This window comes from Polypterus senegalus, chromosome 17 (assembly GCF_016835505.1).
Source record: "Polypterus senegalus isolate Bchr_013 chromosome 17, ASM1683550v1, whole genome shotgun sequence".
Classification (NCBI taxonomy): Eukaryota; Metazoa; Chordata; class Cladistia; order Polypteriformes; family Polypteridae; genus Polypterus; species Polypterus senegalus.
The window spans coordinates 26,581,924-26,726,102 of record NC_053170.1 but is presented as its reverse complement, the minus strand read 5'-3'; the positions used below and the strand labels follow the sequence as shown (position 1 = coordinate 26,726,102).

The window sequence follows — 144,179 nt, the reverse complement described above, 5'->3', positions numbered from 1 at the left end:
ATTCAGTGTTCTTGCCACCTCCTCTTCATAAAACTTACAGCTCGGTTCTTCTGTTCTCTAGCAGTGAACATTCTTATTTCACTCATTCTCCTCATTCAGTAATTTGTCCGTATATTTCTTTCAGGTATACTTAATCCCATTACTATCACTCACAACATTTTCTTCAGTGTTTTTCCAGCAATTTTAATTCACTACTTCCTATATTTTTTGCCATTTGCTTTACCATCCTAAAACATTCTTCTTTCCTTACTCATTTTGTAGCTAACCTGCTAACTCCTGTCTCTGGTCTTGTAATGCTCTCGCCACTGCTTTTCTAGCATTTCACTTTGCTTCCTTTGAATTCTGACACTCCTTATAAATCTCCACTTTTCCTCAATTGTCATGTTTACTTCAGAATTCCACCAATATGCTTTCTTTTGACTTGGTGATTCTTTTGTCCAGTGGCACACTTCTGTTTGTTTTCAACCAGATACTCATCACTTCGTCAAATTTATTTCTCACACACTTCTCCTTCAACTCAGGTTTGCAAAAGCAGGATATCCTTGTTATCTTAAATGCAGCCCTAAGTTTAAATCCTAAGCACAAAGCTGTGTTATAAAAATGAAAGAATCAACACATTAATATAAACATCAATTAATATATTAATTCACTAATCATGTTTTAAATCAAAGATGTATTATTTTTAATATTAAAAATTTTAGATTTGCTACCGTCAAATCATATGCATTGAGGAGGTCTGACACTTTATTGTCCGAGGTGTTGCCAAAGTGTTTAGTAGAATATACGGTGAAAAACCTTAGTTTCATTGCTATGAACATGTGCATAATTTTAGAATTAATTCTATGTTCCTGTTGCACTTAAAGTATTTTAAGAAGTTTTTTAGATACAAGTTAATAAAATGTCATGTTGAGAAAAGTACATTTTAAACAATATGTAAACAGAATATTTTAACCAGTACTGCTTGAGTTTAGTCCTACATGTATTTGTTCACCACCTTCTGTGGTATTTGAGTTAGTGGAGTGGTATTTAATTAACATTATTTGAGTGTATGTTTGGAGAGTCCTGTGAAAAGTTCAGAATGGCCTAACAAATAGCAGAATACAAAAAATTAATTAAGAAGTAAGTGATTAAATCGTTACACATGTCTCTAAAATATTTCTTACCTACTGTTTCTTCATATTAAAAAAATCTGAAGAACTTTCTCTCCCTTAATCTTGTTACATCTTGTCAACCCATATTTTAATTGTGTGCATATATACATACACATACACACATACAGTACAGGCCAAAAATTTGGACACACCTTCTGATTCAATGTGTTTTCTTTATTTTCATGACCATTTACATTGGTAGATTCTCACTGAAGGCATCAAAACTATGAATGAACACATGTGGAGTTATGTACTTAACAAAAAAAGGTGAAATAACTGAAAACATGTTTTATATTCTAGTTTCTTCAAAATAGCCACCCTTTGCTCTGATTACTGCTTTGCACACTCTTGGCATTCTCTCGATGAGCTTCAACAGGTAGTCACCTGAAATGGTTTTCACTTCACAGTTGTGCCATATCAGGGTTATTTAGTGGAATTTCTTGCTTTATCAATGGGGTTGGGACCAGCAGTTGTGTTGTGCAGAAGTCAGGTTAGTTGGACGATCATTTATTTTTGAACAGGACAATGACCCCAAACACACCTCCAGGCTGTGTAAGGGCTATTTGATCAAGAAGGAGAGTGATGGAGTGCTGTAAATGGTCATGAAAATAAAGAAAACACATTGAATGAGGAGGTGTGTCCAAACTTTTGGCATGTACTGATATAATATATATATATATATATATATATATATATATATATATATATATATATATATATATATATATATATATATACATACATACACACAGTGGGTACGGAAAGTATTCAGACCCCCTTCACTCTTTGTTATATTGCAGCCATTTGCTAAAATCATTTAAATTAATTTTTTTCCTCATTAATGTGTACACAGCACCCCATATTGACAGAGGAAAAAAAAGAATGTTTGAAATTGTTGCAGATTTATTAAAAAAGAAAAACTGAAATATCACATGGTCCTAAGTATTCAGACCCTTTGCTCAGTATTTAGTAGAAGCACACTTTTGAGCTAATACAGCCATGAGTCTTCTTGGGAAAGATGCAACAAGTTTTTCACACCTGGATTTGGGGATCCTCTGCCATTCCTCCTTGCAGATCCTCTCCAGTTCTGTCAGGTTAGATGGTAAACGTTGGTGGACAGCCATTTTTAGGTCTCTCCAGAGATGCTCAATTGGGTTTAAGTCAGGGCTCTGGCTGGGCCATTCAAGAACAGTCACAGAGTTGTTGTGAAGCCACTCCTTCATTATTTTAGCTGTGTGCTTAGGGTCATTGTCTTTTTGGAAGGTAAACCTTTGGCCCCGTCTGAGGTCCTTAGCACTCTGGAGAAGGTTTTTGTCCAGGATATCCCTGTACTTGGCTGCATTCATCTTTCCCTCGATTGCAACCAGTCATCCTGTCCCTGCAGCTGAAAAACACCCCCACAGCATGTGCTGCCACTGCCATGCGTCACTGTGGGGACTGTATTGGACAAGTGATGAGCAGTGCCTATATATTTATATATCTATTATTATCTAAATATCTATATATCTATCTATATCTATATCTATATACTAGCCATGTGTAATAATTTTGTTGCGTTTCCCTTTATTCGATGCGCCCAATTGAGGTCGCCCTTTTGAAGCTCGCCTTTTTGTGCACGCCCTTATTGAAGGATACCATGTTGGTTGAACATGAATTCGCGGACAAACAAAGATCAAGATCCAAATGAAGATTATATATAGAGATTAGTTAATTTAAAGCACAACAATTTGTTTAGTTTGAATGTCTGTGTTTTGAGGTGTGACTGGAGTACTTCAGTTTTTCTTCAGCTTTTAGCTGTCTCTCTACTGCCATCTAGTGCTGCTTCTTCTAATTCATTCGCAGACAAAGATCAAGATCCAAATGAAGATTATATATATATATATATATATATATATATATATATATATATATATATATATATATATATATATATATATATATATATATATATACACTATAAGATAGCATGCTTACCTTTCGAACAAAAAATCTGGGTTCAGTTCCCACCCATTACATTTTTCTTTTTTTATAATCAAGCACTTCTTTTTTTTTTTCACTACCTCAGGCCAGAACAGATGGGGGCATATTTTCTCAGGAGTTATTTCAGATTAGGACTGCAAGCATAATCTCTCACCATTACAACTATTTCTCCCACAACACCTTTGCAAACAGCCAGCCACTGTTTCTTTGTCCTATTTGACGCTGCATATATCAGATTTTTTCAATTATACCTTTAACTATTTGCTTTGCCCCTGGCTTAGGGTTGAAGTGAGTGCTTGTAATCTTACTGGTTACTTAAGTATCATAAAAAATTGGGATTACCATTTGTATTCAGTCCAAACACAATATTTTATACCCATTTTAAATGGGGACAAAGGTGTCTAGAAATAATACCTAGATATAGTTAGAGGCAGAGTGTTATAAAATACTACAGAGTGGTTTATTGAAAAAGAAACAGCAATATTCCAGTAGGATGGTTATCATGCTTGCCATTTAAATAAACGATTTTGGTGAGATACCTTCCCTTTATGTTTATCTTTTTCTTTAATCAAGCATTTCTTTCACTATTTTGTGATCCCCAGCTGTCCTAAGAGGAGACAAATTGTTGTTAGATTTATTTTTTGCAAGAATAAAAAACAGAATTGTACACAAATAACTTTTTCTGTGCTAATAATAGGTATGCACTAAATGAAATAAGTTTAAGAATAAAACAGTTTGGCAATATCCATCCATCCATTATCTAACCCGCCATATCCTAACTACAGGGTCACGGGGGGTCTGCTGGAGGTAATCCCAGCCAACACAGGGCTGGTTTGGCAAAATGTAATTTGTTAATACTTTTACATTTCTACTTTCTTACCCAGGCAATGCCAGGTAACATGGCTGGAAGTGATTAAAACAAGGGCAGCATCTAAGTTAAACACGCATAATTATTTAACCTTTTCATTTACTTAACAAAAATAACTGAATTTAGTGCCAAAGTTGGATTTTTTTTTTATTTAGTAGTGCAGTTGTGTTGTTCAGGCCAAATCTCTGGATAGTAAACAGCATGTGACTTCTGCAGAGGATTTCTTCACCTTGTTTGATTTTTTTTTTTTCTGTTTTGTTGCTGGTGACTTAAACTAGAACAGGACTGTTTACCCATGCTGATAAAATAAAATTTGCAAATTAGCAAGGCAGAGTTGTTTAGAAGTGCAGGTATGTGATCTGAGACAGTTTTCTTTTAAGTGACTACATAGTGTACCTGTTATTTTTATCACTCTACCAAGCAGTTAGGTATTTCTTCTTTATTATTAAATGATTGTCATGGAATATTAAGTATGAAAGAAATTGTGTAATCATGTTATGCGCAAACCAAACATGTACTGTATTCGTAAATATTAGTAGTATTTTTAAATAATCAAAAAAAGATAAGCAGGAAACTGAATATGAAAAAACATTGCTTTTTTAAAGAAAATATTTTCTTTTTTATAAATACTGTAATGCTAATAATGTACAGCAATGTGATAACAATTAGACAATTTGAATGGCATAACAATGAGGCATTCAGTTCTTCTTAATACTAATTCATGAATAATCTCTTTTAAATTCTCTATATTAAACATGTGGGTTTTTTTTTTTTTCTGCCAATATTTTCAAGCTGAAAAAAGAGGCTTATTTTTAAAATACAATGGCTCTCTGGTTTAATCAGAGTAAAATATGTATTTAATTATGATTAGGTTATGTTGTATTGTCCAACTGAGCTCTGTCATCAGTATTCAGATTGAAATTAATTTCTTTCTAAGTTGAATCTCCAATTAACAAGATATAAAGAGAAAGGTATTGATCCCAATACTAAACTAAATGTTTAACTACAGTTTGGGAGAAGGGAAAATTGTCTACTACACATACTGTGAATAATTTGATAAATAAACCATTAACTAGTCGAGAAGAGCTCCTGTTAAGCAACAACAATTTATTTCTTGTATAGCCCAAAATCACACAAGGAGTGCTGCAATGGGCTTTAACAGACCCTTTTTTAACAGCCCTCTAGACTTGGCTTCCTTAGAAGACAAGAAAACCTAGGAGAAAAAAATGACGAAATCTTGGGAAAGGCAATTCAGAGAGCACCCCTTTCCATGTAGGTTTGGTGTGCAGTGGGTGTCAAAAAATTGGTTAAATACAACACACAAAACAGAACACAAGTAATCTTCTTCCCAGAGCTAGAGGCCAATCTATCATTGCCACCTCAGGAATACAGTACAATAGTACTGTACAGTTGTACAATAACAATAATACAAACTACAAAGCAAAATGCAAGAATATATCACTTACCAAATGCAAAACTATTACATATGAGGATACAGAGTTGTTCTGGAGTCCTCAACCAATTAGTTGCCTCCCCCATATTAGCCATTCCACAGCTGAGTCAGTGCTGGACAGGCCAGTCAGATGAAAGGACCCTTCTACCTGATGATTCCAGTTCTCCTTTATAATAGATAACTTTCCCATGACAGGCAAACAACTTGGCAGTAGAGCAGTGGCACCAAGTGCCACATGCGAGTATCGTGAAGAGAAACAGGATAGAGAAATGTTAGTAACAAATTGTTTTTAGTACTAATGACCAACAGAGATGTAGTATGCATAGGTAATCAGCAGCTCTACTCAGGGTATGCCAAACTGAAGTAGTGAGTCTTCATCTTGATTTAAATGTTGAGACTGAAGGGACACCTTTTATAGTAGCAAGCAGACCATTCTAAAGCTTCAGGGCCCTGTAACTAAAATCTTGCACTGTTATTTTATTAATCTTTGGAAGCATCAGCAGATAGGCATCGTCAGATCCTAATGTACACTCTAGTTTGTAAGTAATGATAATTTCAGATAAGTAAGCAGGACCATGGCCATTTAAGGCTTTATATTTTAAAAGGAGGATTTTGAAAGCTTCCCTAAAGTTAATCAGAGTTATGTGCTTGTATTTTCTTGTCATAATTCTTGGAGCAGCATTTTGAATAAATGAAAGCTGTATAAAGAACAATTTGAACAGCCAGTGAACCCCCGCATTGCAGCAGTCAATCCTACTAGAAATAAATAAATGTGTGCATTAATTTCTCAGTATGCTGCATATGTAGAAAACCCCTTAATTTCCCAACAAGATGGACAAAACATGTTTTGGATAATTTTGTAATGTGCCACTTTAAAGACATGCAGTCTCAAAGACAATGCCTAGATTGTGGGCTGATTCAGTAAAACTAATGGTGATTCCAACTGCGCTAAATAATAAGAAAATGTTGCAACCAGCATCATTCTCTCCAGTAATTAACATTTCTGTTTTATCTGTTTTCAAAGACAAGTAGTTGTCATCCATCCACTCCTTTAACTCACTAACATATCTACTTAAGGACAACATTGGAGAAACATCATTTGGTCTAAAAGATTGGTGTAACTGGGTATTATCTGCGTATGAGTGAAAATTAACATTATGTTTTCGATTGATAGATCCTAGTGGAACCATGTAAAGTGAAAACAGTAAGTGTTCCAGCACTGAGCTTTGCGGGACACCGTATCTCACGTCTGTGTATAATGATGGATTACTGTCAGCAAATTTCTGCATGTACTAGAATCGATTTGATAAATAAGTCTTAAACCAGGCAAGGACAGTTCCTGTAAGCCAAATGTCATTTTACAGTCTTTGAAGTAAAATAGAATTGTCAATGGTATCAAACATGGGGCTTAAGTCTAACAACATAAGTACAGTAGAATTTTCTTCATCTGCGGATATCAGAATGTCATTTACAGGACGTATTTGTGCTGTTCTGTACTATGACCGGTGTGGACGCCCGACTGGAATTTCTCAGATTTCTCAAATAATCTCAACCTTTATTAGTAGAGTAGTTTCACAACCCACTATTAAACCTTAGACCATTATGACTGTAACTTTTGTACAGGAAAGGATATTAAAAATATGATTTAAACACAAGTTGAGGCCTTTTCTGTGCCGTGACTGGAATGAACGTTGGATTAAAAATTGTGTTGAAAGTGTTAGGTTTTTAAGATATGATTAAAGTTGCAAAACATTTTTCTCTGAAATGTTAGAAAGAAATGATACATTTAAAATGAGAATTCACATTGGATTCAAAAATACCTGTTTACAGATAAAAATGGCAACTTAACAGAACTGGGAACAATGCCTTTTAATAATTCTATATTATTTTCAGTATGGTCTTTGCAACTACTCCTTTTATTATAGCTGCAGCATAAATACTCTTGAATTTTTTTTTTTTATTTTAAAAACTGTTTTATCTCGTCTGTGTTTATTTTGACTGCTGTTTGTCATGAAGCTTAATGATGTTTTCTTCTCCACCCAAACCCCCTCATACCCCCAAACCTCCAATATAGGTAGACACCTACTATTAACCATTAAAAGGCTGTGTGGTGTTGTGTGCAAGGCACTTTAAGCTACATACTGTAGGTACCAATTCAATTACTGCAAGTGACTCACCTTGTGACCCCTGGCAAGTCACTTAAACAGTTGTAAAATAGTGTAAACAAATAAATTACCTTTAATAAATGAATCATCCAAATAGTAGCAATCATAATGGTAAGTTGTTTATCTTAAACATATCCTAAACAATCTGTTCCAACTCTGCTTTAAGACTAACTGAGGGTTTTTAAGTAATCAACAGAGGTTGGGACACCTGTGCAAAATGTTTGCTTCAACTTGCAAGGGCTTAATTTACTTTAGTTGTTTCAGAACATCTGCTTGTTGTAACCTATCGATTGTTCCCTGAAATACGTACATCTGTAATATTCTGAAATTCTTTTTTTTTTTTTGTTGTCACCTAACCTAACCTAACCTTTAAATTTAAACATAATTTAGGTCGCTCATTGCATTTCAACTAATAGAATTTTAAGAAAAAGTGGAAAAACTGAGGTGTTCTAAGACCTTTGACCAGCAGTGTATTTAAGTATTCTATACTTATGAATTAGAATGGGTACAGGCTAAATGTGGACTTCCTGTATTCAGCATATTCTTTGTGTACGGTACAGATGCATTTGATAATAAATGTATCACTTCCGTGTTTCTTTTAGAACAAAACCTTCTCCATGTATCATCTGCAGACAAAAACAGTTGGCAGGTTTCTGTTCTCAATTTTTAATAAAACTGTATGGAGAAAGAAATACAATTTTGAAGATAGGTATCTGAGTTCTCATAATGTATTCACATGTTTTATGAGGAATCTCATAATGTATTCACATGTTTTATGAGGAATCACATTTGTTCCTTTTTGTCTATGGCTCAATTAGATTTTCTCATACAGCTAATTCTGTATTAGCAGTGAATGAATCTGTTATTCTGAGTCTGCTGATGTCCTTGCAGAATTAAACTGAATCGAATTTTAAATCATCTTAAACAAAAACATTTTTTCCTCAATTAGTGGGGCATTGCAAGAAAAATCATGAATTTTCTATATCTTAATACACAAATAGTTTTCCTAAGGTATGTTTCTATATAGAACATCAGCACATTTGACAGAATAATAGTAAACATACCAGTCAAAATTGTGTTAGTATAAAATTGTGTTTTTGTTATTTTAGGCAATATATTAGCTAATAGTTGATTTTATTTCTACTGTTGAAACTTTAAGATGGCTTTTTGAATAACAACAAAGCATACTCTAAACTAACTTAAACCAGTTAAGAGATGTGGTGGGCCAAAGCCTATCCTTACAGCATCAGATAAATTGCAGGAAACGGCTTCAGCTAGAACAACAGTACTCTACAGGGACCACTTACATACACACATTGTGGTCACTCACACAGGACCAACATAGAATTGTCAATCAACCTTAAACTGATGTCTTTGCAAAATGGGAAGAAAAACCTTAGGACTTGGAGCAGATCCCACGGAGATGGTAGAGAAAACACATACTTTCAAACAAACAACAGGTGTAGGTTTGAACCTAGGATGCTAGATCTGTGAGATGGCGATGATAATGGCTCTGTCATTGTTCCACACTTCTTTAAATAATGTAACTGATAAGCCTGACTTTAAAAGGATTAGTGAATTACAGATTTGCAATATTTATGGTTTATAGTGTAGGTCTCATGTTTCAGAACCAACTTGAATTTAAATGCTGAAAACAGCAAAATAAAATATCATGCTGTTGTGGAATTTCTAATGATGGAGAACTATATGCCTTTAAAGATTATTCTGTCCAAGTCATTGTGTACCAAAACCAGTTTCCTAAATATGTCACAGTCCCAAAATGGGCTACAGAATTCCTTCATAGCATAACATCTCCCGAAGATGATGTATGATCATGCTAGCCTTAGACTTCAACAACAGGAGAAATTCTTGCCACAATAGGGTGGCATAAATAATGATGATGTGGAAGTGACCGTTGATGCTGTTGTTAGAAGTTATTGATGGATTGAATCCATTCTTCATGAACAGCTGAACACAATCAACATCTGTGCACGCTGGGTGCCCAGGATGTTGCATCACAAAATAAAGCTTCACTGAATTCAGTGTTCCAATGAAAATCTTGAGCTAATAAATTTGAAATGAAAGAAGCTTAAGCAGTGTTGCATAAATCAATCAGTCATTTCTAAGCCACTTGGTCATGAATAGAGTCTCTGGGCTTGCTGAAGACTATCTCAGCTAGCATAGGGTGCAAGGCAGGAATAAACCCAGGATAGGGTGCCAGTCCATCAGAGCTAGCACACACCAACCACACCCTAGGGCCAATTTAGTATCACCAGTCCATCTAAACTGCATGTCATTATATGGTGGGAGTAAACCGGAGTATCTGGAAGAAACCCACGCAGTCATCAGGAGAACATGCAGCCTCCACACAGTGAGGACCTGGGCTGTGAACCACGGTCTCCTTACTTCGAGGCAGCAGCACTACAACTGAACTACAGTGCTGCCATGTTGCATAAGTCGGAATGAGATTTGTGTGTTTCTGTGACACAGAACCCAAACAGCAATTAAAATAGTGGAAGCATGGTGATTCTCTAACACAAATAAATCTGAATTACATCCAGTCCCAGCAGGGTCATGTGAACAGTTTCTATTAAGCTGAGGGTGCACTGAGGTGTATTTTAAAAAAAAAAATGTCTAAAAAGCTTCCATTACCTGGTTAAGAATATATTGACTTGCTTTGTTTTTTGTGGCAGTTGGTAAAGGAAAAGTAGTGAGGAAAGCTGACAACCATGCAACTTCACCACAATGCCCCAGTTCACACCACAATAGATTGTAAAGAATGCTCAGCAAAACTCTGTATTTGAAGAGATGACACGCTCATTATTTCAATGATGAAAGAACAGAACAAAAGTGGTTACACAAGCAAGACAAAATGTTTTATTTGCGTGGCATAAGTTTTGTGAATGGTAAAAACGAGCGTATTAATGTTAACTGGGATTACATTGGTTGTTTCTCTTAATATTGTTTCTCTTAATAGGTCAGGCTCAAAATATTTTGATCAGCCACTTAATTGGTTTTAATCCCCTGCCATTTCTATGTCTTTTGTAAACTAGAATATAGCCAACCATATTATAAATGCAGAAGATGAGACTTTTACTTCTAGTGCATTCTAATCCAGAACTAATATCTTATCTTGCAAAGCTTCCTCTTATTATCTTGCGTATTCTTTTAGCTCCTGGCAGACACTGATTTCATTTAATTTTAAATATTTAAATGTGTTTTGTATAATTTTCACATCCATATGCCCTACTGAAAAGATTTATTGGTAATCTCAAAAATCAGCTTTACGTTTATAACCATATTTAATCTCTCAAAAGCCTTCCATCCCATTTTTCCCTTGTGTCTTTGCAGTTTTATTTTTCTTTTCAGTATTTCTAAGTGCTTGACCCAAATAAAGAACGGAAAGATGATCTTGAGCTAGTTTTATTTTTCCTTTGTGCCTAAATAATTGTGTGTCTTAAATTGAACTATGCAAATACCTTGTATAAAATGTTTGGAACTGGAGTGTGTAGTTTTAATCATAACATATGTAATATGCATGATTCCATAATGGTAAAAAAAAAAAAAAAAACAGGGGCAGAGAAAAATATTTAAAAACCCCAAACTTGTGTGTTCACCTGTTCAGTTATACCTTCTCTCATCTCCTATACTGAACAAGGAAAATATACTGAAAGTTGGTTTATGCCATCACTTCAGAATTCTCTTCACATATACAGGCTGGTATAGTGATAGGTTTTTTATGTATACATTTGAAAACAGATTAAATAATCCAATTGCACTATTCTGATTTTGTAAGTGGACAAAGATTAGTTCCTAAATACTAAATTATGTGGAAATTTTTTGGTATTTTTGGTTTATAGCATATGCTTCTTGTTTCTTTGGCGCATCAGTGCTACCATTTTGCACCTTCATTTTACTGAAAGTAATTATAGCAAACCATTGTAGGAATATTCAGTTATTAGACAGTGGGCAAAATTGGATTATGGTTTTAGGACACTTAACTTTTTTTAATGAAAAATAGATTAATTTATTTGTAGTTGTTTTTTGAATTGGACAATTCAAGTTTTTTTCAGACTCTTTCCTTAGCACAACATTAACAATAAAGCCAGGTTTGTTTATTATGTATTGGCTTCCTGCTTGTCTGTAGGAGATACCCTGGGTAATTATGGGAATATTCTCAAGCCTCTGATTGGATGTTGTGCAATAGGAGTTTTAGGAGATGAAAAAGAGTCTCACTTCAATGCAGTTGGTAGCTTTAGAGAGTAAATCTTTGACTGTTAGTTTGCATGTTTTTACCTAAAAATTATTTAATACATTGTACTTTTGTGTGATAGGCAATTAAGTGTTTGAAAGGACACCACACATTGACTTGTTAACTCAATTTTCAGCTTTCCAGATGTTTTTTTGAGGAATAACGGAGATAATTGATTACAGGCTTTACTGATCTCAGTCTTTGTAATATATTGTATTAAAATATATGTACTAGTCATAGACTGAAAGCTCAATGTTATAAACTGTGTTATACTCTTAAATATCGATTTTACCAGAGAACCCAAAACCCAAGGTAGATAGATAGATAGATAGATACTTTATTAATCCCAAGGGGAAATTTCATTGCTCACGTATGAAGGATAATTTCTACCAAAATGAAGTAAATAAATAAATATGCAAATAACTAAATGTAGGACAGCATTGAGGATCAGTGGTAGTGCTGCTGCCTTGAGGTAAAGAACACTGAGTTTCACGTTCTGAGTGTGCCCAGTGTTGAGTTTGCATGTTCCCCCCCATGTTAACTTTGGTTTCCACCCACAGTCCAAATACATGCACGTTAACTGGATTGGTGATGCTAAATTGCCTTGTGTGTCTGTGTTTATGTGAGAGTTTGTGTGTGTTTGTTTGTCAGCAGCAGAGACATGTAATGCGATTTACAGCATACCATATGATTCATGTCCAGCTGTATATGTGTGAGAAACATCAAAAACAGTTGTCTCACATATACCAGGAACATTGCAAAGTTAGAAGAAAGGACCCACAGTCTCTGATTTACACACGCGCAAGTTCCACTGGCCACACTTTAAAATGTGACTCGGTGCAAGTAAAATTCGAGGCTAATCCTTAAAGTGCCAGTGAACTGGCTGATGAAATGTGGCTATCTAATGAAAATGCCATTAACAGACATTTGGATATTGGTCTCGTCCGTTGCGAGAGATGGACGTCTGAAGCGGAGCTCCGTTAGCAGCGGTGTTATTTTTCATATTATCTTCTTCTTATTCTGAGATATCCTGTATTTATCCAACCTGAGGGTACTACTACAGTATATGCAAGCATATATAAACATGGCGAACAAGAAAGGGGCTCAGAAAGAAATGAAAACTAAAGCTACATCCAAGTTCAGACCGAAAAGTCAAAGTTCAAACTCAAGGTATGGCCTTTCAGAGACTGACCTGGATCAGATGGCGAAAGCCCAGACTCCTCGGGACCACGGTCCGCTACATCGTCTCCGGCTGAGAGCGAAATGGGGAGCGAATGTACATGTGCGAGTGACACAGGTCACGATAGCTCGCCGATTGGAGAAGATCTTCTGAAACTGGAAAAGGCCTTGCAGTCCGCGCTTTCAACTACTCCACGCGAGCTGGGAACACCGGCTGTAATAGAGCCCATCGCCTCACCTACAGTGCACGAAAGCAGAAATGATCTGTCTGAACTGAAGGTGATGATCATTGAGCTTAGGCAAGCTCGAGCTTAAGCAAGAGATAAAGAAAGATATAAGGAAAAGCGAGAAGGTAAATGAGAAGGCAAGTGAAAAGGCAAATGAGAAGCTGCGAGGGGAGCTGCAGCAGGATAATAAAGACTTGGAGAAACACATATATATTCGCTTTTAGGCAGTCCTTAAATATATGCTGGGTAAAATTGAAGAGCACATTCAGGAAACCACGTCTAAACTGAGCACACTTGCTGATCAGCTGGAGACATTCACAACTCGGATTGAAATAGGCGAAAATCTAGCTGCAAACTGCTGAAGGAAAAGCAACAGCTGCCAACTCCAAATGCAAAAAACCCTGAGACAGAAGATGAAAGCAGAAGGAATAATATTAGGAAGGTCTACCTGAGAATTGTGAAAGTCCAAACCCAGTGAAATTCGCAGCTGAACTATTCTCTAAAATAATTGGAGAGGACTTTAAATCAGATTCTGAGATAGCAGCGGCTTATCGCATACGAGGATCAAATACTGTTAGACCTAGGTCTTTTTTATTATTCACTTCAAGAGATTATTATTTAAGATAAAGGTTATGGCACTCCTCAGAGTTATATATGAAAATAACCACATTTGTATTTTTCCTGATTTCTCTCCTGCAACAGCTGCTAAACGTGCAGCCTTCTACAACATTAAACAGCGGTTACGGAAAGCTGACATCCAATACAGCATGTTGTATCCTGCCAAACTGAAAGTGGAAGTGCAAGGTCAATTCTATGTCTTCGCCAGCAAGGAAGAAGCAGAAAAGGAATTAAGAAAGCTGATCCCGACACTATTCTGAAACACAATAGTGAGTCATAGCCTGTCATGACGTGACAAGGATATACGGATATTATAATTATACATCCTCTTTATTACTCGGATGCTGTATGTTTATGTTTTAATTACAGTTATAGACGTGTGTGTTTATTTTTTTCTCTACCCTAAAGGAGACTGTTTAACATCATACCCTTGGTTTATTGTTATTATTGCATTAAGACTTACTATGCTTATTCTGGACCACTTTCTAACACCATTTCCCGGGTTTATTATCTCAATACTTTAAAATTGCTGAAGATTTTATTTTAAGTTTATAGTTTGTTAATGATTATATTTTAGGCATATAGTATTTAGAATATATTGGCAATAGATATCTCTATTTTTTTAATCCTAAAACGCCGCTGCGTGGTAGCTTGTTTTGTTTTGGACGTGCTCTGCCTCTAGGTATGTCAGAGGACCGGGACTGCGTGAAGTGGAGTCAAGCCTTACGTGGGGAGGCAAAATGGCAGGGTGGGGAATAAGGGGGGGGGGATGAGAGAGCAGGCTATATCTATATCTAATTATCCTTTTAATCCTTATAATTATAACTACCAATGTAACAATAGGCTGCATGGCAATAACTCTTGGGGAAATAGGAAATTAAGGTTAAAGCTGGCTCACTTCCAGTTAAGACTATAAAATGACATAAAAAATTCAGAATCAGTGTCTCCATGATGGGACAGTTAACTTTGTAAGCTGGAATATTAAAGGCCTGAATCACGAATTAACAAGAAAGAAAGTATTCTCTCACCTAACAGGTTTAAATGCTAAAGTAATATTTTTACAGGAGACCCACTTACTAAGCAAGGATTAGTTCCGGCTGCAAAAGGACTGGACTGGCCAAATGTTCCATTCTAGTTTTACGAAGAAAACTAGAAGTGTGGGAATTCTCATACTTAGAACAGCCTCATTTTTAGCATCAGATGTAGTATCGGATCCTGAAGGGAGATATGTGATGGTCACGGGCAACTTATTTAACTGTAAAATGATTTTGATAAATGCTTATGCACCTAATGTCGATGATAAGGAATTTATACAAAATTTATTTGCAACCATTCCCAATGTGAACACTCATAAAATTATAATGGCTGGGGACTTTAATTGTGTTTTAAATCCACTCTTAGATAGGACTTCTATCACAGGGGGGACGACCTCTAACACTGCAATGAAAGCTCTTTATCAACAAAATTTTGCCGTCTGCATGGAAAAAATGAAGCAAGACTTGCATAGTTGGTCAACCCTTCATCTCACTCTAGCTGGAAAAATGAACATTGTTAAGAAGAATATTCTTCCTAAGCTTCTTTTTTATTTCAAAACATACCAATATACATCAATAAATCATTTTTTAAGCAATTAGATTCAACAATAACCTCATTTATTTGTAACTCAAAACATCCACGTATCCAAAGAACGACCCTACAAAGACCAAGGGCAGAAGGTGGCATGGCTCTAGCTAGCTTTCAGTTTTATTACTGGGCAGCAAACATACAAGCTATAAAAACCTGGACACAAATAGATGAACATACACAGGCCTGGTCCACAATAGAAGTAAAATCCTGCAGTACTTCTTTATATTCCCTGCTGTGTGCCCCAGTAAATGCTAAAGTTATCAGCAATATACTAACAACCCAATTGTGCTTCACTCACTCAGAATACGGAACCAGTGTAGAAAGCATTTTACAATGGAGAAGCTTTTATCTGTGGCACCTTGCAAGAGAACCACCACTTTCAACCTTTGCAAACATATGCAGTTTTTAATATCTGGAAAAAATTTGAGATTAACTTGCTTAGAGATCTTTATATAGACAACATCTTTGCATTCTATGAACAATTACATACCAAATTTAACATTCCAGCTACACATTTATTTCACTATCTTCAAATTAGGATCTTTGTTAAACAGAACCTGCCCGATTTTCCTCATCTTGCACCCTCGTCCATGCTGGAAAAAATATTGCTCAATTTAAAGGACTTAGACACCATCTCTGCAATATATAGAATTATTTTACAGTCCCTCCCTTTCAAAGATCCAAGAGGACACGGGAAAAATATCTCTTAATCAATATATCAGAAACAGAGTGGAAAATAGCAATGCAGAGAATTCACTCAAGTTCCATATGCACAAAGCATATAATTATTCAACTCAAAGTTATATATCAAGCACATCTGTCTCTCCTAAAACTCTCCAAAATGTTTCCAGGGTAAGATCCAACCTGCATACTTTGCAATCAAGTCCCAGCCTCACTGGGTCACATGCTTTGGTCCTGCACCAAATTAACATCATTCTGGACCAAAATTTTTAATTACCTTTCAGACAGCCTTGGTGTCACAATCCCTTCTAACCCATTAACAGCTGTGTTTGGGTTCTTCCAGATGAGTTTAAAGTGGAGAAGGACAAACAAACTGTGATTGCATTCACTACACTTTTGGCATGCAGACCAATTTTGCTAAACTGGAAGAATCCTAACTCTCCTCTTTTAAGTCAGTGGGACACCAATGTTTTATACTATTTGAAATTGGAAAAAATCAAATACTCAGTTAGAGGATCTGTACAGATTTTTTTCAAAACATGGCAGGATCTAATCAGTAATATTTTAGAATAAGCTCTTAAAGCACCGAGGAAGCAATTATTTCCGCATTTCTTTTTCTTCTCTATTCATCTCTATTGGCTTATCAAACTCATCAATTTAGGTATGTTTACAAGCCTTACGTTTTACCCCATTGGCCATGCTCTCTCTCTCAGGGGTAGAGGTCGACTTGCTCTCAATCATACTTTTTGTAAAAAGAATTGATTGATTTGTATGGAATCTCTATATATAATCTTCATTTGGATCTTGATCTTTGTTTGTCCGCGAATGAATTAGAAGAAGAAGCACTAGATGGCAGTAGAGAGACAGCTAAAACATAGGCATTGCATTAAGAATCTCCTCCAGACTTATACTACTGAAGACTGTAGTACACCAGTCACACCTCAAAACACAGACATTCAAAATAAATTGTTGTGCTTTAAATTAACTAAAGAGATCTTCATTTAGATCTTGATCTTTGTCCTCTAATTCCACGCATGCGTAGACCACCTTTCAGTTTAGTACGTTGTTGTTATTCACGGATGTCAACAATGTGCCGGAATAATGAAAGGGATGATGGACAGTGTTACGCTGGTTAGCTCCTGAGGCCTGGTTAGAGAATGAGATTGCTGAAGATAAAAGGTACGTGCCTACATAACATATAAATGAAAGAAAGACAGTGGGTAAAATGAATGACAACGTAACAGCATGTTACTGAAATTATTATTGTTACGTTGTAGCCAGCGAGTGCTGCGCGTCTCACAGTTGTACCGTGGCTTGCTCACATGTCAGTGAAGTGATCCCTATTTATGCTTTAAAGAGTCTGGATACCTGTGTCCCCCTTTTATAACCATTGCTCTGTGTATATTGCCTTAAACTTTGGATTGTCACAAAGCAACCTGTGAGATTTGAGAAAGGTTGAGAAGAGATCGTGAGAGGAAACAACAGTGTCGTGAAAACGAGACGGACTGTGAATGGACAGAAGCAGAAATGCTCCTACACCACCACATACATAATTACGATTCGGACAGTGATTCCGAGTAGGCCATTCCTATCGAATCAATATCCAAGGGTTTTCTTTTGTAATTTTGTTTCCCTTATAAAAAATCATAATGCTGTACGACGAAGAGCCCAGTTCATGACTGGCAGCCGCGTTTAAACAGGGAGCCCTTCACAGAAAACTTTAACATGCGCAACGTAGTGATTACAATAAAATTAATAATAAAAAAACAAAACAAAAAACAGACATTTGGACATGAACAGAGCTTGCTTATGCAAGCTTTAAAAGAAGAACATGCAAATAATAAATAAGTATGACCAACACCCTCCGAACCCCACCTCATCAAAATATATACAGTGGAACCTCGGGTCATGACCGTAATTCGTTCCAAAACTCTAGTCGCAACCCGATTTGGTCGTAACCTAAAGTAATTTCCCCCATAGGATTGTATGTAAATACAATTAATCCATTCCAGAACCGTACAAGCTGTATGTAAATATATATTTTTTTAAAGATTTTTAAGCAAAAAAATAATTAATTATACCATAGAATGCACAATGTAATAGTAAACTAAATGTAAAAACATTGAATAACACTGAGAAAACCTTGAACAGCGACAACTATCATTGCAAGAGTTCACGCTACAGCCTTACGAACCACTCGCTGCAAACACTTTTTTTTAAATGAGTTTTAAGCACAGGGAAAAAAATTAACATTTGAAAAATCCATAATTTATACAAAAACTAACCATAAACAACCAAGAAAACTAACCTTGCATGAGTTGAGTTCTGGCATGAAGGAAGTGAGGAGGAACTGGGTGGAGAGGAGATTACAGTTTTGAGGTAAAGTCCCTCTGTGCAATGCACGTCTGACCAAGAACAATTTACTGTACAGGGAGAGACCAGACACGTGCGTAAATCACCGGCGCGTACGAACCGGAAGGGAAACGAAATAGAACACAAAGAGTTCACAGCAAATGCGCAGGGAGAGACTGAACACGTGTGTAAATCATCAGCGAGTATGAACCGGAAGGGAAACTGGCTTGTTCGTCACCCGAGTGTGTGGTCGTGAACAGATGCAAAAGTTTGGCGAACTTTTTGTTCGTAACCCAATTTGTACGTGTTTTCGAGACGTTCGTGACCCGAGGTTCCACTGTGTATATATATATATATATATATATATATATATATATATATATCTATATCTGACAAAATCATCCAAACTTGTCAAAGTTGTCCATGCATTATGTCCTTTAGAGCTCTCCTAAGGAAGAGGACCCTTTGCTGTTACATTTCTGAGATCATGAACTACATGTTTTTATTTCATTTTGTAATGTTTTCATATAAAATTTAATTGCCACTGGTATATTCAGTGCTATCATTAAGCTTTTTGCTTTCATTAAAGTTTTTTAATGGCAAGTATTGTAACTTATAAATGCAGCATGGTCTTTGACATTAGAACATCAGTTTTTTTTTTCTTTCCATATTTTGAAGGTATGCTGGTTTGATTGATTTTTGAAACAGTTCATGTGTATGGGTATTTCTGTGATTTTGCACAAAGATGGACTAACATGCAGTCAAAGCCTAAGACCTCTATTAGAACAGATAGTTCGACTTCACAAAACTCTGAATTGAAATGAACATATTAAAAAAGGAATGGAATGGGCAAATGCCAATTAATGTAAATAAATACAAAATTTTATCACATAGGGAGTAATGCACTCATTGGACCACACATGGAGAAGTATTACTTACATGTAAGGAGCAATTTCTTCACACACAGAATTGTAATTGCATAGAAATATTACCAAGCAGCGCAGACAAAATTAGCACAATGGTGTCTTTGCCTAGACTATTATAATCAAGCTTGGTGAAATGTTCACTTCAACAGGAGGTCCGTTTTTAAGAGTTAAATAAAACTAAGAAACTCTTGAACGTACCATACACATCCTCCACAGAGGAAACTAGAACCTTAATTGTCTACTGAATTGCATTAGGCAAGGCTGTAGAAAGAATGAGATCTGACCAGACATTTTGAAATGCATATTGATGGAGAGACTTGGTTAACTCACTTTTTTAATGTTCACTAGAAGGTACAAATAGTGTCTTTTTGAACTGATATCCTTCAGTTATTCAATTTGGTTGTTGTCCTCTAAATTGACCACCGTTAAGGCTGCTTTTCTTGTTGTTTGAATGGTTCAAATATATAGATTAATCATATTTGTTACATTATTTAAAATAATAACTTATCTGTTTATATGATTATTAAAATGTCTACTAAGCAGTCTTTACAATTGACAGACAAATTATTTCAACCTTAAAATATTGGTATTTTACTTTAATTTATAATTTAGATTTATCCCTGTGCAAAGCAGCCCTAAAGACTGCTTGTAAATGTGCAGAACTCAAAAAATGTTAGGACAATTGTTGGTTACCTAGCACACTCAAGTTTCCCCCACAAGGTGGCAACATTTACTTCTACAGGAGTTATCAAACCGATCAAATTGGAATTCAAATAAGCAGTCAAAGCTATTTTCTTTTTCTATTCAATTGTATTCTTTCAGCTTTAGGATACACCTGTGTAAGTTTTGCATTTCACTGATTTAGAATGAGCAAATTTGCACAAATATATCCCACTAATCGATGGGAGAGGGTGAGATCTTATCTGAAAGCACTCATAAGACTGAATGAATGCTTGAGCTGAATTTCTGCTTTGGCAGAAACATTATCCTTTGAAATTGATGATTATTTAAAATATGTATTATATCATCCCTTTCTTTGTTAATAGCATTATGTGTGAAATTTGTGTACTAGTGTAATTATATGGTTTTTATTAAAATTTGTTTCTTTCAATCAGCAAAAATCAAAGTTTACTTCTATCTGCTGCCTGTAGAGGAAAGCATACATCATAGTTTGTCACTTTTCTGAAATGTGACTTTCAGAAAACTCCTCCTTTTTTCCCAAACTTTAATGCAGACAAAAGTGAGTTTTCTGCATAAGCCTCCCCTTCACAGTGAAGCGGCTTCATAAGGCTCCATTGTTTACTCTTTGGTACAAAATCTCAACCTGCCAGGAAAGCAGCCAAGCCTGAATATTCCACGTCTGTAGTCACTTCAAAGGAGAACTGTTGACGCAGCTTAGGCAGAACTGTTTCCAGCTAGAACAAGAATAAAATGGACAAAAAAGCCAGAGGTTGAGCTGCTTTTTAAAATTGGGAGTGATTCATTTTTTCTCTCCTTCCTTTAGAAATTTAAGGATGTGTTATTTTGTACAAACAAGGAGTTAAAGTCTAGAAATTGATGGAGATGAAAAAGCAGATGTAGAAGTAAAATAATTAGCAGAGCACATGTGATTTATTGAAACTCTTTATGTTTAATGTTCTCTTCATGTTTGTAGCAAATGTAGATTACAAGTATAGATTATATATATTTATTTAAACTTTAATTAGCTTTGAAAGATGCTATTTGGGGACTTATTTGTTTCGCTAAGTACCTATGGCTTATACATATATTGTTTGTGTGTGTAATATTCCAATTTAAATATTGCATTGTTGTAAATTTTGTCCTAAAACTATATTTATCAAGTGAAATAAGTCCCTGAATACAAATTAAAATAACATTTCTGTGAATGTTTAAATTTAAATTTTTGCACCACTTGGGTGGTACTTTTAGTCAAGGTTGGATTTATGGGGGTTGGGGGTATTTGGGCTTGAGCTATTAGTCCAGCCACACCTAACTGTTCTAAGGGAACCACGGAAAAACTAGTATGTAATGACCAGGCTTAGGAGTTGCCTAAACTTGAAAAGGAAGCACTGATTTTGTAAGAGATTGTCTGTATCTTAGGCGTCTGCCTTGTGCCTTGCAGGTCAGCAGATAGCAACTTTGAAAATTACCCAGCACTCTTGTTATGTTTGGTGTCATAGTTTGCCATTTGAGAAATAATCATTACCTTCATATGCTTTGCTGTCACTAAACAGTGAATTTTTCACACTGTCTGTGACCATTTCTGAAGAACTGTTACTATTGCAACACAACAAACCGCTTTCGTCTTCAGGCGCGTTATGTGCCGATGGCCTGTATTAAGCACACCCTGCTCTTGAATCCTGTGGTAACAAACACCCAGTGTCAGCTACAGTTCACTGGAGACATGTACTGTAAACTCGCAGATGATGATGGTGTGTATGTGAGTAGCAGTGGCTGAGTTATCTTAGGAATAATAGTAATGGGGTTAAAGAGGACTTGATCAATGAGCCTAGTGGCTACAATGTTTGAAAATCAAAGAACAAATATTCATTTATACATTTTGAATTTAATTCCAACCATGCTTTACTTTTATTTTTTATTTATTTTATTACAATCCATACAAAGCAATCAAGTTTTTACAAAAAGAATTGAGTTAAGAACAGATCAATCCCCACCCATGCTTTACTTTTAATACAAAAGTTTTGTTTTTGCCTTTTATTTTTATTTAAACTGATTCATACTCTCCTCAATGACATTTGACAACATTTGACAGTATTTCAGCAGTGCTCCTCTACTAGAGAGTTTATTTAAATAACATTGCATGTTTTATACTTTGTAAGTCGCTTAAATTAATAGTACTTGATTTATGCTTTACAAGTTGTTTTGACTTAATTTGCCATCTAAATCAATGCCTTTAAGTATATTAAAGAGTTAATTAAGCAGCATTAACTCTTAGATTAAATGGCTTTTAGAAGGATACACTTCTGAAAATCTGATTACAAATAATTGTGTAATTAATTTTGAACAAATTAAAAAAAACTTTTTTTTTTTTTATTAATAGATGTACCAAATTAATCGAAGTGTTTTCTGTGTTATACTTTTTAGTTAGTTATTATGCAGAATGAACAAAAGGTTTACATACTTCATTACAATGATCAGATTATGATGGACAGACCTTGCTGAGTTTAAGCTGTAGAGCTTTGGACTTTTTAATATAAAATTTAAAGTTGTGGGGCGGCATGGTGGCGCAGTGGGTAGCGCTGCTGCCTCGCAGTTAGGAGACCCGGATTTGCTTCCCGCGTCCTCCCTGTGTGGAGTTTGCATGTTCTCCCTGGGTGGGTTTCCTCCGGGTGCTCTGGTTTCCTCCCACAGTCCAAAGACATCCAGATTAGGTGCATTGGTGATTCTAAATTGTCCCTAGTGTGTGCTTGGTGTGTGTGTGTTTGTGCGTGCATGCATGCCCTGCAGTGGGCTGGCGCCCTGCCTGGGGTTTGTTTCCTGCCATGAGCCCTTTGTTGGCTGGGATTGGCTCCAGCAGACACCCATAACCCTGTGTTAGGATATAACAGGTTGGATATGGATGGATGGATGGATGGATGGATTTAAAGTTGTTATTGCTTCAGGAGGAGGGATGAAACTATGGCACTTCTGGGGCAAAAAAATGGCACTGCTTATTGTCTTCCTACAGCAACATGCCAAGACTGCTTCATACTTTACAAACTAGTGCCTAGGTTTACAGTTATTTATTTGGGTGACACCACTGATTGAAATAACAGAGGAAGGCAAAGGTCTGTAATTTTCATCTGTGTCTACTATGCTTTGATGCAGAACATTTTCTAAATTGTGCATACCTAATGTGGTTTATCTTCGAGTTAAATGTTGGCATTTCCACCTGCTGAGGAAAATTTTCTCTCTCATTTTAATTGACTTGCTACATTTAGCCATGGGCTAACAAAGATGTGGCCCTTAATATTTTTTAAAGTCTCTTCAAACATATGCACCTATAGGCTACCATTTTCATGCTGGGGAATGTCAAATATTTAAATTAAAAAAAAATAATGTCAGGAAAGTACTTTGAGGGGAAACAATATGTTGGGTGACAGATATTCCCTGATATAAGTGATTTACAGTATTCCTAGTCAATTTAGCATATCTGACCCTGTCTCTATGTTTTACTTCTTATTATAAACAAAAGCTGAAGGGTTCCTAGTATAAGATATATTTTCAGTGTTGGTCAGAGGGCACTAAACAAATGTCCTGAGATACTTTATGAATTTTAATAAATTATACATTATCAGTCAATTTCTGTATTAATATAGTGTGGACAGCTGTTTGTCTATCTGCAAGATCTGGTATTATGATTTTTATATGACTCTTAAAACCATAGAGAGTGATTTCATTCCACTGATGTGATATTGTTTCACAGTTTTCCAAGTATAATCTTTGAATGCTAACAGGGGGACAAAAATATATGAAATTACATTTTACACAGACCCAGATGATTGTTTGTTCCCAAAAGCCAGCAAAGTTCAGTCATGAGTCCTTGAGATCCAGATGTTTGTTTGTGGTGATCATGATGTGTGCAAAACTGATAAAAGCACAGATGTTTCACTCCACTTCCTATTAACCTTGGCAGATCGGCTAACTCCTGTATTCACAGACACTGACATCCTGACCCTGTCTCTCTTTGTTGTGCCTATGTGCTTTAAAGGAAAAAAGAAATATCATTGGGCCAATACCCAAGAAAATAAAAGTAGCAAGCCTGAATGATTTACACGCAGCACCATGCATTACATTGATCATGTACTTGGTAAAGTTTGTTAAGGTCCACATAAACAGAAAAATCCTTGACTTCCTAGGCCTTTTCAAGATATTTTATAATGGGTACTGTCTCAAATCTTTTTATTTATGCATATGCATGAGTGTACCCTACCCTGTCCAGTGCTGTTTGTTGCATTGTACACAGGACCATAAGTACCTTTTACAGAATTAGGTTATGTTACCTTTAGTTATTGCCTAACTTGTAAATTCAGCCTCATTCAGAGGTCAGGGTGTTTTTACAATCTAGCATTATTTAACCAAACTGTCTTCAGTATAAATATTATTTGGCCCTTAGAGTGAAGTTGTTAATAGAGGTGCATGGTAAAGGCAAAAAACATATTTGTGATCCTTCAGAAAGGCTATTTACTTTGTAGTTTTTGGCATTGGTGGTCTCAATTAAACCAGGGTGAATTTCTTTATACTCTAAATATTGTTGTTTCCAGACGCATTTAGAGTTCTCCAGAATTAAATTTTGACTTTCTGACATTATCTAAAATTTTGATTTTAAGTTTAGTTTGATGTACAGTTTATAGCATAACTATCATCAAGTACCAGTTTCAACCATCAGGACAACATCAATTTGTCTGGGCACGGATTTTGCAAGATTCAGGGTTTGTTTTTCAGGAATGTTGTTCTTTGTGGTAATTATTGCTTTGTAAATTTGCTGCAAATTGGACAGCTACACTGTTTCTGCGAATACCCCTTTCCACCTTATTTCAAAGACACTTGATAAAGTCGAGATCTTTCGACTGTGCATGCCACTGAAGCATTGAAAACTCATGTTGCCAGAATCAATTGGTGACAAAATGTGCCTTCTGACATGGACCATTTTCCTTCTGGAAACATCCATCCAATTATGCATAGTAGCCATGAAGGAATGATTGACAACAATATTCATGTGTGCCTTGTGTTTCAGACATTCTTCCATGAGTATGAGTGTGTCTGGAAAACATTTTCTACACCACCACACTACCTCTACCCGCCTTTATTATTTACACTAATAGGGTGACTCCAAGGACTTGTGTTGCTTGCACCAAAGTCTTATCCTTCAGTCAGCATGATTCAAAAAGAACATGCAGGGTTTTTTTTTCACTTTTCAATGGCCTAATTTCAAAGCATCTTTAACCAGTAGAGATCCACTACATTATCAGTACCCAACATGGTCTTTAGAATTTTTTGTCCATTAAAGAGAAAGTCTAATAAGTAGTCCGTGTTTGAGATGACATTCTGCATGCCAGTGTTGAATTTGGATGTAATTTCAGTTTTTATAGACCACTAGACATTAAGCCCGTTACAATAACAGGCGCTCGAACAGTAGTGCATAAACATTAGTAGGAACAGTCTATATTAACGTCATTCGGTTTCTTAATTTTTTTTTGCCAAAAATATTTTTGCAAGAAGCCTAAAGTAAAATAATAATAAAAATAAAATAGAAATGTATATTACAATACAGTAAGTATAATTAATATTGCCTTAGTGTAAAACTTTGTAACAATCTGTAATACACAATATCTGAAGAAGATATTTAGGAAAAATGTTCTATTTTTTTACCTCATGAAATTTTTCTATAAAATTTCATTATAGACAACATTGCATTACAACATTGTAAATGTTCTGTCCGAATTTGGCAAGAGTTTGCCTTGTTCAGGACCATATACAACCTTGGCAACAACATCTGGAAAACTTCTAACTCTTGATAATGCAACATATACAATACAGTGATCCCTTGCTATATCACGTTTCGAGTTTTGCGGCTTCACTCTATCGCGATTTCTTTTCTCATACACGCTTACGTCACTATGCATGCACTTTCTGAGAATTTTTATCTAAGCCACACGATGGCTCCTAAACTTGCTGCTTTTTCTAAGCCTTCTGACAATAAAACTAAGCGCTGGAGGAAGATGCTTACTATCCAGGAGAAGGTGAAACTCTTGGATATGATCAAAGATGGCAATACCCTACAAAAGCCTCCTCACGCATAAGAAAAGACAGCGCCAGCAACTGCCTATCAAGATGTTCTTCAGCTGTGCACCCAGACACCCATTGCCTACTCCTAGTACTCCTTCAGTGGAAAAAGATAACGACGCACCTGCTGAAGACTCTCCTACTGAGGTCGTGCCTTCATAGGTTATTGGTTGTGCTTAAGAACTGTGTGTGTGTGTAAATAAATGTACAGTACAATAATCTACTATATAAAAGCGGTCGGGATTGTCCTTCCGTCCCGTGAGTGCAAAGCGTAGCGGTATTCCGCTTATCACAGACTTATTACTTGTTGCTTGCGGTACGAAGCGACACGATGTGAGCAGAGTTCTGGTGCTCCCATCATTCCCTTGCTTTTGTGCGCGATGTGCTGGAAAAATAGACAAAATTATGTCTCTGGAAATACAGGTAATTTAATGTTGATGGAGTACAAATGCCTCACCGCGTAGTAAATATCAGGGGAGATGGTGCTTGCTTATTCTCATCTATAGCTTATTTAGTGCATGAAAACTCCGTCTTTAGCGGTACAGATTCGGGCTGACATTGTACATTTGGACAGGCACTCAAGGGGATAAATAAACTTAGGTTTTCGGGAGATGTTATGAATGGGCACTTTGATGTTCTCATTCCCTACACTTACATGCCTGATGTAAACATGGAGCGCACACAAATTGAGGATAAAAGTCGGTTGCCTTAAAAGGCGGGTGAGCCTAGTAATAATATGATATTTGTAACGTCTAATATGTCTTATTTTCTCTTATTTTGTCTAATATATTGGGTAATACGAGTGTAATGGTGACTAAAGGGTGTTATTTCTTGTCTAGAGGGCTCTAATAATGTTAAAAAATGTATTTAGAAGGTCGTAAACAGGTTTTCTATACTCTAACTGCGAAAATATTTGATTAATAAATAAAGAATACTACTTCGCGAAAATTCATTTATCACGGTAGAGTCTAGAACGGATTAACCGTGATAAACGAGGGTTCACTGTAACTGACCGTGGGTGAATACTGGTTCTGGCAAGTAAATGCCAACTTTTTCTAAGCTTTGGTCTTCTGAGTCTTTCTCTTTTAGCATTTTTCTGACGCTCATTTTCTTTTTCTTCAATCGATCTATTTGCTCGTATTTCTCCTTTTCTTTCAGCCTTTTGTTGATGTTTACTTGTTGAGCTGACCGTTCTTCCAGGAGATGTTGCTTATATAGGATTTGATTGTCTTGTGTCTTTTGTCCTACTTGATGTGTCCTTTTTTTTTTGGATGGCATGTTAATGCTAGTGATCAGTAACCCAAATGGTTGTCATTTGTTCTTACATACAGCTGAACTAAAAGGGGATTCTCTCTTTAGGGTCAAATGATGAAATAGAATCAAGGTTGGAAAAGGGCAGAAACTGTAGGTTTAGATCTGAATATCCTCGGGATACCTGTAAAGACACATTTACTTATACATAGGTTTCTTTTTGATGAAGTAATTTTTATAGGGAAGAGCTGATTGATAGGTGTTTAGTGTTGTGAATTAAACACAGTAGAGTTATAAGTAGTATAAAACAGTGCAGTGAATCGAGTAAGAGCTACAAAAATAGTTTTGTGAATATGCTACATAAATACCAAAATCTGGAATACTTTCTAGTTAGTCTGGGAGAAGTTTATTTTGTTATTCTAAACTGTATGAAGTAAAGCAATTGCTCAGTATGAAACTGTCTGGCACATGGTTTTTGAATAGCTATGAGATGAAAGGGGTAAATGAAGGATTTAGAGACAGAACAGTGGAATGGAATGGAAAAAGGAAGAAGATCATATTGTTCCACCCTCTAAAAAGGTTCTTCAAGCATTCCACCAAACTGCTTTATGTGTGATCCATAGTAAAAAAAAAAAAAAGGCAGCATGGCTCATTGACTTCATCTTTGCTACACTTAGACATTTGAGTCACTGTTAACTGGGGAACACATTGAAATCACACATTTTAACTACTGTGGAAGCCTCTGTCCATTGTCTTATAGGCTACTCCAAAATATATACTTAACATTCCTCCTTGGATACTGCTTTGCTTTTGCCTTGCCCTTATCTTCTCTTAGCTGAAATAGGATTAGACTTTTTGAGAATGTATTATGTATATATCTGGAAGGTTTTCTGATAAGGTACAATAATAATGTAATAATAACACATTATTATTCCTGCTAGATTTATAACACTCAATATAAATATATATATATATATATATATATATATATATATATATATATAGGGATGCACCAGTACAATTATTAAACCAGTGGGGAAATATCGGATGTAAAAAAAGTAACGTTTATCTAATCTAATAATAATACCAAGTATTTAAACACTGTAGGCAGACAGAGTACTGAATGAGTACTTTTATTAGAAAGAAAATTATGCTACACTTTCAACAAAAATATGTGAACTATACAGTTTTGTTTAATTAGTCATAGTTAAACTTGTGATTTATGTTTAAGAAAGAATATATCTATTATTTCTATAATATATTATAATAAATAATTCTTGATCATTGTTTTATTTTGCCCACTTTAGGCACAAACTTTTAACAAACCGGAATATTGAATAAAAAATATCTTGGATGTAATTCTTGCCAAATGAAGTAAATATCTAGCTGAATTAGGCTCTCAAATATTAGAGCCAGGTTCTGTTTTAAAAAAAAAATAACATTACAGCTCTCTCACAGATCAGCCTATTTCTCCTCTTATCTATAACCCTAGGAGCTGCACTAAAAAGCCTTTCAATGACACTTTGAATCCTTTAGTGATTTACAGATAAAGTAAATGAACGTAGAAAAGATTTCATTGTGGTAGTCTTACAAGTATTTCCTCCTTATTGTCATTATTTATTGCAGAGAACAATATAAGCTTAGCTAAGCATGCAAAAACACAAATAGACTTAATCTAGAAATGATGAGCCATCTGATTGCTAGTGTTAACATTTATGGAACTGACACCTCTCCTCAAATTTTCGCCATCACATAAATTATAGTTTGCAGGATTGATTACTTTTGTTATTCAAAAAACCTCCAAACAGCATGTGTAACTTTTTTTGCATTTTAAATATACTTGGCAATTTGGTATATCTGAAGTGCAACTGGCAGAGAATTAAAGGCAGTGCAAGCAAAGGTTAAATAAGGGTTTGGAGAATAAAGAGATGACATGCAATAGCTGGAGTAGCAGCAGTGTGTAATATGTTGTATGCAAAATGAAAGAGCTCTCCTATATTCCAACACTTGTCAGTTCTGCCTCACAAGGAACTGTCATAGGGCATGTGACGATCAGGTAAAATTAATCTTTTTTAAACTTATTTTTCAGCCTAAGTACGCTGTGGTCACTTCATCAGTAGTGGCATCTCTTGAGTAATAAATAGTCAGTTGCAGCCTGAACTTATTATATACCTTGACGCGCAGAGCATTCCTCCAGTAAATCATAGAGTGTCAAGTGCAATAACATGAAGGTGACTTCAGGGATTTGAAACTTATTTTTTTGCATACTAGTCGAAGCCCGCCATAGCATACAGCGGTGTAAGAATAGGAACGGAAAACGGTTGAGAAAGGAATTCAGAAATCAAGAAGAAATAAATACTTCTTGAAAGACGCAGGTGTGAATAGGTGTTTTGGTGGATAATGAGTCGAAAGATCTAACCCTAGAAAAAGCCACGTACAAGTGACCATGGCTGAAGACTGGTTGTTAGAATTATTGTGAAGAGTAAACAGCATGTGGGATATCAGGTCTGTGCCCCGGTCTATGGGTATCCGACAGTGCATGTAGAATTTCCGGCCAAGCAGGATTACATGTGAAAGTGATAAATGAGGCTGTCCGAATTTACGTACTATGGCCATGGCATCTTGCTAGTTTTGTTGCATGTATCTTGGACTTCCTGGAAATCTGGACAGTAATATGATCATTTTGCCTACACGTATGTTATTTTCGGCGTTTGCTTGCAGTGCATCTGATGGTCCTTTGTATTGTTCCATGTGCAAATCTTATTGATCTAAACTGAGATAGTTGAGTCGCGCGCCCTCTGTTTTAACATACGCATCTACGACGTACTGTTGGAATAGTTCGAAGCTGGAGTGCAAAATACTAAATATATTCCTCATTGCTAATCTGTATGTGTAAAATTGGAATTGAGTAAGCCTTCTTCGCTTGGCGGTTCTTTTATCTGGAACATGTTGTAAATCTTTGTGCCAGGCAATGTCTCCATAAGGGAATAAAAGTGGGTAAACTATAGGATTGCAATTCATATTGAGCGTGGAACTCTGTTTATAGGAGTTGCCTATGGGACAGATGCAAATGTCCCTTTCGGCAGGCGGTTCGCCATCATCTCCGACGAAAATCACTGCAACATTAGTGTGACATGCCGGAGCATTGTATCGTCATAAATCCTGCCTAGGATTTTCCCCGAAAAGCTTTTGTACAGCTGCTGTTGGATTGGACTGAGCGATTTAAGCGTACTGCAGATGCTTGGCAAGAAATGCCGTGTCAGCTGCGTGTGGGCGGGACTGGTTTTGAGGGTGAACGCGGGAGGAGAGTTAGAGTTGGTGGGCGGGGCTCTGTCTAGCATATCCCAAGGTCTTAGAGTTGGCGGGCGTGGCTCTGTCTTACTTGCGCTCACTGTCATGTGTGCCCTTAGTGAATTGTATATATAAATATTAAAGGGTTATGTAAAATTATTTCTTCAATTTTATTTGAAGTGGAAATAAACTTTCTACCCTGAATACCCCTACATCAACATAAAGATCTAATACAAAGGGAAATCTGAATGCCACACAAGCATTTATATAGCGTGGCTTGTTTTTAAAGCTAATGTTTTTGTTTTTCTACTAGGGAAAAATGTATTTAATTTTTCCACTACTATATACTCTTTCTGGATTTTGTAGGGAAAGAAACATTCCAGTCACCTACTGATTTAATTCTTGGCTCATTACAGTTTTGCAGCTTCCTGTCTTTTTACCTCAGTTCTTGTTTAAATTGTCTGCTGCCTGATCACTGAGTCCATTACCCTTTTGGCATTCAGAAAAGATAGAGCTAGTACCAAATATGAATACCAAGGGGACATCCCTGACATTCTAGTCATCTACAATACTAACATAGAATGCTTTGGAGTACTTGCCTGCTCTGCTAACATACCTTTGTGCTCCCGGTGATCCTTAGAATTCCCTTTTGTATCTATTTTAAAGCTTACATGTGGAATTTTGATTTGTCATTGCTAAGTATGGGTCAGTTTTTGTTCAGTATATTTACTTTTGTGTGTGCATTTATATTTGTACAACATGGCATTCTCAAAACCATTTTAATCCAGTTTGGAGTTCAGGGGATTGGGTCTGCCTGACCGTAATGGGAGCTCCTTGCACATTGTGCCGGTTAATTGCAAGGCCCACTCACACATATTACTCAGGACTCTGATGCACAAATAGGGCCAGTTAGGAATCCTCAGTCAAACTAATCTGTGGATTTGTACGGAACACCCATGCATACAAGAGGAGAACATACAGTACAAACCCACTTCATCCAGTTACGTTTCACAGTCGGCCAGGTTCCATTCTGGCATACTTGGGCAGAAAGCAGCACTTAAGAAGTCAGACTGTGGCAGTATTAATGTATGTGTAATGGCACACATTTTGCATGCTTACATCCCCCCTACTTTATTTCAACTTTAAAGCAGGTAAGGGGGAAGATGAAAAGTTGAATTAATGTTCCACTGCAGTCTTGGCAGTTGGTCTGGCAGCTGGGCTTAGTAGTGCATTAAAGTCTGGCAAGAAGAGTTTTCTCTTGTAAGCATAACCAAAAGGAGTAATTCAAATAACACTGTTTCTTTTTATGGTTTTATTTATTCTGTCAGCCAGGAGGTCCAGTAATTTATAGTGCCTTATTTCCAGACATAATTGTTAACAAACGTAGTTAGACTTTCTATAAGATTCAGCCCTATGTAAAAGCAGGAGCTTAAGGACAGAAGTAGCAAACATTGTAGCAGTTTTTAGAGAAGATGCTTTATCAGAAGCTTTTTGCCTTTTTTATGATCGTCCATGTGCTATAACTGCTCAGCCTATCCAGATGAACCTGCAAAGTGTTTACCCTTTTGATTACAGTACACTGTATATACAGTATATATGAAATACACACATATATATAAATATGTATATATTCAAATAAAACATAGATGAGTTGCTGAAAAACAACTTTTTTGCCGAGGAAATTTTTAATTTCTACACACAGTAATTTAGCAAACTGCAAGATAAAAAAATAAGATGATTGCTCCTTTATCATTTTAAAGAAAATTACTTTTTACCAAAGATACAGTTTTCTGGATTCTATTTCATTTTTCTTCTTTGCTGGACCGCTTTTAGTCATTATAAACCTTGCTTGTCATTGCCCTGCAATTCACTGTAGCATGTACAGGGTGAGTCAGAAAGGGCAGATGTCTTTGAAATGGCTAGAACTCACCACTAGGTGGAATGACAGATGTGCAGTAGGTGGCATTATGTTCGCGAAGTCTTAGCATTTTTTTATTTTCTTTTTAGTTGAAGCCATGGAGCTGTGGACGATAGAACACTGTGTTTTTGCGTACGTCTGTTTTGTCAAGAACAACCATTTATTTACTATTCCCGCAGTTCGGCGTGAGTTTCGTTGCCATTTCAATATCCACAGAAATAAAGCTGTTCCCACTCGTAACACTTTCCTACGTTGGGTTAAAGCACTTCATACATGAGGTACACTAATGAACAAAAGACCGCCGGGGGCTACAGGAACGGCACGTTCCCCTGAAAATGTGGAAAGTATACGACTAGCCCTGCTGCGCAGTCCAAGTCGATCTGCTCGGAAGCATTCTTCTGAACTTGACCTCAGTAATTGTTCGGTAAGGCGTATTTTGCATTTAGACCTGCTTTTCCATCCCTACAAATTGTCAAATGCTATTTCAATATGAACTCAAACCTTTCAATAAATTTCTTTGTAAGAAAAAATTAACATTTTTGTGATTTTGTAAAAAACGTCCGTCCTTTCTGCCTCACCCTGTAGCATTAGGCTGTGATTTTTGCTCTGAACTGTGAGATGGTCAGATTCCTGTTCGGGCTTTGTTCAATAATCTTATGTGAAGTTGTTATCGTTGTTTATCGTTGAAATTTACATAGTCAATATATTGGAAGACATTAGTGTATTTGTCAAGGTGTTAGACTTAAAAACACACAGTTTCTGATTTTATCTCCCCATCTACAGAATAAACATGTTACCCTCGGCTACTCACTTTACTCTCGCCTACTCCCAACTGGTGAAATTTAGGAGCAGTTATTACACACTATAAACAGCTTTTTATAAAATATCTTTTTAACATACAGAATGGTAAAAAAAGTCTTAAGTTAGTGACATACTATATATTTAAAAGAAAATGGTCCACCTACCTTGGCAAACTCCTTCATTATCTAAATTAAACTTAGTCATTTGACCTATATCATTAAACTAGCTTAGGGTTAGGGTTGAAATGTATAACCTTACTTACGCACTCCAAAGACATGCAGGTTAGGTGCTGTGTAAGTGTGTTCAGTGGTGGGCTGGTGCCCTGCCTGGGATTTGTTCCTGCCTTATGCCCTGTGTTGCCTGGGATTGTCTCCAGCAGACCCCCGTGTTAGGATATAGCAGGTTGGAAAATGACTGACTGACTGATGACTGACAAACACAAACTGTTAAAAATTCTTTCAAATTTGTTGTGATCTTTTCTATTTGAAGTTGTAATAGTTTATTAGTCTTGCATACAGAGTCATCCTTTCCTCAAATCTTTTGGTCGTACACAAAAGAATAACTAATCTGTGGCAGAATTATTTAAGAAGCAAGCTTTCTGATTATTTTTCTATTAATAGAATGAGTTTTAGATTAAAAGCAATATGTTCCAGAAATGAGAATTTATAAAATCCAACCAACTTTACCATAGAAAAAATAATTTATAATCTGTATGCAAAGACCATAATATATCATTTGTTGCCTTTTAAACATTGTATGTGTAATATTTTATATGGTATATAAAAATTGTATTCCTATTCTTGGATTACTGTATCAGTTAGCTTTTTGCACGTTTGCTTACCTAGGGAAAGGCTTTCTGTAGCACAGAGAAGGCAGAGCAGTGTGTCAGTGACAGCATTTCCTGTTACAGGAGGTCAGCTCCACCCAGGCTTTGACTCACCTGAACAGCACTCTTGTTGATCCCGACGGACCACTGTTAATAGCCCTGCCTGCTATTTATTTGTCACAGTGAGCACACCAGAAAGTGCTTAACACGAAAAAGAGCGAAGAGCAGTTTTTTTTTCCAGCTGAAGCTACATTTTCTTCTACTTTGAAAGACCTATGGCTTGCTACAAACGATATGCAGGAATGATAGGCATCCATCTGTTAACATCGCTGGCTTGTTACCTTATTTATGAACGCCTTTCTGAGATCCAGGAAGAACACAGATGAGGGGGAGAGTGAGAAGGAGGCTTGGCTGTCTAAAGTTACAGCACTCTGCTGTGTTGCAGGTGGAAGGATTTTTTTTAATTTATTTACCCAATTACTGTCTCCGCTTATCTACATCAAACTCTAGTTAGCTTGATCAATTACTGAGGACTATTAAAAAGACCTAACTTATCATGGGACAGGCAATCGATTCAGAGCCAGCAGTGGAAGAGTCTGAAACCCCCCCTCCGTCATGTGGTGAGTAAATACTTTAAAAACGAGAGAAGAAGGTGGAAGGGAGACTGAATTAGAGTAGAGCTGCCAGTATGGGGAGTTATGCAAGTGGTATGTGGCGATTGTGAAACTGCCAGGATTCGTCTCCAGTTACACCAGCTGGTTTCTTTCAGCTAGTTTATGTAGATCACTGTAGAAACATCTCAGCAAATGGCATGCAAAAGAGTGAAACAACAATACCTTCCTTAGCCTGGCAACATATGTTTTGTTTTTATCTGTTGTTGTTTTTTTTTTTTTTTGTGCTTTACCCATGTGATTGTGTCTCTGTCAAGTCAGAACGAATTGCTGTAAAACGACTGGGTGCCACATGAAAATGGGTGCAGCCAAACCTGCTTGCCTTATTTTTGTTTTTTACTCATTTTTTTACTCATTAGTTTGTTTACATTGCCGTTCTTGTCTACATGTATTTTTGTATATACACTTGTGAAGTAAAGCTTTAAATGTAACGTATGGTATATCAGTATTTATAGAAAATGCCTTTTTTCTTTGTAATTTAAAGAAAATGTACTATACAATTAAAATCTGTAATGTCTAATGTCTTGTGTATATGTGGGCATAGGTGCAGTTTTTATTTTTCAGTATAATTTGCATTTATACAAATATATAGGTATCTAATTGTTTTTTTTTTTTTTTTTTTTTTGAAGCATACACACTGTAAAAAATAAATAAATACAGGCAGTCATCTGTATACAGTAAAAGTTTAGCTGCATAGCCCCGTTTTTGTGTATGACGACCTACTATTTCATCTGGGACCAGCTATTAGCCGGATGTCAGTAGCAAAGTGTACAGGCCATTGCAAATGAGGCTCTGTGGGTCTGGTGTGTGTCACCAGTATGCATACTTTAACTGCTGTTACAATGTAGCACAAACTGATTTGTAGGTTTCAGAGGCCGCATGCTGCGTCTGTGTAAGGCAGTGTTTTTCAACCACTGGCTTGTGCCAACAGTTTGCCATGGGTTGCAAGTTGATCACCTAAGCCAGTGTTTTTTTTAAACCTTTTTTTTTTTCCCCATGACCCAATTTTGCCTTGTTTGTGTTTTCAAGACCTATGAGCAGACAAAACCTTAAAATCACCTGCCTAATGTTGTGTAGGTCCCCCTTGTTCCGCCAAAACAGCTCTGACCTTCTTAGGTCCATAAGACCTATGAAGGTGTCCTGTGATATCTGGCACAAAGATGTTAGCAACAGATCCTTGAAGTCCCTTCAGTTGTGAGATGGGGCCTCCATGGATTGGACTTGTTTTTTCCAGCACATCCCACAGATGTTTGATTGGATTGAGATCTAGGGAATTTGGAGGCCAATTCAACTCCTTGAAGTCTGTCATATTCCTGAAATCATTCCTAAACAATTTTTGCAGTCTGGCAAGGTGTATTATCATGCTGGAAGATGAGGCCACTACAGACAGGGAATACTGTTGCTATGAACAATTGTGTTTGGTGTGCAGCAATCTTTAGGTAGGTTATACGTGTCAAAGTGACATCCACATGAATGCCAGGACCCAAGGCTTCCTCTCTTCTTCCTATAAGTGCATCCTGCTACCATCTCTTCCCTAGGTAAATGACACACACATAACTGGCCGTCCACATGATCTAAAAGAAAGAATGATTCATCACAACAGACCACCTTCTTCCATGGTCCAGTGCTGATACTTATTTCCCATGGTAGGTGCTTTTGGCAGTGGACAGGGTTCAGCATTGCCTCTCTGATGAGTCTGTGGCATTGCAGCCACATAAACAGCAAGCTATGATGCACCGTGTGCTCTTGCATTAAGTTTTTCAGTAATTTGTGCCTACAGTAGTTCTTCTGCGCGACTGGAACAGATGAGCTAACATTTGCTCCCTACGTCCATCATTGAGCCTTTGGGCACCCATGACTCCATTGCTGGTTCATTAGTTGTCCTTTGGACCACTCTTGGCAGATACTAACTACTGCATTATTGGGAACGCCCCAGAAGACCTGTTGTTTTGGTGATGCTCTGATCCAGTCGTCTAGCCATCACAATTTTGGTCCTTGTCAAAGTTGCTCAGATTCTTACACTTAATCATTTTTCCTGCTTCAAACACATCACCTTCAAGAACTGAGTGTTCACTTGCTGCCTAATATATCCCACCCCTTGACAGGTGCCATTGTAATGAGATAATCAATGTCATTCACTTTGCCTGCCAGTGGTGCGTGTAAGAGTATAAAAGTGTTGTATACTTCATAATTTTCTGCACTAAATGTGAGCATTCAGGTGAGCATTAAAATATAAACAGACAAATAGTCATAGTAAATACTTGTTAAGTAAAATGTTGGAGTCATTCTGTTTTTGATTAGGTTAACATGTATATTGTGTTAATTTTATTCATAATATTATATTGCAAAGGGCAGTTGTTGTTTTACCATGAGACAGTAACATTGATTCTTTCAAAGATATCTCTAGCATAATGCTAAGTCCTTGTGATTCTTTGGCCCCTTTCTCACAAGCACCCCCACATTTCTGAAATCTGCTGCTGCTGCTTTTCCTGACCTGAAGTTCATTGAAAGAAAGTGAATTCCTTTATCAATATGATTGGATCACACTTCATAGCCTGTTATTAACATGCATGAGTTTAATTTTTTTGCATTTTTTTTGTTTCAAAAATATTAGTATTATTGTAATAATCTGCAATATTGAGTGCCACAAACTGGGAGTATTAATAACTCCAATAATAATAGACATTTAAAAAAGAAGTGACCCAGCAGTGTGGTGCATATTTAGAGTATATTGGTATTAAATCCATTTCCATTTTAATGAAATGTAGTTTGTTCAAACTGCTCTTATTCATTAAAAGTACTTGTACCATATATCACAAATTTTATAAGACATTAGAGTTTCACATTGGAAGATTTTTTTCATTAAATATAGCAGGTTAAGATCAAAAAAAAAAAAAAGAACAGAAAACACAAGCATCATCAGAAAGCATTATGAATGCTTGCTTCTCTTATGAAATATAAATCTCAAAGCCTGCTTATTCATCCCTTACTCTGTTGTATTATTATTGTTATTAGGTTAATATGCATGTGGTTGGTGTACCTAGTAATTCTTTGAAGGGCTTTATATAACTTCACAATCTGTGCAATCGTCCAGCTTTCTCACATTCGTGTTGAGCAGGGCTGCATCCTGCCTGAAACGTTTTTGCAAAAGATGGCACTGATAGTTATGTTACTGGCTTGTAATATTGTATTAATAAACAAATTGCCTTTATTTATCTAAACGGGTTATATCATGCCTTCTCCCTGTAGTCAACCACACCATCTGGGTTGTCTCCTGCTTCTGTTCTTAATTATCATTACCAAATAATCACTTGATTTTCATTCAGCCTTAATTAAGGACATTCTCTCTTATTTATTGTGAATCAGACAGGAGTCCTGGAAGGCCATATTTGTTGTAGTTTTTCACACCAGTCCAGTTTTATTGGTAGGGGCTAGTAGTTAACTGTGTTATTTTATTTATATGGATTGTTTGAGCTCTTGTTTTATTATGTTATTTATATCTATAGTAATTACTTACTTGTGTTGTGGACTGGAACAGAGTAGTACTAAATAGCTGTTGAGATTTTCTCTTATATTTCTTTCTCATATATTGAATTGGTTTAGGAAGGGTTGAGAATGTTATGCTGTTTTATTGAAATAGATACTGTAGGTTAGGATGAATGCACTGTATGTAATCAGTTGGGTTGGATAGCTGTTGTTTCCCTCTGTCATTTGCATCTCATTGTTAATTGGCTGCTGGTTAAAATAAAAAATGCCACTAAGGACTCTGAATGTGGCTGTCTAATTGTATAATGAGCAATTAAGGGTAATGTAACATTAAAAGCAAAAATTAAAATTAAGCTAAAAAGAAGTGTTTTTCCATTAGCTACAATAATTGCCTTTAAATTGTGAAATTAGCTGAGATGAGAACATGCTGGCACTGTATCGCTCCAGAAACTAAATTTTACGATGTATATGCATCTTTTGGGGAAGCGGTGAGTTCTGGATAATATCAAGACAGAAGTTGATCATACAGTATAACAGTAAGCAGTTAACATTTTGTGATTTGGAATGGCCTAATTGAAAGTGAAAGTTAACTGCAGTGAAATATTGCAGCATACATTAGAGAGCATATATCTTAAGTCGTACTCCAAAGCATAAATTAATTGAAGCAATTCATGATAAAACCAAATTGGTGAAAATGCCTTAAAGTAGCAGGACTGATAAACCAGTACTGCCAATATAGAAGATGCAATTAACTACTAAATTTAAACGGTAAATGAAAAAAAGTAAAAAAACTGACAATGTACAATTTTTGTAAATTAATTTTTTTAGATTGACTTTATTTTTAAAATTTAAATGAAGATCAAATACCATAAATAGCATGCATCATCACAATGTACTTCATAAAGCAAGCAAGGTTAAATTAGTAGCAAATATAGGAAAGTCATCCGATTATGTAGCTCTTCCTTCACTATCATTCTAGTATAAAGGAAAACTGCTCCCTGCCTGTGCACTTGTTTGTTGAGGTTGTACTTTTCTTTTACTTCTGTCAACTGTCAGCACCCTATATCCTATTGTAATAATTAATTATCTTTCAGTAATGGGATATGTTACTGTAAAAGCAAAATAATTTATACTTGTTTAATTGAGTCAGAAATCTGAACTCAAATGTTTATATTTGCTACCATCTGTCCCTGTCTCATAGGTGTACTATGCCATCAAGATGAACCGCTTCTTGGGACCCTTTTCTTGCCCCAGGACAACACAATTATAATATGAGCTACCAAGCCCTAGAGCATCAGCAAAAAGAAAAAAAAAAATATCCGGAGCATGAGTGACCAACTCTACTTCCCTAATAACCACACAACAAATACAGAAGTCACCAACATAATGTATTACTGTAGCAAAGTTATTGTAAACAAATAAATTGGTGATTTACAGTAATCCTTCATAGCAGCACACCCCCTCACACTGGTAGATTACAAGACACTCCACTAATAAAACATGAATACACAAATAGTCATGTCAGTCAGTCATTATCAATCCCGTTATATATCCTAACACAGGGTCACGGCGGTCTGCTGGAGCCAATCCCAGCCAACACCGGGCACAAGGCAGAGGAAGATGATTACACAAATAACAATTATAAAGTATTAACTAAGAGACAGAAAAAAACACCTTTGAATGTCCCTTAGTAGAAATGCTGTCTTTATGTCTGCTATTGCAAGCATTATGCCAAGCCATACCTCAACAGTGGGGAAACATCTGTCCTGCACCTCCTCCTCACACATACATGTCGGGCCCTCTCCCATGTTCCTCATAAGAAGGTAAAACGATTCTCTGTTGCCAAGTCCTCTTGCCTTTCATGAATGAACCTGGGTTTACCTGAATCCCCCTGTAGGCAATGTAGTTTTCCCCTTAATATCAACAACTTCCTCTGTGAAGCTGTTCCTTGCCTCTCTTATCCTTCCTCTGTTGCTACTACACCTTCACCTTTTTAGGTATGGTTGGCACCTCTCTGTCTTTAGGTTTTATTAGCCCTCCGAGTCAGGTACTCCTTTCCAGGTAATTCATAGGTTTTTAATACAGTACCTATTTAGATTCTTTACTATAATAATGACAAGGTACATTCGGATACCTTGGCAAACAATTACACTAAATACACATAACAACAGTTACAGAGTTAGCATTAAGTTTAAGTGAATGTTTATTTCAGGCCTTCATTTGCAAGTGACTGAAAACATTGGGATTTACCAAAAAAAAAAAAAACTTTGGTACAAAATTATATCAAATGATGAATGGTATGCATGAATGCTTTAAAATTTGTAACTAAAGGCTCTGCTAATAAAAATGATATTATATATACAGTATTCAATCACTAAACTGAGTTTAAACAAGTCATTACATGATTTTTTTTAACAGATTAATCTGGAACAACTGTGTTCTGGTTTCATGTAAAGAAAATGAGCAACCAAAAGTGGTGGTGACAATGTAAGATATATTACATAAGAGTAAAAAATCTGATTAATGGGCTGAGAGATTGTAGAGATGGCAACATAACATTCATATGGCAGTTTTTGCATATACTGTATCTGCTAAATCCAGATGTTTCAAAATAACAAATAATGCCAGTTACTTTAAAATGAACTGTCTCAAACTATGTATGTTAACAAGGGTAAAGGCTGTTATGTGTGCATGGTACATAGTGTACGAAGTACAACAATATCACACAAGCTGTTGCCTCTCAGAAATATGTCTTCTGAATCTGTTGTGTCTTTGGTTTTGCCAGACCTGTTCTTGTCAGTTTCTTCCAGTTTCCAAGTTTCCTTTGATAGTGTAGGAAACTATACTTGTTGACACCTTGGCTTTCTTTGCAGTTTCTTCAGAGGAAAGACCTATAAGTTTAAGGGTTATAGTAGTCTGCCTCTCTTCTTTTGTTAATTTCCTTTTTTCTAGCCTGTAGGATAGCAGTATAAATTGCAGAATTTTCCAAACAATTCTTCAAACTATGTACCAACCCAGTTTAGTCCAGCACTGCAGTTACACAGACAGAGGGTTTGTAAGTAATCTACAAAAAAAAAAACCCAACAGTGGTAATATTTGAGGTTATGAGTGGTTGTTCAGTAACCTTACGGCATATGTATTGAAACTGTCTGTAAATCTATTGGTATGCGTGGTAATGTTCCAGTATCATTTGACAAAAGAAAGGAATAAGAAAAGCAACTGTAGATGATGTCCGACATCTTTTTTAATATGTTTGCTTTTTTAATGCAGTGAGTGAGTGTTGTATATGTCCTCAACATAGGGCAGCTAGGTTTTGGCAATATTCTGTGCCTCCTTAACAATCATCTGCAGTGTTTTATGATCTTCACCTGAGCAGGTGCTGTACCAGGATGTAATGCAGCCAGAGTAGGATCTGTACTATATACCTGTGTGTGTTAGTGAAAACTGATGGAGTCATTTTCACTTTCCTCAGACATCTGGGAAAGCAGAGTCATTGTTGAGCCTTCTGCATCATAGCCAGACTGTATTGTGCCCACTTTAGTTATTCAGTGATTGTCACTCCAAGAAATTTCACATTGTTCCCAGCATCCCCTTCAATGTTGTTGGCAGTGTGATATGCCTTCTGCTTCCTAAAGTCTCTGAATATCTCCTTGGTTTTGCTGACATGGAGTGTAAGATTGCTCTCTTGGCACCACTTGACAGCAGATGAGCCTGTTCTCTGTAAACTGTCTGGTCAGGCCTGTGATAGTGGTGCCATTAGCAAATGTAATTATCAATATGCAGCTGTATCTGGCCATACAGTCCATATGCAAAGGAGTACAGATGAGACTACCGTAAGCACACTACCCTGTGAAGTGCCATTGTTGCAGGTCAGCACGGAGGATGTGATGCTGGGATCAGTTATGCAACTTGTTTATCCTGGTAACAAAATCAATGGTATTTTGAAGATTGGATTATTATCTGTCCCCTTACTAGGAAGCTTTAAATGCTGAAATGTTTCTTGTTCCCATATGTATGGTCTTAGAATAGGAGCTGCCTTGCCAGTTTAGCATCTTCTTGTTGTTAATGAGAAGTACACATTCATGCAGGTAGACAGACAATGCGTTTACATATGTAATTGGGTTAAGGTGAGTAACCCGGTTAGGGCAAAGACCTGATTTTTTTGAATAATCCGCGTTTTCGTGTCAAGTAATCTTCTGGAGTTCTCCTTTGGCAAAATGATCCAACATCAATAAACTGCAAAAAAGAGTTAAACATCATCATCTGCTATTGTGAATTTGAAAAGAGGCATTTTGTGTTTTATAAATATATTTAGTCAAATTGACGCTTTATTTAAAGGTTTTTGTTAGGAGTACTCACTGCAGACTCTTTTCTGCTTGGCTATGCAATTGAACCCTGCAAAGGACCGGCATGTGTGTGCTTCTTGCCTTACTTATACTGTACCTAGTGCTGCTGGAATAATAATAACTCAGGAATGTGTACTGCAGGGCGGAGTGGTAGCTCTGAGGTTAGGGATCTATGCTGGCAATCGGACGGTTTACTGGTTCAAATCCCATAAACACCAAAAGTGGCTCTATTTCGTTGGGCCCTTGAACAAGGCCCTTAACCTGCAATTGCTCTGTCCTTGGTGTGCCGTTAATCTGCATCCAGCCCTGCATGTATGCCCTCCAACCTCCAGGGAAAAACCTGGGGGTTGGTGGCAGAATTGGCACTCCAGCCACCATAAAAAAACCTCATTGTTCCACTCCATCTAAACTAGTGTGGTGCTGAGGTGTCACCCATTGTATGGCTGCACTTGGGTCCTAATCTGGAATCCTGAGTTGGTTTGTCATGTGGTTAGTGCGGCAATGCGCTTATCAGTGTGTGCTCCTAACCTTTGAATGTTTACTTCAATTACAATTATTGTGTTGGGTTACTCGTTGCTTTAAAAAGTAACTGGACTACTTAATGCACGTTACTTTCAAAGTGTTACCCTATTGCTTTCAAGATTGTGTGCACTTCAACATAAGTTTAATGATTTCTGAAATACTAAGACAGATTATATCATCAAGGAGGAAATATATTTTGTGAATGTTCCTACCCGTGACTGCTGAAAGTGGTTGGGGAACATGCACTGGTACAGCGTATTACCACACCCACCTCACAACGAAACATCTTGGGATCCCGGTCGGTAAGTAGACGTGCATTCCAGTCCCACCCTCTGGAAATGACCATCTATCTGCTGCAGCCAGGTGTTACTTGGGCGTCCCCTTGACCTGATCCAGCTGTTTGGGTCCTCAACAATGAATCTAGGAATCAAGCCACATGGCCGTAATGCTGTAACTGATGCTCCCTCACAGTGTAGGTGTGCCTCTTTCGGGACTTTATGAGCAACCACTTCATTCGACACAAAGTCAAATCAGAGGTACCCAAGAATTCTCTGAAGAGACACAGTACCAAAGGAGTCCAGTCTTCGTCTCAGGTCACTGGATAGCATCCATGTCTTGCAATCATACGGCAAAACAGGAAGCACCAGGACTCTAAAGAGTTGGACTTTGTCCTTTTGCAGAGATATCGGGAGCGCCACATACCCTTTTCTAGCAACCTCATGAACCCCATGCTCTCCCAGTCTGTCTACTGACTTAATAGGAAGAGTCACCATGGACATGAATTTCACTGCCGATGTAAATAAATCTCTTGACAAGGTAGATGCTCCCTCCTCAAACAGACACACTGCTGATGGCTGTGCCCAAGAGGTCATTAAAGCCCTGGATCTTGTTTTATATCCAGGACACTTGCAAGCCCAGACACTCCTACTCCTCTCTGTCTCTAGAGAGCCCACATCAGAGCCTCTGTTGATTCCACAAAGGTCACAGCATCATCGGTAAAGTCGAGATCAATGAATCTTTCTTCCCCAACAGATGCCCCGCTGACTCTGGACCCAACAACCCTGCCCAACACCCAGTCCATGCAAGCATTGACCAGAGTAGGACCAAGAACACACCCTTGACGAATCCCAGAATTAACAGGAAAAATGCAGGTTCTGCCTCTACTCTGCACAGCACTTGCAGTACCAGTGTACAGGCCAGCCATGATATCCAGCAACTTCTGGATGTCTCACCAGGCAGCTCAATCAACTGAGAGACATATATTCTTGAATGACATAAAAGAAATATAATAACAAATACTGTACGGTTTTTAAACTACATTTTTTGTAACTTCTGAATTTAATGTGAATAGGAGGCAATATAGATGTTGTTGCCATGTGATAGTGAAATTGTATTACATGATGTTTCACTGTTTGTGTGTTAGTTTTTTTTGTGTGTGTGTGTTTATTTTTCTTTTGTTCGTATTGTATTCGTATTTATAATTTATCATGTTCATAACTATAATTGAGATTAATAAGAAATTTACATTTAATAATTGCAGTAAAATATTATATTTTTTTATGTTGAGCACCATCCCAAAGCAACGGACACATTCAGAACATACTGTATTTGTATAATTTTGGATTTAAACCAATTGAGATGCTTTCCTGTTATATTGCTACAGGGTTATGGTGCTTTAAAAAACACAACTCCTTTCATTAAATGCTCTATACTAATAACTATTTTCCTATGTAGAGGTATTAGCATTAATATTACTGATTACTTCTACTACTATTCCTGTAACAGATTTAGCAAGAAATGTATTCTGTGCAGCAATTTATTGCTGTAAGGAAAAAACACATCGGCCTCTCATCATTTCCTTCAGTGTTATCCAGTTCCCAGCCAGCTCCCGGGGGGGTGGGAAGTTTGAATGGTGGGTGCGGTGTGGGATTTTATTGTGCAGTTTCCTGCAAGTGGTGTGCTTTGCTACATGCATTTTCCCAAGTCCTGGTGGCTTTGAGGCATGCATTCAACTGCAGCCTGCCTTCGTTCTGATGTTTTTCTAGTTGATCTGGTTCAGCTGGATTTATCCCTCCATGGCACAGAGAATATTTTTTTCAGAATGCTGCTTTATTCCAGGTGCTGTACAAATTGTTTTCTTACAAATTTTTGGCTAGTTATGCGTGTTCATACTCACCAGTAGTTTCAGTGTGAGTAAACCTGTTTCTTAAGACTCTTAACTAGAGAAGAACTAACTCACAGTTCTCGCAGATTTGGCAGTTCTTAAATGCCATCTGCTGCAATATGTAGTTGCTCCTGTATTGGCAAAAATATAATTTTGTCTCTCGGTATGAGAAGTCTGTTCTTCTGGTGATACCGAGTTTGAGGAGGACATTATTTAACATTTTGGCAGTGACTACTAAAGCAGGTAAACGTAGCAATATGGAGTGCCTCATAGAAAAGGGTTATGCAGCCATTGTACTATTTAATCATTAATTTTATATTCCAAAGATTGTGATGTAAATTATTTCTACAGTAGTATAACAAAAAAGTGGCTTTACCCTATTTGGTCTTTGCTCCAGTTTAAGTCTATTAATATCAATACTAAAGGCATGATAACTGAAAAATAAAGCTTCAGTTATAAACATGTATGTAGTACATGTAGGTGGTGAAATATGATTTTAAAAGAAAACTTTTTTTGAGTAAATATGCTAGTTATATTTGACTAGTAGAATCTGTTTTTCATGCTTACCTTCTTCATGCATTCAGCCTGTTGAATTTTTATTATAATTATTTATTCTAAGATCACACCAGTTAAAGATTGTAATATCTTGCATTTTTGTTTTATTCATATTTGTTTGTTTGGTTAAATAAACCAAATTTGTAATGACTAACATGAGTGTATTGTTCAGTAGTCTTTGGGACAAAGGCCATGATTACCCATCCTTGCCTGTGGTATAAAAAAGAGCTTCTGTCTATTTTGATTTAAAATGTAGTTGCTCAAAAGATCATGCTTAATTTGCCAGCCTAGCCTCAAATGTCTTCAAATAAAAGGCTTTTTAAAGTTAACAGAAGAGGATGACGACCACAGACTGAATTTGGAGAAGGTGTTGATTCTTTTGGATTCTGGAATACTGTGTCCCATCATCCGTTGAAATGTCTGGCTAGATCAAGTAGAGCTTGCTTAGAATATCCAGTAATTGCTGGTGCCTTATTAAAACCTGGAGAAACAGGATGTTTGGATATACTGCAGTGAAACTGGACATGTGACACATCCTGTGAATTATTTCTACAGTGTTATGTATTGGCTGTGTCTGCCACAGTTGAACTACCAGTCATGTCTCTTTGACATTGTCTTAAAATCTTGTGAATAATCCCCCCCCAAATTCAAGTGTCTGACAGGCAAAAATGAGTTCTGACAACCGATTTGCATCTGTCACACATGAGCCTATATCCTATTCCGGGACCGTACCTGACAACAAAAATTTAAGTAATACAAAGAGTCTGCTAAATTGCATACATTTAATTAACTACCATAGTGAATAGTCAATGTTTTATTGTTTTTGTGAAATTTATTTAAGTTTTTAAATTGTTGGCATGTTTTATGTTTTCTTTACGATGATAAGTTGGGAGTAAATATTCTGTTTTCCTTGTGAAATATGACAAATAATGAAACTTAGATTTATTCAAGTCACTTGGACATTTTCTTTTTTGAAAAGTTGTCTTTTATTGTGAAGCAGTAATACAGAATCATAAACATAATGTCCAGAATTTGAAAGGAAATCACTTTTTTCAAATACATTACAAAACAAAGTTATTTTTTGTGACTTTTGTTATTTTGGTCTCAGTGAGAGCAACATTAGAGGATTAATCTCCCTTTTACCTTCTTGAGAATGAAATGAGTTATTCTGATAGTTTCTAATGTAAGGTGACTTTGTGTTCATAACCAGAGAAATATTGTGCATCAACATTTAGTGTGGTTTCTAGCCTTGCTCTGGAATGGTGAGAATGAAAACTTGAGAGCTTTCATTTATTTTTGGTAATGCTTGCTGGAATAGGATCAAACTTTCCCATAACCAAGCCCTGGACAAACAGGCTCAGAAAATGGATGGATAACATTATTATATGTTAAAAATTCACATGTATATGTAATATATATGTAATGAAGTCTCATAACATTTCGGTAAGTTCCGAGTCAATATTAACATGTAACACAGCTCATTAGAAGAAGACCCAGGACACACTGGAGACTGGGAGTGTCTGGGTATTCCCTATTAAATGCTTAATGGAATTTGGTAGGAACAGGTGTGTCTGGTCAGCCCAGCTCAGCCTGTTGCCACTACAACTCACCTAAAACACCAAATTCAGATTGATAATGGTAAATTTTTCTTTTTCAGCCTTACAGCATCTGTTAAAAATTAATTTTATTTTGTTGGTCCTTTGTCATAGATGATGAGATTGACAATCATCATCCAGGATCGGGTGTGACAAGTGAGGAGACTGTTTCAGGAGATGGCACCCCCCCGACTAAGCGAAAAGGAAAGTTTTCTGGTTTTGGCAAGATATTTAAGCCATGGAAATGGAGAAAAAAGAAAACCAGTGAAAACTTCAAGCAGACGTCTGAGGGTATGTTTCTTTTAGTCTTTCATTCATGCAGAATTGTATTACAATCTTGCACTTCCATGTATTAACATTACACCATGAAACATAACTGTCAATTTACTTTATTTGAAAATGATTTATAATAGAAAAGAGTTTATGCTATCAGTACATTTAAATACAAAATTTAAAAATAATCTTCATGGTGTTTGCCTTTGTAATCACAGCCAGTAGTTGGAATCTGGTGAAAACTGTTGGTTATGTGGTCAAGGTCAGCCTTTCCCCATTTCTTTTCAAAACCTTGCTGTCACATTCTGTTCATTAGACCGATCAAACATTACCTGAACATGATGCCTTTTGAAGTGTGTTGCTTTTATTCTTGACAGCAGGCAGTTTATGCATTTTGATAGGCGCTGATTAAGTGCTGCCTGGCACCTGTGTATTTTTTTCTTCATAGGATGCTGTCCTACACCATGCCAGCATGTAGTTAGTGTGTGTTCAGTGGACTTGGTTATTCATTTTCCATTGTCACACCATTTTTTACACACCACATTTTAATCCAGGATTTTGAGAGGCAACCTTCCCCAAACCCATACACACCACTGTCTGCATAGATAAATTATACAGATTGAATGGGCTTATGAGGTATCAATTATCTTTACATATCCTTAAAGAATCATTAATTATAAAAAAAGTAAATAACAAAGGGTTTGTGCCATTTTACAGAAAACAATATTTTTACAAGATTTATGTAATGTTTAGTACCAGTTATCTTTAGGGCTGGGCTCTATATTATTTGAACATTACATGAATAGGAAGTGACATTTCTCATTTGTTTTAACAATGTATTGATTTAATTTTTCCACGTCTGCCTTTGTTTTTTACTTGCATATGGATAGAAAAATAAATGTGTATTTATGATTGTATTTAACAGTATTAGAAAGGAAAATTTCAATGAGAAAGCCCAGAGAAGACCTTATCAAACAAGGAGTGCTAAAGGAACTGCCAGAATGTGGTCAGTAATGTGGTTTACTTTGAAATATTTTGCAACATGACGCTTATGAATTTTAAATGCAGTACATGGAATGAAAAAAGAGTTTATGTAATACAAACCACTTTTGTTTTTGTCTGCTTATGGCAATGTTTTGCACCAACTATGACTTTTAATAACTCAGGATATGAACTTAAGTTATAAGGAAAGTAAAATAAAAGTACTGTAATTTCTGTATTTAGAATATTTGCAGATGAAGACCAGATGTTGCTGTATTTAGATTTGGAGCCAAAGATGTTGAAAAAAATATTACTGTGTACAGTTACTTCTGAAAAATGTTAGTTTTTAATCTTTGTATTTAAACTTAATTTAACATGAATTTGAAATGCATAGCTTATTCATATTTCTCTTGATATGGGTGACCATGATTTAAACCTGCAGGTTCTGGAGTAACCTGTTCTAATTTAAAGAGATTGCAGAGTTTAGTTGGAAGGGTTTGACTAAATAAAAGAAGTAATGAAAAATAAATATGTATATTTAGCACTCAGTGCAGCCAAACATTAATACTAAGATGTATCCTACATCAGACTTGCTATGTTTTTTTTAATGAATGTTGGTCCTTCCAAACATTAAACTCTTCCTCATAACTGCTTAATGAGTAACATGTCTTCTGTGATTAAAGTGTTCTTTTTTCACAGTAAAACAAGCAAATTCCTTTAATACCACCTTCCTGTTTTATTCTAGGGATTTACATTTCCCACACACACACACTTTTGTTTACTTCAAACATAATTTCCTTAGGAGTTATCTTAAGCTCATTGGATTGCAGTTATCTGTGATTCAGTTTTCTTTTATTTTACTTTCTTTCAGCTTCTTCTGAACTAGCCATTAGTTGCACTTCCTGAATCTTTTGACAGGAGCAACAAAAGTGTGTAAAATGCTTGTCTAGTGTGTATTTTTTCCCCTGCTTATGAAACTGTCCATCCACACACATTGAGGCATTTCTTGTTTATTCCCCAGTGTTTGACAAATCTTGCAGTTTGCCCCCAAGTAAATCTCAATGAACTGATTTATCTGCTGACTAATATTATTTACTTAACTCTAAATTCTTGGTAATGAAAGCACAGCAGCATGGGTCAGGCTAATTTTCTACTTTTAAGTCGATGCTACTTACAAGGCCAAAACACTTGTAACACTTTTCTGAAGTGCTTCTGTATATCTTTGCCATAGAGGTCCAGCTCTAAAGATTAAAAATCACATCACACACTGAACATTTGGCACTTCCATATAGGCAAGCACATCTTCAATGAAGTGAATAAAGGACTTGTAAAATTCCTTAGGTCACACATAATGTTTTTCCAGCAATCTGTCATTCTGCTGATTAGTATTCTCTGTTCTGGGTGGTGTAATTTCCAGTATCTACCATTTTATGGAAAAAGCATATTTATTGAAATTGATGCCTCCTGAAACTGGTATGAGTAAACTTCACCTGTATTGGGATTACAGATACAAGGTTTTCCATCAGACTTGGTGCATTTAATTACTGCACTGTGGAAACTGGAACTTTCAGAAGTATGTTTAGGTATTAAGTTTTAAATAACTGTGCAGTCTTTGAACTTTGCTTAACTTTCCTTATCACACAGTTTCTTTATTCTTTGCAGGGCACCTGCCCTTCTTCACTCGCCATTAACCCCACTTCTCTGCATGATTATGGTGCCTACTTGTTCAGTGGCACTTTTCTGCTTGTGGTGTTCATTTCCATGAACTGCAAGAGCCATTTCTTTGCGCAGTCACTTCTTAGTGCTGAGTCAAAAAAAGAATGCAGTGCCTAAAAATAACCCACTCACTACAGCATTATTACCAACAAATAGTCGAAAAATTAAAAAAAAAAAACAAAAACATGCAGCTAATTTTCTTTTTTCTGAAACATCACCAAAGTTCAATTAAAGCAGTTAAAATGTTTTTGAGATTTTGGGGGTTTTGTTTTTTCTATTGTGTTTCACCCCTAAATGCTAATTTATTAAAATGCCCATGTTTAGCAGATACCTGCCCTAGATGTACCATCCTGCCAAATTTCAGCTTTTTAACTAAATTGTTTTTGTTGGTGATTGAGAGAGTCATTCAGTGCAATTTTATATTGTGTGTGTGTGTGTGTGTGTGTGTATATATATATGTATGTGTATGTATGTATGTGTATATATATATATATATATATATATATATATGTATATATATATATATATATATGTATATATATGTGTGTATATATATATATATATATATATATATATACACACACTCACCTAAAGGATTATTAGGAAAACCTGTTCAATTTCTCATTAATGCAATTATCTAATCAACCAATCACATGCCAGTTGCTTCATTGCATTTAGGGGTGTGGTCCTGGTCAAGACAATCTCCTGAACTCCAAACTGAATGTCGGAATGGGAAAGAAAGGTGATTTAAGCAATTTTGAGCGTGGCATGGTTGTTGGTGCCAGGCGGGCGGTCTGAGTATTTTACAATCTGCTCAGTTACTGGGATTTTCACGCACAACCATTTCTAGGGTTTACAAAGAATGGTGTGAAAAGGGAAAAACATCCAGTATGCGGCAGTCCTGTGGGCAAAATGCCTTGTTGATGCTAGAGGTCAGAGGAGAATGGGCCGACTGATTCAAGCTGATAGAAGAGCAACTTTGACTGAAATAACCACTCGTTACAACCGAGGTATGCAACAAAGCATTTGTGAAGCCACAACACGCACAACCTTGAGGCGGATGGGCTACAACAGCAGAAGACCCCACCGGGTACCACTCATCTCCACTACAAATAGGAAAAAGAGGCTACAATTTGCACGAGCTCACCAAAATTGGACAGTTGAAGACTGGAAAAATGTTGCCTGGTCTGAGGAGTCTCGATTTCTGTTGAGACATTGAAATGGTAGAGTCAGAATTTGGCGTAAACAGAATGAGAACATGGATCCATCATGCCTTGCTACCACTGTGCAGGCTGGTGGTTGTGGTGTAATGGTGTGGGGGATGTTTTCTTGGCACACTTTAGGCCCCTTAGTGCCAATTGGGCATCGTTTAAATGCCACGGGCTACCTGAGCATTGTTTCTGACCATGTCCATCCCTTCATGACCACCATGTACCCATCCTCTGATGACTACTTCCAGCAGGATAATGCACCGTGTCACAAAGCTCGAATCATTTCAAATTGGTTTCTTGAACATGGCAGTGAGTTCACTGTACTAAAATGGCCCCCACAGTCACCAGATCTCAACCCAATAGAGCATCTTAGGGATGTGGTGGAGCGGGAGCTTCGTGCCCTGGATGTGCATCCCACAAATCTTCATCAACTACAAGATGCTATCCTATCAATATGGGCCAACATTTCTAAAGAATGCTTTCAGCACCTTGTTGAATCAATGCCACATAGAATTAAGGCAGTTCTGAAGGCGAAAGGGGGTCAAACACCGTATTAGTATGTTCCTAATAATCCTTTAGGTGAGTGTATATATGTATAGTGACAGATTAGGGCCGTATCGCTCCCTTGAACCCCTGTCCAAGACACCAAATGATGACTTTATGTAAATGCCACAGTGCACAAAGCACCCTCACCTCCAGTATACTCATAAACAATCACAAATACAATAATAAACAATCCTCCACTCCCAGACGCATTGCCACCCTTCAGCTCAGCTCGCTGTCTGGGAGCTCCCACAGTCCTTTTATCCTCCCTGACCCGGAAGTGTTCCCAATCCCCAGTCCACGTGATTCTTTATCACTTCCGGGTCAGGTACAAGTCCTTCTTTTCACCCCGGAAGCACATCACTCTTCCTATGATGCACTTCCGGGTTATAGGGCACGAATGATTCTTTGGTCGTCCCTGCAGCTCCTTCGTGCGGCCCCACATACACACACACATATACTCACAGGCCACTTTACTATTGCTAGTACAAAGGTTGGAACTTTTTGTTCTCAGAACTACCATAATTCTTTGTGCCATTGATTCAACAAGGCTCTGGAAACATTCCCCAGGGAATTTGGCCCATATTGCCATGATAGCATCACAAAATTGCTACATATTTGTCGGCTGCACATCCATTTTGCGAATCTCTCACTTCACCGCATCCCAAAGGTACTCTATTAGACTGAACTCTGGTGACTGTGGAAGCCATTATAGTAGAGTGAACTCATTGTCCTGTTCAACTAACCAGTTTGAGTTAATGTGAGCTTTGTAACATGACTGGTTATCCTGCTGGAAGTAGCCATCAGAAGATGGTACACTGATGTCATAAAGGGATGGACATGGTCAGCAACCATACTCGGCTAGATTGTGGCATTTAAGCAATGCTCAGTTAGTAGTAAGGGACTCAAAGTGTGCCAAGAAAATATCCTCCACACCATTACACCACCATCACCAGCCTGAACTGTTGATATGAGGGAGGATGGATTCATGCTTTCAGGTTGTTTACGCCAAATTCTGACAGTACCTTCTGAATGTTGCAACAGAAATCGAGAGTTATCAGACCAAGCAATGTTTTTTCAATCTTCTGTTGTCCAGTTTTGGCCAGCTCATGTGGATTGTAGTCTCAGTTGTCTGTTCTTAGCTGACAGGGGTAGCACCCAGTGTGGTTTCCTGCTGCCGTAGCCCATCTGCTTTAAGGTTTGACATATTGTGTGTTCAGAGATCCTCTTCTGCATATTTCGGTTGTAATGAGTTATTTGAGTTACTGTTGCCTTTCTATCTTCTTGAACCATTCTGGCCATTCTCTGACCTCTGGCATCAACAAGGCATTTTTGCCCAGACAGCTGCCACTCCCTGGATATTTTCCCTTTTTCAGACCATTCTCGGTAAACCCTAGAGATGGTTGTGTGTGAAAATCCCAGTAGATCAGCAGTTTCTGAAATACTCAGATCAGCCTGTTTGTCGCCAACAACCATGCAGCATTTAAAGTCACTTAAATCACCTTTCTTACCTATTCTGATGCTTGGTATAAATTTCAGCTGGTCATTTTGAGAATGTCTACATGCCTAAATGCATTGAATTGCTGCCATGTGATTGGCTTATTAGATATTTGTGATAACAAGAATTTGAACAGTTGTACCTAATAAAGCGGCTGGTGAGTGTATATGTATTATACATACAATATGTATAAATATGATATTCTAAATAACAAAGATGTATTAGGTGTTTAGACATACCTTTGTTTCAATCATTGAATTTTGTTTTCTTCAGTAACTGGTGAAATAATCTGTCTGTTTTCATCACCTAACATACAGTATGTAGCTAATTTGTTTGGGATTACAAGTACAATATATTTTTAATTTAGTAATATTAAACATTTAAAAATGTATTAACATTTCCATTAACTTTCTTTACTGCTGTTCTAGAGTTTAGAAATGCTTCATAAAGACCAACTTGCCCTAATATGCTCTGAAGTGTTTTTAATATATTTCATATCTACAAGCTTTAAGAATCATTGATGTGCAAATAGAAAGTCCTGAATGCTATCAAGCAATTTATTTTTGAAAATTTCTTCAGTGTTAATGTTTAAGTGTATTATCGGTTATGCTCCAAACAATGACTGAAGCAGGAACGGACTTGATCAACAACTTTAAGATCTTTATCTTTGCCACAGTAACATATAAAGTTATATAACATGTTACTGTTTTTCCACTGACAAGTAGATCTATGTACTGTTTTCATGCCTAGATTCGTTTCACCACCAACCATTTATTTTAAGTTTGCCACAGAATTACAATGCCATAAAGATGTATTAGCCTGATTTTAGGCATCATTACACAGTTTTGTAAAGTAACTTTTTATCAGATTGCCCAATACATGTAGTATTTAACAAAGGGACACTGAAGGTATAAGAAACTTGTGTTCTTTTTTTTTAAAAAAAAGAAACTTATTCAACATTAAATTACTCATTTGAAAAATTACTTGAAAAACTACTTCTCCACCAGTAATCAAAACCAGACATTTAATGTACTTTTTCATCAGTCTCTCACAATTTTTGTCCATTCAGCTCAGGGGGGTATGTGGGTTTTCAACCAAGAACTGATTGTTTTCAGCCCTGCCTCAATAAATGAATGAAATGTTAATATGTATTTTAAAATTCCACAGGGTTTTTATTTTTTTATTTTTTTTATAACATGCTGATAGATTTACTCGTATGCTTCAGATCATTGTTTTCCTGCATAACCTAGTTGCACTTTACCTTCAGGTTCAAATCTCAGCCAGATTAGTGGACATTCCACTGATGAATTCCCTGAATGAAAACTTAATTCATTATTCTTTTAATAATGGCAAAGTTTTCCAGGCCTTAATGCAGCAGATTTTCTCAACATATCATAAATGCCACCCCCATGCTTGACAACTGATGTGAAGTTTCATTTTGGAATGAAATGTTAGCTTTACCGCAGACATGAAATATTCTATTTCAGAATACAAATTCTACATTTAACTCATCGGTTTGTGAATCTTTAGCTTCAGAACTGTTGAGAATTTCCAGGTGCATGCTAAAAAAAACCTTTAGAGAATCCTTGTGTGTTATTAGTGAGCAGTGGTTTCCACCTTCCTGGTATGTTAAGGACTAATTTTTTTTTTTTTTTTTTGTTTATTTTAACTTTGTGTCTTTCTTGTGGTGAAGTACTGATCTTAGCTTGGACAATGCTTGTTTATCTTCAGATGTTCCATGTGCAACATTTTATACTTTGCTCATTTAGAGATTTTGAGAAAATAGGTGATGTTTGAAACATTTACTACTGCCAATAGAATATTAAAACAACTATGACTAGAACAGGCCTTTCAGCACAACAGGCTTGCCAATATTGTTCACTTAGTTTCTCCAGAAGGACAAAGTTTAGATTTGTAGGTTTTTAAATTTCTACTGCCTGCCATAATGCTTGGCAATTTATTACATGTGTCTGTGGTTCTTGAGTGAAGAAAAAACTTTTGAACATTTGTGCGAAATGTGACCTTTCTTACTGTGTTCCCATGTTCTTATGTAAAATTTATCTCACAATAAAAGCTAGGATCCATTGTACTAATTCTATATTTTTAAACACTTCAGTCATGTCACCTTATAGTTTTCAGCTTCTTCAATCTTTCTTCAGAGCTTATTGTTCTAAGTCTTTGAATCAGCCTAGTTACTCTCCTTAGGACTTTCTCTGGTGTTACTATGTCTTTTTTTGTAATATATAAACCCCCACTGAGCACTGTACTCCAGGTGAGGCGTCACTAGGGTGTTATAAATGTTAAGTGTAATCTTCCTTGATATGTACTCCAAATTTTGGAGGCATCATATAACCTTGCATCCCATTAGCCATCTTGATCACTTCTCTTCAATCAATATGACTCCTAGGGCTTTCTCATAAGGTGTGTTATCCAGTTTCAGAGTTCTCAGTATGTGTATTCAAATTTAATCTTACTACTTCCTATGTGTAATAACTTACATTTACTTAGATTGCATTTAATCTGCCACAAATCTGTCCAGGTCTGTAGGCTCTCAGGGTTTCTCTCCATAATACTTCAGCTGATTTGGCATTATTTGCCCCTCTACCTTATTTAAAATCATCTGCAAACTTAACCAGCTTGTTTTTATCTAGATCGTCATAAACTTGTGCAGTTCTGTCCCAAACATATGAATATGTTTGTAATCATTTCCACACTAAAGTGAGTTTTTTTCTGGAATTTGTTTCTAATCGTAGTATGATATGGCTATAGTAAGAACTAACAAACCTAATCTGCTGCATTTCTTAACTGATAGCAGGCTTAATTGATTTTTAACAAAAGTGTTTTTTTATTTTTATCGGGCTATTTATGGAATAGGTAAACCACAGAAATGTATGCAATTTGTATAAAATAACACTTTTTGTTCTTCTGGACTTAGCACAGTCATCAGTGTCCAGTTATACTTTTAACAACTGAGTGAGCAAGAACCTATTTATAACAGTAGAAGAGTTTAATGTTTGCATGTGTCCATATTTATATTTATTTCTTTGTTTTCTATTACATTATAGAGGGTGAGGAGCAAAACCTATTTAAAACAGTCAAACATGAAGAATGGCCATACAGTACCATTCAATGGGTCACAGGAGTTGGATTTAGGGCATACTGCTTCAGGGACGGAAAGAAGGGATATGCTTTATAAGACACCATCAGCTGATGATGGGAAACAAAATGCACCTTCTGAGCTGGAGAAGAGAATCAGCTTCAATTACCAACCTGCTGAGGCAGATAAGAAGGCATCAGTTGCTTTACCGTCCTATGAAAAAGACAAGGACAAGAGGATAACCCTCGGCAAAGCTCCATCTGAAGCAGACAAGAAAGCAACACTCAAGCCTCCATCAGAAGGAGACAAAAAAGCAACACTCAGCAAGGCTCCATCTGAAGGAGATAAGAGGGCAGTACTCAGCAAAACTTTATCTGAAGCAGAGAAGAGGGCTACAGTCATCAAACCTTTACCTGAGGCAGACAATAAAGTGGCAGTCACAAAAACTGTTTCCTCAGAGGATGGCAAGCGAAGTCGACCTCAGTCTGAATTTGTGAAGCTCCCTAACTTCCAAAAACCAGAGTCTCTGGAAAATGACAAAGTGGGTTGCCCTGCTTCAGATACTGAGAAGAAAGCACTTTTCCCAAAACTGCCCTCTGGAGAGGAAATAAAAAAGATACGATCAGCTTCTGAAGCAGACCGGAGGGAGGATGTGAGAAGGAACCGGGGTAGGTAGCAACAAGTAGCCAGTGTGCTAATCTATGCAGTATTCCTTTGTCTGACATTAGCTTTTTAGTAGGACAATAGCAAAAGTATTTGGTGGAGGAATTTGTTCTCTTTCAGTTTTCATTACTCTGACTTTAAAGAGCTCATCATAAATATTTTATAGGTGTATTTCATTTAAGGTGCAGTGTTTTGTGCTCTTGACACAGTTCTAGCATTATGGGTTTGAATCCTGATCCTTATGTTTTTTTTTTTTTGTCGAGTTTTCCTATTTTCTTGATGTGATTGGGGGATTTTCTTATGGTATTCTATTTTTCGTTCTTCATGTTAAACACAAAGTTATTTGTCTATTGCAGATTTGTCCTGTGTTACGTATGAGTGACAATGTGCATGAATGGTCTAGCAAAAGATTGGTGTCCCATTTGTTCATACCATTCTCTTTTTTATTTTTGCATCAAGTCTTGCTTTTCTCATCTGCTTTCCTGCTCAATTCTCAATTAATTTTTTTTTTTTTTACTTTGAATTTCTTTGGAACACAGCTGATAACTTCTCTTGGCTATATTCATAATTATGATTATTCTTACTACTATAATTAAAACTGCTAATTTTAAATCCATTCTCACTTTGGTTAGATTAACAAAAGTTTTGGTAATGTTACATTGCAATTATATTTTAGCGTAATGTTCAGTTTTTAAGAAAATAATAGGTATAAAGCACAACTAGCAAAAGCATTAGAAGGTAAAAAAAGTAAATTCCGGGTGTGTCTAGTACAGCAATCTATCTTATTCAGTCTTAAGGGATTAAGTTTCAAAACATCACTGTCAGACAGGTTTGGGATGTCAATAGAAACAAAAATGCATCAGCTGACTCTCTCTTCACTATTTTCAGCCTCAGCTTAAATGATACAGCAATGATATATATTCTTTTATTTTTCTAAGTAGTAATGCATATGAAAGTTTTTGTAATAACCCAATATATAGGAAAAGTATTTTGTCTGCCAATGTATTATCCACTTACTATAAAACCTTTTATTTGTTTCTACTTATTTTGTGTTCACCTTAAATGTCACAAATACATGTAGGAAAAAACTTGCACTTACTATGTTGTGACGTTTTTGACCTGTGATGGGGATTTATATTTAAAGCCTACCTAGCAGCATTTTAATGTAGGCTGACACCTGTGTCTTCTTGGCAGCATTTTCACTAACAGATTGTGCTTTTTGTCTGAGCAGCATTAGATCACTTTATATTATCTTTTAAATACAAAACATTGTCCTTGAGACCTCTATTTAATAGTTGATGACACTTTGGACATCATATTATATTAATTTTAATATACCACTTACTTTATCGTATTCCTGTCTATAGTTCCAGTCTTTAGCATGAGAGATTTCTTTTAGTTTTGTGTGATACAATAGATGACTGATCTAATAAAAATCCACATCAGCTTTGTAAATGCTTCTATGACAGTGTGTTTTTGTTCAGTGCTTTGTGTAATGTGGCTATGTCTTTGTCTTCTTGCTCTGCTACTGTCTTGTTAAGCAGATGTCAATGGGAGCCGACCTTTTTCTGACATGGATCCAAAGTTGGATACTTTGAGAGAACCTTTGCCACCCAAGCAGGTTATTCATCCTCCAAAATGGTTGGTGTTAGCAGCTGCCTCCTCCCAAGAATCTGGGGGTGATGGACAGATGAAAGACTTCAATCCTGAAAAGAATGCTGCCACTAACACTGTTGGTATGGGTGGAAAAGCTGTAAGGACTCTTTCTGCCAACACCACTCCTGCTAGCATTAACCCTACTGTAGCTAACAACACATTTAGCAATACCAGCTTAAATACTACTTCCACTGCGCCTGCCAAGCTACCACCTGTCCCACCTCCCAAGCCTCTTAATCGGAACAGCAACCCTGCACTCCTAGGTGAGTTTTCTCATTCTTGTTTAAGTTATATAGAATGCTATCTTCATTGCTTTGCTTTTTCATCTTTGTAAGTGTCCTTTTACCCAGAGACGTTTTCTGCAACACCATGTTTTGCATTCAGTCAAATGAGTTGTATCTCAGTGATATAAGTAATATAGTGGAACAGATTATATTCCATTAAAATGTCATGGCCATGAAGGAAAGGTCTACCTAGTTTATTATTAGGAGATTCTTAGAATAGGTTTTGAGTGAGTCATGTGTACAGTATGTAAAGTATTACTTGCTATACTCTACAAGAATATTGGCTATAACTCCTTATTTAGCCAGAAGATGAATCAATAGTATGGGCTTAAACTCTTCTGCAGTAGATGTTGTTTCAGTCCTGAAATATTGTAATGTCATGGTGATGGGTTAATTTCTGGTTAAAAAGTTCATTACTAGATTGTATTCTATGAGCAAATGAAGAAATGTTAAAAAATAGTTTTATGTACATTTAATTGTTTTAGTACTCTTGTTCTCCTGATCCTTCAAACTAGTGTGCAATTATATAGTGTGTCTTATTCATTATAGTGTGTCTTATTTATGATAGTCAAACTAACCTCTTCTTGAGTAAAGTAGTTTTGATGTGTTTACCAATATTCTGTTACATTAATGTTGTGACAGCAAACATCTTTGACACATAGCATGCAGCTATATATATTTTTATCTGTGTCCGTGTACATACAGAGTCTATAAAAAGTATTTGCCCTCTTGGAAGTTTTGAATCACTGTGGACTTGATTTGGCATTTTTAACACTGTTCAGCAGAAAAGAAAGAGTCTTTAATGTAAAAGTGATAACAGTTCTCTGCAAAGTGGCATACATTTCATAAGTATTCTCCCCCTTCAAGTCCGTATTTAGTAGATGGACTTTTAGTAGCCATGACAGACTTGAGTCTGTGTACACAGGTCTCTCTCTCTGTCAGGTTGCATGAGGATCGTGACTGAACAGCGCTTTTCAAGTCCGGCTGCAAATTCTCAGTTCTGGCATATTTGTAATTATTTTAGACTGCTCTTTATAACAAAAAAGTGTGAACATTTCCAAGGGTTGAAGACTTTGTATAGTCACTGTACATTCATACATGAAAACACATGTATTTGTATAGATGCGCTTGGAACAACTTGAGAAATTGTTGCCTTGCTAAAAGTGGCATTCATGTGTTCATTTGCATAGCCTTTGTTGAGGAGAGAACTGATACGTTTCTTATTCCCATTTATGGAAAAGGGTACATGCTTTTCTATGACAGACTTTGAAGTCACTAAAGTGATCAGTGCTTTCTCTTTGAGATTGTTGAATATTTTGAGAGTAGCAATTCAGATGATAAAATTCACTACTCACATCTTATTAACATAGTTTTGGTATAGAATTTTATATAATATTACTTTTATGAACCATTCATATCTGCCAAAATTACAAACACCAGTATACATATTTCATAATTTGAAGAAGGGAAAAAAAGTTAAAAACATACATCTATTTTAAGAACTTTTTATTTTTCATTTTCAGCAGATGAGTGCACAGTATGCTTGTGACATGTACTTTTTTGAAAGATAATTTAAGTGGTGAGGACAACAGTGCATTTTGTTTCTTCTGTTTGTTTTTACTGTGTGCAATTTTTAGCTAAGTTTGTGTTACTTGATATTGTTAAACCAAAGTCACATATAAGTCAGCTAAGTAGATTTCTGTTTATACAACTGTAAGAATACTGCTTTGTTTTACTAAGTTTATTATTTGCATAACTTTCACTGCTTTTTGAAAGTTTATTTTTACATTTTACATATTTTTCTGTTTAACCTAGTCTTTATCTTTCTAAAATAAGCTGATAAACCTATATCTATTTAATTATCAAGGAACTAGTGCATGCACCATTTACATGACTACAGGTAGCTTTACAAAATCTCAAGCAGCACTATATCCATTTCACTGAAGTCACCAAGTCACCTGGCATTTTATTTTATGTTCTTGGGCAGAGAATGGAATATATTGTAATAATGTATTTTGGTTTTGCCTTTCATTCTGCAAAAATGTATTAACCCAAATTGGTCAATTAAGTGGATTGTCTTTTGATATCTTCTGCTTAATGTTAATTTTTATTTCAGTGATTACAGATGCTGATTTGATGAACATGTTCTGTGTGGTAGAAGCTAGCACTGTGTGATTCCAGGCTGCTGTTTGCATGTTCTTATATCTGTGGGGAATTTCTCTGGGCACTCTAGTTTACTCTTAACTGTAAAAGATATGAAAAGCAAGGTAGATGGATAAAATGACAACCAGAGGGCACAATTAAATTTAAGGTTCATTAGTTCAAAGTAGGAACTTTTTTGTTAAGTTTCTCCACTGCTTTGATCATTTAAATTCCCACTTCATATACAGAATGATGTGTAATGAATAATCTTTATATTTTTTTTCCTCCCCTCTATCAACAGAAAAAAACAAAGCAACTTTTAGTTACTCTGCACCTGTTTGGAACACTCTACCACTGGACATTAGAATGTCCCCCAAATATAGGTTATTTAAAGGTATTTTTTCCGTTGCTTGAAAGAAGTATTCCTGGTAGTTCAGTAAAGCAGCAGTTTCTTCATTTTAAGGACTAATTGTTGCAGAGAAGCATTGTACTATACTGCAGAAAGCATGTTTGCAAAGCTTGCATGATAACTTTGCGTTGAAAACTTATTGGAACACTCCATGAATTAGCCAAATCATTTTTGTACTCCTGAAAATTACCAGGATTTTCTCAATCCATTTAATAATAATAGTATTGCTGTTATGACATACAGTATATACTAAAATAGATTCCCTACAACCTGATGAAGTCAAGATTAGAAATATTTAGGTGCATGATGCTGAAGATATTTAAGCCCAGTCCTATTTAGGAAATAACAGGGTGGCCATTGTTTCCCTGGTTCGGACAAATTTTATATTTTCTTCTTATGGATAATTAAATCTACATTGGAAACAGCTTAAGTTTGTAATGCAGTTTGTATGCCAATATCTTAACAAAACACTTAGGCTAAAATGCATTTATTTGGATACTTTTGAGTTTTCTTCTTTATACTATTATCATTCCCTTATATGTCAGTGAAGATCCATACCCACTGAGATTAAGACTTAACATTGTTCATTGTTGTTTCCCCCCCCCCACCCCCATTTACAAGTTTTCATGACAGAAATAGCTTCTCTTGATTGTAACATTGGAGCCTTCACTTCAAAGATTAAGGGTGCTCCTAAGATGAGGCAGATAAAACAAATGTGTTTTGACTGCCAACAACCCCTCTAGAAACATTATAGTAAAGAAATGTGTCATTTTTAGATTAACTCTTATATTGATAGTCAGCTAGGTAATATGACAAAAAGAAGAAAAGGTGAGGATTAAAAAAAGGATAGGAGGAGACTTGAATCAAATAATGCTCTCCGGTTTGTAATTGCTTATCAGTGTGATCCATCAAACTAATGTCTTGGAATGTTCCTTTAAGTCGTTACTTGAAAACACATACAAATGGCATGACAATCCACCAACAAATCCATGAAAATCATCATCACCTGATAATGCATTGATATTAACCTGTTTTGTTATAACATGCTTTTCATGATCAAAGCTATTAACCAATTATGATAAAACAGAAGTATTTAATTTAAAAGAATTCCACGTACAAGTAAACTATCCCTAGATTTGAAGATTTATATGAGGAATTATTCTAAGTATATTTATTTTCTTTAGTAATTTGTGAAAGAGTTAAGGTTTTATAAGAAATGGTTGTGTGGTTTATGTTCTGTTACCTAAAACTAATCCTTTTATGTACACAGAACAAATAAGTAAACCGTAATTCATTTTTGCTGTTAATTTTGCCCTAAGATAATTTTTCTGTGTTTTAATCTTGCTGTATAGAACAGACAGTTTGTAATAAGCTTTCACTGTTTATTGCAGATGATTTGTTAGTGAGATCAGCTAAAGGCAATTCCTTTTTCTTTTTCTACAAACCCCCATGTTCAGCCAGTTTGGATACTTCAGGGCTGTTCAGCTCTCAGCTGGTGAAGATTGCATCTCAGAGTGCTGTTTGTTTGTCTGTATGAAAGCATGTTGATGCAGTCAATAATTCCCTGTTGCAGATCCAATAACATGAGTTTAATTTATTCAGCTTTGCCACTGTCTGTATGTAGCTTTCACGTTCTCATTTAGTCAGTGAGGAATTTCTTTGGGTACTCTGTTTTATACACAGTCTCAAAGGCATTAATGCTCATTAGCCATCTCAGATCTGTCCAGTTGTGTGCTTTTCAGGTTACTGCCATCACTTCCAGGGTAGGTTCCTCCTTTGCATCCTGCAACACTGTATTGGACCTCACAGATTAAACAAAGAGCTAATTTATATTAGCATTGCACTCACACACTTTTCACGTTTTCCTTTCAAGTATAGAAATTTTAAAGAAAGATTATTGATAATTTTATCTTCAACATGAAGTTTTCCCTCATTAATTAGGTATTTTATAAATCTTTTGAATGCTTACATTACTGACAGTCAAATACAGTCTGTTTCAGTATTGTTTTCTGCGGAAAACGTTACGTAAAATAAATTGTGTTTTGGTTAGTGTGTCTTTGTTTTCTCATTGCATATGTATTGTATGAGGTTTTGATTTGTAAGGATTTAGAAAAAATAATTTCTACTTAATCTGCTATTTAATTAAAGTCTTCTGTGGAGGTACTTTTTTGAACACTTTTATTGTGCTTGCTTGATTTTGCTTGTTTTGCTTAACAGCCTAACCTTCTAACAATTAGGCACTAAATTATACTTTTTTCTGTCTTGAAAATGGCAGCTGTTACTATAGAGAAACAAAGAGTTACCTATGTTTGCAGTGACACTAGCATGTAGACGAGATATAAACCTGCCTGACAAGCATGCAAATAGAGACTGACCAAAATTTTGTTTTCTTCTTCAGTCAAAAGTGAAAACAAGCCAGAAACATAAAAGTGATTGGGTCTTAAAGTACAAATGAGCAGAATTCTAACTGTAGTTACTGTTGTAGCCAAATGCAAAAAATGGAATCTGTTTAGTAAGAACAATTTTTGCTTAAGTAGAATTATAAACCGTGCATCTTTTGCTTCTAATTTAAGAACGAATCCATAAATTAAGGATGTGTTTTTACATTAGGAAAAAAGGTGATCTGAAATGATGCTGACACTTTCTAGATTATATGCAGCCCCTCTAATGCTCTCCCTCTAATGCACAAATACACACTTTATCACTCCATTAGGCAGCCCGCTTAATCCCTCTATTTCAGAATTAAATGTAAATTCAGGGTAGGCTGTAATTTAAATTTAAAATTGTAATGTTAACAGATTAAGATGGTTTTAGTAGGCTTTGTACATAAGTCTAATAATATTATAATTTTCTCCTTTTCAGAGACACAGCCTGTTTAACACATTTGAAAGGTCAACTCATAGGTGCATAAAGAATTTAAATTAATGAAAGGCGGAAGGCATTAAGCACACTGGCACTAAGTGGAACTAATGCAGTGAAAAATAGCCTTAGCAGCAAACATCTGCAAAGATTATGTGTATGGACTATCACTAGCTGTTGAAGCAAGAGGTTCAGATTTAGTTTTAAAATTGTGTTAAACACTACACTTTGCCAAAACAAAGGTCTACTTGTTATCTCTGCCCTAGCTTCGCAATCCTTCAGATTCAATAGTACCTTACACAGCTGTCAGATAAACAGCTCAAAAATGTTTTTATATACAAAGAAAGAGGAATGTGACAGTAAATCTATACCAAAACACAAAGAAAAACATTTGTAGGATGAATGAATGGCCTACATTTATCTTTCCAGATAGCAGGATTAAGAAGAATACTCAACAATGATTGTTCATTAATACTAGGTGTTTAAAAGTAGCAAGGTAATAATTTTAACCTCTAACAATGATTTTTCTGATGTCAGTTCAGTTGATATAAATTTGGATTGTTCTGAGTAAAAAGTGTCTGCTGAGCTTTATTGAATACTTCGACTGCTTTGTAGCAGTCAAGAAGATGCTCAGATTCTTACTAACTTTTAAATGGTGATTTGTTTATTTTATTTAGGGACACCAAGGACACATCCAGCCTTGACCCTTCATGCACACACTCACACACAGAGAAGAAGCAATAAAGTGGCACAAAATGAGTAAAGGAAGAAGAGTATATTGAACAAAAAAGGGGGATAAAAAACAGTTAATTCAACAATGTATACACAAAAGCCCATCCAGATTCCTCTGGCTTCAATAATTATTTAACAAACACTGAACAAATGAAACGGAATGAAACACTAGGCACTATATGATAAATAAATAAACACTTAAGACACAGTCCAGTACAGCAAGTGTAGATGATTGTGATGATTAAAATGAAACCCCCCTGTGAACAGCCTTCTAAATGAAATGTATAGTTTTGTCCTACCAGGTTACAGTTGTTACATGAAGAATTTAGTATGATTGGAAATGCTCCCTAGACGGAAGACACATCCAACCATGACAAAATCCTATGGAGAAGCAAGCACAAGACAAGCACATAAATCCACAAAAACTGTAATTTACAGTTGTTACGTTTGTAATCCAATAGATGAGAAGCATAGAAACAAATAGATGATCGTGATCCATCTCCATGTCTTTGACTCCTTTTTAACGATAATGCCTAATCATTCTTCTTCCCAGCAACTCCTTGGCTCATGAGGTGGGCGTCAAGTTGGATTAAAAAAAGCGTCCACATATTGAAGTTAGGTTGAAAGGGAAAAAGACTGCATGTTTTAAGAGAGAGAGAGGAAGCAAGTCAGACAGGGCAGTCCATGGTCAGTTTTCATGTGGCCTTAACAGCAAGAAAGTTCTTTTAAGAAGATGACTTGGTGAACCCACAAACTACTTGCCATATGCTCACAGACCACCAGTGGTCCATGGATGACACTTTTAGAACCACTGTTCTATTGTATCTGAAGTCCATAAAACAATGTCATTTTATTTCATATAGCACACAGGAGACATTATCATTAGGCACTTTAAAAAGTAAAACAACAAGGACACAACTGTGTCATCTTTTTTGAAAAGTTTGCAAAGTTACGAAGTTGTTGGAATAAATCCTAGCATTTTTTTTTTTATAAAAAAGAATATTAAATCATTCAAGACAACTGAAATAAAAATGTTGCAATTTTGTTTCTTTTCGCTTTCCTTGTTTATATAAAGTAGACATTAAGTTGACCTATCAGTTAAAAACAATGCCACCTTTTAACTTGCTAAAATCATATTATTGCTCACTTATTTTTGTCTCAATATTATAGTCTAATCTCCTGGATTACCTGTTTATATTCTCATGAATCATTAGTTTCTAAACCCAGTCATCCTAACGGCTGTATCAATTTTAGGATCACTAATGTTGAGGATTAAATCTTATTATAATCTTTTTAATATACATGGCAATTCCCAAAGTGGGTCATTGCACCGGTAGTTCAGAACAACTGCAGATTAACAAGTAATCTTGCCATGAAACTGTATTTTAAACATGTTCAGCCTGACAATGTTTTGATCAGGACTCGTAATGAGAACTTGTGTCTGTACTTCCAGTTTGCAGTTTTGCCCTCAGCAAAGACACACCAGTAAGCTAGATGTGGTGCTACTTTGGTAAGTGACGTTCACATACACAAATTTTCTGGTAACCGTCTGAGCTGATGAGGAAATTAAACTTGAAAAACAATGAGCACAATCCTCTGTGTGGACAATCACAATTATATGCTTGTCCACGCAGAAGATAAAAAATAAAGTCAATTTTTTTTTAGCTTCTTCCTCCAATGATATTTTCAATTTGAGCAGAATATACCGTAAATACAACTTCAGTAAAAATCAATCTTCTGAATTCTGAAAGTAAACTCTTTCATTTGCCTATTTTAGCAAAACAGAAATGGACCAGAATCCTAAAATTCATTATTTTATGCCTCTCACCTGAAAAGGACATAACATTTTGGTTGGTCTCTACATGCAAGTTATGATTTGACTTATCTATTTATCTTGAAAGTTTCTTCATTTTAAAATATGTCATACATAATCTTGCTTCCATTATCTTGCAGCGGAATTGACCCAGGCAGTTGGTGGTGGTACTCTAATGCCTTCCAAGCCATCACCACCTCTTCCTCCCAAAAGAACGACACCTGTCATCAAGCCAGCTCCACTGAATACCACCATTACTGTTCAGAGTCAAGAAGAGATCCATGATCCAGTTCCAGTCTTGAATCCTCCTCTTCCTTCTCCTTCACCCCCATTGCCTACACACACTCCTCCTTCCCCACCACGTACTCAGTCCCAGTCTGTTCAGCCCCAGTCTGATTTCAACAACATAACTTCTGAGCCTGGGCAACGTATGTCACAGCTGCCACTTCATATAATGATTCAAAGAGCCCTCACCAGCCCTGGTCCAGCCATGCCCAACCCAGAGGGCTCCCAAAGGGCTCATTCTCTTCTGTTTGAGACAAATCTTGACAACCAAAGTGAAACTGGATCTAGAGGAAGAGTCCTACCTGTTACAATAGAGCCTCTTAAAGTGTGAGTACTACTTCTTTTTTAATTCATCAATATTTCTTTGCATGTTATGATTCATCAACAATCTGTCTTCATTTTATAATGACGTCTATTTGGAAGGTTAATTCTTTAAAGCTTGACTTTAGATAGATAGATAGATAGATACTTTATTAATCCCAAGGGGAAATTCACATAATCCAGCAGCAGTATACTGATACAAAGAAACAGTATTAAATTAAATAGTAATAAAAATGAAAAGAATTAAAATAAAAATTAATGTTCGCATTTACTCCCCCGGGTGGAATTGAAAAGTCGCATAGTGTGGGGGAGGAACGATCTCTTTAGTCTGTCAGTGGAACAGGACAGTGACAAAAGTCTGTCACTGAAGCTACTCCTCTGTCTGGAGATGACACTGTTAAGTGGATGCAGTGGATTCTTCATGATTGACAGGAGTTTGCTTAGTGCCCGTCGCTCTGCCACAGATGTTAAACTGTCCAACTTTAATCCTACAATGGAGCCTGCCTTCTTAACAAGTTTGTCCAGGCGTGAGGCGTCTTTCATCTTTATGCTGCCACCCCAGCACACCACCGCGTAGAAGAGGGCACTCGCCACAACCGTCTGGTAGAACATCTGCAGCATCTTACTGCAGATGTTGAAGGATGCCAACCTTCTCAGAAAGTATATTCTGCTCTGAGCTTTCTTACATAGAGCATCAGTATTGGCAGTCCAGTCCAATTTGTCATCCAGCTGCACTCCCAGATATTTATAGGTATGCACCCTCTGCACACAGTCACCTCTGATGATCACAGGGTCCATGAGGGGCCTGGGCCTCCTAAAATCCACCACCAGCTCCTTGGTCTTGCTGGTGTTAAGGTGTAAGTGGTTTGAGTCGCACCATTTAACAAAGTCTTTGATTAACTTTCTGTACTCCTCCTCCTGCCCACTCCTGATGCAGCCCACTATAGCAGATATAGATATAGAGAATATATATAAATATAGAGAATAACTTCTATAAGAATTCCTACTGTGAACATACTGTCTAGTATTGACATTTTAATCACTTTTTTTTTTTTATCTTTAAAACATTTTTGGAGTCTACATTTATATCTTACTACAATGTGCAACTTAACAGGAGTACATGCCAAAGTTTTTAAGAGTATTTCTGATTAATGCATATTTATACCAGTTATATTTATATTTGAAAGTATTATTCTTGAAATGTTTTATTGTACATTTTTCAAACAGATACACCTATATTAGAATCTAGTAGGTGTGCTGCTAAATTTGCTATGTGTATAGAAAACAATTACTTTAGAAATAATGTTAGTCTTAATACCACGTTCAGAAATAAAACTTTGAATACATTGCATTGGCCAAGGAGATGATTGTTGTACCAGCTAAACTGATCTCCTGTCTCTCAAAAATAACCTTTTAGGAATAATTATTCATCATCTGTTATCATCCTCATTTTAGTCCACTCTTGTTCCAAACAAATTTCACTCTGTGCCATCAAATGTTTGGTTCCTCCTAGTCTGCCAGGTAGTCTTGCACTGGAGTGCACCAGTGATATTTTCGTATTGACCATCCTTTAAAATTTAGATCTTCTTCCCTTCTGGTATTAATCTTGTCAAGCACATTGGTGGGAAATCTTGAATTTCAACTTTACCCATGACTAAAAACAATAAAAAAAGCCTTTATATTTTAAATATTTTTAAGTCACATAGTATTTAGTGACAGAAACATGAAACTGCTAAAAATAATCATTGAATTTTTTAACAGAAGCTAAGACAGGCAAGGTTTTGTTCATTTTTACTATTTATGCAAAACAAATAGACATCTTTTACCAGCAGCCAACTGTTCCTCTAGCACTTCAACATAAGGTTTAAAGATCATACAGTATTGCATTATACAATGGGAGTGAGTCACATTACTGCTACAGAAAAGTTTGTGTTTTAATGTTGTAAATACCTGTATATATGTTAAGATTTATCATGGTCTATGCATTGTTTCTGTGCTTTTCTAATTTGTCTAATGGTTACTGTAGATCCCAGTAACACATCACCAGATAGATTGCTTTCATGAGTTTAACATTCATTTTCAGAGTATCGAGTCTACTTTAGCTTTAAGCCCTTAGTGTATTAAGTTTCATGAGATCCTGTTCCCTTTATCACAGCACTAATATTTAAACACATATTCAAATTTAAATGATAAAAACTCCAAAAACACACTGTAAAAAAAACAACATATTTTTTAATTTCTCATTCTGCAGACTGTCATTATGTTTTTCACCATCATACCTTGTAGTTTTTTTTTTCCCTTTATTATTCAACTGGCAAACATCATTATAGCCAATCTAAAAAAAAAAAAAATTCGGAGGGACTAAATATGTAAAATACCTTTGCTTTATAGTGATTCAGGATAAAGGCAAATAAATTATTTATGATTAAGCATATCATATGATTATCTAAGAATCTTCATTATCAGTCCATAAACCTTTTAATTTATGCACTTTAATATAATTTATTTAGGCCACATGATTTGGCAGCTGGGGCGGCACGGTGGCGCAGTGGTAGCGCTGCTGCCTCGCAGTTAGGAGACCCGGACTCGCTTCCTGGGTCCTCCCTGCGTGGAGTTTGCATGTTCTCCCCGTGTCTGCGTGGGTTTCCTCCCACAATCCAAAGACATGCAGGTTAGGTGGATTGGCGATTCTAAATTGGCCCTAGTGTGTGCGTGGTGTGTGGGTGTGTTTGTGTGTGTCCTGCGGTGGGTTGGCACCCTGCCCAGGATTGGTTCCTGCCTTGTGCCCTGTGTTGGCTGGGATTGGCTCCAACAGACCCCCGTGACCCTGTATTCGGATTCAGCGGGTTGGAAAATGGATGGATGGATTTGGCAGCTTTTTGAGTAGCTATTAGGTGCTTATTTTGGAAAGATAAATGAGAAAGATATACACAGACAAAGGTGGTTGTGATGCTATGACAATTACTGCTGTTCTTATGGATAGATGTACTGGCCAGTGGATGAAACCAAATGACAAAGTAAAGCTTAGAATGTTTTTTGGTAAAGTTTTGCATTTTATTAACAGTTCATTTAGATTACTATAGAAAAAATGATTTAAGACAAAGCACAGAAATATTTCTACAGTTATCAGTGAGACAAAAGCAGGACACATTTTGACTGAAACAAAGATTTCTTTAAACTGCTTAGTTAAAACAGAAACCAGATCAAAAGTTTCCTGTTAAATAAAACTCAACTATAAGCTGATCTATAGTTCCCAGATGTGCTCAAAATTAATGTTCAGCCTTGAAATTGAAAAACTTTTTACTGTTAGTCCAAAATCTTTTTCATTTCTTTAATAATACTCTTAATTAAAAACACTTATCTTGTTAAAGAGAGTTGCTTTAAATGTTTGTTGTTAATTACTTTTAAATAAATGAAGAAAATCCAGTGGTAATTGCACTGTGTCTTTTCTTAACTGCATGTACTCATCATTAAGTAGCTACTTTCACAATTAAAAATCTGAATGTTATTTCAGCAAGAAAATCTATTAATGTGTATAAAATATTTCCTTAGTTTATTAGAAAGATAAAAAATGATCAGATGAAAATATACAATTTGAAGATATATTTAAGAAAAAATGTGCAATCATGGTAGCAAAAGACAACAAAGCTCACATTTAAGTGATATACAGGGTGGGCCATTTATATGGATACACCTTAATAAAATGGGAATGGTTGGTGATATTAATTTCCTGTTTGTGGCACATTAGTATATGTGAGGGGGAAAACTTTTCAAAATGGGTGGTTACCATGGTGGCCATTTTGAAGTCGGCCATTTTGGATCCAACTTTTGTTTTTTCAATAGGAAGAGGGTCATGTGACACATCAATCTTATTGGGAATTTCACAAGAAAAACAATGGTGTGCTTGGTTTTAACGTAATTTTATTCTTTCATGAGTTATTTACAAGTTTCTGACCACTTATAAAATGTGTTCAATGTGCTGCCCATTGTGTTGGATTGTCAATGCAACCCTCTTCTCCCACTCTTCACACACTGATAGCAACACCGCAGGAGAAATGCTAGCACAGGCTTACAGTATCCGTAGTTTCAGGTGCTGCACATCTCGTATCTTCACAGCATAGACAATTGCCTTCAGATGACCCCAAAGATAAAAGTCTAAGGGGGTCAGATCGGGAGACCTTGGGGGTAATTCAACTGGCCCACGACGACCAATCCACTTTCCAGGAAACTGTTCATCTAGGAATGCTCGGATCTGACACCCATAATGTGGTGGTGCACCATCTTGCTGGAAAAACTGAACGTGCCAGCTTCAGTGCATAAAGAGGGAAACGCACCATCATGTAGCAATTTCGCATATCCAGTGGCCTTGAGGTTTCCATTGATGAAGACTGGCCCCACTATCTTTGTACCATATACCACACCATACCATCAATTTTTTTGTTCCAACAGTCTTGGAGGGATCTATCCAATGTGGGTTAGTGTCAGACCAATAGCGGTGGTTTTGTTTGTTAACTTCACCATTCACATAAAAATTTGCCTCATCACTGAACAAAAATTTCTCCTGCGGTGTTGCTATCAGTGTGTGAAGAGTGGGAGAAGAGGGTTGCATTGACAATCCAACACAATGGGCAGCACATTAAACACATTTTATAAGTGGTCAGAAACTTGTAAATAACTCATGAAAGAATAAAGTTACGTTAAAACCAAGCACACCATTGTTTTTCTTGTGAAATTCCCAATAAGTTTGATGTGTCACATGACCCTCTTCCTATTGAAAAAACAAAAGTTGGATTCAAAATGGCCGACTTCAAAATGGCCACCATGGTCACCACCCATCTTGAAAAGTTTTCCCCCTCACATATACTAATGTGCCACAAACAGGAAGTTAATATCACCAGCCATTCCCATTTTATTAAGGTGTATCCATATAAATGGCCCACCCTGTATAAGGAAAATGTGTAATAGTTACTGAAAATATAAAGTGTTCCAAGGATTTTGTTATAAGAAAAGATTTCAGTTTTTTTTTTTTTTTCAGTCAAATATACAGTATACATCCCATTTTCTAAACTACCAGTACTCTACTTTCCACTGTTCACCCTTACTGCACTACTCTGACAGCCTTAGAGAGTTAAACCCTTTTAGTCTATATGGGGACCTAGTATAGGCTTTCAAAATTCTCAAAGGAATTGATAAAGTAGGTCCATAAGAATTCTTTTGATTTAAATGATCCCAAGGACACCAGCGAAAATTAAGTGAAAGTGAATTTTAAGATAAGGCTAGTAGTTACTTTTTTATCCAAAGAGTTGTGACATTCTGAAACAAACTACTGATCCTTGTAATTAAATCAGAAACCGTAACATTTAAGAAGTATCTGAATGACATATTAGGGTATCTTTGCTAATAACTGAACAAACTAGCTTTATTGACTCAGTGGTCTTGTCTCGTTTTTAACATTTCTTAAGTTCTACATTGACAAAGTGTTTTTGAATAATCTCTTTACACACATCACTCACGTTTTCATCTTTTTTTGAAACATACCATAGTTTGTATTCCTGGGGGGTAATTTCAAACCCTGTAACATAAATGCTTATTTGTTGGAATGTTTGCACAACAGCAAGAATCATCACCTCACAGGGACTGATCTGTTCAGTCCCTTGCTGAATGCCTTGTGTGGTAAGATTTAATCTGAACTTGCGGGAGTTTGTTCCAGAGACTTTTGTTTCTTTCCACCGCCCAAAGACAGGTGGTTAAATTACTTAATGAAACTAGAGTTGTCCACAATGAGCAATAATGGGTGTGGACAACTAGGCAGTGGAAAAAGTTAGTTAAAGTAGGTGGATTGATAAATGCTTATCTGATGAGTTTTCCATTTTTTGTCATATTGAAATGTTTCAGAGTTTTAGACCAGTGCTTCGAATATACTGATGTACATTTGGGCCAATTGTTCCTACTTGTGATTCAAGGCTACTTAAAGCTGTCTCAGTTGCATCTGAAAAGTCACCTTAAACTGGAGCTGTCATTAAAAAAAAAGTTGGCAGGGGGTGTTGAGGAGGTATTATTTGCAATAATAAATCTCATCAAAATATAATTTATAATCCATAAAGAGGATAATAACTTTGTCTCAGACAATTAGGGCTTTTGGTTCCCCCAGGAGAAATTTGAGATTTGTTTGATGTAAATTAGGGAAGTTCTTGTTGATAGAAATTGTAAGTGTCTGAATGTGAAGAAAAAAAGCCTGCATTAAAAGTTTTGAATTATTAGTGTATAAGAGCTAATAAAGTAATTTAGACTTTAAATAGGCCTATATTAAAATATCTTAGTCATTTTATTATGTTGCATAACAGAAAATCTTATTCACCATAATTTTTACTGTAAAAACACAGCCTGTAGTGATTGATAAAGAGGTGTTCATTAATTTCAGTTAATATTAAAATGTTTGGAAGATTGTCAGGTTTTGTTTTATTCACAGGAAATGCATTTGGTAACATTTTCCTTGATTGTGGAAAATTTGCAATTCACTGCTGTAGATCATGCTTTTTTAAATAGTATGAATTTGCATTTCCCTTTTATTACTGCCTGAGTGAGTATCTACTCAATTAAATTGTACATTAAATCATGTTATCATATGTTGGTAAAAAAAACTGCACTGTTGTAGACAAACAAGGTCAATTGCAATGAACTGAAAAGTAATGTACAAACAAGATTCAGTCTGTCATTATTACGCAGCTGTCAACTAAACTTGTACTCCCAATTCCAGTGAACCTTAAGCCACTGAGCTTACAGTAGTTCACAACGTTGTAAACCTCTTCTGAACTGCTACAAAACCACCACAACAACAGCTGCTGCCCTCTGGAGGTTATTAAAATAGTGAACTAATTTAAAATCACACCTCCTTCTGTGGTGTAAGTCAGAGATTTTCAAGTTCAGTCTTGGAACCCCATGGGCTGCAGATTTTACAAGACACCTCACAAGACTTTGATTTTAGAAAGGACAGACTAAATGCTCCAAGGCACACACAGTTTTACATGTTAAGTAACACATATTTTAAAGTAACATGGACATTAACCTAATGGCAAATGTATTTTGTTTAAGCTTGGATGATTTTGAATGAAAAAGAATAGATCTTTTTCTTCCACCCTGCAAATTGGAAATTTGTAGTTTATTTGTTTGTGACCTTTATTGCTTATAATGGGGTCATTGATTGAAAGTATCTGACTTTCCAGAAAAAAACAACTTTAAAGTTTTTTCCAGGCACAACAAAAGCAAACCCTTATACTGTTTCAACCATGTATTACCAAAGCATTGATATATTATTAATAATTTCGCTGTTTATTAGTAGCTGTGAAATTTAAATATCTTGGGGCAAATATCTAGGGGCATGAAGAGTGTGAATGCAAACTAACATCTAATTGGAAGTAGTTATATAAATTGAGTGTGAATGCTTAAGTTGTTTATAACATCTAATTGCTAACTGAATTCCATTGTTCTCTATCTATTTCTATCTATCATCTATCTATCTATCTATCTATCTATCTATCTATCTATCTATCTATCTATCTATCTATCTATCTATCTATCACAAAAATAATTGTGCTCTAAGTGCCATATTGTGTGTAAACACCTTAGAGATTTTATTTGAGGAAAAGGTGAAAGTTCCCAAAAGCAAGGCATGCTGTGCTAAAGAAATGTATTCTCTTTTAAAAAATTACAATTTTAGACTGTCTGAGTTGTGTTGTTTTCACTTTGGATATTTTAGAAGTTTATCTCCTAAATGTGTTGAAAATAAAACTATTGATTTTACAAGGAGAATGAGAAAAAATATTTCACAGCGCATCACTTTTTCCACATTTTGTTATGTTACAGCCTTATCCCAAAATGGATTCAATTCTTTTTTTCCTCAGAATTCTACACACAACACCCCATAATGACAACGTGAAAAAAGTTTACTTGAGGTTTTTGCAAATTTATTAAAAATAAAAAAATTTAGAAAGCACATGTACATAAGTATTCACAGCCTTTGCTCAATACTTTGTCGATGCACCTTTATGCATGGACTGTATGTGTTTGTATGTTTATGCTTTTGTAGAAATTAATCACCCGGCCGTTCCTGCAGAAGTCCATGCTATTCCGAAATAAGCTGTTGATGATTTTTGTGTTGTGTTTCAACCATTCTTAAGAATATCAGGTACAGTGGTGTGAAAAACTATTTGCCCCCTTCCTGATTTCTTATTCTTTTGCATGTTTGTCACACAAAATGTTTCTGATCATCAAACTCATTTAACCATTAGTCAAATAAACTGCTCAAAAAAATTAAAGGAACACTTTGAAAACACATCAGATCTCAATGGGAAAAAGAAATCCTCCTGGATATCTATACTGATATAGACTGGGTAATGTGTTAGGAACGAAAGGATGCCACATCGTTTGATGGAAATGAAAATGATCAACCTACAGAGCCCTGAATTCAAAGACGCCCCAAAAATCAGAGTGAAAAAAATTATGTGGCAGGCTAGTTTATTTTGCCAAAATTTAATTGCATCAACTCAAAATTGTATGCAGCACTTTGTATGGCCTCTGTGTTCTTGTATACATTCCTGACAACATCGGTGCATGCTTCTAATGAGATGACAGATGGTGTTGTGGGGGATCTCCTCCCAGATCTGGACCAGGGCATCACTGAGCTCCTGGACAGTCTGAGTTGCAACCTGGTGGCATTGGATGGACCAAAACATAATGTCCCAGAGGTGTTCTATTGGATTTAGGTCAGGAAAGTGTGGTGGCCAGTCAATGGTATCAATTCCTTCATCCTCCAGGAACTGCCTGCTTACTCTCACCACACGAGGCCAGGAATTGTCGTGCACCAGGAGCCACTGTACCAGCATAGGGTCTGACAATGGGTCCAAGGATTTCATCCTGATACCTAATGGCAGCCAAGGTGCCTTTGTCAAGCCTGTAGCGGTCTGTGTGACCCTCCATGGATATGCCTCCCCAGACAATCATTAACCCACCAAACTGCTCATGCTGAATGTTGTTACAGGCAGCATAATGTTCTCCATGGCTTCTCCAGACCCTTTCACTTCTGTCACGTGCTCAGGGTGAACCTGCTCTCATCTGTAAAAAGCACAGGGCACCAGTGGTGCATCTGCCAATTCTGGTATTCTGTGGCGAATGCCAATCGAGCTGCATGCTGCTGGGCAGTGAGCTCAGGGCCCATTAGAGGACATGGGGCCCTTGGGTCACCCTCATGAAGTCTTTCTGGTTGTTTGTTCAGAGACATTCACACCAGTGGCCTGCTGGAGGTCATTTTGTAGGGCTCTAGCAGTGCTCATCCTGTTCCTCCTTGCCCAAAGGAGCAGATACTGGTCCTGCTGATGGGTTATGGACCTTCTATGGCCCTCTCCAGCTCTCCTAGAGTAACTGCTTGTCTCCTAGAATCTCCTCCATGCCCTTGAGACTGTGCAGGGAGACACAGCAAACCTTCTGGCAATGACACGTATTGATGTGCCATCCTGGAGAAGTTGGACTACCTGTGCAACCTCTGTAGGGTCCAGGTATCGCCTCATGCTACCAGTAGTGACACTGACTGTAGCCAAATGCAAAACTAGTGAAGAAACAGTCAGAAAAGATGAGGAGGGAAAAATGTCAGTGGCCTCCACCTGTTAAACCATTCCTGTTTTGGGGATCATCTCATTGGTTGCCCCTCTAGTGCATCTGTTGTTAATTTCATTAACACCACAGCAGCTGAAACTGATTAACAGCCCCCTCTGCTACTTAACTGACCAGATTAATATCCCATAAGTTTCATTGACTTTATGCTATACTCTGATTAAAAGTGTTCCTTTAATTCTTTTGAGCAGTATATATATATATATACGGTACACATATATATATATATATATATATATATATATATATATATAAAATACCAGCTATATATATATATATATATAATACCAGCCAATGTTAATGTGTTAAAGAAGCAATGAAAAGAAAAGGAAACATTTTGAAAATAACGTAACATGATTGTCAATGTAATTGTTTTGTCACTGTTGTGAGTGATGAGTGTTGTTGTCATATATATACACACATATTACACACACATAAACATATATATATACATATCTATACATATACACACAAATACATATATATATATACATACACACACACATATATATATACATATACATACATATCTACATATATACACACACAGCTATTTCAGTATCAGTGCAATACGCTGCTTGTTAAAATGGATAACTCCGCTCTTACGTGCAAGTCTGCGTGGATATTATGAACTATCAGTATTTGTTCAAGTTCTATTTAAATTTTAAATAGAAGGAATTTTTATTTAGTCGACAGAAATATCTTTGGTAGGAATGGTAAAAACAGACAGGAATATTATTCCTGAATAAATCAACTCAAACCTTAAACAACTTAAATAAAATAAAAAAAATATAAAATAAAAATATATCTAATAATAAATAAAAATAAAATATAATTCTGTCTAAATTATACAAGTTAGAAATAAAGTAAACATTAAAAGAACAAACATTCAAATTTCTTTACTCTTATGTAATTTTATATAAAAATAAACTTAGATTTTAAATATCCCAAAAGATTTTGCTCTCCATAAAAATATATCCTGTCAAAATTATACAAATTCAAATATGAACATGCTGCATAGCAAAACCTGGAAATATAAATAAAATGTGTTCCTTTCAGCAATAACAAATCAAATCATTCAGTTGTCTTTGCTCATATGTCATTTTAGAGCTGGACGCTCTTTTTTTGGCAACAAATTCGTTTCTGTTTGGTGTGAGGTTCTGTGTTGTGGAGATTCTCAGGATGGATTGCAGGTGCTCATCAGTGAGGCGACTCCTGTGTGCTGTTTTGTTAGTCTTTATCACTGAGAAGAGCTTCTCACACAGATATGTGCTACCAGACATGCACGAGGTTCGAGCCGCATGTAGACGGACTTTTTTTGTTCTTCAAAGTCACCAAAGCGCCGTGCAAACTCAGTGCGCTCAGTTTATCAGCAAAGTGCGTATTTGGGAACACCGTAGTGACGACTTGGTTTAACATTACTTGGCAACAGGGAAAGTGGGGCAAGGTGTACTGGTGCATTTGTGTCTCCCATAAAAGCAGCTTCACTTGAAATCACTTTGTGATTGTGCACAGGTAAAAACGTCCGCTGAAGTGTCAGGTTCTTATTTAATTATTCTGCTTTCTGTATCTTCTGCATTGCATTCAGGTTACCCTGATGTTTTGTGTCATAGTGCCGTCTTAGATTAAATTCTGTAATTACAGCCACATTAGCTCCACAAATGAGACACACGGGTTCAGTAAACATATACTCAGCCTCCCATCGTTTTTAAAGGCTCTATTTTCAGAATGAACTTTTCTCTCCAGCATCGTGTGAGCTAGCTTCGCAATAACTTGCAGCATCATAAGCTAGACTTGATTAACGTGGTAAGTGTTCGGCAAGGCAGCTGAAGCGCTGCATTATGGGATCTGTAGTTTATTGTGTTACCAGCGCTTCATATACCTGGGCCATTAATAACAATAATACAGTATATAAAATGATCTCGGGCCGGATATAATTACACGCCGGGCCGGATGTGGCCCGTGGCCCTTGAGTTTGACAAATTTGGACTAAATAGAACTTGAAATGATATTCAGATAGAGTTGACGCGCACTACAGCCTGTATCCTCCCCTCGCTCTTACTTTTTACCGTTCATCTAATGAATACACTGAGTATGGCTTTACCAAAACAATCATTGATGGCGAATAAAGTATCCATTATTCGAGTATGTAGATCGGGATATATATATACATATCTATACTAATAAAAGGCAAAGCCCTCACTCACTCACTCACTCACTCACTCACTGACTCATCACAATTCTCCAACTTCCCGTGTAGGTAGAAGGCTGAAATTTGGCAGGCTCATTCCTTACAGCTTACTTACAAAAGTTGGGCTGGTTTCATTTCGAAATTCTACGCCTAATGGTCATAACTGGAAGGTATTTTTCTCCATTAACTGTAATGGAGTTGAGCTGGAATGACGTGGGGGGGCGGAGTTGTGTGACATCATCACGCCTCCCACGTAATCACGTGAACTGACTGTCAACGCAGTGCGTAGAAAACCAGGAAGACCTCCAAAAGCGCTTAAGAAAACATGCATTTTATAATTGAGAAGGCAGCGAAACAATAAGAAGTGAGCGAGTGACATATACTACCATATTCATGAGTGTTGCCAGCTCGGAAAGAAAGCAAGGTGTAAACCTAAACTTTAAATTAAGTTCATAGACAGGCTACGGCGTTTCACATGCCCACAGGTAATGCGGGATACAAGTTTAATGAGAGGGCGAGGATATAAGCGAGAGTTTTGATCACTTTGTAACTAAGTTAAAATTGTAGGTGAAGGGGTGTGCTTATGCAAATTCCGAGAGACTGTGTTTGTGGGGGATTGACAGTTAAGGCGGGTGGGGGAGTCACGTCATCATCTCCCCTCCCACCTCATTTTGCTCTGAGCTGAGCTCTGCGGCTAACGCTGTCTTCCAAAGCAACTTCAGACTGCCACCAAATACTCACAGAAAAATCGACAAGTTAATACACACGCTGTCTCTAGAGTTTCTACACACTGAATCCTCCAGGCACTACTTACAAAAGGTCACATTGACAATCGTGTTACGTTATTTTTAAAATCTTTCCTTTTCTTAGCACAAGCACAGCTGAGAAGCTTCGATGCATGTGCTCCATAGCGTTAAAAATAATGCATTTAATCACACTTTGCATTACAAGCAAAGGGAGCTTTTGTCAATGCATGATTTCCTGGTACACGATTACATTGATCAAGCGCATCCCGATTCATTTTACCCTCGCACCACCTTAGTTTGAGAAGAAGTATGAAAAAATATGACGTTAACACAGAAAAACAGATCACCAATTCAAGCTTTATGAATAATCGATTCGCCATCAATAATTGTTTTGGTAAAGCCATCCTCCTTCCATTTTATAATTTTTCCGCCACTAGCCATGATTAAATGAACGGTAAAAAGTAAGAGCAAAGCGAGGGTGACTTATTTAGGCAGGCATATATATGACAGCAACACTCATGACAATGTCAATCATGTTACGTTATTATTAAAATGTTTCCTTTTCTTTTCATTACTTCTTTAACACACTACTTCTCCGCTGCAGGCGCTGGTATTTTGCTATATATATATATATGAATGACCTCCAAAGCGCTGAGACTTTTGATATCATGAGCGTGTCTGCAAACTGGGGTCTCCTGCCCAGCAAAAGTCGAGCAGCCAGCGGCGCATAGCTGTGCCGGCCTTTGAGGCGCTGACTGCGCTTCTGCCTTAAGTCAAAGTGAGCACTTTTAATTTTTTCATCCTCCCCTGCGCTATAGCCCAGACAAGTGCAAACACGGACCCCTTTTCTACACCACGGCAAAATAATATTAAGGCGATTCACACTTTCTTTTGCACGTATCGATTATCAGGTCCTCACCTCGAATTATGAAGACACGCACACGAGTGCAGGACTGACAGTGCCATCACAGCCGATTAATGGCGGGGCGTCTCACCAGTCTACACAAGACCCATCGCGACTGTCCCCAAAAGGCGATCATACGTCAGCGAACACATCTCTCTATACTATATAAAAGAAAAAGGCAACTTTCCTTTCTTTACACCTTTTTTCCTTTTATCCCAAACCAAAGCCTTTCTCTCTTAACACTGCAGAGGACACAAAACTAATTTTCTTTAAATGCGGTAAGGCACATTACCAGAGGCACAAATTTGAGCGTTCACATAGAAAATGTAATTTCAATGTACCTGTACTTCTTAAAACGTTAATGTTTTACTGTTTAATAACTTATAGACTATAATTTATTATTTTTCCCTTGCACTCAGTGACCAAACCTATACACACACATATAGACACATACAAACATACATACACACACACAAATTATATATATGTGTGTATGTGTGTGTATATATGATGTAGATAGGTATGTATGTATATATATGTGTACATATATATATATATATATATATATATATATATATATATATATATATATATATATATATATGTGTGTATGTATATGTAGATATGTATATAGATATGTACTGTAGATATGAAGATATATATGTGTATATATATATATGTATGTGTGTGTGTGTGTATATATATATGACAGCAGCAATCCAAGCTGTGAGAAAACAGTAAAAGGAGGCGTGTCAGGCGTCGTGGTACATTTTCTGATGCAGCTGCGAAAACAACTTTGTGGTGCTGCTGCCAAATACACAAAACAATTACTTTGACAATCATGTTACATTATTTTTAAAATGTTTCCTTTTCTTTTTCATAACTTCTTTAACACATGACATCGCTGTGAAGCGCGGGTATTTTGCTATATATATATATATATATCACAGCGACACTCATAACAGTGACAAAACAATTACATTAACAACCATGTTACGTTATTTTTAAAATTTTTCCTTTTCTTTTTCGTACCTTCTTTAACACACTACTTCTCCGCTGCGAAGCGCGGGTATTCTGCTAGTACATATATATATACACACACATACATATATATATATATATATATACACACACACACATATATATATATATATATATATATATATATATATAGATATAGATATAGATATATAGATGTATATAGATGTATGTATGTATATGTATGTGTGTGTGTATATGTATATATGTGTCCTTTATTTTAGTTTAACAAATTAATTTAAAAATTTGAAAGCACAATTTCCTACAGTTGCTGCTTATCACTATAACAATTAAACACTGAGCCCCTTGTAAGTGGACTAAGCACAAATTTAACAGAACTCGCATTTTATTTCCCACTTTTTTTCACTGCATTTGAATTCAGCAATGAACTTGATTTCCAGAACCTGATGTGCTACCTAGTCTGTCACTTAGTATTTTAGTGTATAAAATAATTTGGTTGAGTTCTTAAAATTCTTGTGCATATATTCATTTCATTAAGTACATAATCAAATACAGATTAATTGCAATGCTTTTTCCAAGGTGTATTACTTGTGAAGTATTTCATAATTTAAAAAATCTATAAAGAAGGTCCTTTCATGATTTTGCTTGCAGTTTTGGATTGTTTGTGTTTAATTCAATTTAAACATTTGAAAAGATAGTGAACATTAACAACAGACAATGCTTTAATTTTTTAACTTGTCAATGTTTCCATCTTATTTTGTTATTATTTTTTTTTTTTTATATATATAAAAGCCCTGATGATGAAGAGGATGAGGAAGAAGAAGAGGAGGAAGAGGAGATTAAGTTAGCGCCTAAACCAGGTGGACATCATGTTTATATTGGAACGCACCTGTCTGTGACTGTAATCCCAGAAACAATTGGTCCAGGGAGTAGTGAGGAAGATGAGGAGGAGGAAAGTGATTCTGATGCTGATGGTCCAATTCCATACAAAGATGATGATGATGACGATGATGATGATGACTCCAGCCGCAACAGTATGTCATTCTTTGATTAATAAATAATTGCATATTTTGAAAATGGGAATTAGTTAAATAATACAACATCAAAATATAAGCAAAGTGCCAAATTGAATATATTAGATCAATATAATGCATTTTATGGGTAATATTTGATTCAAGTGTATTTGAAATATATTTTTTCTGGTTTAGCATTTACATTTTGTATTTGGTGTTGCAGCAAAAGTATTGCTGGTTCTTTCAGTTAATGTATCCTTTGGTGAACAGCATTATCTAGAACATTGTTTCCCATACTTTGTGGTGTCACAGCCCAGTTTTTGACATGCCAGTGTGTCCACAATCCATGGGTGTCCCCTTTTGGGGTTCCCCTACATAAATTTAATGTGACCAAACATGATTGTTAAAGTGTGGTTGGGAAGTCCACTTGATTATCAATGCTTTTTCCTTTGTGGTGAATCTAGCGCAATCATCAAAGCAAGGGTTTGGGGGATGTGAAACTTGCCATTGTATATGGGTAATGTCCATTGTTGGCTTAGGTTGTCATTTGTTTATTTTTAATTAAATTCCTTTATTTTCCCTTTCTGCAGGCTCTTTGGCCAATAAAGTCAAGCGAAAAGACACCTTGGCACTAAAGCTAAACCAGCCATCACAGCGGGAAGTGGAGGAAATGAGTGTTGTTCCCAGGCAGACCAAGGAGGAGTGGGAAGCTTTCCGCACTCAGATTGGGACAGCACTTACACGGTACAAAAAATGTATTCTGTTCAATAGGTTTATGGGTGTTAAGGGTAATTTTTTTTTTTTTACTTAAAGATTATATTACAATATGTAAAACCTAATTCAATGAAAGAAACAGTCAGTACAACATTTCCAAAAAAAAATTACAATGCATTAAATCTTAACCATCACTTAAAGCCCACCACTATTCAGTATGAACAGCTATGTGAACAAACAAATAATTATGAAATAGATTATCAAATACATTGAAACATCACAACAAAAATAAGAGGCACATGCCTGGCAGACCACAGATCTATGCCAAAGTAACTGAAGCACACTTGTTTTAAGAAGCATCCATTTTCCAAACCTGCTAAAACTTGAGTAGGGTCATGGGGAAGCTGAAGTCTGCTCTAGCAGGTGTAGGACACAAGGCAGGAACAATTCCTGAACAAGGCACCAGTCTATCACAGGTTCAACACGTAGACCCAAACATGTAGAATAATACGGTTTATTGGTATACACTGTGTGCACAATTATTAGGCAAGTGAGTATTTTGACCATATCATCATTTTAATGCGTATATTCCAACTCCAAGCTGTATTAACTTGAATGCTTATTGGATTTAAGCACGTCAGGTGATGTGTATTTGTGTAATGAGGGAGGGTGTGGCCTAAGGAGATCAACACCCTATATCAAGGTGTGCAGAATTATTAGGCAGCTAGTTTTCCTCAGGCAAAATGTGCCAAAAAAGAGATTTAACTGACTCTGAAAAGTCAAAAATTGTAAAAAGTCTTTCAGAGGGATGCAGCACTTTTGGAATTGCTAAGATATTGGTGTGTGATCACAGAACCATCAAACATTTTGTTGCAAATAGTCAACAGGGTCGCAAGAAACGTGTTGAGAACAAAAGACGCAAATTAGCTGCCAAAGATTTGAGAAGAATCAAACGTGAAGCTACCAGGAACCCATTATCCTCCAGTACTTTCATATTCCAGAGCTGCAACCTACCTGGAGTGCCCAGAAGTACAAGGTGTTCAGTGCTCAAAGACATGGCCAAGGTAAGGAGGGCTGAAACCCAACCACCACTGAACAAGAAACATAAGTTGAAACGTCAAAACTGGGCCAAGAAATATCTGAAGACAGATTTTTTTCAAAGGTTTTATGGACCGATGAGATGAGAGTGACTCTTGATGGACCAGATGGATGGACCTGTGGATCAGTAATGGGCACAGAGCTCCACTCCAACCTGGAGGTGGGGTACTGGTATGAGCTGGTATTTTTAAAGATGAGCTAGTTGGACCTTTTTGCATTGAAGATGAACTCAAAATCAACTCCCAAACCTACTGCCAGTTTTTCGAAGACACTTTCTTCAAACAGTGATACAGGAAAAAGACCTTGATTTTTATGCAGGCCAATGCTCCATCACTTGCATCGAAGTTCTCCACTGCGTGGCCAGCCAGTAAAGGCCTTAAAGATGAAGGAATAATGACATGGCCCCTTCCTCATCTGACCTAAACCCTATCGAGAACTTGTGGGCACTTCTTAAACGCTAGATTTACGGGGGAGAAAAACAATACACCTCTCTGAAGAGTGTCTGGGAGGCTGTAGTCACTGTTCCACAAAAAGCTGATCGTCAACAGATCAAGAAACTGACAGACTCCATGAATGGAAAGGCTTATGACTGTTATTGGAAAGAAGGGTGGCTATATTGGTCATTGATTGATTGATTTATTTTTTTTGAAATGTCAGAGATGTTTATTTGTAAATTTTGAGGTGTTTGTTTATTATTCTCACTATAACAGATGAAAATAAGCAAGTGAGATGGGAAAATTTTCATTTTTCCTTTAGTTGCATAATAAATCTGCACACTAATAGTTGCCTAATAATTGTGCGCACATATGTATTCCCCTGATGATGTTCACACTCACATTTCCGTTGTGAAACATTCATGTTTCAGGTTTATTAACATTTTGGATTGACTGATAGCACTGTGTTTGTTCCATATTAAAGTTAATCCTCAAAAATACAACTTGCCTAATAATTCTGCACTCCCTTGTACATGGTTTACTGTAATTGGGTAATTATTTCCTATTTTTATCGTTCGTGTATGACTTAACAGATAACACAGACAAACCTATAGCAAAGATAAGTCTTTTTTTTTTTTTGCATGGTTAGAGGTTGTGGATTTGTTTTGATTATTTTTTTTATAAGCTTTTTCATTAGTTTCAACTTTAACATAATATCACAGTCTACCTGTTCATGCTGTAATTTACAACCATGAGTGAGGGATGGCTAACCTGCTGTGTTGTAATTCAAAACGTTTTGTCTCTAAATTAGTTAAATGTTTGTACAAGGTGGAAGTTTACCTAACAGAGTTAATCATGAGCTTGTTAAACGGTAACAAACCTGAGAAAGCTTGTCCTGAGCCAACTGCTTTTAGCTGCTTAGAGTTCTGGTATATTTTGCCGTAGATTAACAGTTTTACAATACCACGCCTTTAAGGGTGATGTGTGAAGCTTCAAGTCATTACTCCAGATTCACTTTCTTGTAGTGAAGTAGCTTTCAGAACATCAGTGTAATGGGAGAGCTGATGCACCTCCTGGCCGACAGAAGGTATTCACAGCCCTTTGTCAGAAGACGAGAGACCAGGTTGTTCTTTTAAAACTGAGGCATGAGAGATCTGCCAGTCGACATGTAGTGCCCTTCATGGGAAAAGGTGGCAACACATAGTTCCCGTTCTGGAAGAAGGACATTAAAACATTACCCAGACCATTCAATTCAATAATTTTCAGAGTTGTGTAATTTTCACCTGACCAGCTTCCAGGATGAAAGACTGTTTTTTTAAACCATGATGATTGACAAATGTCAGCAATTTAGAGCACATTGAACATCATCAAGTAAAAAAGTTATAATCAAGTAGATGTATGCTTCTTTCTTATATTCTGTAATTGCATTGATCATGGGAAAGGCCCTATATAAATAAAATGTATTATTGTTGTTGTTGTTGTATTTGTGTTGGGCATATAATTCGTCACATTAACACAAATTGTCAAACCCAGCTATTTTCAGCGATACTATCACATTTTTATTTATTACCTTTCAATTATGAAAATTGTCCCATACACTACTTAATTATATAGTTACAGCACAATTATTTACATGTACAGTATATCTTACTGTTGGAGCCCAAGAAACTAAGTGACTTGCTCAGCTTTCCATAGCAAATTAGAAAAGTGAATTGCACTGGCAGCCTTTGTCACTAGGCCACGGTGCCTGATTTAAAGTGACAAAACCGCAAAACTAACCTGACTACAAAGCAAGAACTTAATCATTCAGCTATCAGACCTAGCTAAAATATAGTACCTTATCTGTAGTGAAATTAGATCACCAGGTAAGCATAGTGACACTGTTACATTTTATAAAAATCTATGTGTTTCTGAAAATTCTTTTGTGTTAAAAGAAATCTTAATATGTATTATTTAGATAGATAGATAGATACTTTATTAATCCCAAGGGGAAATTCACATAATCCAGCAGCAGTATACTGATACAAAGAAACAATATTAAATTAAATAGTAATAAAAAAGAAAAAAATTTAAATAAAATTAATGTTGGCATTTACTCCCCCGGGTGGAATTGAAGAGTCGCATAGTGTGGGTGTTTCCTGCAGAGGCATTAGCTCTCTTGGAAATGTGTTCTTTTAATATTGTGGCTTATTAAATAATTAAACAATATCATAATATACCAGAAAAGGCGATATCCCTCCCATAGTGATTACGGCGGTACAAGAATCACATGAGACAAAATATCTTTTAGCTTACATTTACTGACGTTTTACGCGGTTACAGACGGGGAGGCATATGGACAGACTTTTATCCAGGTGGGAATCTGGATCAACACAGTCAGCCATTTTCTCCGTCCCCACGCTGGGAGGGTTTCCAACACCTTGTGTCGGCACAGCCTCGAAGGGTCTGGCCACTGTCCAGACCTTTTATATGGTTCTTGCTTCATTTGCTGGTCTTCTCCGTCTCCAAACAAGGGCTGAATTCCTCTCCCACAAAATACAGAAATATCATAGTGCTTACATGTCGATTCTCATTCTCCCAAGAAGGAAAGAAGGTTTGTGCTGATAGAGGACAGAAATACCCTAACCTGTGTTTAAGCTGACTATACAAGCCTCCAGTTGTCTTTGGCTATCTAATCCAATGCTTGGTCAGCAATTCTAACTGCTGAGCCCGTGTGTGCCACAGTTAACATGCACATGTGAATAAAACTCATAACAGTACTGTCCAGATACAGTGACATAAAGAAAAATGTAGTATTACAGTGGGGGAGGAACGATCTCCTCAGTCTGTCAGTGGAGCAACACAGTGACAAAAGTCTGTCACTGAAGCTACTCCTCTGTCTGGAGATGACACTGTTAAGTGGATGCAGTGGATTATTCATGATTGACAGGAGTTTGCTTAATGCCCGTCTCTCTGCTACAGATGTTAAACTGTCCAACTTTAATCCTACAATAGAGCCTGCCTTCTTAACAAGTTTGTCCAGGCGTGAGGCGTCTTTCATCTTTATGCTGCCACCCCAGCACACCACCGCGTAGAAGAGGGCACTCGCCACAACCGTCTGGTAGAACATCTGCAGCATCTTACTGCAGATGTTGCAGGATGCCAACCTTCTCAGAAAGTATAGTTTGCTCTGACCTTTCTTACATAGAGCATCAGTATTGGCAGTCCAGTCCAATTTGTCATCCAGCTGCACTCCCAGATATTTAAAGGTCTGCACCCTCTGCACACAGTCACCTCTGATGATCACAGGGTCCATGAGGGGCCTAGGCCTCCTAAAATCCACCACCAGCTCCTTGGTCTTGCTGGTGTTAAGGTGTAAGTGGTTTGAGTCGCACCATTTAACAAAGTCTTTGATTAACTTTCTGTACTCCTCCTCCTGCCCACACCTGATGCAGCCCACAATAGCAGTGCCATCAGCGAACTTTTGCACGTGGCAGGACTCCGAGTCATATTGGAAGTCTGATGTATATAGATTAAACAGGACCGGAGAAAGTACAGTCCCCTGCGGCGCCCCTGTATTACTGAACACAATGTCAGACCTGCAGTTCCCAAGACGCACATATTTAGGACAGTTAAGCACAAGATACCCAAGTGACAAAGCTGAACAGATCTGGGAAATACTATAAATGTCTCTTGCTGATTGCATACTGTGTCTCCCCACACAGCTTACTTTATATTTAAGGCCAATACAACAGTGTGACTGTGAACCAAAAGAGATAAACATGACAATTCCAAAGGGACAAAGGGTTTGAGCAGGAAAATGCTTTGTGACAAAAAAAATACAGAATTGATTTTTTAACACTTTAATGAGGAAAGTATATCAGTTATGTATGCTGTTTACAACTGCTACTGTAGGTGGACTTTTAAAGAAATATACACTTGATGAGTACAACAAATAACAATAAATTTTCTATAGCTCTATAGTACAAGGTAGTGATATATCTAAAATAATGTGTAAAGCAGATATCTGTAAAGTGAAAATGAAGTAAGTGAATAATGTCACTACACTTCCAGGAAACCGATCCAGTAATCTCTATAGCTGCAGCTAGAAGCTGTTATAGTGGCATAGACTGAATGTCAGTAACTCAATTAACAATAGTGCAGTGGAAAATTTTAGAATATGCATTGTGAAACCAGCAAGAAAAAGACAGTTAATTGTGCAATAGATTACCAAGATCAGTAAATGGATTTAATGTAATGAAAGTTGTTCATTCCTTCTAGCCTTGATTGCGTATTTTCCTTTCACAAAATGGCCAAAGGATCTTTCACACTACATCATTGGTAGTGGATGTAAACTCCTTAGTCAAAAAAATGGTGGTGTTGCACTGAAGAGTGGGGCTTTCTGTACCACAGCTAGAAAACATGGACGTCTGACTACAACCTCTCTCCCTTCAGCACAGGCATTTATTCTTGGGAAAATATATAATTTAAATATATATTTTGTGAAAAGTCTTTGGATAAGAATATTTTCATATGTGTACAATCTCAAGACATGAATTAATATGCTTGAACATTATCTGCTTTAAAGTCGAAGTGATCAGTAAGTTTAAGGTTTTGTTTTATGTGCCATATTGGCTGCAATTGTAAGCTTCTTTAGGAGATTTTTTTAAGATTACAATGTGCAATATTACCTTCAAAATAAGTGAGCTCGGCAAATGATAAGACACTGCAATTGTGGAATAACAGCCTTGTCTTCAAAAATACCAAACTTTGCACACCTTATCTCTCACTGTCTCATAAGGACTAACTGTTCGTTTAGTCACACTACAAGTATTAGAAAAGTAGAAAGGTTTTCAAATGTGAATAGCCACTTAGTTCAACAATCAACAGTCAACAATAGGCTGTTTCACAGTAGCACAGTCTAAAAATGCTTTACATTTTAATATGCATATTGTGTACATATTAATCTCCCAATCAACATTACACATTAAGGGCTTGTGTTCTAATGTGCATCATCACCAGATAGTAGCTTTTAGAGGGAACAGTTAAAAGTTGCACTAAACAATCAACCAGTGATTACAATATAATTGTTTAGCTGACTGATTTATATCAGTGGTTTTTATATAAAAAAATGTAACCCAAGTGCGTTTGCAATTCTAGAATGTCATAATTTGTTCTGAAACACTATTCTGAAACACTTCACCTTTACTTACAAAGGACACCTAGCCTCTATTTAAAAAGTACTAAATTAAAGGAGTACTCCACCCAAAAATGTTTTTTAATATGTTACTAACACCATGTAGTATGTAGTATTGGCCAAGAATTTTTTTCAAGCTCATGTTTTCTTGGAGAAAGTACATAATGAAGATGCAGATTCAATGGGAGCCTATGTGTGTTTCAACTAAATACCTACCTCTCCCCTTTATTTACTGGTTAAGAGTCCTGTCTTTGTTCAAATGCACAGTATTATAGGATTGTGTCTGTCTTGTTCTTTCTTGTATGCTGAGTTTTCTGGAAGTATAATATTTTAGCACAAAATGCACACATTGCATGTTTTGAGCATCTAAATAGATAACAGACATGTGGATTTTGTGGCCCAAGTTAGGAGGGAAATTTTTTTTATGGACATTTTTCACATCATTTGCAGTGGTTGCATTGCGTTCCATTTTGTAATGAACTGTTTTCTCCAATTCCCACGAAAACATTACATTGAAAAATTCCTCAGCCTCCACTTCAAACTAAATGGGTTAAGTCGCATATAAAGAATGTTTATTTTTAGGTAGAGTATTCCATTAAAATCAGGTAATGGTATGCCACTAACCTACATATATCAATTAAATTATGAAGAGATTCTTAAGACAACATAGTCTGAGAAATGTCATACAATATCAGTAAAATAAATGAGAGCCCAAATTCCCAAAAGAACATTTAAGGTGTATATAAAAGTCTTTACATAGAATATCTTTGTCTCCTTTACTCTTTAACTTAGAGAGCATAACCATTAATCCAAAACCATCACTGTTGTACCAACAACAGTTATATACAAATTCTGAACAAAGATGAGCATGATCATTTTTCAAAAATCTGTGTTCACATATCAATCATTAGAAGTTCACAATTACCCTTTCTCTTTATGCAGTCTCTATAACCATTTTCTCTAGAATTTGACTTTTTCATGAGAACTGTTGACACTGGTGCACTGATACCTGATTTATACCACTAAACATCATTCCTCTATCTAAATAATTCTAACACTTAAGCAAGCAACAAAAACTTCATTTTTTCGTGCTCAGTAAGTTGCATTTAGGTTACTAGTCATGTCTATTATGCAGTAGTTTTTTGCTAAGATTTATTTATTGCTGTCTGCATTTACAATCTATATATACAATTTTGAAGTAACCTTAAGATTTGCACATTTCACTTAATTTCTGCAGGTGTATAATTTGATCTTTTGTATTTTAGGAGGCTTAGTCAGAGACCAACAGCTGAAGAATTGGAGCAACGCAACATTTTGCAGCGTAAGATACTATTTTATTTTGAAGTTCCATTCTTTTAATGACTCAAACAAAATGCTTCACAGACAGATAGGTGTTTTTGTTTTTATATACTTTGTTAATTCCAGAGAGGAAATTGTCTTTTTCCATGACATTTGGGAGTAGGTAAACTGACATTAAAACTTTCCCATAAACTTGATTCAGCTTACAGTTTCCATTACACATAACAGATATCATAATTAATTTGCAACTTTACATTTTATTTCAAAATACAAGAACAAGATATATTTAATGTTTTGCCAGTTGCCATCTTGATATTTTTTCTATGTAGCATTACATTAGATTATTGCAACACTTCAATAAGCTTTTCCATTTATGTTTTTTTTTGGTAACCTTCTTTGCTGGTCTTGATTTGCACTGCAACACAACAAATAACTGGTGGCTTGCAGTGCTGGTCAGTACAACTTACAGGAATGTAGCATGCTTAAAACATGTGTTTCCCACACAGTAGAAAGAAGCTGTGGAATAATTTTTCATTATTGCTTAAATTGTAAAATGAGAGCACAGTGATTGATGAATCCAATGGACACAATAGAGTCATGCCCAGTTTTGAGCCGTACTGTACAATATATGTGTTGAAGAAATTAGCACTTAATAAAATTAATTTAAAAATTTTTTTTTCATAAAAAAAAAAAAAATTCTGCCAAAATATTAGTAATGATAAAGCCTTACTTAACCACGTGACCCTGTAGTTAGGCTATAGCGGGTTGGATAATGGATGGATGGATGGATAATTTTATATAAGTAAAATGGTAATAACAAATACTGGAAATGACTCCACATTGACAAATGCTGATGCTTGAAAAGATATTAACCAGACATCTAATCAGTAAAAGTACATGTGCACAACCAATAAATGTCACATGATGATCTGTTCTTTTTAAAAGACTGCCATGTGACAGAGCTAGAATTAATATTTAGAAAATGAATGTTGTGTGTGGTTTACAGAAGCAGATAAAAGGATTTTTATGTCAAGTTCCAAATTTCAAAAATAGTGCAGAAGTGATGAGCGTCCATTAATTTGTGCCTTTTTTCTTAGTTATTAGTGAGTAGTAACTACCTTACCTCGATAGATAGATGGATGGGTGGATTTTAATAAGTAAATGGGTTTCAGTGTATCTATGCATTATACAATATTTCTTCCATTTTGCTTGTAGCCCATGCTAAACCTTCATGTTAATTTATTTTATCAAAACCAAAAATCAAGCTGTAAGTATATATTTTTTCCAGTTTCTGCACCAAAAGCAAACATTTATCTGTCTCAAATGCCTCCAGACCTATTGTATTTTTGTTTTGTTATAGTCACATGTGCCTTTGTTATGTTTGTTGTTGTGTGATAGTGATTTTGTTATGAGATCTTTGAACAATTTGTATTTGATGTTTAATGGGTATTTTCTGCCTCAGAAAGAAATGAAGCTGACAGACAAGCAGAGAAACGAGAAATCAAGAGAAGACTGACCCGGAAGGTTAGAATTACTGATTATTGTTTTATCGTGCTGCTGTGTTTTTTGTATTTAGACCTTAGGATTTTTCCCCAAATTACAACAATCTGTAGAGTCTTTCAGTATATCAGAAAATACTAAAACGCAATTGACTTGGGTTAATTCCCCCATACATGTTTACATGTTCTTCCTAGGTCTGTGTGTGTTCTCCTCTTAAATTTGGGACTCCAGACTGGCCCTACATGTGTATCTGTGTAAACTTTGAATGTGTTCTGTAATATTCTTGCTTGTTGTATTAAGTTTGTATCCACCTTTGTGTGAAATGCTACTTATATAGGTTTAGACCATATAATGGACTTGAACATGGTTAGGTGGGGAGAAATACAGGAAGCCTAGCAATATAGTATTATTTACTATACTATGTCAAGAAATAATGATCACATGTTTTATATAGCACCTTTTTCTATACCCAAAGTGCTTCATAAAAATGTAAAATTGTACAATAGGAACAGAAAAAGCACAATAAAAACACATGAAACCAGTGTCAAAACATTAAGCACCTAGTAAAAGAAAAGTGCATGATAAACACAATTCTAAGATAGAACCGAAAACAATTAGCAGGAATAAGCTGCATAATTTTGTAAGACAATAAACAAATGACATAGTTTTAGATTCTACATACTGTCATAAGCCCTTGAAATGAGAGAATGAGAAAGAATGTCGCCATAGGTTAAATGTTTTTCTGAACAAATGTGTTTTAAGTTGATTTTGAATACATTGAATTGAGTCAGCAGGCTGGAATACTTTATTGAGACAAACAGGATTGTAGTGCTGTAGCAGGTTAGTGTAATCTGGTGCAAGGTCATTTAAAGCTTTTTAGTTTAGAACCAGGATTTCATATTCTGTCTTACAAGGCACAGTCAGGGAAGACTGAATAGAGCAGGTATTTTGTGTTGAAGGTCTGAATGGTGATGCTTGTGAAAAGTTTTGAACCATCTGAATCAAGGATAGTACATTAGGAGAGAGTTACAGATCTCCATGCAGGATGTGATGAAAGCATCACTTCTCTGTATCAGAAAAAAAGAACATGTGGAAAAAGTGATGTGTTGCAGAGGTAGAACTTTTTTATGTGAGTTGAATAAGTGAATAATCAAAAATTATACCAAGATTGTTTGCAGGAGACAAAGGTATTATAGTATCACCAGCTAGACTGAATGACAGGTATTTCTTTTTTAACAGCCAGCTATCAATATTATGGTCAAGGGGAAGCATATATAATGCACAAAGTCTTAAGAAACCCATTGCACTGAAAACTGACTGAAAAGGATCCAAAAGGTTATTAGACGTTAAGTTACTGGTGCCTTAAGAAGCCACAACAGACCCAAGAACTTTAGACAGAAAAAAATAAGTGAGAGTAACAGCCAGGAATTTAACGAAATATACATTCTTTGGATGCAGTTAATGCATCTCCATAAGACCTTTGGTGGCCAGCAAAGCTAGTCTTGTGCCACAGTCTCAAGCTGTCGGACAAATTCTTTCATTGATTGTGGCTCAGAATTATACCCCAAATCCAAACAATTTTCTTAATATCTGATAAACATATAGTTGAGTCTATGTGGTATTTTAACATTTCTAACATTTTCTCAATGCTTTTACTACTTTTCTTTTCAGCTTAGTCAGAGACCCACCGTAGCAGAATTGCAGGCACGGAAGATCTTGCGCTTCCATGAGTACGTGGAGGTTACATCTGCACAAGATTATGATCGCAGAGCAGATAAACCATGGACAAAGCTGACTCCAGCTGATAAAGTATGTATAATTTCTTGGTTACTTTACTATTTGTTGTTTTTCTTCCTTTTGATGGGTTTTATGATAATTTCAGACCTCTTGTATTTTTAATGTGCTGTGCGTAACTCTACAGAGCATTAATCTTAATTTTAGAGGAAGATTATATGTGAACATTGATCTCTCATTCTTAATGGCCCTAGCCTAGATAAGCAGGTTCACAAAACAGATGGATGAATAAATATTTTTGTGAATTGCCTTTAGCCTCTAAGAAAAATAATGTTCAATCATTACCTAATACATTACATTTTGTATACTTAAGTATTCTCCATACATGTTCCAGCTTGCAGTTATTTTGACTGGACAGTTTTAATGGTGGTATGGATATGTAATCTTATTTTATCAAAATCATCATAATTTGTCACAAAATAGTATTATCTCAATTTATATATGGAAAAGTAAACCTCTATTGATAACCTAGTTCTAAACCTATCACAGTGGAAACATTCATTTTAAGAAGCCAACACATAAAAATGACAGAAGGAGCCTACTGTATATCAAACTGAAATGCCAAATTTCACACTACTTCAATATTTTAGAATCAAATGTCCATTTCTTAAGTGAGATTTACTTAGAAAACATGCAAACATTTCAAGGCAAACAAAGCCTTCTTTTTCTTTGCATTGCAAAAGCTATTGAAAAGCATTAATAACAGAATGTCATCAGTTTTTAAAATTTGTTGTTTTTTTATAATAACTATGAAGAAAAAATTTGATTATGAAAATCTTTAAGCCTATTAGTAATAGCCACATTTCCAAAAACTTTGTATTGCATTGTTTATTCTAAGATGCCATACTTCTAAGATCGTTACATTTCTAGGGCTAAAATCTCTGATGAAAATTTTTTTTAAAACAGTGCATGTTTGTTTCCTGCCTTGTGCCCTGTGTTGGCTGGGATTGGCTCCAGCAGACCCCCATGACCCTGTAGTTAGGATATAGCAGGTTGGATAATGGATGGATGGATGTTTCTTACTTTTTGGACATGATAGAAAATATGGACTTATGTTTGACTTTGTATTATTTGTTAAGTAGAAGAAATTTACAGAATGGATAATGTAAAACTGATTCTACGAATATCCTCGAGAGTGGTAAAATCAAGTGAAAATATCTGGAAGTTGAATTACAGTATTAGAATCAAAGGGCAGGAATATTGTTTAAATGTTTCGGAAGGAGAAATGCTGAGTGTAGAATGAAATAAATTGCCATCATTTCATATGGAAAATATTAGTGCATTTAAACATTGAAATATAAATATATTGTGTAGGTGAGTTAACTGATTACAGGAATAAGGAATACAAGTTTTTGCAGTTTTGCCTTTATAATCTGACATATGTACAGCGGATTCAGGTGTGAGCACAATTTGGAGTTGCACGGTAGAGGATCCAAATACATAAGTGAGAAATTTCATGTTTTTTTTTTTTAATTTACAAGCCTTTCTGAAAACATTATTTTGTTTATAGATTTATTATGGGTTAGATCAGTGGGCAAAAATGGTATATTTATCCATTCAGAATGAAATCTACAACACAATAAAGTGTGCAGAAAGTGAAGGGGTCTGAATACTTTCCGAAACCAATGCAAAGTTCATTGTGGAATGATTTTCCTTTACATATTGAAATTACTCAATCAAGCACCTCTTGAAGATGTATTTATTTACAAAGAGTCCTTAGACTGCTTACAAGTAGATGTCCTAGCCCTGTGCTGTCTTCTTGGGTACCTGCAGCTGTACAGATCTAAGTGACTGTCAACAGCTTCGACTTTCTTGTACTTCTCGATTTTCATCTAATCTTGGGACTGACTATATAATGCTACACTTCTTCTACTTTAAATTTTGTTCCCTGTTGCTTGTGAACTTTATACTTACTAATCACTCACATTATGTGTTTGCTTTTTTAAGTCATGTAGCATACAGGCCTGTGCTAAATTAATAGTTAATGGAAAGTGTTACTTAACTTGCATTCTGTTGGAATATAAGTGAGCATTGTATGTAACATTCCTCTCCACCACCACTTCATAATATCTTGAATAACAGTTCTGATATATGCAGTACACTGTTAAGATACTGTTTGTATGACAATGTGTGTGTATGTGTAGACACTGTATGTACTGCATATGTGTATGTATATGTATGTATATATGTACTGTATGTATAGCATGTATGTATATAGTTTATGTACGTATTTATGAAATTTGTTCCAAAAAAAAAGATTATATGACTTACAGTAATTCCATGTTAGTCACTGTCAAAATACTTGTCTTGAGTTTCAATAAACTTGTCCCAGCGCTGCTTCCATTCCTAGAAAACTTTCATATACTCATCTTTTGTTGCTCTGCCTAGAGCTTTCTGCAGTTATTTTCTGAATTTCTTTTACAATAGCAAGCAGTCTTTCCTTCAGTCTTAGTTTTACTTTTGGGAACAAAAAGAAGTCATAGGAAATGAGATCTTGTAAATTTAGGGGCTGCAAAGTAACAACCACATTGTTTTTGGTCATTGACTGACAATGTGGTGTGTGCAGATGCACCATTATGGTGCAGTGGTTTGTGCAGATACACTGTTGTGGTGTCAAATGCAGTTTTGCGTGTGTGTTACTCCTCAAGACGCCCTAGCAGTTCAGTGTAATATTGCAAAACTCTTTATTTACAAGTCTGTAAATATATACGAGTAAATAAAAAAAGATCATCCTTGTCATCTTGTTTGATATGACCTATGAGGATATTTTCAGATTGGAGAAAAAAAAATAGCTGAAGTACTCTCAAGAATAAATGTCAGAAATAAGCACTCGATCAAATCAGCACAATGTCACTTGGCAGACTGATTTAACAAGATTGTAGGCATACGATACCTAGTAGCATATTAAATAACTGCACCCACTCCTGTGCTGTTGACCGATTCTGGGAGTTTTTGCCCAAACCCCCGTATATGTGTGTGCGTGTGTGTAATATATAGTAATTTTTATAAATATTTTATAAGTCAGTCTTTCATTAATTTGTTTTAAATCAATGTAGATTAATACTCTTAGTTTTTTTTTTTCTTGGTCCCTTTTTAATCAAATAAATAATTTTACTTGTTTACTTAAAAACCAGAACATATGTCAAAATGATGGCTGACTATGATTGTTTTGTTTTTAACTTTGTATTTGTAGGCTGCTATTCGAAAAGAGCTCAATGAGTTCAAAAGCTCAGAAATGGAAGTTCATGAGCAAAGCAAAATATATACAAGGTAAGCAAATAATCATTGACTTGTGTAGGTTTTATCATTTTTATTTGATATTTATTGTGTATTTCATAGAGAAAACGTTCCATGATACCACACGTGAATGCAGCTAGCAGCCTACTTAAAGACTTAAGGCCAGATTACATTGCAGTAGGTCAAGTAGTAGGACAGTCTGCAGATTTTTTAAAAAGAGTACTTTTTAATTTTAAATCTTAAAGCGCAACAAAATATGGCACAAGTGCTTTAGTTTTAAAAACTAGGCTTAATTGTATATTTCAATTAAGTGTGCTGTATATCATAATAATTAGTGCCTAAAATATTCATTTGAAGCTTCATAAAAAAAGTTTATTAATTGTGCCAAATGTTTTGTTTTATTTCTCTTGTTAGATTTCACCGGCCTTAATTATGTCTCAAAACTGGAACTAAAAGCACTTGGACGCCAAATCCTATAAAAAAGAATTTGGTGTGATGTGAGGGACTGCCTTTCTGAATGTACTTTTATCAGGAATCCTTGAACATTTTTGACTTAAAAAAATAAACACTTTTTAAAGGAAGATGCTGTGTTTCCCTCTTGAGAAAGGATAATATTGTGCCAAGAAAGCTGAAAGAAGAGGCGAAGCTTTCAAAAGCGGATACTGTACTCTTGAGGATACGCTGTGTTTCCCGCAACACAAATCAGGATTCTTTTGTTCATTGTGTATCTCAATAATGTCTGCTTATTTCTACTGTGTACAGTCATTTTTTTTTGGTTATTTGTAATTTACTTTTAGAGCAATTCTATATAATCAGGAAAACCTTGAAGAAAGTGCACTGGAAATACTTGTATATGAGCTGTAATGTTTCATAGCAGGGTTAATTATGAATAATACTCATTACTCATCAAAGTCATTACCCATAATCATAATATCAAAGATGCAAATAGCAGTATTGCACAGAAATGTATAGTAAGTATACGTATCTATTTTTACAGGTGGTGGTAGATGAGCATGAGGAGTTTTTTTTTTTTTTTAATTTTTTATTTACACATCACTACTGATAAATTGACTATTTTTCATTAGCTTTGTAAACTGAAATAAAATTTGTTTAATATTTTGTTGCCATCTTCCCAAAATTAGGAGATGGTTCAGAGTTTCAGAAGACTTCAAAGCAAACGTTCTGCTTGTCAGGTGTAGTCTGAGCCCCCCTACCTGTTTGTTTGTAACTTTTTTCATTTTTAAATGGTCAGTCTGTTTTGCATTGCAACTGTAATGAAGCAGTTCTTCCAAGGGAAATGTTTGTTGTTTTTTTTTTTTAATTCGCATTTGTTTTAGTTTCATCCTCTCAATCCCCACTTTCTGTAACTTTTTTTTTCAGTGACATCACATTTTTGCTGCCCCTACCCAGTTTCAGACAAACAGGTGTTAGCTGGAAGAGACCTTTTTTAGATTTATTTTCTGTCTAAAACTATATGTTTAATATTGTTTTGGTCTGTATAAAGCCAGTTTTCAATTTTTTTAAATAATTGTGCTGTAAATCTCGTCTTCCAAGTCAATGGGAGGAATCTTAAGCAGTTTTTATTCTAATAAAAGTGTTACTGGCATTTTCTTTCCCTTTTTAAAGCACAACATATATTAGACCATTTGATGACACTACTTAGAATTGTAGGCTGACTAATGTGCCTCTGGTGTATTTTAATCTCATGGATGTATTTTTTTTTTTGTATAAAAAGAAAAACCTAAAATGCATTATAGAATTTTAGAAAAACTGAGGATTTTTTTTATTTAGAAATTTGATGCTATTAAAATAATTAAAAGCTTACAAAAATGTTCATTTCAGACATTGTGGTTTATTTTTCATGCTGCACTGATTTGAGTTGATTATCTGTCATTATTTAGTGACTGATCCTGGTGGGCTGCAGCAAGTGCCTGTTCTCATGGTCCTGGTGGGCAGCAGCAAGTGCCTGTTCTCAGGTCAGCCACTTGCTGCTTCACTTAGCCCCCCTTTGGTGTTAACCCTGAGCATCTCCTGGGCTTGGAATTCTATGTAAAATCAGGTATGCCTGAGTTAAGTGTTTATGATCCGATGTAATATGTGGAGTCTAAATAATGTATTCTGCTCCCAGGACAACATCTTTCAAGCATACAAAACCATGAAGTGTGACGTGTTGCTAAAAATTAACTTTCTGCATTCACACTTAGACTTATTATTCCCGGCACAACTTGGTGCAGTACGTGATGAACGTTGAGAAAGGTTTTAAAAGGGCAAGTGGAATCCACCAATGCTGGCCAGATGAAAGAGAAACATCAGATGTGGAGAACAAACAAAAATCAGCAGTAAAACACTTGGTGCTCAATTGTACTAATGCAATGTGTCGGCCTTATGAAGTCAATAAACACGTTAAATTTAATTCAAGTTCATTTTCTGTTTCAGTAAATGTGACACACTCAATCTGGAATTATATTTGCGTTCAGCTTATAGCTAGCTGTCTGTAACAATCACTAAATATTTGAGGACGGTGTTTCTCTCCTGGATCTCGAGTTACACCATTAAGCATTTGCACTGCATCCAGTATGGCAGTAGATGTCTCTAATGGATTGGATTGTGTTATGGGGTGGTGGGTGGATGCTGAGTATTGAGATTTTACATTATTGTACTTTTGGACAGAATGGCTTATGCTCTTCTTTGTACTTTAATGAAATTTGATCACACAAAATAAAAACACTTAAGGAAACAAAACCTTTAGAAATTACAAACAAGAGTCTGGATTAATAAAATATTAGAAAAAAAGTTCAAATTTGCTCATCATAATATTTTAGGTAGGGAATGGGAGCAGAATAATTCACTGAATATGAACAAGAAGCCGTACTGATTAACTGTATCTAAATTGTCATAAATTCAATCCATTCTATTTTTTCAACCGCGATTCTTTTTGCGCTGTGCTGCGTTCAGACACGAGAACGTTTTCATAGCCCGTATCTACAACGGGCGTTCAATTATTAAACCATGTAACATTTATATACAGTAAAGACACAAACTGACTATAACACACAATAAAACAAAAGTAAGCCCAGAGAAGTAGAAGGCAAAGTAAATACAGTATTATATATGCGAAGGAATCTAGGACACTAGTGTTCTTTTCATTAAAAGAATTTAACTTCGGAGGAAGTTTCTAGGGTGAGAGGCAGAGAAGCTGTGAATAGCTTTGCGCAGGCGTGAATACACACGCCGAGAGAGAGAGTGAGAGAGAGGCGCGCGGCAACACTGACTTGCAGGATTTAAATGGACCAGACTCGCGATAAGGACTCTCTTAAAGAAACTAAAACTGACGTCTGGTAAGTGTGACGTTATTTAATAAAACAATTAGAAATAAAGTAGCGTTTAAATTAAAAAATGCCGCATCGCCGAGTAAAGTGAGTGAGGCTGGGCATGTGTGCTATGGAAAAAAATACAGTAAAAACAAAAATCGTCAGACAGCGGGCAATGAAAAAAATCCCTATAAAAAGAATGCCAATTCATGGGTTGATAGCTGAAATAAATTGCGTGAAGATTTTTTTTTATTGTTATTTTATTGTAATTGTAAAAGACAACTTTTCTTACTTTGTAAACCTGTTTTTTTACAATCCCAATATAAGAGTGGCGACATGAGAAGAAGAAGAAGCTACTAAACGAACTGTGCACAAACGGGACTGATTTAGGAAGATTTGTTTTTCGTTGTTGTTACAGAGACCCAAATAAGTAGACAATGTTATAGTATTTTAAGCAGGGACCGAGGCATGGCAAACTAAAACTGACTTTTATTTTGACTCTGCAGTTTGTTTTTGAATTAATTGGATTGATACTGAGGGGGAAAAAATTACATTTTTAGACACGTTGGTTAAACCTTTTGGCGTAATTAACTCTGTACTTTTATTGAAAGCTTTGTATATATATCTGCATATTGTATTTTTTCCTATTAACAAATTTGATTGGAAATTACAAACAAATTTGTTAATTTGTCTCAATATATAAAATCCTCTGCGGTGGGCTGGCCCCCTGCCCGGGGTTTGTTTCCTGCCTTGCGCCCTGTGTTGGCTGGGATTGACTCCAGCCTACCCCGGTGACCCTGTAGTTAGGATATAGCGCGATGGATATAAAATCCTAAGGCTAAAAGTGCAATTATTTTATGTGACTTTTTATGTCACGTTTTTTGTCACGCTTTAAATCAGGCTTATTTTAAAACATATATATAAATAATATATATTCTTTTGCATGTTTGTCACACAAAATGTTTCTGATCATCAAACACATTTAACCATTAGTCAAATATAACACAAGTAAACACAAAATGCAGTTTTTAAATAATGTTTTTTATTATTTAGGGAGAAAAAATCCAAACCTACATGGCCCTGTGTGAAAAAGTAATTGCCCCCTTGTTAAAAAATAACCTAACTGTGGTGTATCACACCTGAGTTCAATTTCCGTGGCCACCCCCAGACCTGATTACTGCCACACCTGTTTTAATCAAGAAATCACTTAAATAGGAGCTGCCTGACACAGAGAAGTAGACCAAAAGCACCTCAAAAGCTAGACATCATGCCAAGATCCAAAGAAATTCAGGAACAAATGAGAACAGAAGTAATTGAGATCTATCAGTCTGGTAAAGGTTATAAAGCCATTTCTAAAGCTTTGGGACTCCAGCGAACCACAGTGAGAGCCATTATCCACAAATGGCAAAAACATGGAATAGTGGTGAACCTTCCCAGGAGTGGCCGGCCGACCAAAATTACCCCAAGAGCAGAGACGACTCATCTGAGAGGTCACAAAAGACCCCAGGACAACGTCTAAAGAACTGCAGGCCTCACTTGCCTCAATTAAGGTCAGTGTTCACGACTCCACCATAAGAAAGAGACTGGGCAAAAACGGCCTGCATGGCAGATTTCCAAGACGCAAACCACTGTTAAGCAAAAGAACATTAGGGCTCATCTCAATTTTGCTAAGAAACATCTCAATGATTGCCAAGACTTTTGGGAAAATACCTTGTGGACTGATGAGACAAAAGTTGAACTTTTGGAAGGCAAATGTCCCGTTACATCTGGCGTAAAAGGAACACAGCATTTCAGAAAAAGAACATCATACCAACAGTAAAATATGGTGGTGGTAGTGTGATGGTCTGGGGTTGTTTTGCTGCTTCAGGACCTGGAAGGCTTGCTGTGATAGATGGAACCATAAATTCTACTGTCTCGCAAAAAATCCTGAAGAAGAATGTCCGGCCATCTGTTCTTCAACTCAAGCTGAAGTGATCTTGGGTGCTGCAACAGGACAATGACCCAAAACACACCAGCAAATCCACCTCTGAATGGCTGAAGAAAAACAAAATGAAGACTTTGGAGTGGCCTAGTCAAAGTCCTGACCTGAATCCAATTGAGATGCTATGGCATGACCTTAAAAAGGCAGTTCATGCTAGAAAACCCTCAAATAAAGCTGAATTACAACAATTCTGCAAAGATGAGTGGGCCAAAATTCCTCCAGAGCTGTAAAAGACTCATTGCAAGTTATCGCAAACGCTTGATTGCAGTTATTGCTGCTAAGGGTGGCCCAACCAGTTATTAGGTTCAGGGGGCAATTACTTTTTCACACAGGGCCATGTAGGTTTGGATTTTTTCTCCCTAAATAATAAAAACCATCTTTAAAAACTGCATTTTGTGTTTACTTGTGTTATATTTGACTAATGGTTAAATGTGTTTGATGATCAGAAACATTTTGTGTGACAAACATGCAAAAGAATAAGAAATCAGGAAGGGGGCAAATAGTTTTTCACAACACTGTGTGTGTATGTATATGTATGTATATATATATATATATATATATATATATATATATATATATATTTTATTGTTTGGGATCATTCTTTTCAGATTTATCGAACTTTAATATGATGTTGTTAGCTTTTCAGATTCTTATTCCATCTTTAAATTATAAAATAAAAAATATCAAGAACCCACGTCCCGAGAAATGACACTTTGTGCCAAAAGATTTAACCATGCCTGGGGCCAGAAATAAAAGTCAAAGAGTAGGACAGCTGCTGTACAGGTTGTACATGTTCAAAGCGCCATGCGAGATGCAGATTATGTGGCACGGCAGCAGCAAGCCAGCAGCTGATCAAGCAAAGAGGTGGTTTAAAAAAACTTTGTTTCCCATTGTATCAGCGTTCAAGAGGGGGTTTCAGAGGAGCGACCGCATCCCCTTGGGGTGCGTTCCCCTGTTCAGAACGCGAGCAGCAGATACGCGAAGTGGCTAGTGCATAGTGCAGACTGGGTTGGGGTTGGCAAGCGAAGCAAACAGGGGCCACCCACCAGTATATGTATCTGTGTATATATATTGTGAACGGAACCCAGGCACAGACATGTTTTTCACCCACCACACGTTTATTTACAATATGTACAAGTCCATAAGTGCACCACAAACCCAAAATCCTGGCCACACAATGCCTTCTTCAGACTGCTTCCACACTCTCTTCTCCTGCTTAGTCCTTCTTCCACCCGACTCCAGCCTCGAATGAAGGGAGGCGGCCCCGTTTATTATCACCCGGATGTGCTCCAGATGGGTTCCGGCAATCTTCCACGGACACACCCCCATGTGGCAGAAGTGCCGGCTGCATCCCTGGAAGCACTCCGGGTGTCCCTGCTCCTCTCCACCCCCCAGCACTTCCTGGTGTGGTGGAAGTGCTGAGGTCCAGGGCTCCAAAGGCATGGGGGTGCTCCCTAGCGGCGACCACAGGCCCCTACGGGATGGAGCTTCAAAGCTCTATACCCATGGCCCCCAAAGGAACCAGGGCGGTCGCCCCAAGATGGTCTGAGGAAGGCGCAAGCCCTCCTCCGGTCCTCCTGGGCGTCCCGGCCCGGGTCGCCACCCCAGCCACCTCTGACAATATATATCTATATATATATATATATATGATAGATACTTTATTATTCCCAAGGGGAAATTCACATAATCCAGCAGCAGTATACTGATACAAAGAAACAATATTAAATTAAATAGTAATAAAAATGAAACAAATAAAAATAAAAAAAGCAGACAATAACTGAGTAATGTTAGCATTTACTCCTCCGGGTGGAATTGAAGAGTCGCATAGTGTGGGGGAGGAACGATCTCCTCAGTCTGTCAGTGGAGCTACTCCTCTGTCTGGAGATGACACTGTTAAGTGGATGCAGTGGATTATTCATGATTGACAGGAGTTTGCTTAGTGCCCGTCGCTCTGCCACAGATGTTAAACTGTCCAACTTTAATCCTACAATAGAGCCTGCCTTCTTAACAAGTTTGTCCAGGCGTGAGGCGTCTTTCATCTTTATGCTGCCACCCCAGCACACCACCGCGTAGAAGAGGGCACTCGCCACAACCGTCTGGTAGAACATCTGCAGCATCTTACTGCAGATGTTGAAGGATGCCAACCTTCTCAGAAAGTATAGTCTGCTCTGACCTTTCTTACATAGAGCATCAGTATTGGCAGTCCAGTCCAATTTGTCATCCAGCTGCACTCCCAGATATTTATAGGTCTGCACCCTCTGCACACAGTCACCTCTGATGATCACAGGGTCCATGAGGGGCCTGGGCCTCCTAAAATCCACCACCAGCTCCTTGGTCTTGCTGGTGTTAAGGTGTAAGTGGTTTGAGTCGCACCATTTAACAAAGTCTTTGATTAACTTTCTGTACTCCTCCTCCTGCCCACTCCTGATGCAGCCCACAATAGCAGTGTCATCAGCGAACTTTTGCACGTGGCAGGACTCGAGTCATATTGGAAGTCTGATGTATATAGATTGAACAGGACCGGAGAAAGTACAGTCCCCTGCGGCGCCCTGTATTGCTGAACACAATGTCAGACCTGCAGTTCCCAAGACGCACATATTGAGGTCTGTCTGTAAGATAGTCCACAATCCATGCCACCAGGTGTGAGTCTACTCCCATCTCAGTCAGCTTGTCTCTAAGGAGCAGAGGTTGGATGGTGTTGAAGGCGCTAGAGAAGTCCAAAACATAATTCTTACAGCACCACTGCCTCTGTCCAGGTGGGAGAGGGATCGGTGTAGCATATAGATGATGGCATCCTCCGCTCCCACCTTCTCCTGGTATGCGAACTGCAGAGGGTCGAGGGCGTGGCGGACCTGTGGCCTCAGGTGGTGAAGCAGCAGCCGCTCCATGGTCTTCATCAGATGTGACGTCAGAGCAACAGGCGGAAGTCATTCAGCTCACTAGGACGTGATACCTTTGGGACAGGGTGATACAAGATGTTTTCCAAAGCCTTGGGACTCTCCCTGTTCCAGGCTCAGGTTGAAGATGCTGTAGAGGACTCCCCAGTTCCAAGCACAGGCCTTCAGCAATCGTGGCGATACACCATCTGGACCCGCTGCTTTGCTGGCACAAAGTCTTTTCAGCTCTCTGCTCACCTGGGCTGCTGTAATTGTGGGTGGGGATGTCTCACCTATGCTGGTATCAGCAGAAGGATGGTTGGAGGATGCAGTACTCGAGGTGAGAGTGGGTTAGTGATCAAACCTATTAAAGAAGTTGTTCATTTGGTTTGCTCTCTCCACGTCTGTCTCATGGTGGCACCCGCTTGAGCTGCAGCCAGTGATAATCTTCATCCCATCCCACACTTCCTTCATGCTGTTGTTCTGCAACTTCTGCTCCAGCTTTCTCCTGTACTGCTCTTTCGCGCCCTGAGCTGGACTCGAGTTCCTTCTGCACGCACTTGAGCTCATGCTGATCACCACCTTTAAAAGCCCTTTTCTTCTGGTTCAAAAGGCCCTTGATGTCACTTGTAATCCATGGCTTGTTGTTAGCATAGCAGCGTACTGTTCTTACTGGAACTACAATGTCCATACAGAAGTTGATGTAATCAGTTGTGCATTCAACAGCCTCTTCAATGTTCTCACTATGTGACCCAAGCAATATATCCCAGTCTGTAGTTCCAAAGCAGTCTCTCAGAGCCTGCTCTGCCTCAGGGGACCACTTCCTGAATGAGCGTGTAGTTGTAGGTAGCGCCCTCACTCTTGGTTTGTATTGAGGCTGAAGCAGAACCAGGTTATGATCTGCTTTCCCAAGCGCAGGCAGTGGGGTGGCGCTGTATGCGTCTTTAACGCTTGCATACAGTAGTTTGATAGTCCTGTTTCTCCGGGTGTTACAATCCACATACTGGGAGAAGGCAGGTAATGTTTTGTCCAGCGTTACATGGTTATAGTCTCCAGCGAAGTGCCTCAGGGTGCTGCGTTTGTAACTTAGCAACTGCGGAATGGATGATGTCACTCGCCATCTCCGTTCGCTTGAGGGGATGTAACCAATAACAGTAATCACGTGTCCAAACTCTCTGGGCAAGTAATAGGGACGCAGACTTACGGCCAACAGTTCGATGTCCCTGCAGCAATTGGTGATTTTAACGTTTACATGTCCTGAGTTGCACCACTTTGTATTGACATAGAGAGCGAGTCCTCCTCCTTTCTTCTTTCCGCAGGTACTTGCGTCTCTGTCCGCTCTAACTGTGCTAAACCCAGGTAGCTCCACGTTAGCATGTGGGATGGTAGTTGTTAGCCACGTTTCACTAAAACACAGCAAGCTGCATTCTCTGTAGGTTCTGACATTTTCACCAGCACAGCCAGTTCGTCGATCTTATTTGGTAGTGAGTTTACATTTCTCAGGATCACAGAAGGCACCGGCGGTTTATAATGCCATTTTCTCTCAAGTTGTCTCGATTTAATCTTATCTTTTATCTTTGCGCGCTCGGCTGCCCGATATCGTCTTCTTACCTCGTCAGGTAAATAAGGAACCACACCAGCATGAGCATTTCTTCTCATTGCTTTAAGCTGACTACTTGAATAGGCGATTCTCGGAGTGTAAAATCCATGTCAAGTAGTAAAATAGTAAAAGTGTCCAGGGAGCAATTCCACATAAAAGAAAGTGGTAGAAGTGATCAGTGAAATAGAGAAAATAGAGATAAAAAGGTAAAAAGATAAAGTCATATACGGAGCTGCTGGGAAGGCTGCCACTCGGATGCGGCAGTATATATATTAGTATATATATCTATACTAATAAACGGCAAAGCCCTCACTGACTCACTCACTCACTGACTCACTCACTCACTGACTCATCACTAATTCTCCAACTTCCCGTGTAGGTAGAAGGCTGAAATTTGGTAGGGTTATTCCTTACAGCTTCCTTACAAAAGTTGGGCAGGTTTCATATCGAAATTCTATGCGTAATGGTCATAACTGGAAGCTGTTTTTCTCCATTTACTGTAATGGAGATGAGCTTGAAACCCGTGGGGGCGGAGTTTCGTGTGACATCATCACGCCTCCCACGTAATCACGCAGTACGTAGAAAACCAGGAAGAGGCCCTAAAAGCGCTGAAGAAAACATGCATTATATAATTGAGAAGGCAGCGAAACAATAAGAAGCGAGCGAGTGACATATACAACCATATTGATGAGTTCTGCTACTTCGGAAACAAAGCACGATGTAAACCTACACTTTAAATTAAGTTCATAGACAGGCTGCCGCTGGCGTTTGGAATTTAGTGCCTGCCCATATAAGGCCGTCCGTCAGCGGCAATCCAATAGCAAACTGCCACGGGTAAATATTCACGGGTGAAGGACTGTCCTTATGCAGAGGAAGATGAGATGGTCAGGGTGGTGTTTCGTACAAACTCAGCGAAACTGCGAGAGAAAGTTTTAAGTGCCAGGACTAAGGTAACATTAAATACAGCCATGGACATAGCACGACATGGCACCAGCACAGCTGGGAACCTTCGATGCATGTACACCGGCTGCTCACGTGAACTGACGCAGTGCACAGATAAAAAGCAATAGTTTCAAATAGCGCTGAACAAAAACCGAATTACACAATTGAAAAGGCAGCAAAAAATATGAAGCGTCTGATACTTACAAGCATATTCATAAATCCAGATAGTGCGGAAACAAAGCACACGTTGGAAAAAGTCAATGTCCCGCTAAAGGAAGACAGTGTAAAAAAAACCCGTGCATGCAGTGTGTCAGGTCTCAGATAAATAAGAAGACGAGCTGTTTATTGATGCAGTAAGAAACGAATCGATGAATGAAACCTGTCATCTTTACAACGATTGACAAACACGGAATGTAACTTGAGCACAACACATCCTACAAATACGAACCTGATTGAAAGAAATAATGATAATCAAATCCTTGATGACAGCAACACTCAGTAACACTCACAAAACAAATACTGTATTTTGATAGTCATGTTACGTTATTTTTAAAATGTTCCCTTTTCTTTTTCTAGCTTTTTAACACACTACTTCTCCGCTGCGATACACGGGTATATATATATATGTATATATATATATCCCGATCTACATACTCGAATAATGGATACTTTATTCGCCATCAATGATTGTTTTGGTAAAGCCATACTCAGTGTATTCATTAGATGAACGGTAAAAAAGTAAGAGCGAGGGGAGGATGACTTATTGAGGCATGCAGGCAAAACCACAATAGCACGCGGACTCGATGTACGAAAAAATATATCTTCTATTTAGTCCATATGTGTCAAACTCAAGGCCCGCAGGCCACATCCGGCCCGGCGTGTAATTATATCCGGCCCGCGAGATCATTTTATATACTGTATTATTGTTATTAATGGCCCGGGGATATGAAGCGCTGGTAACACAATAAACTACAGATCCCATAATGCAGCACTTCAGCTGCCTTGCCGAACACTTACCGCGTCCCCGCGGTCTCTTCAGTCGTTTCCTTACTGAGCGACTGAGCAACACTCTCCGCTATTTTTTTGTTCCTTTATTACGATTAGAGTTATTTATTGCTTCCCTTCTTTCGCTGACTGCCCGCCGATATAAGCCGATGCGCTGTTTTTTTGTCAAGCAGCCTTTACATAGCTTCTCCGCTATTTTATAAACAAACGCCATATGAGGCCGTTGTTTTTCTTTGCTTCGCCGAATTAGCAGCCTTTTTATTTAATCCATGGGTTCTCCGCAGTTTTATTGTTCGTTTATTACGATTGTTATACTTATTGTATAGGTATTTTATACTTTGTTTACTGATCAAGTAATCATTCCCTTCAGTATTTCACCGCTGCGAAGCGCGGGTATTTTGCTAGTATACTAATAAAAGGCAAAGCCCTCACTCACTGACTGACTGACTCACTCACTCATCACTAATTCTCCAACTTCCCGTATAGGTGGAAGGCTGAAATTTGGCAGGCTCATTCCTTATAGCTTACTTACAAAAGTTGGGCAGGTTTCATTTCGAAATTCTATGCGTAATTGTCGTAAGTGGAAGCCATTTTTCTCTATATACTGTAATGGAGTTGAGCTCGATGGCCATGGGGGGGCGGAGTTTCGTGTGACATCATCACACCTCCCATGTAATCACGTGAACTGACTATCAACGCAGTACATAGAAAACAAGGAAGAGCTCCAAAAAGCGCTGAAGAAAACATGCATTATATAATTGAGAAGGCAGTGAAACAATAAGAAAAAAGTTCATAGACAGGCTGCCGCTGGTGTTTGTCATGCCCACGGCTAATGCGGGATACAAGTTTAATGAGAGAATGCAGGATATAAACGAGAGTTTTGATCACTTTGTAACTAAGTTCACATTGATGGTGAAGGGCTGTGCTTATGCAAATTCCGAGAGACTGTCTTTGTGGGGGGGATTGACAGTTAAAGCGGGTGTGGGAGTCACGTCATCATCTCCCATCCCATTCACCTCATTTCGTTCTGAGCTGAGCTCTGCAGCTAACGCAGTCTTGCAGAACCAACTTTGTGACGCTGCCACCAAATACACACGCTGTTAATACACACGCTGTCTCTAAAGTTTCTCCACACTCTGAATCCTCCAGGCACTACTTACAAAAGGTTACATTGACAATTGTGTTACATTATTTTTACATTGTTTCCTTTTCTTAGCACAAGCACAGCTGAGAAGCCTTGATGCATGTACTCCATAACGTGTCAAAAAACAATGCATTTAATCACACTTTGCATTCCAAGCAAAGGGGAACTCCTGTCAATGCATGATTTCCTGGTACACCGATTACATTAATGCACACATCAGAAGAAAGCGCGTTGCTACGACTGATTGGAGGAAAATTTCATTTCAAAAGTCTACCCGACGGAATCCTTGATAAAAGCGTGGTTTTGTGCACACACATATATATATATATATATATATATATATATATATATATATATATATATATATGTGGATGTATATGTATATATACTGTATATATGTGTGTATATGTATACTGTATATATGTTTACGTGTGTGTATATATATATATATATATATATATGACAGCAACACTCATGACAATGACAATGTCAATTATGTTATGTTATTATTAAAATGTTTTCTTTTCTTTTTCATTACTTCTTTAACACACTACTTCTCCGCTGCGAAGCACGGGTATTTTGCTAGTATATATATATATCGGCTCCTAGTGATGAATAACATTAACATTGGACATTAAGAAACACACCCTAAAATTTAAGGGGATGTTGTGATAATTTAACTTTAAATTGGTTAAGAAACACTGGTCTAAATGACTGAAAATCGCTGCACGTTTGGTGACTGAGTGGTGATTTTCCAGCACACTGCTGCTGGCTCCTTTTTCTGACAGCTCTGCCTGATGGAAATGGTGCTGTATTTAGCATTAATAGCCACAGCGAGTTCCACTGCAGTCTCACCCCCTTTTTTTTTTCTTTTTCTATTTTCCATTGTATTAGGGTAAGTAAAATGGGAAACATAAAACATACGAGCATCTCTTCTTTTTATGAGGTTCAAACTACCTGTGTTCCTTATTGCTGAGTTCTATACATTGTTTCAGTTGAGCGCATATTGATTATCAGCTCTTGTGCACACCGAGCTCAATCCTGCAACTAAAGACAAAATATAACCTGTTTGACTTCATTAGGGCAAGTTGCTGAGCAGTGGGCGTGTCACTTTACTCGCCAGTCTTCATGGGAATGCACCACCCGGACTCGCTAACTAATATTATGTAAATGAAGATGATGGCTAAAAAGTCGTGTCATGTGACATGGCCTTTACCAGAGTCCAGCACTAGTTCTTTCTCTGCTCTTGAGTGACCTCATTGACGTAACAGAGAACTCCTTGAGATCGAGAAGACCGCACAAAGATGGCCACCCCAGCTTGTACGCTATTTGGCAATTCTTTTAATAAGACAAACATGAATGTATAAGGCTAAGTTACACCAACTCTTATCTTTCTTGTTCCTTTGCGCCACTCCGCTGCCAAATAGCCCCCCACTAGTTGCTGCTTCTTCCTTTTTTAAATAATCCATCAAAACGTGATTAATGCTATGATATCAACTGCTGCTCAGTGGGAAAAAAGTGGACTGTCCTGGCCAAGTGAGAGGTAAGGTACTGCCTGAAGTGGGGGAGCTTAAGCACCTCTGGGTCTTGTTCACCAGTGAGGGGAAAAGGGATGGTGAAACTGACAGATGGAGTTGTGTGGTGAGTGGAGTTATGGGGTTTCTATGCTCATCCTTATAGGTGAAGAAGGAGCTGAGTCAGAAGGCAAAACTCTCGATTTGCCAGTCCATCTACATCAGTACCCTCACCTGTAGTCATGAGCTAAAAATGAGATTTCGGGTAGAAGCAGCCGAAATGTGCATACTCTGCAGGATGGCTGGGCTCACCCTTGGAGATTGGGTGAGAAGCACAAATATCCAGTACAGACCCTCTGCATTGGGAGGAGTCCATTGAGGTGGTTTGGGCATCTAATACGAATACCACCAGGATGCCACACGGTGCATGTTTAACAAGCACAACCAAGCTGGAAGGAGGAGACCCTGGGGAAGACCCCATGCTCACTTGCTGGATTGTATCTGCCAGATGGCCTGGAACACACCTTTGGATCTGAAAGTAGGAGTTGGTAAGTGTGGCTGGGGAGTGGGAGGTATGGGTTTCACTGCTAAGACAGTTGCGTATGTAACCCGGCTTCAGTTAAGTGGTGGGAAATGAATGAAATGCAGCTCTAGGTATTCTAAATAAACAAAGTGTCAATAACTCTGAGCGATTGTAATAAGGCCCATTATTAATCTGTTGCTGCCATCTAGAAAATACAATATGTCATGCAATAAGTTGGTGTAAAAGAGGACAAGACAGATGAAGGTTTAGGGTGACACTACAACCCTGTATATTGTTAAGGCAAAAATAATAATGCAGATTTTCAGCAAAAGAACATCAGTAAGGACACAGGGCTCATATCAGACTAACCAAGATGGCAACACTTAGATGCCAGTCAGGCGGGAAGAGGCAGGTCCAAGTGTATGGGCACAGGAAGTCTTTTCAGAGGTGGTCAGGCTGTCAGTCATCCTGTCTTTAGAGCTGCACTTGGCAAAGTAATCCGTTTTAGACTTCAAATGATTTGGATAATATCCTTAGAAAGGAAAAAAAAATCTAGGATTCGAAAATGACCCGACATGGCAGATTTAAAGCACTAACAAGCCATGAAATTAAATTGTTGGCAAGGATTGTTTTCTAATTAAGCAAATGGCTTGTAACAAAACTGCTGTCCTCCAGGAATGACTTTGCCCAACCTTGTTTTAGAGGGAGGAAGAAAAGAGTTGTTGGGGTACAGAGCCACCCTGTGGACTAGCAAAGAATTACTACCACCAGAGCCTTTAAGCTGCCCCCAAGGCACACGTGTGTGACACTGTTAAGGAAGATGAAGAGATGGATGATGAGTTGTGAAAGTTCATTTCCTTGTCTTTTAGAAAACCACACACCTATTGTATGTTTACATGCATATAAAAAAGAAAAGGATTATTTATTGCCAGGTCCAATTTTGTGTTAGAGGTGGTAAAGAAAAAATAATAATAAACTCGCCATTTTGAAAGATTTCTTGTCTCCTCATCTCTGTCCTGGCACCTGCACTGGGTTCAACATGCCTGCCTCAGCAGTGAATAAATGTGAAGGCCACGCACTGAGCAATACCTTCTTTATATAGCGCCTGTCTCCTATGGGTTTGTTAAGGTATTTGTGACGGGATGCAGAAATGCATTTGATAGCTTGGCATACATCTGGAGGTCACCTGCCATATGTCTGCAGCATCACAGCAGGCAAAAAGTTCAACAACTTTCCTGAGAATAAAAGGACAACTCCAGTCTGAAATACTTTGGAGCCTGTATGTGTTTGTTAAATAAAAAAATAAAACAAAAAGCTGATATTGATGAATGACTGGTTTGCTGTTTGAATGAATCACTGGGCTAGCAGTTGCCAGCTGCACATGCTCCACCGTCTAATCAGAAATGATCATCCAAATGAGCACATTGTGAGACTTCATGACCCACAATCACCACAGACCATCATCCAGGGCATCCACTTCCCCTTGTAGAATCGCCACTGATCGTTATCCCTGGGTGGTGGGTTGGGGGGCAACTTTGGTAGTAGGCTCCCCTTGCACACAGTGACCCTTTCCCATTTGGTACCATTGTGTTTCACGAATCAACACTTTGTAATTGAAGCAGTATTTGTAAGCATTTACCTTTTAAAAAATATCAGAAAGATAAAAACTAAAGGCAAGGTAATTGAGGCAAAGTATCTGTGCTGGTATCCAGAAGGTTGCCGGTTCGAATCCCCGTCACTGCCAAAAGAGATCGTACTCTGCTGGGCCCTTGAGCAAGGCTCTTAACCTGTACAATGGCTGACCCTGTGCTCTGACCCCAAGGGGTATGTGAAAACTAACAAATTCCTAATACAAGACATTGTATAAGGTGAAATAAAGAAAAAAATTTAGCAATGCAAATCTGATGGTGTGGCTTGTGGGCCTTTACTGACATCTAATGGCAATGTAGAAAATCTACTGCTACATTTAACCCAATAATTTAATGCCATTAAATACTTTGTTTTAATTCAATTATTAATTATAATAATTGCATTTATATAACACTTTAGTACTAGGGTGTTGTACCATGTTAGCCATTATGAATGTAGTGAAAGGTCAAGCAAAATTACCCCTTTTATTAGCTAAAAAGATTACAACATGCAAGCTTTCGAGGCAACTCGGGCCCCTTCTTCAGGCAAAATGTAAAGAAGGGGCCTGAGTTGCCTCGAAAGCTTGCATGTTGTAACCTTTTTAGCTAGCCAATAAAAGATGTCATTTTGCTTGACTTTTCACTATAACACTTTACATAGACAGAGAAGAACCAAATCAATCACCATTAATGTGCAGCACCCATGGCAGGCATTTTTGTGCCAGTATACTCACCACACATGAGCTAGGTGGTGAAGGGGTGAGAGATATTTAGCAACTTAGGGACAGGGGATGATTAGGGGGCCAGAATGGACAAGGCCATGGTGGGCAATTTAGCCAGGATATTGGGACATACCCTGCTCTTTACAAAGGATTCTCAGGGATCTTTTATAACCACAGTGAGTCAGGACCTCGGTTTAATGTCTAATCCGAAAGACAGCATCATATTTACACACAGTTCCCCCATCACTGCACTGAGGCTTTGGGATCCACACACAAACCACAGGGTATGCGCACTGTGTTATACTAAACTGGTGGCAACCTTCAGATGAAACATTAAACTGAGGGCGTCTTTTGAAAGGAGTAGTGTGTATCCTGATGCCCTGGCTAAATTGCCCACAACAGCCTTGTCCATTCTAGCACCCTAATCACTCCCTGCCACTAACTGGTTCTCTCTCCCTCACACCTTCAACACCTATTAGCTAATGTGTGGTGAGCATACCAGTGCAATAATGGTTGCCGTCACATCATCCAGGTGGGTGCTGCACATTGGTTGTGGTTGAAGTGGTTTCCTTCTTTCTGAGAAAAGTGCTATTTAAATATAATTAATTATTATTCTTACTCTTTGGATGATTCTCCAATCAAAAAAAAGCCCACCCTTGTAACTTTGATGAGTGAAAGTGACAGTTTTCTTTTTAGGGTTTATTTCATGTGGCAAATGTGTCACAAAAAATAAGAAATGAGGAAATATGTGAAAAAATAAGCAATAAAAATATATATTTTGTGATGCATTTAATTATGTACAGAATACTCACAATTCATGTTCTTATTTATTTATTGAAACATTTCATAGCACTTTTATTTATTTAGCTTTGTCCAAAATATTCCTCCATAATAATAAAGACAAAACTGTTGGTCATTATGAACAATGCAGCATATACTCTCTTTGGCACCCATAACTATGCACTTTCATTCAAGTCACAGCTTTTGTAATTCTTGTGTGCTTTTGCGGGGAGCTTGTTATTATTTGTTACAGTATTTCCCAAAAGAGATAAATAAAGCACCATCTATGTAGGCATGTATGTATTTACGTATGGAAGTCGAAGTAAGAACTACATTTTCTCAGCCTAACGCTCTTGGTAAAAGAGGCCCAGATCTATGCAGATATGCTTACATGTAATTAAAATGGGGCGTGGTGTTATGATAATTAAGACGAACCTTTTGCTCCGTAACTGGGTGAGCTTAAAAAAAATAATGACAGCTGTGCCTTTAAGGTGCGGCGTGACGCAGGGTTTGACGGTGCATTACGTCGAGTCGTGCGTGTGGCGTCACAGGTCATTCGAGTAGGAAGCGCGATGGCTGCTAAGGCAGAAAAGGTAAAATTGTGAATGCTGTTTTACTCGTGATACTTTTTATGGTATCCGACGTGGTTTTAAGCGTCGCAAGAACAGTTTTCTAGTAATTAACCTTTCAGTTCGGGTTTACGCTGGGGAGGTGGCATCTTTTTGTAGTCCTACTAAATGTCTTTTTTTGTGTGTTTAAAAGCACGTGTGCTGCGCTTTGACTATAACGCTGACGTGTGGACTGACGGGTTTTTTTTATTTTTTTTTTTATTAGGGTGTGTTTAGTGACTAAGCATTCTTTATTTACGGTTAATAGTCTGTTGTTTATTGTTCACTCCCCGCACTATGTGACCGGCGCTGCCCCGCTGGGTTGGAATCCCGCGTTGTGCGCGCTGCTCTGTTGTGTTACGGCTTGCGCAAGCATGTGCTTTATTGTAAAATCGAAATCCAGGTTGTGGGGATGTGAAATTATCGAACGAAATCCTTACTAACTTTTAGGTAATAAAACACAAACCTGAAGCGCTGAAGGGGGCGTTTCTTGGATTCACAGTGTGTGTCCGCGTGACGGTTTGCAAGTTAACGTATTGAGTGAGTTGTGTGACCCGGCGGGCCTTGTGATTTTTTTTTTTTTTTCCCTGCTCCTCTTTCTGTTGCCTGTGTGGATTTCAGTAGCCGATTAGTCGCATCGGTAAAGTTTTGCCTTTAGGTTTTCATTGTTCTGCTTTGTTGATAAGTTAAATGCAGGCTCTGCTCCAATACAGGCGCTCCCTTTTTCTTTTTTTAATCCCCTGATTTAAATTGAGTGCGACGGGTCGTTGCACGCAGCTGGCCTAGTAGCAGCTGCGATATTCCCTAAGCATAAAGAGATTTAGCATAACAGCGAACGTTTGTGTTATTTTTATTTTGAGCGAAGAGTTTGGCATCACGTATGTAGGCATTTATCAGATTTTCGAGCCCATTCCTTAATCGTCCGCAGCTGTGATTCTTTCCATTTGCCGTTGTGTGTTTCATGGCGCTTTTTTCGAAGAGTGCAAAACGTATAGTTTTGAAATATGTAACGATTAGAAAGGAAAGTGATTTTTATATCCTCTTTCTCAATGCTGACTTAAATTACTTCAGTTGCATTTGTGTAATTTCAAAGCTTTCACTTATTTAAGTGTTGTGTGAAATATTTACAGTGATTACCCTCCCAGTAATTAGTTGGAACTGGGCCAAATAGATGAGCACAACATTTGGCTTGGGAAACGAATTAAGTTTCTCAAGCCAAAAAAAGTGACACGACCTGGAATTAAATATACAACATATCAGCGTTTAGACAGCCAATCGGTAATATTAATGGTATCAAAATATATCGATTTCAAAAAGTCTGTGGAAGATAAGAATAACTGAGGTATGATGATGATCGAGATTCAGAAGTTAGCCTGCAGGGAGAACTATTTAAAAAGTTGGTAAGTTCACATAACTAGAAACGGTGTTACTCCATAATGGAGAAGTAAAAGCAGAGAACCTATAGAGAGCAATGTGGATGGAACAATTGGAAGAAGGTATCAGGAATGTTGTATGATTGAAGAATTAAGTCAAAGCTTAAAGGTAAGGTTTTTAAGACCAGTAATGGGCAGTAAAGGGAGCGCAGGAGAAGAAGTTTGATGTGGCAGAAACGAGAATGTTGAGATGGATTTGTGGAGTTACCAAAAAGTCCAGAATAAGAAATGGAACAGTGGCTCCATAAAAGTGGGAGAGACGTCTAAGAAAGTACTGGAAAGTAAAATGAAGTGGTATGAATATGTGATGAGGAGAGACAATGAATGTGTGCAATATAGTGATGGAAATGGAAGTACAGGGTAAGAGAAAGTGAGGGAGGCTGAAGTTGTGGTGGAAGGGTAAAGTAAATGAAGATCTGAAGAAAAACATTCTAGATAGGAAGTGGAGGACAGAACTGTATGAAGAAGGTTAACCAGGCACATCAACCCCACCTAGAATGGGCGGGGCGGGGTGGGTGTGGAATTAAAGATGAAGACAAAGATAGTCTTTGTTGATAAATAAGTGGAGACCTTTTATCCATTTTACTTTTCTGTTAAAAAAAAAAAAAAGTTGGGTTCGTCATGAATACCAGATCCCAACCAGATATAACTGTTGTCATGAGAAGTTCAAGCATTCATCTGGTTAAATTGTTTTACTGAAATGTAAACTTTCTACATATTTAAATGAAGAGTTAATCAGAAAACACATTTTCTCAAAATGTGTGGACAAACAACTGAGATGATGTAATTCAAGCTTTAATTTTCAGTTTGAGAAAGGGGATGTAGACATAGACCAGAATCTTGTTTTGAGATATGAGTTTGTTTTGCATGCATTCAGTAAGTCAAATGAACACACCTTTTTACGGTTGTTAATATTTGTGTAATATATTAAATGTGATGGGGAAATACGTAACACTCCATTTTCACCATGTTACTTTTGCCTTTCTTATCATTCTGCAGTCAGAAATGCATAACTGCATGTATTTTTTTATGTTACAAAGTCCACGGTGAAATTTATTTTTGTGTTTGTATCTTCAGAATAGTATTAGCTTTTTGTAATTTCATATTTTATTTTTCTAAAGTTGAAAATGAAAGTTAATACTTAAAGCTACAAGTTTACTAATTGTCACCTGTAGATCATTAACAGGTGTCCACTTGAATTACAAGGTTTTTTTATTTTTTTTTAAGGGAATTAAATGTTAAACAGCATGTTTTGGAAAGCTGAGCCCATTTGGGTACTAGGTATTGAAACAAGTTAAAAACTGAGAGGTAATGCCATGCTTAATACAGATAAGAATCCCATTAAAACTGTGATTTAGTAGGAATACACAGCTGTAACTAAGGTAGGCAACTGCTTTATAAAATACATGAAAAGAAAGCAAGTCTTATTTATAAAATTAGGGCTTAATAAGGAATCAGTATTTAAAACAAACAAAAAAAAACCCCAACCTTAATTATAAGGCCTATTTTGAACCCTGGTTGGGTTTTTTCATTATTTAAAAAATGTCATTGAAAATGTCAATGATGCTCAAACGGTGCACAGTGTCTTAGAAATTAATCTGGCACAATGTTTAGATTCCTTTTGGCACTACAATTAGTCCATGGAGAGGATGGGAAACATTTGAGTCTCCCTTTATAGATCTGTGCAAGCCTCAAAGTAAATACATTTTTAAGAAAATTATGCATGGGACCTTTGCGCCTCATGTATTGCCACAAATGTTTTCTTTCAGAACAGGAAACTGGAATTATGTCCCCTTCCTAGTCTTGTTATGAAGAAGATGAAACACAGTTGTTTCATAAAATGTTCATGAGAAAAGTGGAAACTTAATTTTTCTAATGGAAATGGAACCTTTAAGTAAGTTGCCACATTAGGCTGGCTTTCCAAGTAGACTGACTCTTCTGTTGATTTCACTTGCAAATTCTATCTCTGTTTTTACAAACATGAAGACATTGGTTTCAAAGCAGCTGCAGTTATTGTTTTATATTGCTTTCAATTGTAGTTTTATTTTCTATGAAGGTGCTATTTTATCGTCAGCAGTGTTAATATCTGTAGGTAGATTGCTTGATTAAATGCAAAGCAATTTATATTGTTTTGAAAGCTGGCTTGGTGCCTATGTTGGCCTTTTTTTTCCCCCAAGACCTAGGTAAAATTAAAATGTATTGTGCTACCCTTATTACCTTTACTAGACCTTGAAATTCACAAAAGGAAATGGAAACAGTCTATGTATAAATGCAGTTCAGAAACAAATTTTCTGATATGTGTTCATCTGACAAACTAACATTACTACATTACTGTTTATTATTTTAATTGTTAAAGCTTGAATGTCAAAGTGAGATTGTAGTAATCAAAATCCTGCATGGTGTAAAATAAGTGACGTTCAAATGCTCTTTTAGGGCACAAAAAGGCTTTTGATGATGTTCTAATCCTGTTATGGAATTAGTTCGGAAATAAAATAGTGATTCCTGCATGTTTTGAGAGTGATATACGATCAGTTAGCTGTGAGCTGCAATTGTTTGAAGTTTTAGCGTCATGCATATGAATCGAGGTAAGGATCATAGTGAGAATTAATCGGTGTTCAAAAAATGTCACTGGATGCGCATAGTTTATACACATTTTAAGATCATCTTGGACTACATGATTATATCATTCATTATAAATCTTTGTCAAACCCCCATCAATTTTTGTTGAATTTGTCAGCTCGAACCCAAAGGGGGCCTCAAATGAAATTCATGCAGTGCTAAACAGAATTTATCATGAAATTAGTGAGTGGTGGTGTTTGTTTGTTTTTTTTTTTTTTTATTATATATAAAGTTTTCTTGTACAATATATTTTAATTGTTTACTTAGTTTTTGGTAAATGTATACTGCTTTTATATTATCTTCACCTTGGTCCATGAATAATATGCTGACATATTACTACTATGATAGAATTATCTTAGAAACCTCTGATTTTAACATGGTGCTGTAAAATGTGTTTTTTGAACTTTACATTATTGATGATTTTTTATCTTATATTTTATCCTTAAAGAATAAGATGCCTAGGAAAAAGGCTGTGAAGCGAGGACATTCAGCAACAGAAGAAACAAAGGCATCTAAAAAAGTCAAAGGTATTTTCAATGATGAAAGCATATACTGATTGGGCGAATGGATTCAAAACATTATTTTCCAGTACCTGCTTATTCTGCCCAAGGTCATTTTTTACTGAAGCTCCTTCCAGATCTGTATGCAGTGTATGAGAAAATCCCGAATGGAGGGCAATTACATTTTACAATGCGCACACAGTTCTCTTGCCATTTTATTATCAGTTACCCTAACATGCACATTTTTGAAATTGTTGCAGCAAATCCCAAACAGAATAGTAGAATATGCAGATTCCACACAGATGCTTATTAGCCTTGGAGTCTTCTTGATTCTTGTATTTCATCCATATATAAAATATATGAATGAATTATATATTATTTATTTATTTTTTTTATAAGTAAAGCTTTGAAATACTTTGTTTAAATTAACACTCTCTCTCTCTCTCTCTCTCTCTCTGAATCTCAAATTATAGTATCTCATAAGTCTCATAGGACATTGCCCGGCCAGGTTCTGACATTAGGGCAGGGTGATGTGGGTCAGCTTGGCTTGGGAGTGGATGTCTTGGAGAGAAAAAAACCTGCTCTGGTCAGCTTACCCGAAGAAATAGTACAAGCTGAAGCTGGTGGAATGCATACTGTTTGCCTTGGAAAATCTGGCACTGTAAGTGTCTTTTCTGTTACGTACAGTATTGTGTAGCAAAATGCCTGTTAAGATGGCAAAATCTTTATTTAAGTACTGTTTAAGAAAATCTTTGGAACTGTTTTGTATTTGGATCGCTCTATGTGGTTAACAGATAAGCTATCCATCCTCTTCCGCTTATCCGGGGTCGGGTCTCGGGGGCAGCAGCTTAAGCAGAGAGGCCCAGACTTCCCTCTCCCTGGCCACTTCTTCCAGCTCTTCCGGGAGAATCCCAAGGCGTTCCCAGGCCAGCCGGGAGACACAGTCCCTCCAGCGTGTCCTGGGTCTTCCCCGGGGCCTCCTCTCAGTTGGATGTGCCCAGAACACCTCACCAAGGAGGCGTCCAGGAGGCATCCTGATCAGATGCCTGAGCCACCTCATCTGACTCCTCTCGATGCGGAGGCGCAGTGGCTCTACTCCGAGCCCCTCCCGGATGACTGAGCTTCTCACCCTATCTTTAAGGGAAAACAGATAAGCCATTTATTTAAAACAAGAACAGAGAGAGTTTCGTAAATGTACAATGATACTGCCAGCTGTGTATTTTAATCTAGTTTTTTGAGCAAGTGTGTTTCAACTAGCATACATTTATAACACAAGAACTTTCCAAAAAAAGTCTGGTTTCATTTGCTAACAGGCCTTTCAGTTGCATCCTCTCAAGCAGATTTTATTTTTTAACTCTCATGGCTCATTCAGTTTTAATTCAGTGCTGCCTTGTATAGAGCTTTGAACCCATTCCTATCAGTCTTTTTTAAAAGTCTTTTTTAGTGCCCTTTCCATGGTATGCACCTTACTTAGGGCCTTTTCATGTTTATTTTTTACACTGACTTAAATGCCTACTTAACACAGACCTTGAATTTTGGTATAGTATTGTGGGTATAATGACACTTTAAAACTTCTGTTGTCCTTTAAAAAAGCTGTTTCTTTGTTCTCACTTTTATCCCATTATGGAATTGGCCGAGTAATAAAAATACATAATTTGTACAATCGGCTTTTATTTCCACTTTTCTTGTGTCACAAATTTGAGTGAGGTGACATGATGGTGAGATTATTTGTTTAGCAAAGGAACATACATACATAGCCTCCATAAAGAAATGAATGATTCGTACCCATACTCCAGGGGCCTCGTGTGTAAACGGTGCGTACGCACAAAAATGTTGCACTAGAACATTTCCACTTTCAAATTGCGATTGTATAAAACCTAAACTTGGCGTAAAGCCACGCACATTTCCATGGTAGCTCATACCCTGGCATACGCAAGTTCTGCGCTCGGTTTTGCAGACTGGCGGCACCAAGTGTCAAAGCAGTGCTACTGTTCCTGTGTGGTTACCTTTCTTTTCTTTTTTTTTTTAGATCCATGACGCGGCTTTATAAATACACTGAAATTAACCGCATATTTTTTATTGGTTTAATGCATCTGATTGTAATTAACCTGTAACAATATAATGGTCAAACTATTCCAAATACCGTAACTGCTTTAGCGTTGTTACTCTCACTGCACCTTCTTTTTTCAGCTGCTCCCGTTAGGGGTTCCCACAGCGGATCATCTTTTTCCAATATACTCTCACTGCACCACTTTATATCACTGTATCTTAGTGTGAATCACAGCTGTACAGCAGCTGATCGTAAAAAGAATTATCGGTATACAGCATCAAGCACACGCGAACTGCACTCATATGGCAAACGCTTCAGGGCCTTTCTTCGCGGTTCAGAAACAGTTTCATCCCAAGAACTATAAACGCAATCCATCAAGTGCTCCTTGTAGAACTGTTTGTACTTCTAAGTACAGTCACCTCACTGTAAACTTGCAATACAGTTAAAATATTGCATGACCTGAGCCACTTTATAAAGTGCATATTTACATATGATGACAATGTCATTTTTATGATGAAGTGCTGCAATATGTTTATTATACAGGTAAAACTTTAACTTAATTTAAATCTATAATGTTAATAATTAAACATGTGAGGACATGGTGCCAGTGCTAGCGAGTCGTTGGAGCTCCATTCACGGATTGTTCCTGCCTCGCACTGTATTCTTGCTGGTGCTAACGCAACACTGGAAGGATAGATGGATAGAATAATTAAACACGTACTGCAAAGATATTTCAATGTTCCTTAAATATTTTGAAGAATCGCTATTCTAAGCTTACAGATGGCTTAACGTCTATTACAGAGCTGATTGTATGGCAATTGGGTATTTGGACAAAGAAAAGTAAGGACAGGAATTGGAGGTTAATACGTTTGAAAGAGACAGTACTGCTACAATAAAGTATTTCTTTGAAGGTCGTGCCTGGTGCAGCTAGCATCTTGCGTGAGACATAAATAATCGCTGTGCCACCATGCTCCCATGTTTTAATAACATGCTTTAACTCCTATCATCATGAAAATATCACGTATACATCTCAGTATTTAAATTTTTCAGAGTGCTGTAATATCTCGAATGTAATGGATTCTGTGTACTGTCGGAGGAAGAGAAAGCCTGAAAGCACGTAGTGATACACACACACAGAGCACATAGAAGATCAAATACAAAACAAAGCATTTAATGTGCTACTTTAGTTACGATGGGATTTGAGAAACTAGTAAATTAAACAAATTTAAGATGAAGTTTATGATCTACTTTAGTGACAAAGTAAACTACGTGATTAAAGTGGAAATTTCAAGATTAAAGTTGACATTTTGTGCCTTTTTTTCTCAACTATGTGCTTTTTTTTTTTCTTCTCTGTACCCTAATAAGCTTTTACATGACACTCAAATACAGGGCTACGACTCGCCTTTTCACGGCGGCTTTGATATCTGACAACTTTTTTTTTTTATTTTGGGCACTGTGCGACTTTGTGAACTTGAGCTTTCGAGTTTCTTCTACACGATATGTCACTTGTTCAGCTTCCTTTTGCTGTTTATACCACTGTTTAAACCAACAAATAGTACGTTTTTCTTTGCCTTCACTTGGTATTCGCTGAAATTCTATTTTCCCTCATGTCTTTGCCATTGTCTTTTCACAGAACACTGAGCTTTAGGGCTGTTTATATTGATTTGCATATTCAAAGAGTTGTAATTCAGCGCGGAGTTGGCTGGGGCAGCAGGCAGGATTTATGTAGCGGAAGAACGTGGAAGTTGGCGAACACGCAGATTTATGCATCTGGATTTTTCTGTGCGTACGCACATACCCGCTTTTGTGCTTATGCCATGTTATAATGTGAGTTCTATGCACAGCGTTATACATGAGGCCCCTGGTGTTATGATCATGACTTCAACTATCTATCCAAGTCACAATGTATTTTCTAACTGGCTTGTCCGTTTTAGTGTAACTGGAAGTAGATGCTTTTTTTGGCTATTTGTAGCAAGACAGGTTCCAGTCTTGGACAGGACGCCACCCTTGTTCACATCTGCACATTCTTCTGCAATGGTGACAAAAACAACTGCATCATATGTTCAGTTTTAAAGTAAGATTTATTTAGTGTTTGAAAGCTTCCAGATTGGCTAGACATTCATTTGACTTAGCACTTAATGCTTTGTAGCATGAGGGAAATCTCTCCAATGTTACTATATCTAATGTGCTAACTGAAGTGTGTAATTGCAGAGATGTGCACTACTAAAACACAGTATAATTGCTGAAAATTAATAAGGAAACTTTTTTTGTTCGTTAACTTTTTAATGCTGACGTTTTAGTGTAACCAGTAAAATGGAACTAATGCAGTGAAAGCACATACAACACACATTTAGATGACAGAGTCCAAGCGATGCTGCCTCCCATCAGAAGTAATTATTGCACTTAACTTCAAATTCAGTGGCTAATTCTGAATTTGTACACAGATGTAAGCAATTTAAGTCTGATCACTTATGTGAGCCCCGCCCCAACCGGCTGGAAAAAATTTCTGGGGAGAACACTGCCCTTATAGGTATTAACTGGCTGATGTCTTCGGTATATTGATGCAAACATACAACTTGCAATATCACACAGACCTGTAAAAGTACTTTTGACAAACCTGATTTGAAACGTTTATGCTTACAAAGACTAAATGAAAATATCCCGAATAATTTTGGTTTTCAGTAATTCATGTGTCAGTGTGGTAATATTGTGTTCAATTATGTGTGTATATGTATGTATGTATGTATAGTATCTCACAAAGTGAGTACACCCCTCACATTTTTGTAAATATTTTATCTTGTCATGGGACAACACTGAAGATATAACACTTTGTCAGTGTACAGCTTGTATAACTGTCAATTTGCTGTCCCCTTAAAATAACTCAACACACAACCATTAATGTCTAAACCTCTGGCAACAAAAGTGAAAAATGTCCAAATTGTGCCCAAAGTGTTAATATTTTGTGTGGCCACCATTATTTTCAAGCACTGCCTTAACTCTCTTGGGCATGGAGTTCACTAGAGCTTCACAGTTTGCCACTGGAATCCTCTTCCACTCCTCCGTGATGGCATCATGGAGCTGGTGGATGTTAGAGACCTTGCGCTCCTTCACCTTCCTTTTGAGGATGACCCACAGATGCTCAATAGGGTTTAGGTCTGGAGACATGCTTGGCCAGTCCAGCACCTTTAGCAAGGCAGTGGTCATCTTGGAGGTGTGTTTGGGGTCATTATTATGTTGGAATACTGCCCCATGGCCCAGTTTCCAAAGGGAGGGGATCATGCTGTGCTTCAGTATCTCACAGTACATGTTGGCCATCTGAAGATTTATCTTGGCCTCATCACACCCCGGGACATGGTTCCAGTAATCCATGTCCTTAGTCTGCTTGTCTTTAGCAAACTGTTTGCAGGCTTTCTTGTGCATCATCTTTAGAAGAGGCTTCCTTCTGGGACGACAGCCATGCAGACCAATTTGATGCAGTGTGCGGCGTATGGTCAGAGCACTGACAGGCTGACCACCACCCCTCCTTCAACCTCTGCAGGACTCATAAGTCTATTTTCAAAAGACAGCCTCTGGATATGACGCTGAGCACGTGCACTCAACTTCTTTGGTCGACCATGGCGAGGCCTGTTCTGAGTGGAACCTGCCCTGTTAAACCACTGTATGGTCTTGGCCACTGTGCTGCAGCTCAGTTTCAGGGTGTTGGCAATCTTCTTATAGCCTAGGCAATCTTTATGTAGAGCAACAATTCTTTTTTTTCAGATCCTCAGTTATTTGCCATGAGGTGCCATGTCAAACTTCTAGTGACCAGTATGAGAGCGATAACACCAAATTTAACACACCTGCTCCCCATTCACACCTGAGACCTTGTAACACTGAGTCACATGACACCGGGGTGGGAAAATGGCTAATTGGGCACAATTTGGACATTTTTCACTTGGGGGTGTACTCGCTTCTGTTGCCAGCGGTTTAAACATTAATGGCTGAGTGAGTTATTTTGAGGGGACAGCAAATTTGCACTGTTATACAAGCTATAAATTTGACTACTTTACATTGTATCAAAGTGTCATCTTCAGTGTTGTCCCATGAAAAGATATAATAAAACATTTACAAAAATGTGAGGGGTGTACTCACTTTTGTGAGATACTGTGTGTGCGTGTATATATATCTATAGTAATAAAAGGCAAAGCCCTCACTGACTCACTCATCACTAATTCTCCAACTTCCCATGTAGGTAGAAGGCTGAAATTTGGCAGGCTCATTCCATACAGGTTACCTACAAAAGTTGGGAAGGTTTCATTTCGAAATTCTACGCATAACGGTCATAACTGAATTCTATTTACGTATACATATATACGTCTATAGCCTGCAGCTCGGTCGCTGTGTGAGGCGGTGTTACGTCCCCCGTCCCCACCTGCCTATATTGCATCCCCCATTTCTACGCCTCCCCCATAATTGGCTGCCTGCCCATATAAGGCCGTCCGTCGCTCCAGTCTCTTCATTCCCTTCCTTGCTTCGCCCCGGTATTCATGTCTCCCTGCTGATAACTGCAGCCTTTTTATTTAATCCACGGCTTCTCCGCTGTTTTATTGTTCATTTATTACGATTATAGTTATTGTGTAAGTATTTTAGACTTAGTTTACTTTTCAGGTACCCATTTCCTTTACCGTTCCAACCGTACCCCCATTAACATGTCTATGAGGTGATCACCATCGATCAAAGAACTCGCTTCCCGAAACTCAAAACAATTATGACAGTAGCAATCCAAGCTATAAGAAAACAGTAAAAAGGAGGCATGTCGGACGTTGTGGTACATTTTCTGATGCAGCTAGATGGAAACAACTTCGTGACGCTGCTGCCAAATACTCGAGGAAAAATCCACAAGTTATTAGACACGCTATCGCTAAATACTCGCAGGCAAATCAACAAGTTCATAGAGATGCTGTCGCTAAATACTCACAGGCAGTTCCACTAGTTCATAGACACGCTGCCGCTAAATATTCGCAGGCAAATCCACAACTTAATACCAGGGATGCCTGTTAAACATCTTAGATTCACGAGTACCGATTTGGGTAGTGAACACTTCGATGAATGAAACCTGTTATCTTTACAATGGTTGACAAACACGGAATGTAACTTGAACAAAACACGTCCTAAAAATACGAAGCTGATTGAAAGAATTATTGATAATCAAATCCTTGATGACAGCAACACTCATAACAGTGACAAAACAATTACATTGACAATCGTGTTGCGTTATTTTTAAAATGCTTTCTTTTTCATAACTTCTTAAACACACTACTTCTCTCCTGCGAAGCACGTTTATTTTGTGTGTGCATATGTGAATATTTAAATATATACATATATATATATATATATATATATATATATATATATATATATATATATATATATATATATATATATATATATAATATATACACACACCAAGAGTTGAGAAAAAAAGGCAGATAAGAGATTATGAAAGCAGTGGAATTCGAAAGGCTCAAACAAACAATGGCGTGATACACATGCAGAGAAAGGTACAGAATATGAAAGCAGTAAAATTCGAAAGTATTGTAGCATCCTAGCCAAGTTGAAGCCTTTTGGGTTTTAAGTGACTATTAGGTCTGATTAAGGGAGGATGGAGTACAGCACGGAAGACTGATGGCAGGGTATTGATCGATGCGGTAAGGGGAGGCGAGACCCAGCGAAGGAGGGGTTGAAGAGGGTGCTAGAAAGTTGTTTGGGGTTACGGCGATTGATCAAGTAAACCTTTTGTGACACTTTTTTATCACGTCAGTCACTACAGTATCAAAGACAAGATAGTAAAGATCGGATTACCACAAATAAAAGGTGATTAATGATCAGAACCAGGTGTAATTGGAAAAAATAGCAGGACAGAGTAAGGTCAGAAATAAAAGGCAAAGAGTAGACAACAAAGTCATTTCGCATTCACATCATTCAATGCACAAAACGTGGATTTACACAATAATGGACCATACACTATGAGAATTTGTGGTCCCGCAACAGTTAAAGCAACAAGTTTAATTTCAAAGAAAACACAATTCGGTCAGGTGTATATTTATGATCCTGGAAAAGCGATACGAATTTTAACAGGCGTCAAGAAAGGTAATGTATATATTCCGCGAATAACATTAGACACCAAAGGGGAGAGTAATATGCCATTTGTATTAAAATGTTTACAGGTTGCTGTGAGCATAGCTTTTGCTGTGACAATCAATAAATCACAGTGACAAACATTAGAACAAGTCGGATTATTTATTAGAGAAACAGAAACAATACTCGCTCATGGGCAGTTCTGTTGCGTTGTCACAATGTGTCTCCAAAAAATATTGTTTTTACTGAAGCTTTAAAGTTAAAAGTGCAAATAATGAAATTGAAACAATTCCAAAGAAACAAAAAAAAATGTAAAATTGTATATCAGATTAACCAAACACAGGGGTTGGTGAGCCCCCTAGTATGTATGTATGTATGTACATATACACACACACATGTATATATGTATAGGTGTAAATTCACTTATGGTCATGTCAATCCTATACAGAGGTGGTGCGAAATGAATAACCGGTCCCAGTTGCTAAGTTGATAAATATGACTAACGATCAAACTATGAAATCAGATTTTATTGTATTAATTAGTCATGCATTGTAATTGCTATAACCCTTCCTTTCCCCAAATAGCTATCTCCACCTTAGTAAACCTAAAATCTTACAGGACAAGGTTAAGGCACCCAGTGTACCTTCCCACTTCTGCTGGTAATCCAGTACTTTCGGCACATTGGTAAATAAGTATACTAGCTAAACTTAATTATTGATGTCTTTTATCCTATTTCAGATTGATGGAAAACAAATGCTCCTCATGACTCTTCTAGTTTTATGGACTCCATATCCTAGCTGAAATAAGCATTTGGCTCAATTTAGTTATATTAAAATTGTCAAATGATTGTTATAATCATTTTTAAAATGCCAGTCGCAAGAGTGAAAATATTCTAGTTCTTGTCGCTGGCTGATTGTTTAATGAAAAGTGGACAGGTGGGAATTTCTAGAACTTGACCTTTGTTTTGTTTTCTTGTAACTTCCAAAATTTAATTTTCTTAATTTTCATCATAGTTAAGTTTAGAAAATAATTGTTCTTGCTCTTTTAAGAGTGGGTTTGGTGGGTGAGTGGGATAATTTTCAGATCTTGATATGAGCACCTTTTTTATATGCTGAATTGTTGAGGTTTATTTGTAATAGCTGTAGTAATTTTTTGTGTTAGGCAGCCCAAGACAGAGCTGTAACATTTTGTTTGGGTCATATACCTAGCACCTCATGAAAAATATTTTAGTCCCACAAATCTGAGAAGGAAAATGTAATTATTAAATACTTTAGGTATAAACATGAAGACTTCATTTCAATGCATTTTTATTATTTACCTACTAAACACTTCTTTCCAGCATTATGAAAAAGGTGTACAAGGAAATTAAAGGCAGTCTTGTGTAGTGCACCCTGTTTCACAGCTGTGTGTTTAAAGTTGGACTCTTAAATACATCAATTTTTTCTATGCATGTTAAGGTGAAAAATTACCCAGATGTGTTATCGGACTTTTTGACAGGTTATTGATACAGCATTTCAGTAGAGTCTTGGTGGTCTGTTGACAAGTCTAATTTAATAAGTATGTCACTGTGTCATTAACATAGTTCAGACAAGATTTGAAAAAAATTGTATGAATCCTTTCGAATAGTTTGGAACAAGTATTCAATAGCTATCGATACTTTGCGTCCTGAGGAGTAATTTTGTTTAAATTGATAAATAGATTTTTCATTCATTGTTGGTTTCTAAACAAATGTAATTCTGTATTTTTTTCTGTTCACTCTAGATTTATACCTTTGGGTGCAATGATGAAGGTGCTCTTGGTCGTGACACTAATGAGGAAGGCTCTGAAATGGTCCCTGCGAAAGTTGAGTTAAATGAGAAAATTATTCAAGTATCAGCAGGTGATAGCCATACAGCTGCATTAACAGAAGATGGTAGAGTCTACATCTGGGGGTCTTTCAGGGTAATTGTTTTCTTTTCCGTAACTTCAAAATAAGTTAATGTTCTGTTAGTAATTTTACCCATAGATTATTGTTGCTTAACCACACACCAGAAGCCCAATAGCTATCCCCATTTTGCCTGTAAACTATTCAATATATTGTAATTTTTTATACTAGAAAAAAAATATTGATTGCCTGTTTCCACTGGTGAAAACTCTAAATAAAAATGACAGTATTACTAAGTGGAGCAATGACACTATGATAATATCCTGCATATTCTTGTAGTATTAGTTATAAGGAGTTTCACTTGGGCAAGCTTATACAAACTATCAATAAATAAATGCTCCATAAAGACCGCACCAATCATAATTTCCTAAAATCTTTAGACAATTTAACAAAAATACACTTCATCATATTCATCAAATAATTGCAGTGTAAAAACTTAAGTAGATGTGTACAGCAGCTTGCCGTACTTTTCTGAAATTTGTAGTCTTAATTCTGCCTCGCCTATTTAACAGACGGAAGAGAGAATCACCAGAGTGCTACTGTTTGGAGGAATATCTTAATGGCTTTGTTTTAGTCTGGCAAACAAGAACAAGTTCACAGTGGGAATGTATTAACAAATGAGTTGGGAGTGATGCACACCATCTGTCTAGCTGCTTCCTGTCCTCAGTCAAGAGTTTGTCATGCCAAACTGATGGAGAGGTTCAGAATTATAATGAAGCTTTAGAAACTGGTCATTGTTTCATGTGTCAAACAGTAATGGTCCGTGTGCTTTCTTGACCGTAATGGAGTTGTTGACCTCCAGTGGTGGTGTTCTGGAACCCGGAAGTTACTGCTACTTTTATTGCAGTATCTTGTTAAGCGTAAACCTCAAATATAAACAAGCACACAGAACCAGTAACAACTGGACAGTGCAAGAAACAATTTTTAATTTGTTTAATTTATATACCTGTAACTGTCAGTTTATGGGGAGTTTTCACTTAAATGATGGAGTCAAATATCACAAGTTAGAAGGTAATGTGACAATTGTATTACTGTTAACCAGAAAATGTTTTATCCCTTTATACTTTTGTAATCTTGTGAGCTGTACTGAAAATTGAGAGCTCTTGTCTTCTGAAAGTGCATGTCCCTGGGTTGATTGTGTATGCCACTTTTCAGTTCAGTACTGTCAGTAATTCTAACTTTTTTTTTTTTTTTTGGCAGGATAATAATGGGGTAATTGGTCTTTTAGAACCATTGAAGCCATGTGCCAAACCAGTGCAGTTTAAGATGGATCATGCAGTTGTCAAAATTGCATCAGGTACATAAATTTCATACATATAACAATCTAGACGAGAACAGGCCATTCAGCCCAACAAAACTCTTCAGTCCTATCCACTTATTTCTTCCTAAAAAACATCAAGTTTTGAAGGTCCCTAAAATCTTACTGTCTACCACACTACTTGGTAGCTCATTCTAAGTGACTGTTGTTCTTTGTGTAAAGAAAAACTTCCTAGAAATGTTTGTGTGAAATTTACCTTTAACAAGTTTCCAACTGTGTCCACGTGTTCTTGATGAACTCATTTTAAAATTAGTCTTGATCCACTGTATTAATTCCCTTCATAATTTTAAACACTTCAATCATGTCGCCTCTTAATTTTCTTTTGCTTAAACTATACAGGCTTAGCTCTTTTACATACATAGTGTGATCAGAAAAATAAAAATTGGTAGCATGTTTGAACATACTTCAAGTATTGCCCTTTTACATTTTATGTATACAACATGTAATCAGCTTTTAAACTCTTAGATCTCATATAAATGTATGTGTTAATAGAGCTGAGCAAAGTTCATTTCATAATACTGAAGGTTTTAGAAACTCTTATGGTAACCTTTGCTATAACACATATATATGTTAAGTATAGCTACCTTAGTGTATTTTCTTGCTTTTTTTTTTTTTTTTTAATAAACATATTACCAGGAAAGTTTTGCTGTGTGTCTTAGGTTTCTTCCAACAGTGTTTAATGATGTGTTGCGTGTGGTTTTTTTTTTTTTTTTAAGGAAATGATCACCTAATGATGTTGACAGCTGGTGGCATCCTTTATAGTTCAGGTTGTGGAGATCAAGGGCAACTGGGAAGAGTTCCTGAACTGTTTACCAACAGAGGAGGCAGGAGAGGCCTAGGTTAGTTTTGATAATTTGTAATACGAGTGTTTGCTATATTAAATTTAACAAAAATCTTTTTTTTTTTCTCCTGTTAACTACTTTGTTAAGCATGTTTCAAATCATGACTGTTAGAATGTGTTTCACATGATAGCAATCAGACAAACATTTGTTTTATACATGTTTTCAGTATTTTGTAATTGCTATTTGAACTTTTTAAAGTTCAGCTATTATCAGTAGTGTTCCTTAGTTAAGAGTGCACAACTGGACATTGCACTTGTAAAGCTATCCATACCTTACATTCTATTGTCCAGATACGCATGGGGGGTGTGTGTTTTTAATTGTTATTATTTTTTTAATAAGTGGAAATAAAGCAAAGATGTTAGTAACAGTTTTTACTTTGAGAAAAAATGTATACTGATTTGCATTGCTTGCAATGATGTCTTAAGTTTTCCTTTGTAAGCTTAAATGGCTCCTCAGTAGTTTGAGCTGGCAGATGGATCAAAGTGAACCTGTCCATTTAGTGGTAGGAATTGTCAGATTGCCAGACAAGCTACACATGATACATCTCATGATGCCCAAATCATTTTTTTTATTGCAGAGTAGGTTTACCTGTTTCTAAGTGAGCTTGTTTCACCTATATATAGGTGAAACAAGCTCACTTAAAAATGGGTATGCCTGTCGTGTAGTGCTACTGATTGTTTAGGCTACCCACATGTCAAATGCCAACCAATTATGGCAACCTGAGACTGAGTGCTCATCACAACCCTCTTGCAAACCAGCATCAGCAGCCTAGTGGTTGAGAAACACTGCCTTACATGGACCTTGCATGCGTACACGGAGACTTGAAGATCATTGTGTGCTTCTGTATTCCAGGCAGCTGTAAAAGTATGGCTACCAGTGACCCACACCAGGCTCATATTTCCTCATTTGCAATAATGTTTATACTTTGTAACAAATTGACAATTGAGTGGGCGCAAATGGAGCCATAAGTCTGCACATGACTTAACATCCCATTTTCAAAATTTTCAGTTAAATTTTCATACATTGAGGATTTAAATCGGTGCCATGATCTAAACAAAGTGTGATCACTGATCAAGTGGAAAATATAATTACAATTTTAAGGTTTACACTTCACATGAAACCGCATTAGCTGGCCAGGACTTGGCAAACAAAGCACCCACAGAGTATGCATATGAACACCGCATCTCTTAAGCAAATTCAGTGAACTACACCATTTGTGGTTTCATCTATGCCAGCTTCACATAGACTTGTTCTTTGCCGTGGATAGAATGAGGCCCATTGCACAAAATTTTTACTGATTATTTATTTATTTTTTCCTCCTTCCCATTATAACTTCTAAGTAAAGTATAATTGGTGAATTTTGTACTAGGAATTCCTGCAGACTTGCTGATATTTGTAGTTGTCATTGTTCCTATTAATAAATGGATACACTGTCTACATTTGTGTTCTTGGAGAGAAGAAAATTAGCACATCTTCTGATATATTTAAAAAACAATTTTTATTATGTCCGTATTAAAATTGATTACATTTTAAATGGTAAACTGCTATTACGAAGTTAAATAGGTATTTTTCAACTCTTGTTATATACACTCACCTAAAGGATTATTAGGAACACCTGTTCAATTTCTTATTAATGCAATTATCTAATCAACCAATCACATGGCAGTTGCTTCAATGCATTTAGGGATGTGGTCCTGGTCAAGACAATCTCCTGAACTCCAAATTGAATGTCAGAATGGGAAAGAAAGGTGATTTAAGCAATTTTGAGCGTGGCATGGTTGTTGGTGCCAGACGGGCCGGTCTGAGTATTTCACAATCTGCTCAGTTACTGGGATTTTCACGCACAACCATTTGTAGGGTTTACAAAGAATGGTGTGAAAAGGGAAAAACATCCAGTATACGGCAGTCCTGTGGGCAAAAATGCCTTGTTGATGCTAGAGGTCAGAGGAGAATGGACCGACTGATTCAAGCTGATAGAAGAGCAACTTTGACTGAAATAACCACTCGTTACAACCGAGGTATGCAGCAAAGCATTTGTGAAGCCACAACACGCACAACCTTGAGGCGGATGGGCTACAACAGCAGAAGACCCCACCGGGTACCACTCATCTCCACTACAAATAGGAAAAAGAGGCTACAATTTGCACAAGCTCACCAAAATTGGACAGTTGAAGACTGAAAAAATGTTGCCTGGTCTGATGAGTCTCGATTTCTGTTGAAACATTCAAATGGTAGAGTCAGAATTTGGCGTAAACAGAATGAGAACATGGATCCATCATGCCTTGTTACCACTGTGCAGGCTGGTGGTGGTGGTGGTGTAATGGTGTGGGGGATGTTTTCTTGGCACACTTTAGGCCCCTTAGTGCCAATTGGGCATCGTTTAAATGCCACAAACTACCTGAGCATTGTTTCTGACCATGTCCATCCCTTCATGACCACCATGTACCCATCCTCTGATGGCTACTTCCAGCAGGATAATGCACCATGTCACAAAGCTCAAATCATTTCAAACTGGTTTCTTGAACATGACAATGAGTTCACTGTACTAAAATGGCCCTCAGTCACCAGATCTCAACCCAATAGAGCATCTTTGGGATGTGGTGGAACGGGAGCTTCGTGCCCTGGATGTGCATCCCACAAATCTCCATCAACTGCAAGATGCTATCCTATCAATATGGGCCAATATTTCTAAAGAATGCTTTCAGCACCTTGTTGAATCAATGCCACTCAGAATTAAGGCAGTTCTGAAGGCGAAAGGGGGTCAAACACCGTATTAGTATGGTGTTCCTAATAATCCTTTAGGTATGTATGTATGTATGTATGTATGTAGATATAGATATAATAGATATATTATACATACACACACACATAAATGTGTTGGACAGATATGTCCAAACAAAATAAGTAAACAGATTTTCTTCAGTTTTTAATTTTAATATATTAATTGGAATTTTGATTACACCATTTGTGGTAAAGTTAAAGTGGTTCAGATACTGCTGTGGTGTTTGTTTGGATGAGGACAGTTTTGTGGCTCTTCCTCGCTTTAACTGTTTATTCTGAGTGTCCAAAGAGAAATAAACACAGCTATCACACACCTAGCCCCACATGTAATGAAGCGGGTTATTTGTTGATACTTTCAAATTATATTGCCTCCTCCTAGTCTGTCATATTAAATAATCAAAACCTTCATGGTTATAGGAATTGTACTGACTGTGTTTTCCGAAACCCCCCAACCCTTGTTCTGGAATTTACTATGCCAGGTGGTCTACCTCACTAGCTGTTTCTCCAAATTGGTGTTGGAAGGTGTACAAAATTAAACATTCAGCTGTGTATTTTATATACAAATATTTGTAAAATTATTTCACCTGATAATGTATTTTTTGTTTTAGAGCGTCTCCTTGTTCCTCAATGCATCAAGTTTAAAGGCAAAGGAAGGGTGCTTTTCTCTGATGTGTTTTGTGGTGCTTACTTTACTTTTGCTGTATCTAGAGAAGGTCATGTGTATGGCTTTGGGCTTTCAAATTACCACCAACTAGGCAAGTATAAATTCACAATATTTGTATCTAAGCCATCTATTGTATTGTATCACTGTTTTTTTTTTTTCTTCTTACTGCAAACTTACAAAAATTTGTATGATTTATATTTAGCTTTATTGCTTTCTTGATTTTCTTTTTTGTAGGCACTGTGAGCAATAATTCTTGCTTCACCCCGATTAATCTAACTGCTTTCAAGAACTCAACAAAATCATGGGTAGCATTTTCTGGAGGACAGCACCATACAGTGTGTCTTGACTCTGAAGGTAGCAGAAAGAGACAAAGAAATACTGTTCTTGCAATGTGCATGTCTTTCACCCTTTTATATAGTAACAGTGTTCATTGTTTTTATATGTGGATTTTAATGATTTTTTTTTTTTTTACTGCTGCTCACTGTAGCCAAAAGTATGTAGTTAAATTGTTCCATATGTTTGTCTGACCAAAACGTCCATGCACATTGCAAACCTCTTAATTTTAACGGAGGCATGTGCTGCAATTGGGGAAATTGCTGATAAGTTCTTTTCATTTTGACAAGAAATTTGTATAGAAATCTTAGTCATAAGAGCTAACATTATTTTGTAAAACCTGTTTCATGTTAACATGAAACATCTCTGATTCTCTAAATTGGGATTGGTTTTCACATTTTACCTTGTTGCCAAATATACAGTTCCTGGCAAAAACTATTCAAACTTCTTTTTTTGCCACAGGTAACTAATTAATAATTTCCATTTTTTATTTAAAGTAGGACTACTACAATACAGAGCTAAAAAATGCACTGACTTTAAACTCTAATGTAAAGGGCATGCTTTATTAGCCACTGAATCATAAGTGCAAAACTTTAATCATACCTAGACTTTGTCAGGTTTCTGTTCAATGTGTTGTAGGTGATGCTTTTTACATCAAATTTAATTGGTATTTTTAGCGGAGTATAGTCTTGTGTCTATACTGCAGATAAAATCTTAAGTTCTCACAATAAGTCCTCTCTTTTTAGTATGAAATATGTCTGAGGGTTAACAATAAGTTGATCATTCATAAAGATTAATGAATTGCTTTTACATTAAATCTTGTGCACTTTTCTGATGATCTGAATGGCATGTTCTCATCTAGATTGTTCTAATGTTCTGTTGGAGGATTGTGCTAGCTCTCATTTTCAGGATGATGGATTTGCTCATACGTACCAGAGGGACCCTTTTTACCAATCTCACAAATACAAATTAAAAAAATGTATATTTTTAGTTTCTTAACTATTCGAGAGAGCTTTTTTTTTCTTTTTAACTTAATGTAGGATTCCAATTTAGAGAACATGGCCATTTATTAAACCGGGAGGGGGTGCATGCCATTTCTTGGTCCTTTTCAGAAAATGCAAATAGTAGGGGGAAAAAAAAATCACACTAGTTACAGTTTTGTTCATAATAAGTGTAAAATTAAAGCTATATTAGATTTGGGTGTTTTTTTTTTTTTTGTTTTTTTTTTAAATTTCAAATCCAGAACACTGGACGTGAGAGTTAATGAATACATGTATAATACCTGTTTTTTTTTTCTTCGCCAGAAGTGAACTATAAAGGCCTGTATTCAGCAGCTCAATAATTAAAACATGAACTGTTGCACCTCTAGCCAGTGACCTTTTGCCCGGGGGTGGGGGAAGAGACATGTCCATCATTTTAGTTAAAATTGTGTTTTAAAAGTGTATTTGAGAAGTTATTCAGCTTTTTCTTAAAAAGATAGGCAGAGACAAATAGTTTGAAATGTTTAATCTCATTTGATTGTGCTTGTTAAAATGGGTAAATGTGACTGATGGAATATTTTTACAACTTTTTCATTATACTATTAGGGGCCTGTAGTGTGTCTCTGTAATTTTGTAGTTGGGGAAAGTGTGGTCCACAGCCTATGTGACAGGAGTTTTGTTCATAATATTGTCAAGTGTTAAAATGAGTGTGATCCTTTTTCACTGTGATGGTCAATGATTTAAAAGTGAAAATATAGGCATTCTATGCTTAAGCTGTTTTATGTTTAATTTTCTAGCCAAAATAAATTGAATATAGTTTAGTTAGAGGTCTTCAGAAGTAAAATGATGAGGGAGTGCAGGTTGTTTGCAAGTCTTGATAGTTTGCATCATCAGCAATTTACCAAAACTCCCGAATACTGTGCAGTGGCAAGAATGCTTTAAATGTGCTTTATTACATTGTACCGTGTATTAATGGGTTGCTTTTTCCATTCTCTAGGTAAAGTATATAGTCTGGGCAGAGCAGAATATGGAAGACTTGGCCTAGGAAAAGAGGCAGAAGAAAAGAGAATCCCCACTCTGGTTCCCGTTTTGACTGATGTAATCTCAGTTGCATGTGGTGCATCTGTCAGTTATGCTGTCACAAGGAATGGTAGGTTGTACTTACTCAGTTTTACTTTTTGCCTTCAAATTGTATTTGTGTTTACAAAAATTAGTTTTTATAAAAGCAAAGAAGAATTCATATTGAATGATTCCCAAAGTAAACTTTTTCAATTGGAGTTCAGACTGGAGATTGTTGGATGTTCATGTTGTCATGTATTGCCTCTATAAACAAAAATCACTATGTGAAATCTAAGGGTTCTGCTTAAGTCATTTCTAGTTCAGGGATGCGAGTGTTGTATAACATATGTACAACAATGTGTCTTAAAGTTAAATTGCTGTTTTGCAGGGCATCTTTATGCATGGGGAATGGGCACAAACATGCAACTAGGAACTGGAGAAGAGGATGATGAATGGAGTCCTATTGAAATGACTGGGAAGCAACTTGAGAAAAGAGCAGTACTGTCTGTTTCCAGTGGAGGGCAGCATACAGTTCTTTTGGTTCAAGATAAGCCACAGAGTTGATGCTGTTAGCTCTGTTAAAATAGCAGAATATGAGAGACTGGCAATATTATCTTGAAAGCAGTCATCACAAAAATTATTAAATGAGGAGTTGCTGTCTGTGAATATTGTTGCAAAGTTTTGTTTTTAATGTATGTGAGAGCAGAAGTTAGAGATTTGTATCTGTGTCATCACATGTATAGTTTTATTATTTTTTTTTTTTTAAAGTTTCTTTTTGTTTGTTTGGAACCTCATTTAGAATGTGGAAAAAAGTTGACAATTTTTAAGAGTTTATTTGACTTTGACCCATTAACCAAAGTGTTTTAATCATTTTCAAGCTATGCTTTGCAGTAAATAGAAATTGTTGGTGTAGTCCTTGTCTGACTATAAAAGAAAGTTGAACACATTACTGTTGAATCTTAGTAAATCCTGTAGATTGGTTAATGTCAAGCAAGTTAGGAATGCCTAAGAATGCTAAAGAACAGTCTTTGCTTGTATATGAATGTTTAGGAGACAAGCATGCAAACATTCTGATGACTTAAGCAGGAACAATGTTTTAAATATTGTAGACAATGCTAACATTCAGCTAGTATAATGTGCTAGCAAAGCTTGATGTGTCATTCTGGTAGGAGGATTATCATCTTTATTTCCTTTTTCCTATAGCAATTCAGTCTGCTTAAGAACAAGATGGTGAATTAGAAGAGCAACTTATGCTTATGAATACCACTTTTTGGACAAAATTTAGTTTTAGAGTTGTTTTGCTGCACAAACTGAATAATATCTTCTATTTTTATTTCTTAATGATCAGAGTTGAGTCTCTGTTCAGTAAGATTTTATTTTCCTTTAATTTTAATGTGTAAGATATAAAGCCACTTGCAGAAATATTACTTTGTTTTTTAATGGTGCTCCATCTGTGTGATTAATTTAAATTCATTACACTGGTCAGTGGGTGGCCCTGTGAGCAAATTTAAGTGCCTGAAAATCTGTAGCATTGTATAGTTTCTGTGCAATTTTAAACTTGCGTAATGTCCACCTGGATTATCTACAAGCGCACAGGAAAATTTCCTATCTTGTAAAATTTAAACTTGGCAAGTTAAAAATTGCAGTAAACTATAGACAACTAAACCTGGCAATAAATACAGGGAAATTAATGCATGATGTTTTTAATGTCTACTGTGATGTACTGGATATACTCGTAAGTAAATGTTAAGACAAATTATGAATGGCAAATTGGTGGTATGGCCATTTGTTTTAATGGTATATTTCCAGTAAAATTACGTTTTACCCGTTTGCAAAAATGTGGCATTACGAGTATATGCGGTCATAGAGTAATTATCGATGTGGTATAACTTTTAGCAAGTTAATATCTTGCTGAAAGCATCCTTCAAAAGGATGTGATCGAATGTTTCTTTCAGGGGAATATAGGCAATAATCAGTATTTTTGATATTTGAATAAAGTTTTTCAAAGGTTACATTGTGGTGAGTTGTGTTTAGAAGAACTCTGAATTTATCAGCTCTGTGCGCTGCTTACAATTAGTATTTTTACTTGTATTTAAAACAATTGTATACTTTACACTTTTTTTAACCGTAGCTTGAAATGCATGACATTTCTGAACTCTAATCAGAACAGAAGTGGCATGCATGTTCTTCGTAATTGAACTGCTAAGGGAAAGGAAATGGGCCATTTTCAGGTGCTGCTTCAAAGCACAGATTCATTTTATTGTGTTACCCTTATTTGGGGAATTTTGTAGGTCCTGTTTTTTTGTTAACCCTCACCCACTCCCTCCCACCCCCCCAGAGCAAGGATTGAATAATGTATTCGTTTGACTATTAATAAATTTGTTTTTAATAACCCTGCTTTCCATTTATAATTCACATTGCATATCTAAAGCTGTCCTGGTTTTGTAAGCTTTGCACCAAAACACTGTAAAACATGGAGTTAAAAATGCACTTTTAAATCTGCACTTGCAGGCTTTTTTTGGAATTTATGACATTATTTGGTTGAAACTGTTTTCCAGAAGTCTGAGAAATTCTAAGTTTTCTTTTTTGTGTGTCAATATGAACTATAGACATTCATGGTAAGAGTAACAAGGAAGTTTTAACCAGTGCCTGCAAAGTATTCGTGTCCACATTTTATTACTATACAGCATTTTAATCCATTGTGATTCATTTGACATTTTTGTCACTGGGGTTGATTGATGTGGCCTCGCCAACTTCAGGTCCTTTTGAAGTTGAGAAGACCCCTATTGGTTTATCCTTTATCACAATAGTGTGATTTCGTGCAGAAAAGATTCTCCCAAAATAGTCTTAATGAGAGATCTTAACACCTCTACACCTGAAAAACCATGTCTTGCGTAACTAGACAGGAGGACTAGTTGAACACTGTGTCTTATATGAGGGTTTTTCATACTGTTGAAAAAGATGTGCCAGACAAAACTGAAGCAATTTCAAAGCATTCTGAAGCAATTCTTACAAATACACAAAACACACCTGCCTAGGCCTTTTAAGGGAAAAGGGCTATATATTAAGATGTTAAAAAAAAAAAAAGTTTTGGAACCTGCCTCAGTCCATCTTTTTTGAAAATGTTCCTTTTGTTGTCTTACAGGCAGAGCACTTCACTGGTTTCTGGAGGCACATTTCTTTTCAAATGGATGGAGGAGTTTTGCCTTTAAAAATACTGAGTTTTGATTTTATGGTTGGGTTGGTGCCCTCTTGTGTGTTGTATTGAGCACTGCATCAAATGAATATTTTTAATTTAATAGGAATTGATGGGACGTGGCACTTGACCTCTTGCCGCTGGTTTTGTAATTGGCGTCCTTCTCCATCTTTAACCTAAATCTGTACTGAAATGCAATATTTTGCCACCTTTTGCTTTTACCCAGTAGGTTTCTCATTAATCGGCACTGTAGGGTTTGCTTGTTTCTAAGTGTACGTAATGTGGCTTACACCGTTATTTTTATTTAATTTTTTTGTTTCCCCTCCACAACAGATGCGCAGATACATGTGGAGGCTTTTCTTTTATCTCCTTTTCCCCCGGTAGCCTCTGGTATCTGAACAGCTTCTGAAGGGTGGCAGTTGTGAATGATCTGCTTAATCCGTGGTGCCATAAGTGAAATTTTGAATTTCGCCAAAAGTATATGCAAAAATACACTGCACGACAGAGATGTCAAACGTCACTACAAAGCAATGCGTAAGGTACTGCATATTCGCTGTGCGTTAATCATTTATAGTCCAAAGCATCTGATTTATGGCAGGCTGTTCTGTAGGGAATATGAGACAAAATGACTCCATCACTTGGATTTAATTAGCAGATGGAGGTTTATTGAGTTTTCGTTTGACAGTTTCCTCCTCACAGAGAGAGAGTATTGGGTGTTGGCTTTACCTGGAGATTCACATGTCCTTTATGTTGGCACTTCATTATTTGTGTGTAAGGTTTATATG

The 144,179-nt window shown here is 36.9% G+C and overlaps 2 protein-coding genes across 4 annotated transcripts; both read left to right on the top strand.

Moving 5' to 3' along the window:
- The first annotated feature begins 34,470 nt into the window (after positions 1 to 34,470).
- phactr4b (phosphatase and actin regulator 4b) lies at positions 34,471 to 100,550 on the top strand. The gene is given in 15 exon segments (XM_039740355.1): positions 34,471 to 34,971; positions 47,805 to 47,981; positions 48,889 to 48,969; positions 56,978 to 56,982; positions 56,984 to 57,677; positions 59,217 to 59,591; positions 62,056 to 62,148; positions 67,708 to 68,179; positions 83,472 to 83,713; positions 84,283 to 84,436; positions 92,380 to 92,435; positions 93,876 to 93,937; positions 95,585 to 95,722; positions 98,901 to 98,977; positions 99,359 to 100,550. Coding segments are annotated over 15 exon segments (2,706 nt in total). The 5' UTR covers positions 34,471 to 34,907; the 3' UTR covers positions 99,375 to 100,550.
- Positions 100,551 to 117,475: 16,925 nt separating this feature from the next.
- Positions 117,476 to 142,210, top strand: rcc1 (regulator of chromosome condensation 1). Of its 3 annotated transcripts, none has more exons than XM_039739966.1 (10): positions 117,476 to 117,563; positions 122,079 to 122,157; positions 122,604 to 122,791; positions 132,059 to 132,238; positions 133,422 to 133,518; positions 134,256 to 134,378; positions 137,771 to 137,917; positions 138,061 to 138,180; positions 140,137 to 140,289; positions 140,587 to 142,210. In XM_039739966.1, exons 1-10 carry the CDS (start codon positions 117,543 to 117,545, stop codon positions 140,760 to 140,762), a joined length of 1,284 nt encoding a protein of 427 aa, XP_039595900.1. In that variant the 5' UTR covers positions 117,476 to 117,542; the 3' UTR covers positions 140,763 to 142,210. The 3 variants fall into 3 exon arrangements, with proteins under 3 accessions (XP_039595900.1, XP_039595902.1, XP_039595901.1); XM_039739968.1 differs by lacking the exon at positions 117,476 to 117,563 and adding an exon at positions 117,588 to 117,645; XM_039739967.1 differs by lacking the exon at positions 117,476 to 117,563 and adding an exon at positions 117,929 to 118,028.
- The last annotated feature ends 1,969 nt before the right edge of the window (positions 142,211 to 144,179 follow it).

Excerpts from the sequence above, each read along its gene's own strand:
- rcc1 (XM_039739966.1), top strand. The coding sequence starts at position 117,543 with ATGGCTGCTAAGGCAGAAAAG. Across the intron at positions 137,918-138,060 it reads TTCAAATTACCACCAACTAG|GCACTGTGAGCAATAATTCT; the intron begins GCAAGTATAAAT and ends TCTTTTTTGTAG. Across the intron at positions 140,290-140,586 it reads TTATGCTGTCACAAGGAATG|GGCATCTTTATGCATGGGGA; the intron begins GTAGGTTGTACT and ends GCTGTTTTGCAG.